The sequence below is a fragment of the Nomascus leucogenys genome, chromosome 22a (genome assembly GCF_006542625.1).
Source record: "Nomascus leucogenys isolate Asia chromosome 22a, Asia_NLE_v1, whole genome shotgun sequence".
Classification (NCBI taxonomy): Eukaryota; Metazoa; Chordata; class Mammalia; order Primates; family Hylobatidae; genus Nomascus; species Nomascus leucogenys.
Window position 1 is genome coordinate 19,646,780 of NC_044402.1, and position 144,179 is coordinate 19,790,958.

General features: G+C 36.1%; 1 long non-coding RNA gene and 1 pseudogene across 6 annotated transcripts; both read right to left on the minus strand.

The window, feature by feature from the left end:
• Positions 1-7,139: 7,139 nt before the first annotated feature.
• Positions 7,140-97,856, minus strand: LOC115832389. 6 transcript variants are annotated; one of them, XR_004027880.1, is made up of 9 exons: positions 97,212-97,856; positions 92,071-92,188; positions 85,133-85,219; positions 65,094-65,200; positions 62,796-63,031; positions 53,455-53,547; positions 39,458-39,624; positions 10,718-10,844; positions 7,140-7,179 (listed from the first exon to the last, which is right to left on the minus strand). It is a non-coding gene; the product is annotated as an uncharacterized LOC115832389 (long non-coding RNA). The 6 variants fall into 6 exon arrangements; XR_004027881.1 differs by having other exon boundaries at positions 53,451-53,547; XR_004027885.1 differs by lacking the exons at positions 7,140-7,179; positions 10,718-10,844 and adding exons at positions 37,663-38,160; positions 38,876-38,934.
• LOC115832538 lies at positions 59,542-59,661 on the minus strand (annotated as a pseudogene).
• Positions 97,857-144,179: the final 46,323 nt, after the last annotated feature.

Genomic DNA, 144,179 nt, shown 5'->3' on the forward strand with positions numbered 1-144,179 from the left:
TAGTGTGTTGCTTTGTGTCTTTTAGTACTGCATATGGGCTTATATTTTATTCATTTTTCCCATAGCAAAACTTTAATACCCATAATTATGTTCTTTTTCCCTTATAATTTATTGATTTTGTGAATATTTTAAACTTTTTTATAAACGAAAAACAAAAAAAATCCTTTTTTTTCTCAGATATATCCTGTAAACCAAACTGACTCTGTTAATATTGTGAATTTATTTATATGATCCCTAATATGAGTTTGGTTATCTGCTTTCATCAACAGAATAGAGGGGCACATCTCTGGTTCTGTTTTTTGTGGATGCCAGTAGATTTAAAGGAGATCATGATTTCAGAGTAGCAAGAGGAAGTTGTACAACTTGCCCTTACTAGTCTGTTTTGCATTACTATAAAGGGATACTTGAGGTTGGGTAATTTATTAAAAAAATAGGTTTATTTAGCTCACAGTTATGCAGGATGTGCAAGAAGCATGGCACCAGCACCTGCTTCTAGTGGAAGCTTCAGAGAGCTTCCACTCATGTTGGAAGGTAAAGGGGAGCAGGCATTACATGCTGAAAAGGAAGGAAGCAAGAGGGAAAAGAGAGGAACAGCCAGATCATGTGGGAAAAAATAGAGAACAGCCAAATCTTGTGGGAACAAATAGAGAACTCAGTCATTACTAGGAGAACAGCACCGTATTAGTCCATTTTCACAGTGCTGATAAAAACATACCCGAGACTGGAAAAAGAAAGAGGTTTAAGGGACTCACAGTTCCATGTGGCTGGGGAGCCCTCACAGTCATGATGGAATGTGAAAGGCACATCTCACATGGCAGCAGACAAGAGAAGAGAATGAAAGCCAAATGAAAGGGGTTTCCTCTTGTAAAACAATCAGATCTCATGAGACTTATTCACTACCATGAGGACAGTATGTGGGAAACCGCCCCCGTGATTCAGTTTCCTCCCACTAGGTCCCTCCCACAGCATAAGGGATTTGTGGAAGCTACAATTCAAGATGAGATTTTGGTGGGAACATAGCTAGACCATATCAAGCACTAAGCCCTTTTTGCAGCATATTCCCCCATGATCCAAATACCTCTCACCAGACCCCCCATATAATAATAGGGATCACATTTCAACATGATATTTGGAGGGGACAAATATAAAAACTATGTCACTGCCTTTAGCAACTTTGTTGTGCTATACTCTCAATAGTTTGCCAGACCCCTTCTGCAAAGCCTTCCCTGTTAATTCCTCTGCAGTTGCTCCCCTCTGAGTTCAGTCCTTCCTTTATTGAAGCTAACAATTAGACTTCATCTGTCAATATCCTTGTCATGCTGTCCAGGTGTCTGTGCTCTTTTTTGGATGCACTCTTGACCCCAAGGATATTAGGCTAGTTCTGCTGGTTTTCTTCACTTAAAGTGGTAAAGGGCAGGGAGTGATGTGTCCCGTACTATGTGGCAGAGAGAACAGAATACAAGCCAATGCTCTTTCAGCCATTACCTAGTTGTGATAGATGACCTCTTTGGCACTGAGTTGTTGCGCCCTTAAAATGCTAAGTCAAGACTGCCTTCCTGCTGAGAAGGCAATGATGAGCAGTTTCTTGTCCCTTGCACAGTAGCATAAGTGTGGCCTTGGGCCTGAGACATTTTCTTTCTTTTTTTGTTTTTGTTTTTAAGATGGAGTTTCACTCTTATTGCCCAGGCTGGAGTGCAAGGGCACAATCTAGGCTCACCACAACCTCTGCCTCCCAGATTCAAGTGATTCTCCACCCTCAGCCTCCTGAGTAGCTGGGATTACAGTCATGCACCACCACACCCAGCTAAGTTTGTATTTTTAGTAGAGATGGGATTTCCCCCATGTTGGTCAGCCTGGTCTCGAACTCCCAACCTCAGGAGATCCACCCGCCGTGGCCTCCCAAAGTGCTAGGATTGCAGGTGTGAACCACAGTGCCGGGCCTGAGACATTTTCTTATAAAGAAATGAGGAGTCCTCATAGACTGTGCTCTGCATGTGACCTTGTTTGGAAGGACCTTTCTCTGTCTGGATGTGTACTCCTTTGTTTTGCTGATGGGTGTGTGTCATATGACATGTGGCCATTCTTGCTGCTATATCTGTTCCTGGCAGGGAGGCAATAGGCTCTTGCAGCACAAGAGGGATGCATGCAGAACATGTCCCTGAGATGGCAATGAGCCAGGACCTGCTGGTCACAGGGGACTGGTGGTCACTAGTGAAGATCTTTCTCTGTGTTTTCTCTATTGATTCACCCAGTGCTTGTGTGAGTTGTGTCTTTCTTGGAAACCCCAACACCTGCAAACTGTACAGTGATGACACACTGGAACTGATCCTCTAGAGGGTAGGCAAAATGTGTCACTTGCATGCTACTTCCCTTACCCCACACATTTCTCAGAGATTTCCCAGCTCATACACTGAACTTTCAACATCTAAGGCACCTCCAAAATTGGGTTGGAGAGCATCACACTAGCCCATTATTAATTTCCATCTAGTTAGAAAATGGTTATTATAATAAATAGTGTTTTATTTCTTTTTACCATTTGAAATTACTGTTACATAGATTTTGTCAATTTTCTCACTAGTTATGGATATTTTCTGTCATTTAATATGCATGACAAAATTTACTCCTACTGGCAGAATAATATCCAATTGGACAAATGTACCATAACTAATTCAACCATTTATATAGTTTTGGAATTTGAACTCTTTGACTTTTTTTTCTTTTTACTTTTATAACTGATGTTGTGATGAACATTTTTAGCAAAATGTACTAGTTTGCTGTGCCCACTGTTATGAATTACCACACACTTGCTAACTTAAAACAACATAATTTTATTATTTTACACTTCTGGGGGCCAGAAGTCCAAAATCAGTATCAGTGAGCTGAAGTCAAGGGGCAAGCAGGGCACCACTGCCTCCGGAGGCTCTAGCAGAGGACTTGCACATAACCTCTTCCAACACCTGGTGGGCACTGTCATTCCTTGCTTGTCGCCACATCACTGCAATCTTCAGTGCCAACATTTTTAAATCTCTCTCTGCTCCACCTCCACATCACCTTCTCCTCTGTTCTTGTGTGTGTGCTTGTGCTGAGTCTTCCATTGCCTTGTTCTTACAAAGAATATGCTTCAGAGAGCATGTAGGACTCACCAGATAATTCAGGTTAATATCCAAACCTCAAGATCCTTGACTTCACATTTGCAAAGTCTCTGCCGCATAAGGTAACATTTAAAAGTTTCAGCGATTGGGATATCTTTGGAGGTGGTTATTCGGTCTACTGCACTGCTCTTACGGTTTTACTCGTTATTTCTTCTCAGAATTAGCAAAACCAGATTGATGGGGGCTAAAACTTTAAGGCACCAATATGCATTGCTATCATGTTTTCCAAAGTCATAATTCTTATGTACATCCAGCACGGCAATGTATAAAGACACTCTTTTTATTGTCTGCACTTTGATTTTTATAGGTGAGAAATAAGGTATAGATTTGATCTTTTTCATTGTCAATAAGGAGGACTCGTTTTCTGTATGCTTGCTTATTAATTTTCTGCTTTTTAAACATTATATCTTTTGTCAACTCTCTTTCTCAGTATATTGTACAGTTTTTTAATTGAAATTATTGAAAGGATATTCTAATTTTCACACACACTGATCCAGGCTTTTGTCAAAGGCTAGAAATACCTCTTATCTTCAGAGATCAGAGGCATTGTATGTCAATACTATTGTGTTCAGTTTTTTCTTTAATTATATTTTAAATGGACAAGAATGTGCCCAACATGAGATAAACTAAGTACTATCTTCATTCACAAATCTGACCTTATACACACAGAAAGAGGCACCAGAGGTCTCTCTTTCTGCACACATCATGAAAAGGCCACGTAAGGACACAGTAAAAAGGCAGCTGCCTACAAGCCAGGAAGAGAGGCCTCACCAGAAACCAACACTGCTGGTGGCAACTTGTTCTGGGACTTCAAGCCTGCAAAATTGTGGAAACATAAGTTTCTGTTATTTAAGCTACACAGTCATTGGTATGTATTACAGCAACCTGAGCAGACTAATACAATGTGTGTGCTCCAAATAGAACTGTACTTAAATGTATCTTCTCCCTATTAGGACCTCACAGTTCAATTGGGGGTGTGGAATGCAAACATGTCAGCCACTTAATAAAACATAAAACATGATCTGTCTTCTTCTATTTTTGTATCCATGTGTCCTATTTACCCATGGTGTCTGTATCTAAGTGTATGTTTGTCTGATTCTTTGCATTTTCTAATCAATTATTTTGAACCATGCAGTTGTCCATTCCCTTATTCCTGAGACTTCTCTTAAATAAAAAAGACATTTTCGAATTTGAAAAAGAAAGAAGAAAGTTAATTTATGTTGATAAGTTTAGAAAATATGTTCCTAGGATATTTGAGCACAATATTATTGCAGAAAAATCTACAGCTGTAATATTTTGCTTACCTTAGGCATCTCCCTAATGTTCCTCACTCTGTAATAAAAGGCATTTGACTCAAAAGTCAGTTCTTTTAACTCTCTTTTTCCCCACTTCTTTAATAATGTCTATTTTCTCATTTCCTACAGTAGTGTTATTTGATTCGTAGCAGCAGTTCTGCATAGTATCATTTACCTGTATGCTAACCCAACAAATTCAAAGTTTCAGATTGTGAAATCTGATTTTGTAGCATTATGCTAAATGGCAATCAGATGGAAAAGACATTGAAATAAAAATGTACCAAGAAAAGTGAACCAGTAGGTGTTGCGTTATTTTCCTCATAAGTAGAAATTTCACGGCCAGAAAACGATAGCAAAAAATCTAATAATGTCGATTACAGCTCTAAGGTTTACAAGAGAATTTTTTAAATCCCATTTTAAGTCAGAGAATATTAAGATTTAGAGAGTTAGGCTATAGTAGAAAGACCACAACTTAGGAATCACAAGTCATGAACTAGGTTTATGGGCCAGTTATACCAATTATAATGAAAGGTTATAGACAATGTCCTTAACTTTCTGTGTCGTGGTTTCCTCTAACTACTGAGATGACTTGTTGTAAAATAGTAGTATGCTATATTATACTGAACAACAAATAGTATGGAAAATGGAATCAACTCTGGGAAGGCTATGACACTGTTGGAAGAGTCAAGGCTATAAAGGTCAGGGGAACTGCTGATAGCATTTCAGAAATTTTGAAGTACAGACATCACGGATGAAACCAAATAAAGGTCTCAGTTTTAAGTGGGTTGATTCACATTTTGACACTGGAAAGCTACTGGTGAAATCTACTACCTGCTGTCTTCCAAATTCCTTATGTCTGCCCACTAATGCCAATGCAACTCTCCATCTCTTCAATTTTTTTTAAAATTGTCAACAGGAGTTTTTCATTTGCAGAGCATAAACTGGAACCCCAATGGCAAGAGGGTCTAGAAAATGTAGTTTCCAGGCTTTTAGCTCCTCTAACAGATGATAGTTACCCCTCTCTGATTTTGTCTAGTGGTAATTTAGGAAGCAAAATGCTTTCCTTAGAAAAAGTCCTATGCGTTATGGTTGTTTGATGAAGTTAAAGCTTCTTTTCGTAAACCATAAATTAGAAAGCAAAGTTCTTAAAGAACCTCAAAAACAACAGAAAGGTGTTCAATAATCAAATAAATTTAGGAGACCGTGAATTGGAGAATATTAATGTTTTCTGCTTCAATTTTGATTGACTTACTGTTATTGGAGACTGATCTCAGAGGATGGTGTAGTATGCAGTGCTTTCCAGACCTATTTGTCCATGGAGTATATTCTGTGAAATAGAAACATGTATTCTACAGAACATAATCCATGAATAAATATCTTTCAAAAGCTCATGGCATACTGGAACTATTTAGTAAAAGCCAAATTGGAGTTCCTCAAGCTGTGAGAAAACTTTTTCATCAGAAAGGCCCCTGGAGAACTCTGAAGATGTGTGTAAGAGAAAGCTTTCAAGAAATCAAGATAAATAGCATTGCATACCAAATGGAGGCAGGGTAGAGGTGAGATAGCTCCAACTGCTATAACTTTATGGCATCGGGGCATTCAGAGCAGGAATTGCGAAATAAGTTCAGGAAGCATCTCTTGAAACCTTTTGCTTTGAATTTGCAGCCAGCAAAATGATGGAGTGCACACAACGCCCTCCCAGGATAATCTCAATGGCTTTAGTGAGCGTCAAGCTTATTTACCCCCACAGATCATTTATGTTGTGCTTGTTGTACAAATTCTTTCCTTTCTTTTAGTCTATCTACATCCTACTCATCTTTCAAGACCCCACTCAAATCCTGCCTCCACCATTAAGCGTGCCCATTGAGCTTTTCTTGACAATTCCAATCTCATCATTTACAGTGTTTTAGATTACTTGCCGCCTATTTTTCCTCTCTGTTTTTTTTTCTTTCCAAGGTTATATGTGCAGGTTTGTTTCATGGCTAAATTATGTGTCATAGGGGATTGGTGTACAGATAATTTTGCCACCCAGGTATCAGCATAATATCCAACAGGTAGTTTTTTAAAAATTTTTATTTCAATGGCTTTTGGGAGCAGGTGGCTTTTGGTTACATGGAAAAGCTCTTTAGTGGAAATTTCTAAGATTTTGGTGAACCCATCACTTGATCAGTGTACATTGTACCCAGCGTGTAGTCTTTTATCCCTCACTATCCTCCCAAACTTCCTCTCAATTCCTCAAAATCCATCATATCATTCTTATGGCTTTGTGTCCTCATAGCTTAGGCCCCACTTATAAGGGAAAACCTACAATATTTGGTTTTGCATTAATGAGTTACTTCACATAGAATAATGGTCTTCAACCTCCATCCAGGTTGCTTTAAATGTCATTATTTTTTTTCTTTTTTGGTTGAGTAGTATTCCGTTGTGTAGATATACCACATTTTCTTTATCCACTTGTTCACTGAGGGGCATTTAGGCTGGTTCCATATTTTTGCAATTGCAACTTGTGCTGTTATAAACATGCATGTGCTTATCTTTCTCATATAATAAGTTGTTTTCCTCTGGGTATATACTCAGTAGTGGGATTGCTGGGTCAAATGGTAGTTCTACTTCTAGTTCTTTAAAGAATCTCTATGCAGTTTTCCATTGTGGTTGTACTAGTTTACCTTCCCACCAGCAGTGTAAAAGTGCTCCCTTTTTACCACATCCACACCAAAATCTGTGACCAGAATCTGAAAAACAAATGCAACAAAAACAAAAATAAATACATGGGACCTAATTAAACTAAAAGGATTGTGCACAGCAAAATAATAATCAACAGAATAAACAGACAACCTACAGAATGGGAAAAAATATTTGCTAAACTATGCATCCGACAAGTGACTAATATCCAGAATCTACTGTGAACTCCAACAGATCAGCAAGAAAAGAAACAAATAATCCCATCAAAGGCCAAGGATATGGATAGACAATTCTCAAAAGAAGATATGCAAATGGCCAAAAAACATATGAAAAATATTCAACATCACTAATTATCAGGGAAATGCAAACTAAAACCACAATGAGATACCACCTTACTCCTACAAGAATAGCCATAATTAAAAAATAAAAAAGAATGCTTTATCATTATGTAATCCCTTCTTTGTCCTTTTTGACCATTGTTTGTATTAAACTTGAATGCAAACTGGTTAAACTCTTCACTTAAACGGCACAGAGAGGCTCACTAAAAAGTCCATCCAGTTCCAGCAAGGATCTCAAACAGGTCTTAATCCCCTCCCTAGAATCCCATTGCTTTAGTGTGGCAATGTTTAGTGAGGGGTAGGAAGAAAAGAAAACTAATTTTGTTTTAATTACAATACTTCCGGTATCTACAATTTGGAGAAGAAAATGCACACAAATAAATTACTTTTTATTAATGCAAGAATAGTCGATTTCAACTCCTTTGTAGGTGCCATTGTTTGTAAATGTGATGCTCAGTTTGTAGCTGATATAATTGGGTGCTTAAATTCATAGCAGAAAAAAAAGTTTAAGCCTTTGGAAGAAAAAAAGCTTGAGACCCATCAGCTCTGCCTGAGCATCCACTCACATGTGTCCTAAATCAGTAACGCCCTTAAACTCTCCCAGCTTTATTCAACCATCTCTTCTTTGAATAAATATTTATTGAGAATGTGTTATGAGACAAAACCTGTGGATAAGACAGTGAAGGAAATACAATCCCTAAGCTCAAATAGTCTCTGGGAGCAAAGAAGAGGTAAAGCTGACAAAAATGGGGAGAACACTCGTAGCTGTTTTTTTCGGGCTGAGTTTCCTATGCCATGTTTTGCAGCACAGTGTAATAAATACCAGATACTTGGGAAATATCTGATAAATACATTAATCAGTTTAAATTGATGTAAAATTTGACAAGACATATAATTAAAAACCTATCAAAAATCACATACAGTAAAAATAATACTTCCTCTTCAAATATAGCCTACATTATTTATATAATCATACACCAATACCTATTTATATTCAGCTGGCATTCATTGGAAATTAACCATGAAGCAGGATTTTCACAATTAATGTAGTATCATGTATAATAAGATGATGTCCAGTGGAGTAATGTCATATAGTTGAGATAAAGAGATTAAAGGTGAAAACTTACTTAATGTTATGAAGTAATAAATGGTGGGATAAGATTTCAAATTTAATCCTTTTGTTCAGTGCTACTACCTTCACACTACACAATGCTTTATACTAGACAACTGATAAAAAAAGAAGATCTGGGAAAGGAAACCAAAGTTTAACCTTTTGACAAAAGACAAGGTGCAAGAAAGAAAGGAAAGGAAGGCGGCTCATTTTCAAGAAAAATCAAGAGATAGAGCTAATCTGTGAAATTATGATGTGTCCTTGTATATGCCACCCCGCCCCCCACCACACATACACACAAAAGTTTCTTGATACCACCTGGAGAACTTTTTGTCTTATCCTGACATACATAATCTGTGTCAGAAATTTCCTTTATTCAGCCACTTGTAGTAGAGGGAGTACCATAGAGGGTTGCTATATGTTCTCCCAGAGCTATAGTAATGAGCAACACTATACTTTTCTTTTAAAAATAATTTTAAATAGAAAGTGTGTGTGCAAAATTAGGTTGCAGGACAAAAGTAATAAGATGAAGTTATAAAATCCCAAGAGACACTTTACAATATGGGGATGAAGCTCTAGTCATACACATACAGTAGGAAACTGTCTATTTTTCTACTGACTAGTATTTTCAGCTGTAATTGAAATACTCAAATTATTATAATTTGCATTCAAGTGTCATCACTACTTAAAAGAAGTAACTGTTGGTAGTTTATTTTAAAGGCCCCTTATTAGCATGCTGACAGTTTGATTTGACTGGAGCCAGCATTTTTTAATGTTTTATAAGAATTACCTAATACTTGCTTGAATTTAAAAATGAGTAAACTCGGTACACTAAGAAAATAATCATTTTAAATCATTCATTTAAATTTTTAAATAAATTTCATTGAATTAAAAATTAGCATATAATAATATTAAACACTAAAGATAACACGAATAAGACAGGTATATACAACATCCTTTAATTATTACAGACGAATCATTTTCTGTACTTGCATAAATTCTATCTGTAATTTGCAGATCAGGAAGGTCACTGACTAAAGGACTCATTTCCCCATGTGGACCATACTATTTGGTAATATGGGTAGAATTTGAATTTTCTTAGTATGAATAGATAGAACATTTTAGAATTCACAATGTTCTGATATAAACAACTCTCATAATAACAGTTTAAGGAAAGACCAAATGAGGTACTTATTGAGGGGATTACTTAAAAGACCACATCTCCGGCCGGGCGCAGTGGCTTATGCCTGTAATCCCAGCACTTTGAGATGCGGAGGTGGGTGGATCACCTGAAGTCAGGAGTTCGAGACCAGCCTGGCCAACATGGTGAAACCCTGTCTCTACTAAAAATACCAAAAATTAGTCAGGCGTAGTGGCGGGCACCTGTAATCACAGCTCAGGAGGCTGAGATAGGAGAATTGCTTGAACCCGGGAGGTTGCAGTGAACCGTGATTGTGCCACTGCACTCCACCTGGGCAACAAGAGTGAAACTCAGTCTCAAAAAAAAAAAAAAAAAAAAAAAATTCTTATGACCATAGCGGTGACTGAGGGCCTCTTGAAACAGAACTTCTCGTGTAGATAATATTCGTTAGCCATAGAATACATAAACAAATCCCATCTCTACTAAAATACAAATAATTAGCCAGCTCTGGTGGCACGCACCTGTAACCTGAGCTACTCAGGAGGCTGAGGCAGGAGAATCGCTTGAACCCGGGAGGCAGAGTTTGCAGTGAGCCGAGATCGCGCCACTGCACTCCAGCCTGGGTGACAGCAAGATTCTCTCTCTCTCTCTCTCTCAGTCAAATTTAAATTTGACTGTGAAAACTTTTTTTTATTAGTTTTTTGAAACGGAGTCTCACTCTGTTGCCCAAGCTGGAGTGCAGTGGAGCGGTCTCGGCTCACTGCAACCTCCACCTCCGGGATTCAAGCTATTCTCCTGCCTCAGCCTCCCAAATAGCTTAAATTACAGGTGTATGCCACCACCCTCAGCTAATTTTTTTATTTTTATTAGAGACAGGGTTTCACCATATTGACCAGGATGGTCTCGAACTCCTGACCTCAGGTGATTCACCTGCCTCGGCTTCCCAAAGTGCTGGGATGACTATGGAAACTTTTGATGAGGTTACCTAAGATACTTACCTTCTGGACAGCTCAATTTGCTTCAAATCTCAGTGACTCCTAAAGTACAAGATAGCAGATCCTGCTTCCCAGAATGAAAATTTGCAGTGAAGCAGAGTGAACCCAATCAAAACTCAATGACAGAATCCTGGAATAAAATGTTTTGAGTTAATAAAACTGACTAGTAACTAACCTAGGCTCATTACAATGGCTTAAGGGTCCAGGGTGAAGATTAGTGCTGACATCCAGCACAGCTGAGGCAGAGGAGTCCTCTGAATACAGCTGTTAGGCCAACATGTTGTACTTTGTGGGAGAATATGAAGGAGAACCGAGAGAGAGAGTGAGAGATAAATGCAGACCCTGTGTTTGGTCCCACGGACCTGGCATCCTCAACATTGTAGACAAGGTTTATGAGATGAGGCACTGTTAGTCTTCAATTCAGACTCTTTTGGACAGTGAGAAAAAATGGAAATGTATCCAAATTGCTTTCCTCTCTGCCTGCCTCAAAAAGACAGGCACAAATAGAAGTGACCCTTTGACCAGGTAAACACCTGGAATTCTTGGACAACTCAACAGTAGAGCAGCTCGAGATTGCAGTATTAGATTCTCTCTTCATAAGTTATAAAGGAGCTTTGGCAGTTAGTGCTATGCTGCTATATTTATTTCTTGAGTTTATGGAGCAGTTTATGAAAGTAAGCAAAAGAGTAATGAGTGGGAGGAGTTTTATCACATAAATTTTGAACCTTTTTAATCAGTTTTCAAAGGCAGCAAAGAAGGCATAAAAAAGTCAAGTGGTTTATTTAGGGTCACAAGACAAATGGGTCAGTGCTGTTCCTACTTTCCTAAGCAATCTCAAAAATTATAAAAATAAAACAATTGTTTCCAGAGGAAAAAGATATGTGAGTAAAAGGTAAACTTGATAAATGAAAAACTTTCTCTTAAGTTTTATTAATTCAACTAAAATATTACCTTCACAAAATATATAAGATAATTTTCTTGAAATCTACTGCTCATTTCAATACCTAAATATACATATGTCACTAACAGTAAGTAATTTCAATCTGAAAATTTAGACATGCGATATAGATGTATTCACTTACTGAATAAATATTGATTAAAATGTTATGTATCAGGGATTATTGAATTATTTAATCGATCACTAGCTTTAAAAGGTATCTAATTTTTTGTCTTGTAAAAGTATTCACTATAGGATCTTAGAAAAAGACTCGTCAATGCCTTTAAAATTGTATTTTTTACATAATGATCCAATTTGTTCACAAAATTTAATGATTATGACTGGTTTATTAGGTATAGCATTAACACTTACTAGTGTTTTAATTAGATCTATCCAAGAAGAGAGGGGTCAAGTGCTAGCTCTTGTTCCAAAAGCTGTATTTCTCAAACCGTTCTAGTATTTTTCGCTCAAGATATTTCTATGCCTTGCCCATTATAAATATTAAAGTATTTTGAAACACATTTTACTTGAGTATTAATGAACTCAGTGGTAGATTACACGAGTTATTAGCCATTTGATTATTTACCAGAGGCCAATTACTCTAACTTAATAGGTAAAATAATTGGATAACTTAGTGAAATGGTACTCAGAAAGTCACAATAGTTGAAAAGAATACCTTTCCAATATTCATCATTTCAGAATAAATAACAGGATTATATATATTTATTTTTACTTAGTTATTTTAAAGTGACTATTTAGAAAATAAGCATAAACATGCCTTTTTTACCAAGAGGAACTTTGTGTTCATAGAATTACAAATAAATTAGATATTCAACAATTTTTATTCCATCCAAAAACAGATTCACTTATTTACAAAGCTATGTGAATATGTGTTTCATTTACTTCAAGTTTGTGCTTCTAACAATATTGCCAGTTCAGGAAACATAGTCTAAAAGAATGGAAATTGCTGGTAGGTTATTTTTTTTTTAAGTTTATACAGCTTTGACCTATCTTGATGGACTGAAGGGATGGTGATGAAAATTGTAATCTTAATAAATCTCCCGCAGCTAGAGGTTTAAAACTCATACTGTTTCAAATTAGTGAGGACAGCAATATTTATTTGCTGCCGAATTCCAGTCAGCGTGGCATTTCAGCAGGAAACACTTTATAAGACTTAAACTTATGAGTAGCAAAGTTGAAAACTCATGTTAAAGAAAAGGAATAGAAACTAAACACAGTCAATGATTCATTCTAAATAGAAATAAATAAATAAACTTTATAATTTCCTTTTCCTTGTCTTTCTTCACTACCATTAGCTCCTTTTACAAATATAGCAATGAATCCTGGCATTAATAGAGGACTTATAATATTCCGAGAGCTTTGAAATGTATCATCTCATTGGACTAGCATGGATTTAGTTAGAAAAGAACAATAATCCCCAGTTGTAGAAGAAGTAATACAGGTAACATATCCTGCTGTTAAAAATTGCATCTTATATTCATTCATATGTTAGAGATAATAAGAAACTATTTCAGATGAAGTTGTCAGACGATTGGCTCTCTGCCAACAGTTCATTCTGATAGTGAACATCGAATCTACCAGAAGGTCAATTAGCCATAGTAATTACATGGTGCGAAAGAGAGATGCAGGTAGAATGGTTTGACAGTACCTAGAAAGAGAAAACAATCAAGCAGCCTCTTCTCATGGCTTCAACCTTCACATGTATTTCCCGTATTTCGTTACCAAGACTGAACACCATTCTTGGTTTTCCTTCCATCTCAATGGCTTATTGTCTCAGTCTCATCATTTGTCTTATTGTCTCAGTTAACATCATTTTCTTCCTCTATGAAGGAGAAGCCCAGAATTAATCCTCTAACCTCTTTCTCAGCTACCCTTAGACCTCTTGTGACTTTATTCAATCCCATAGATTTTTAACACAATCTCTACACAGATGTCTCAGATTGACAGCTACATACCCATCTTTTTCTTGAACTCTAGATTTACATAGAACTACAAATCTACTAAACATCTCAAACTTAACATGTCAATACTAACTCTTGATTTTCTAGCCAAATCAAGTATTCCCCTTTTAAATAAATATCATTACCATTTACCATGTTGTTGAGAAAACATCTGGTAGAACCGTTCTTGATTTATCTTTCTCTCATAGCCCATAACTAATTCATAAGCAAATTCTGCTGGTGGTAACTTAAAAATGTATTCCAATACTCAACATCTTTATGATTGAGCATCACAACCATTATCATCTCGAGCCTGGGCTACTACAGGAGCCTCCTGTCTGGTTTCTTGCCTCTACCTTTGCCCTGTGACATCTGTGGCTTACACAGTAACCAGAGCAATCCTGTCAGAATGTATATCGGATTAAGCCATTTTCTTGTCAAAACATTTTAATGTTTTTCTGTATATTTATAGTAAAATACAGAGGTCCTACATTGTCTAACTACTGGTTACATCTCCAATAGCATTTCCAACACCTTCCCTACTTACTAAGTTGCCGTCCTTGTTTGTCTTGAATATGCCAAGCACACTGGCACCTCAGGATACTTATACTTCCTGCCCCCTTTGCCTGGAATGCTTTCTACTAATATAGATCTATGGTTCCCTCATGTATTTGTTTGCCTGACTTTTCTTCTTGAATGCAAGCTCCACTAGAGCAGAAAGGTTTTCTGTCTTGTTTGCTGTTCTATCTTTAGTGGCAGGAAGGCAGAAGTGCAGGAAATAAGAAAGGAAGTCAGGGAAGGAGGCAGAGAAGAAGGGAGAAATGACGTGAATGAGTGGAAATGTGGCCTATAGTGGCAAGGGACTATGAGAAAGATTTTTTACCAGTAAAGTAGAAAGCAGGGCCCAAATATCTAAGACAGCTTGCTAAATTGTAGAAATGGTTGACGACTGGAACACCATTCTGTCAAACCCAAGCTTGCTAGACTAATTGGTTCTGTTACAGAGAAAATAAGTTCCACTGGGGCCACTTGTTAAGAAATAGAAATAAATAAGGACAGCATCTTTGAGAGACTTTTCCTGAGCATTCTATTTAAAGTGAAAACCAATGAAGAATATGGAAATTTTATCTCAAAATGATAACCATAGCAGAAATAATATTAACTGTATGTATGATGTAAATAACTGTATTGAAGATGATGGGGTTTTTCATCAATTCATTTACCATCCAATACATATTGTCTGTCATGATTCAGGCTTTGTTCTACCCTCACTTTTTGATAAACAAGACCAACTTCCATGGTCTCATAGAACTTATAGTCCAGTGAGAAAGAAAGATGGCACTATTAAATGGATTAAATAGTATCAGCTAATGAGTTAGTTCTAAATAGAAAAGTCCTGGAATAGAGCATCTGAGTGAATGGATAAAACCTCCATAAGTAGGTGATATTTAAATTTCATCCTACGGATCAAGGACAATTATATCACGTGAAACTGAGCAGAGTACAAAGCCTCAGAGATAAGGAACACAGGGGTATGTTCCAGAGGCAAAGACAAAAGCCTCCGTGGTTGAAGGGCAATAAAAAAAGAAGGAAAATTAACAGAATTGGAGTTATTAATGTGGACACAAGCCCAGTCATGAAGCACTCCTCAGGTTATGTTCAAAAATTTGAATTTTATTCTAATTAAAAAGGGGGAAACTTTGTGTATTATAAATGGTATCTAATAAAAGTAAAATATAATCCCAGCACTACGAGAGGCTAAGGCAAGACCCAGTATCTACAAAAATAAAAAATATATATATTCAGGCCTGGCATGGTGGCTCAAGCCTGTAATCCCAGTACTTTGGGAGGTCGAGGCAGGTGGATCATTTGAGAGTCAGGAGTTTGAGACCAGCCTGACCTACGTAGCGAAACCCCATCTCTACTAAAATACAAAAATTAGCCCAGCATGGTGGTGAGCACCTGTAATCCCAGCTACCTGGGAAACTGAGGCAGGAGAATCGCTTGAACCTAGAAGGTGGAGGTTGCAGTGTGCCAAGATTGCGCCATTGCACTCCAGCCTGGCTGACAGAGTAACTCCCTCTCAAATATATATATATATATATATATATATATATATATATATATTTATATATATTTTATATATATATATATTTATATATATATTTTTTATATATATATATATATTTTATATATATTCAGGCATGGTGATACATGCCTGTAGTCTCATCTATTAGGGAGGCTGAGGTGGGAGAATCCCTTGAGTCCAGGAGTTGGTTCTTTAGTTTTGAGCTGTGATTGTGCCACTGCACTCCAGCCTGTGCAAGACAAGGAGAGACCATGTCTCCAAAAAAAAAAAAAAAAAGAAAAGAAAAATAAATCTAAAACAATAACATCTCAAAAGAACTTTAAATAATAAATTTTATTATGTATAGAAGGAAATTGAGAGGGAGAGGTTACACAACTTTTCTAACATCAGAGTCAGTTAATAGTGGAGCCAGGATTCTCAGTATTTTCCATAGTCTCTTCTTTTAAAAGGAGATTACATTCTCATTCCCCAAAACTGCACTTATTATGTATAAAGGATACATTTTGAGGTAGATAAATATAGCCAAAAACAGGAGTAAAACTAGATTTATGACAAAAACGTTTAGGTGTAATTCTGAAGGAGTTCAACTTTTTCTACCTCAGCATCCATTCTCTCTTCACTGTTCCATTTGTTACATCTTAATATTATTTTCTTGGACATGTTAAGTATTAGACTATATTTGGCACCTTTTCATAAAGACCTAAAGGGTATAGGCTCTAGTGACTCAGAAGAAAGACTAAATTATCCATGAAACTAGAAATTCATTTTGGTTCTAAGTATCACATTGATCATCAAAATCAAATGGACTAGAACATATCTCTTAATTGTAATTGATTTCAAAAATAGTTGACCCTCAGGCTTTCTTCATCTCACAATCCAACATTACCATTCTATTACATTGATTGTGATATTCTTATGCAATCCCAGATTTCTCTTATTTTCTTACTTGTTACATCCAACCCACCAAAAAATGTTGTTGATTATACCCCCAAATCTATAGAATCACTCCAACATGACCCAAATCTGGGTCATCATAATCTTTCTCTACTATTGGAATAGACTTAACAAGTCACCCTGTTTTCACTCTTGTCACTTTGTAATGAATTATTCTTTGAGCAGCCAGAGTGAACTTGAACTTTTATAAATGAAAATGCTTTCTGGAAGCAGAAAGGAAAATTTGCTCCATTGGACAAGAGCTGGTCAAGCTTCCTCGTGTGTCACAATTGCTACCATGCCATTGGCCAACACATGCGTGAGTCCAAGCCCAAAACAGACAGGAGGGGCACACTGAGCATACAAAAGGAATTATGGATACCTGTATACCAAGAATTTAAGACCTAATTTACAATTTGTCATGACCTTAAAATATGATCCAATCTTTTTATTTTGATTTTCTCCATATAAGCCTACCACAGCTGTGATTTCCACTTTATTTCATACCACTCTTTATCTAAGCTATAAGAGTACAATCATTGTAGTCTTCTTTGGGTTTCTTTTAACACGTCAAGTTTGTTTGCATGTTAGGGCCCTTATGCTAGCTCAGGGATTGGTAAACTACAGCTTGAGAGCCAAATCAAGCCCACTGCCTGATTTTGTAAATAACATTTTGTTGGGACACAGCAGCACCCACTTATTTTTGTACGTTTGATGGCTAATTTTGTGCTACAACAGCAGAATTGAGTGGTTGTGACAGATACTGTCCTGTCACAAAATATTTCCTATCTTGCTCTTTATAGAAATAGTTTGCCAGCCTCTGTGATGACTGGCCCCTCTATCTGTAGTGCAGTTCCCTCACCTCTGCATAGTTTTTTTTTTCCTTTTTTCTTCATTTTATTCGAATTCCTGGCAAAATATATTGCCCTTTAGAGATTTGGTTGAACAGTCAATATAAAGCTACTCTCTATCCACTACCTAATTTAAATCTGTGCAGAGGATATTTAATTATATACTTGTATGTTATATTTAACATTTTAATTATTCATTTATCTATGTATTATCTCTTCTTCTTGAAATGTAAGTTCTCCTACAGAAGAAAGTTTTTGGTCTTCATAACTTCTTATAACAATGCCAGACACATAGGAGAGTCTCAAGAAATATTTATTGAATTAATGGATAAATAAATAGAATGAACATAACAACCATCTCAGAGGACATATGCTGCTTTAATCCAAGTGATTTCTTTAGGTATGTGTTAAAGAAGCAATATAGGAGGCAAAATAATTAATTAAATGATAATTTGAATAAACAAATTTGTTAACTGATAAACGAAACAGATTCCCAAATTCCAGAAAAGTCTGGAAATTTAACACCGTAATGAAAGTTAGAAATGCTCTCACAGGCACCTTAAAATGTTTGCTAAAAGTTTACTTCAGTCATTTAAAACATGGTAAGGTAACAGGCATCAAGTCCAGATTCAGTGGCTCTTCAACTTAATTGAAAGTGAAATCCTCTTGATGTAGAGAATGAATCCGCAAATCAACAGCTGACCTAGGTGACTCAGATTCATAGACATTGATAAAATGTCAAAGTGACAGTAAAATCATCTTGGCTTTCACATAGGTCCTGAGCTGTGATAGATTTGAGTCATTTAATTGTTACACTGTTAAGCCCTGAGATAAAATCATTGACTCCAAAGCAGTATATCTATTCCAAAGAAGGCAATCTGGAAAAACAAGTCACTCTTTCTGTCCAAGAATACTATAAAAGTTTAGTCTCACTGTGCACAAAATGAGCTAGGCAGTGACTAATTTATTTATTCATTCATTCATCTGGCTTAAACATCAAAAACACAGATGTAGAAGAATGTTTCTGCCTCTAAATACTTTATATTTGAGCCACAGATTGTTGACAGCTTAGCATCATTTTCTCTCTCTTTTGTATTTTCCTCTGCAACTGAAGAAAATTAAATTAACATACATGGTTGGTAAAAGAACGTGACATGCGTGCCAGAGCTGAGTGAGAAGCTAAAACAAATCAAGAATCCCGCCATTTTGGTGAAGTTTCTAGGTATGTGGTGATGTGGGGCATGTCACACATTTTGAAGAAGATATCTTCTAAATGAGGGATAGATGACGAAATTTCCAATCTCATTGCTGAGCAAGAGGCACAATGCTTGATATTCTTGGAGTGTATGTAGAGAAACATACATTTTAGTGTGTTGAATAATCACGTATACTATGAGAAGCAAGAGAAGATTCTGAACTAGGCTCAGAATCAGTGAACATTGATTTTTCATTTAGGCCTTGCTATGGTTTGAATATGTCCCCCCAAAGCATGCGTTGAAAACATAATCCCCAATGCAATAGTGCTGAAAAGTAGGGCCTAATGAGAGGTGTTGAGGTCATGTGGGCTCAACCGCCTTAGATGGATTAATGCTGATCATGAAAGGGCTTAAGGCATCTAGTTCTGTCTCTCTTTCCCTCACATGTGTGTGCACATATTCCTATTCTCTTGCCCTTCTGCCTTCTGCCATTAGATGACACAGCAAGCAAGCCCTCACCAGAGATGGGTCCCTCAACTTTGCACTTCTCAGCCTCCAAAATTGTAAGCTGAATAAATGTCTTTTCCAGTCTCAAATATTCTGTTACATCAGTCCAAAGCAGTCTTAAACAGGCCTTATAACCAAAAGATTCACTGTTGGTCAATGTGTCCCAAGCAGACATGGATCCTTCTGTCAAACCACAATAGTGGGATCACAGGGCATACTCCTTCTTCTGAATACGATTTTACTGTAAAACTTTTGTTACGTAGCATCTGGCATACTGCCAGGTCCTGGTTAAGATTAATCTTTGTCTCAGAGATGCCAAGCTTATGGAAAATGAGCTGTCCATCAGGAATGGAGTGTTATCTGATCTAATCTACAAAACTATAGACTTGGCCATGGCAACAGAATTTCATTGCCAAAGTGGAAATCATATATATGGTGTTGGGTTTCACTAGATAATATAGATAGAAGTAAGTTGCATGCCTTAGATTTCTATGGTTCCTAAACTACCAAAATCGCCATCTTTTCTTCTATCCATACCTAATGTGACCTTGGGAATTTTCTTTCAATAAATTCACTAATAAAGTTTAAAAACGAATAAAAATGCAGATAAACTTCTCACATCACCCAAAAGCAGTCTACTTCAACTTTATAACCCTACACTGGAGAAGAGAAACCAGTGGGAGAACATTGAACAGTGCAATTAGTTATCTCCTCTCTTTCGAAGAAGAAATAATGAGAGTTAAGTTTCCACTTTGATTCATAGCAATGATGAATGTTTGTTGGAATGGTCAAGGAAAAGACAAGAACAAGATGGAATACTAATAACAATAAGCTCTGTGGGAAGATCTGTATGAATGGGCTCTCTACAATGGGCATTGGGTGTGAGGATCTTTGTGTTCTATTTCAATTTCTCACAAAAGCCATTACAAAAGATATCCAGTGTAGAACTGGTGGTTGGAAAAACTCATTCTGAATGTGTAAACTTCTTTCCCTGCTGCCATGCCCCATTCCATGCTTGTACAATGGGCTCAAGAAAGTTACACTAGGAAAAACAGAGATGACCCCTGGGCTACATGGCATATATTTCTTCTCATCATTGTTGATCTTTCTATTGTCATCACTTAGTACTAACTTGTGGTAGGCTGAATAATGGTCCCCCAATATGCCTTCTTCCTTACTCTCAGAACTTGTAAATATTACTTTATGTGGCAAAAGAGAATTTGCAGATGTGATTAAATTAAGGATCTTGGAATAGGGAGATTACCCTTGTCTGAGTGAACCATTACCAGAATACAGCTCAGAAACTAGAAAGTTTTCCTACCTGTCTCTGCAACTTTGGCTTAGGATTAACTCTGTTATTTTAGACATCTTACTGCACATAGCTGGAATATTTCCACAAATAAATAATGGTTCTAGTCAACTGAAAGTTTAGTCTGTCGCCTGACCACTTTAGGTTCCTCACAACTTTGAGGGTGATTTTCCTGATAGAGGGACAAAGAAGTATTTCTGTATTTCAGGGAAAGCTCTAAAGTGCATTTAATTTTTATCACATAATAAATGTAAATATCACAGTAACTAAATATTAGCAGAACATGTATTGGCTTATAATCTTTCAGAATGAAGTTTTGTAAAACACTATTTTTATAGTGTTAGATACGTATGAACTCTTTCTATTTGCTATGGAAAAAGGACACGAATATGAGTTTTTATTAAATACCCTGCAGGCACTGGCTAACTGCTTTACAGAGGCGCTATATTATTTTTTTCAAAGATCTTATATCTTAGGCTTAAATTAAAACTTTGGTTCTGCAATCAGTTTCAACTTTATTGACTGTCACACCTACATTAATGTGTGCATGATATCTATTAATTTGCAAGATGTCTACAATAAAAGACAACTGAAAAATATCCCCTATTGCTGTATATTTATTATCTTGCTTTGCTACCTAAAAATTTAGTGTGGTGCTTGGGTTATAATGAATCATCAGTATTAGTTGATTAATGAGTTAAAGAAAATACTTCCCCAATTATTTTGATTCAAAGAAATCTACTCTTTTCTTAAAATTTTGGAGAAATTATCATCAACTGGCATGGCTGTCATATTATTTAGTGTTGCTGTCCAATTTTACACAGTCCCCAGGACCTAAGGCAGTGCTTTGCATAAAGAAAATGCTCAATGTATGTGAATAGATTGAAGGGATAGTTCACATATGAAGTCTAACAGGTCAAAATGATAGTGAAAGCAATGATATAGAAATATTACCATAAATAGAAATTGGCTCAGTGATTTGCCAGAAATGAATGACATAGCTTTTCACTTGTGGAAAAAAAATGCAGTCCTTCAGAAAAAAAAAAATAGGATTTTAGCCAAACAAGACACATCATGTTGGTCAGTATCTATCTGTCTGTCTATCTATCTATCTATCTATCCATCCATCCATCTATCATCTGTCTATGTATTAGTCCTTTCTCATGCTGCTATGAAGAAATACCCGAGACGGGATAATTTATAAAGAAAAGAGGTTTAATTGACTCAGTTCCTCATGACTGTGGATGTCTCAGGAAACTTACAATCATGGTGGAAGGGGAAGCAAACACATTCTTTTTCGCATAGCGTTAGGAGGGAGAAGTGGGGAAAGACCCTTATAAAACCATTAGATCTTCTGAGAACTCACTCACTATCATGAGAACAACATGAGGGTATCCCCCCCCCCCTTGATTCAATTACCACCCACCAGGTCCCTTCTACAATATGTGGGGATTATGGAAACTACAATTCAAGATGATTTGGGTGGAGACACAGCCAAACCATATCAGTCTACTACTTATCCATATACTTGGTATGTTTTATAAAATACTATTCAGTGATTTATTAAAGAATATCTTACTGAGATGATTCAGCTAACTTACTTACGCAGATCCTATCACCCTTTATTGGACTGATGCAGTTAAATTTCAGGACTTGCTGAAGTAAGTACCACCCTAGTGCTACACAGAAAAACTGAGTCCCAACCAGAGTCTGTCTTGTTAATCTTAAATACAACAGAAACCTCCAGGGTAAAATCCATTGCTTTGTATTATCTTAGTTTTCCTTCTAAAATGTTGGCATTTCAAAAAGCTTAGGTACAAAAAGTCTTCTCTAGATGTATCATTATCAGAATATGTCTTCTTACTCTACTTAATATTCTTTTATCTTCAGTAGTCAGAATTACTAAGGTAATACAATTCCTACTGAAAAGAAATCGAACCTAACTAAAACTTGAGGTGCCTATTCACAATTTATATTTATCATGGGCTTAAAAGAGAGCACTGTGATCAACCTATTTCATTTTCCCTGACTCTTCTTATGAGTCAAACTCTTTATATTACATGGGTTGCTGACATTACTAAGGACAATTTAGAAATAGTATATACAGAGCATAAGTTTGAAGCTTAAGGAATGATTAAATTCAAGAGAAATAGAAACCACTGTCTCAGTCAGTGAGCCATTTACCATTATGTGGCATTATCAATCAATATTCATTACATTTTTCTCATTATCAAAGATTACATAAAGAGGCTATATGATACTTTCCTAATCCCTAAATATGAGGTTTTCTATTTTCTTCATAGTTTTATACATTGAACAATATGATTGAATCCAACTGAAGAAATATCATTCTTCTCGTACTTTAGTGCTCATTGAAAATATATCCTAGGGGTTCTTTTGGTCAATGTAATCTATACCTAATGTCAGTGAAGAAAAAAAGTCATATTTTGATACTCACTGTCCCAGAAAGTGATTGGCCCATTGATATTGTTTGAAAAATAAAAGTACCAGGAATTTCATGGGAGGGACTCTCTTGTTTCTAAGGGCAATGATCTGCCAGAAATTCAGTCTTTTCTCAGAATTCATTAATTTACTGACAAAAAAAAATCATTTCTTTACAAGCTGTGGAGAATCAGTTAAGAAGATAATCCAACTGGAAATTTATAAACCAGCGAGTTAGAAGTGATTGTCATAAGTATTCTTTCTCATCTGTTCATTGTAAGAGTTCTCTGGCATACATAGTTAAGAGTGGAATTGCAATAACAGTACCATACCTACAATCAGCTAAAAGCCTTCATTAAAAGGATAGAATCATCAAATTAGAATTCCCTCTTTTTCCAAACATCAACTTCACAAACAGCTTGCTTCTGCTCCCATAATATTCTCTTCTTCTATTAATGTTAATGAATTGTCTCTTTTCTTTCTGAAGATAACAACTTCGTCTACTCTTTGGATTTGAGGTTCTATCTATCATCTATCTATCTATCTATCATCTATCTATCTATCTATCTATCTATCTATCTATCATCTATCTATCTATCTATCTATCATCTATCTAGATTTTTTTTCCCAGACAGGGTCTCACTGTGTCACCAGGGTAGAGTGCAGTGGCATGAACACAGCTCACTGCAGCCTCCGTCTTCTGGGTTCAAGCGATCCTCCAGCCTCAGCTTCCCAAGTAGCTGGGACTATAGGTGCATATCACCACACCAGGGAATTTTTTTTTTTTTTTTGACAGAGTCTCCCTATGTCGCCCAGGCTGGAGTGCTGTGGCACTATCTCGGCTCACTGCAACCTCTGCCTCCCAGGTTCACGCCATTCTCCTGCCTCAGCCTCCCGAGTAGCTGGGACTACAGGCACCCACCACCACGCCTGGCTAATTTTTTTGTATTTTTAGTAGAGATGGGGTTTCACCCTGTTAGCCAGGATGGTCTCCAATTCCTGACCTGGTGATCCACCCGTCTCAGCCTCCCAAAGTGCTGGGATTACAGGCGTGAGCCACCGCACCCGGCCAGAATTTTTTTTTTTTTAAATTATAGTTAGAGACAAGGTTTCACTATGCTACCCAGGCTGGTTTTGAACCCCTGAGCTCAAGCAATCCTCCCACTTTGGCTTCCCAAAATGTGGGGATTACAGGTGTGAGCTGTAATTTACCATAGGTGGCCAAAATCTACATTTTTTTTTAACAAATACACTTCTTAACCCCTTTTACCTTTTAACTCTTTTCTTTGTGCATTCTCTGCATTTGAACACATTTTAAAATTTTATTGCAAAAATTATTTGCTCCTTTTTACAGCCAGGCTTTTTTCTCAGTTAGGATAATATTCGGATTTATAGGATAGAAAATTCAAAAATATGAGAGATTTAGCAGATAGAAATGTACTTCTCTCTCTTAAAGTAAAATTGGAATTCTGACAATCCAGGGCTGGTATTGCAGCTCTGTAAAATTGTTAGGGAACTGTGCCCTTCCAATTCACTGCAGTCACAATGACAGGATGTGGTTCTCATCATCTTGGCCAAGAACAACAGCTCCATATTCTGCCATTGCATTTCATTTCAGATGACAGGATGGAAGACAGAACAAAGGACAAGGACAACAATCAGTGTTTGGCAATGTTCTTTCAGGAAGACTTTTTGGATACCCTCACCCAACATTTCTTCTTATAACTCAATGGCCAATTGTTGATTACAAAGCCATACTCAACTGAAAAAGAAGATGGAGAAGGAAATCTGTATTCCATGTAACCATGGGGTTTGCCCAGTTTGGTGGGTTGAGTTTCTACAAAATAAGAGAAAATATGAAGGCAGTAACTATCATCTTTACATCACTTTTCTGAAGATACATTTTTACTTTTCCCTCCACCTTTCCTCTTTCATTCTCTCTTGGATATTCATCCCCACTCTGTCATTGAAGCTGTTACTGCGAATGTCACTAGTAATCTCTTGGTTACCATATCTCTCCATTCTCTTCCTGCCAACTAGTTTTCTCAGTAGCAGATAATTGATGATTAGCTCCTTCTTGAGAGAACATCTCTTGTGACTTGTCAAACTCAATACTCCTCAGATATGCACACGTTTATTTTTTATCTGTCTCCTATAATGGCTCTTTATCTTTCCAAACTTTTAAAGTTGGAATAACCCCAGGGGTAGGTTCTGGGCCCTCTCTTCCTTCTACATTCTATCTTAGCATCATCTCTTTCATTTATATGGTAGTATCATATATATTATATATATATATGTATACACAAAAAAACCCGTGTGTACTTTTCTTAAGCTTCAAAAAACTGCCTCCTTGTTATCACAACTTTATTGACTCAGAGACACCTTAAACCAAAGCGTTTCACATAACATTCTCTCTTGGTCCAACTAAACTGTATTTGAATCAGGTTTCTCAATTATAGTGCCTATGGTCCTGTGTTTTTCCTTTAAATAAGTTACCGCAATTTTGAATTATGTATGTATGTATGTATGTATGTATGTATGTATGTATTTAATATTTGTCCCATTCTTCTCAGCTCAAAACCCCAAAAAAAAATGAGGACTGGTTCTTGCTCACCTTGCTATCAAAATCTCCAAGCACAGGACCTGGCATATGGTGTTACTCAACAAGTATTTGCGGAATGATAAAATGATTTAACCAGTGACATAAAGCAAATCTCATGATGAGCTTCCACAGAAAGTACACAGGGCACATGTGTCAGAGGAACTATTTAAAGTCAGACTCAGGAAATTATGCCATAGGGGAAGGAGTAAGAGCACTCAGCAGGACAGGAAAACACCACCGTAAAAGAAAAATAAGTAAGCTTTTCCAGAGAATGGAATGAAATGTGTCTAATAAAATCATACAGGAAACAAAGATCGTGAAAAGGGCTTTTAGAAACATTGGCAGGCTGGGCAGCGAATGTTCTCATAAGGAGACACAATGCTAACAACTGAGTGTGTGAACACCCCATACAACTTGTGTGAGAAGAGAGCCAGTAACTGAAGGCAAAGGGTTGGGGGCAGCCAGCCGCAGAATTGGCTCCATCCAGAGCACTCACCAACTTGCTGTCAGAGGAGGGACTTGGGTGGACAAAACCATAGAACACATTTGCAAGTTGCTATAGGATTCATTTCAACTATTCATAAACTGAAGTTGGAGTTTTTGCATTTGGTATGTTCATGCTCTAGAAAATCATGAAAACAACTTTTTGTTCCAAATCCCAAAATTGTAATTATAGCTAACATTGATTGGCAATTAACCTTTTTCTGGGAACTATTCTAAGTGCTTTATTTGTATCAATATATTTAATCCTCATAATAACTTCATGAGGAAAGTGGTATTATTCTCCCCATTTTACAATCAAAGACTAGGACTGAAGCACAGAGAAGTTAAGAAATTTGCTTTGGGTCTCACGGGTAGTAGAAGAAAAAAACTTTGAACACCAGCAGCCCTAATTCCACTAACTGGTCTCTTAATTATCATATTCTCTTAATTATCATATTTCAGAAAAAAACATTGAAGAATTAGAAATATTTTTAAATGCAAATATTAGAAGATCCTAACTTGTCGTTCACATTATTCACCTGAGCAGTGATACAAAATGCACAGTAAAATGACATCTTCTAACTCTGCAATCCCACTTTGTATGATACTGAATTTAACGAATAATAATTTAAATAAGGCTAAATATTTAAACAGCATCCCAGCCAACCAATAATTTTCATCAGCCTAATTAGTATGTCATAACTTTAAAATCTGTTTAGGGGAATAAAACATACCCTCATGAAACAAGGAGTAAGCAAGAGAGCATACCATATACATTAAGACGGTAGGCTATGTGATCATAAGAGGACAGTTACCACTGAAAGAACTAGAGAGACAAGATACTAATTCAAAAGAAGCCCATATGGGCAGTCTTCACAAATGATGGAGAATTTTAGCTGGTTTAAATATGAGATAGATTTAGATACACCAAAAGAACAGGGTCATGGAAGAATACATGAATGATAACAGTGACTATTTCCATGAATGAAATAAGAAATAAAAAGACCTTTGGTTCTGAAGATGGACATTATCTCAGCTACCTGGCTGCAAGGCAGCCCTGGCCGTAAGAAAATATAATAACTCTCCTCCTTTTTGTATTTTTCATTTATATGACCGCATGTGCATATTCCTCTTACCTTTGCAGGTTTCATTAAAACATATATTATTAAAATGTTAATGAGTTTTACTGTTTCCAGTGATAATTAGGCTAACCATATGCTGAGCCTATTTGCTGTTTTAGTTAAGCTGCCTCCAGTGGGAGAGATTATCAGCAGGATTCAAAGACATGGCCATGGCTGGGCGAAGGACATTGCCTATTCTTGTATCATGCTGGGAGATTTCCTCTTCCTTACCTGACCGCTGCCATTTTATTGTATCCATTAAGAGGATATGTTGGCAATACAGGGTTGGTGACCATTTTGTGTTCAAATATTCAAAAATTAACAATAATTTTTCTAATAATCTGTGAGATTTACTTAATCTATCTATATGATATTCTTTAATATTTCAAATTTCTAAAAAACAGCTAGTCAATTGTATTTTGTAAAAGAATTACAAACTTTATGCAACTTAAAATTTGAGCTGTGTTTTTCTCCTCCACTGGAAAGTGGTTCATGAGGACAGGAACCTGGTCACCAATGTAGCCTCAACGTGTAGTCAAAATGTCAAAGGCCATTAATGAATATTTATATTGAATTCAAAATTAACCTAATTAAAGGAAGGCAACAAAGATCTTAAAACTCTCAATATATTGCCCTTTTCAAAAGTAAGAGCAAAATATATAAAAATAAAAGGAAATTCAAATAAAATGAAGATAAATTTAGTGGCATTGATGTAAAGATGATATGAAAGAAGCATTAAAGTATAGAAAGAGCTTGGAAACTGATTTAAATTTCTCATTTTTCAGAGAAATCAGAAACTCAGAGAGGAAAGTGACTTGCTCAAATACACAAATATGTCTGCCACAACAGGGATTACAAATCAAGGTTTCAACACTCTTTGTCTATTCAATGTATCAAAAGTATGCCGTGCTTTCAGCTTCGAGCATATGTGGCTTTTTTCACATCTGTTGAGATGGGAGTTGCATATTCCATCTGCTTTACCTGGGGATACTATGTGAGCAGTTTATATTTTCCTACTTGCCTTTGACTTTGCACTCTGCATGCATAAAAATAATCCCATTTATACATGTCCTCATCATCCCACATAACTGCCTTGTTCAAGTAACTTGACCCAGGTATAGAAATTGTATTTTTTATTTAATTTCCTCAGTCCCATCACTTCTCTACCTACTTCTGTCCTTCTATCCCCAATCCCTATTTATTTTTATGAATACACAATAATTTTACATATTTATGGGCCCCATGTGGTATTTTGATCCACGAATACAATGTATAATGATCAAATCAGTGTAATTAGGATAGCCATCACCTAACATATTTATCATTTCTTTGTGTTTGAAACATTTCAGATCTTTTCTTCTAGTTATTTTACAATGTACAACAAATCATTGTTAACTGTCATCACCTACTTTGCTATTGAACACTAGAATTAGTTTCTTCTAACTGTATGCTTGTATACATGAACCAACCTCTCTTCATTGCCACTCTTCCCTAACAGCCTCTGGTCATCACTACTCTACACTCTACCTCTGTTAGATCAACTATTTTATGAGTGACAGTGGGTGCTTTCTGTGCCTGGCTTATTTCATTTAACATCACAAACCCTAGTTCCATTATGTGGCTGCAAATGACAGGATTATTTTCAAGGCTGAATAGTATTCCGTTGTGGAGATACACCACAATTTTTATCCATTTATCTGTTGCTCAACACCCATGTTGATTCCATATCTTGGCTATTGTAAAGAGTGCTGTAATAAACATGGGTGGGGTGCACATACACATACTTTTTTGCATATACTGTTTTTCTTCTTTTGGATAAATAAGGAGTAGTGGAATTGCTGGATCATATGGTAGTCCTATTTATAATATTTTGAGAAGCCTCCCTACTGTTCTCCATAATGGCTGTACTAAATTCCATTCCCACCAACAGTGTCTAAGAGTTCACTTTTCTTTGCATCCTTGCCAGCATTTGATATTTTTGCCTTTTTGCTGATATTCTAAGTGGGCAAAACGTTTCATTGTGATTTTAATTTGCATAACCATGATAAGTAGTGATGTTAAGCATTTTTTCATATACCTGTTTGCCATGTCTATGTCTTCTCTTGAGAAATGTATTTTCAGATTCTTTGCCTACTTTTTTTTTTTTTTTTTTTGAGACAGAGTCTTACTCTGTCTTTCAGCCTGGAGCACAATGGCATGATCTCGGCTTACTGCAATCTCCGCCTCCCAGGTTCCAGTGATTCTCCTGCAAGTTACTGGGATTACAGGCACACACCACCATGCCCGGCTAATTTTTGTATTTTTAGTAGAGACAGGGTTTCACCATATTGGTCAGGCTGGTCTCGAACTACTGACATCATGATTCGCCCATCTTTGCCTACTTTTTAATGGTAAAATTTGGGTTTTCTTTTTGCTATTGTGTCACTTGAGTCATTTGTGTATTCTGAATATTAGTCATTGTCAGATGAATAGACTGCAAATATTTTCTCCCATTCTATAGGCTGTCTCTTCGCTCTATTGATTGTTTCCTTTGCTTTACAGAAGATTTTTAGTTTAATATATTCCCATTTGTCTATTTTTTCTGTTTTGTTTCCTATGCTTCTGATGTGTTAGCCATAAAATCTTTGTCTAGGCCAATGTCCTGAAGTATTTTCTCTATGTTTTTTTTTCTCCTAGTAGGTTTATAGTTTGAGGTCTTGTATTTAAATCTCGAATATATTTAGAGTCGATTTTTGTATATGCTAAGAAGTAGGAGTCTAATTTCATTCTTCTGCATCTGAAGATACGGTTTTCCCAGCAACAATTTATTTAAGAGTATATTATTTCCCCCAATGTATCTTCTCTGTCAAAACTCTTTTGGCTGTAAATAATGTAGATTTACTTCTGGGTTCTCAATTCTGCTTCACTGGTTTATGTGCCTGTTTTCAAACCAATATCATGTTGTTTTGATTACTACAGCTTTGTAATATGTTTTCAAGTTAGATATTGTGATGCCTCTGGCTTTGTACGTTTTGCTTAGTAGTGCTTTGGTTATTCAAGGTCTTTTGTTGTTCTATACAAATTTTAGAACATTTTTTCTATTTCTGTGAAGAATGTCACTGGTGTTTTGATAGTAACTGCATTAAATCTGTAGATTGCTTTGGTTAGTATTATCACTTTAACAATATTTTTTTTAATCTATAAGCATAGGTGGTCTTTCCATTTGTCTCTTCCCTCTTCAATTTCTTTCGTTAATGTGTCATAGTTTTTGTTGTAGAGGTCTTTTACTTCCTTATTTAAGTTTATTCCTAGGTATTTTTTATAGCCATTGTAAGTGGGATTGCTTTCTTGATTTCTTTTTCAGCTAGTTTATTACTGGTACATAGAAAAGCTACTGATTTTTTCTTATTGGTTTTATATACTGAAACTTTACTGAATGTATCAGTTTGAAGACTTTTTTGGTAGTCTTTAGGATATTTTATATATAAGAAAATTTCTTCTGCAAAGAAGGGCCATTTCACTTTCTCTTTTTTAGTTTGAATGCTTTTATTTCCTCTTCCTTGATTGTTCTTTCTAAGATTTCTCATAGAATGTTGATTAAAAGTGGTAAAAGTGGGCATTCTTGTTCCAGTTCTAGTTCCTATTTAGTAGGATATTAGCTGTGGGTTTGTCATATGTAGGCTTTATTAGATGGAGATATGGTTCTTCTATGCCTAAATTGTTGAGAGCCCTAATTATGAAGGAAAGCTGAATTTTGTCAAATTTTTTCTCTGTCTATTGAAATTATAATGTGGTGTTGTAGTTCATTCTGTTAATGTCATATGTCGCATATTGATTTGCATATGTTGAATTATTCTTGCATCCCTGGTATACATCCCACTTAATCATGGCATAGTCTTTTTAATGTGTTGTTGGATCTGTTTTGCTAGTATTTTGTTGACAATTTTTGAATCTATGTTCATCACAAATATTAGCCTTTGTTTCCTTTTTTTGTTTTATTTTGTTTTGTCCTTGTCTAGTTTTGGTATTAGGGTAATTTTGACCTCTTAGAATGATTTAGGAAGAAATTCTTCCTCATCTCTTTTTGGGAATAGTTTGAGAAGTATTGGCATTAGAATTTCTTTATAAGTTTGTTGGAATTCAGTAATAAATGTATCAGTACTGGGCTTTTCTTTGTTGTAAAATTTTTTTTACAAATTCAATCTTGTTACTCATTATTGGTCTGTTCAGATTTTTTATTTATTCCTGGTTCGATCCTGGTAGCTTGTCTATGTCCAGGAATTTATTCACTCTCTCTAGGTTTTACAATTTGTTAGTGCATAATTGTTTGCAAAAGTCTGTAGTGAGTCTTTGAATTTCTTTGGTATCAGTTGTAATGTCTCCTTCCTTATGTCTGATTTTATTTGTTTAGGTCTTTTTGCTTATTTCTTGGTTAGTATAATTAGTAGTTTATCAATTTTATCTTTTTGCAAAACCAACCTTTCGTTTTGTGGATTCACTGTATTTTTTTAAGCCTATTTTGTTTAGTTCTGCTCTGATCTTTACTCTTTCTTTCCTTCTGCTAATTTCAGGTTGGTGTATTGATTTTTCTAGTTCCTTGAGGTGCATCATTAAGTTGTTTATTTGAAATCTTTCTACTTTTTCTATGTAGGGGTTCATTGCCAAACTTCTCTCTTAACACTGCTTTTGCCATATCCCATGGTTCTGATATGTTGAGTTTCTATTTTCATTGCTTTCGGGAAATGTTTTAATTTTCTTCTTAATTTCTTCATTGAGCAAATGATCATTGAGGAGCATGTGTTTAATTTCCATGTATTTGTTCAGTTTCCAAAGTTCTATTTGTCATTGATTTCTAGTTTTACTTCATTGTGGTCTGGAACAATACTTGGTATGATTTCTATTTTTTAAAATTTGTTAAGACTTGTTTTGTGGCCTAACATATGGTCTGTTCTGGATGTTGTTCTATGTGCTGATGGAAAGAGTGTGTATTCTGCAGCTGTTTAACTGAATGTTCTGTAAATGTCTGTTAGGTCCATTTGGTCTATAATGCAGACTAAGTCCAACATTTCTTTGTTGATTTTCTGTCTAGATGATCTGTCCAGAGTGAAAGCAGGGTGTCAAAGTCCCCAACTATTATTATAGTGAGGTCTGTGTCTCTCTTTAGTTCTGATAATACTTTATTTATATATCTGGGTGCTCCAGTATTGGACATTTATATTTCAGTTTTTACATCTGCTTGCTGAATTGGTCTCTTTGTCATTATATAATGGCCTTCATTGTCTCTTGTTATTTTATTTGATTATAGTCTACTAATATAAGTTTACTTCTAGAACTTTTGATTTCTGTTTGTGTGGAATGATGTTATCCATCCTTTTACTTTTAGTCTATTTGTGTAAAAAGCATATAGTTGGGTCTTGGGTTTTTTTTTTCTTTTTTTACCATTCAGTGCATCAGTCCATCTGTATTTTTTAATGAGGAATTTTAATCATTCATATTCAAAGTTGTTATTGATAGGTAAGGACTTAGTTTGGTCATTTATTGTCTTTGATTGTTATAGGTATTCTTTGTTCTTTTCCTTCTCTTCTTTTATTTTACCTTTACAGTGTGGTGGATTATTGTTGTGATAATGTTTGGGTCCTTTCTCTTTTTCATTTATATAAATTATGTAACATTTCTGTTCTAGAGAGTTTTGTACTTTCATGGGTTTTCAAGATGGTAGTATTGTCATTCCATATATAGGAATCCCTTAAGCATTATCATTCAAGTATAAACATTTTAAATTTTAATTAAAATCGATTTATCAATCCTTTTTATTTACAGATGATGATTCTTTGTGTCTTATCTAAGGATTCTTGAACACTCATAAGAACACAGAGATTTTCTCCTAAATTTTCTTCTGAAACACTTTTAGCTCTTATATTTAGGTTTATAAATCAGTTAATTATTGTAAAGTAATAGTGGAAGTTCATTTTTGCCCATACAAACACACAGTTGTTCCATTATCATTTGTTAGAAAGACGTTTGTTTTTTTCATTGAACGGCCTTTGAACCTTGTTAAAATCAAGTGACCATATGTTGTGAGTGTATTTCTGGATTCACTATTCTGTTCCATTAATCTATATGTCTATTCTTATCCCAAGAATGCACCATGACTATTGTGGTCTTATAGTTTTATATTAAATCTTGATATAAGGTAGTAGATATCCTTCACTTTGCTCTCCTTTTAAAAAATTGCGTTGGGTATCCTATACCATTTACATTGCTGTATAATTTTTTTATTGTGATTTCTTTTTTGGCAGTAACAGATCTCTTAAGATATAATTAACATACTGTATAATTCACCCATCTGAAGTGTACAACTATTACCACAGTCAACTGCAGAACATTTCCATGACCTCAGAAAGAAACCCCATATTTATTAGCTATCATCCCCAACTTTCCTATTCTCCCAGCTTTAGGCAGGCACCAAGGTACTTTCTGTCTCTGTAGACTGGCTTATTCTGGACATGTCACATAAATGGAATCATGTCATATGTGGTCTTTTGTGACTTGATTTTTTCACTGCAAACTTTCCAGTATAATGTTTTCAAGGTACATCCATGTGGTAGCATGTACTAGTACTTTTTTATGGACAAATGATATTCCAGTTTATGAATATACCACATTTTGCTTATCCATTTATCAGTTCATAGACATTCAGATTGTTTCCACATTTTAGCTATTATGAATAATGCTGCTATGAACATTTCTGTGTAAATTTTTGTGTAGACATGTGTTTTAATTCAGTTTTAAAATCAGCTTGTCGTTGTTTACCAAAAAGAAAAAAAGTAACTGGGGTTATATTGAATCAATGGTTCAATTTGGGGAAAATTAACTTCATAACAATACTGAGCTTTCCGATTCATGAACGCAGTATATTTCTATATTTATTTAAGTCTTCTTTAATATCTATCAACAGAGTTTATATTGACAGAGTTTTCAGGGTACAGTTGTTGCGCAAATATTTTTAAATGTATCCCTAAGTATTTTCATGTTTTGATACCATCTTATATTAGTTTTTAAAATTTCTAATGATTTGTTATTAGTACATAGAAATATTATTGATGTTCGGTTATTTACAGTATGTCCTGCAATCTTGCTAAAATCACTCTCTGGTAGTTTTTTGTTTACTTGTTTTTTGAATGTTTCTTATGCTATTTAATGTGATCATTCCTGTCATCTATGAATAAAGAGGTTTACTTCATTCATTCTATTTTTTTTTTCTTATAACAATTACTGGGCCCTCCAAACAATGTTGAATAAAAGAGAAAAGAGGAGGTATCCTTGCCTTTTCCCTAATCTTAATTGGAAAATATTCTGTCTTTTACTATTAAGTACATTTCCTGTAGATTTACAGATACCTCTTATAAAGTTGAGAAAGTTCTCTTCTATTTTAGTAGGCTTTTATTATGCATGAGTATGGTCAAATACTTTTTCTACATTTATAGATAGGCTCATATGTTTTTTCTTCTGTTTTCCTTCATTAATTTTGTGACATGCATTGATTAATTTTCAAATACTAAACTAACTTGCATTCCTGACATAAATTCCATTTGGTTATGATGTGTAATTCCTTTCATACAGTATTGCATTTGATTTACTCATATTTTGTTTAGGATTTATATATCTATGCTTACGACATTATTGGTGTATACTACTCTTTCTTTGTAATGTCTTGATCTAGTGTTACTGTACAAGGACATGAACTTTACAAACAGGGGTTGATAAATATAGTTTTATTCTGAACAATTTGTTGTAAAATTTATATTATTTCTCCCATAAATGTTGAATAGATTTTGCGTATGAAAGCATTTGGGCTTAGAGTTGTCTAAGCCAAAGTTCTGAGCTTTTAATTTAATTGACTTAATATATAGAGTGAACTATGGTAAACAGAATAGTGGCCTCACACAAGTGTCTGCATCCTCATTTCCATAACTTGTGAATATGCTACTTTTTATAGCAAAGTAGAATTATGAGAGCAATTTTAATATTAACCAGCTGATTTTAAGATAAGGAGTTTATCTTAGATTATCTGGAAAGGCTCAATGTAATCACGTGTCCTTAAATGTAGAATAAGAAGATAGAAAAGGCAGTATCAGAGTGATGCAATTCAAGAAAGCCTTAATTGGTCATTGCTGGCTTTGAAGATAGACAAAGGGACCATGAGCCAAGTAATTCAGATGCTATCATCTAGAAAATGGAAAAGGCAGGAAAGTTTCTTCCCCGGTGTCTCTAGAAAAAAGGCAGTCTGAATGACACCTTGATTTTAGTCCAGTAAGACTCATTTTAGATATTGACCTACAGAACATAAGACAAATTTTTGTGTAGTTTCAAGTCACTAGGTTTGTGGTAATTTGTTACACCAGCAACAGGAAACTAATACAAGAATTACTTACATTTTCTATTCATTATTGTATGTATTTTGGTAATTGTGTTTTCTCAGCTATTGTTCATTTCATTTAAGTTGAAAAAATAATTGGCATATATTTATTTATAGTATTTAATTTTTAATCGCTACAGAGTATGAAATGGTGTCCCTGTCTTCATTCCCAGTATTGGTAACTTGTATTCTCTTTTTTTTTAAATCTTGAACTGTCTAGCTAGACTTTTATATATACTTTTTAAATTTTTCAAAGAATTACCTTTTTTATTGATTTTTCTACAGCATGAGTGAGTTATTTCTACTTTTTTGTTCATTACTTTTTTTTCTTGAGTTTAATTTGATATTCTTTTTCGTACTTCCCAAAGATGAAAGTTTGTATCTTTGACTTTAGGTTATTATTCTTTCTAATATAAGAATTTAAAGTCACATGTTCTGAAATAAAGCACTGCTTTAACTGTATTCCACTAATTTTGATGTGTTGGGCTTTTATTATTATTTGGTTAAAGAATACTTGCTAATTGCTCATAAGTTCTTTAGAAATGAGTTAATGTCTAAGTGTTTGGTTCTTTTCAAAACATTTTTAAGGTTATGTTTCCTATTATAACTTTATTGTGGTCAGAAAACCAACTTTTTATTTTTATTTTGTTTTTGAAATTTATTGAGATTTGTTTATAGCCCATAATGTGGTCTATCTTGATGAACTTTCTGCATGAGATTGGAAAAAATATTCATTCTGCAGTTGTTGGGTGCTATGTTCTATAAATAAAAACTAGGTTAAAGGAGTTGGTAGGGTCATTTTCATCTTTCATATCTTTATTGGTTCTTTTTGTCTGGTAATGTAGTCATTATTGAATGAGAGAAGTTAAAGTCAAAAACTGTAATTGTGAATTTCTATACATCTCTCTTTAATTCTGACAGTTTTTGCTTCATTACATTTGATAATCTTTTATTGAGCTCATATATTTATAAAACTATTATACTTTTAAAATATATCCATCCTTTTATCATTATAAAATGTCCTTCTTTCATAGTCCTCTTCATCTTGAAGTTGAGTTTTTTCCAATATTGGTATTGTCATCTAACTTTCTTTAACTTACTGTTGTTTGCTTAGTATATCTTCTTTCATCCTTTTGCTTCAATCTTTTTTATTGTTTCTAACATGCATCTCTTCTTATAGACAGGATAAAATCGATCCTTTTAAAATTCTGTTTAGCAATCATCTTTTCCTGGTATAATTATGACGATGATTTTATTTAGGTCTTCTAACTGCTATTGTTTTTGTATCTGTCTCTTTGTGTGTGTATGTGTGTGTGGTGTGTGTCCCAACTTTTCTTTTTGGGGATTAATAAAACTTTTTAATGTTTTATTTTAACTACTCTATTAGATTTCTAGATATAATAAATATTATTGTATTATTATTTTTACTGGTTACTCCTGGAATTGCAACGTATACCTTTAACTTATCCCAAGTTAATGTTTTAAATTAGGCAAGGACTGCATACATTTGTGTTTGTTTGTATATCTAATTTATTTTTATTTCTTGAGGTCTAAGATAAAATTTATCTTGAAGAATTATATTCAAAAATATAAAATTAAACCCAATCCAAATTCACTTATGTGTATCATATAATAAATTTCTGCAGTTAGCAATGATAAATTACAAAACTCAGAGAAACCGTACATAGCTTTGCTATTTTTATTTATTTTATTTTTGAGACGAAGTCTCGCTCTATCACCGAGGCTGGAGTGCGATGGTGCGATCTCGGCCCACTGCAACCTCTGCCTTCTGGGTTCAACAGATTCTCCTGCCTCAGACTTCCAAGTAGCTGGGATTACAGGCATGCACCACCACACCAGGCTAATTTTTGTATTTTTAGTAGAGACGGGGTTTTGCCATATCAGCCAGGCTCATCTTGAAGCTTTGCTATTTTAGCAACTTGTAAATAATATGTTCAAAATGCAAATATTAGAATTAATACAGGATACTGGATACATGCTACCAGCAGCCATGCCAAAAACCCCTACATTTGACACACACACCCAAAACACTGCTTATAATCAATGCAATGAGCCACAAAGATCAACATCAGCAGCCTAGGACAATTATGGACTATTATTAAATAGGAATATAAAACAATGCACAACTTATGGTTGTGAACAAATGCTTGATAATTTTTGAATTACTAAAACATTAACCATTGAAATATATTTCTTTTTAGATTAAGAAGAAGGCAACCTCATGTATTTTTAGCAAAGAATTTTGTTGCAAGACTTTTCCTTAGTTCAGCTAAAGGTGGGGTCCTTGTTCCACAGTCATGAAAATTTAGGCTTGAAGACTATGTGAAGAGAGAAAAATGGGATTTATTAGGCATAAACAAAAAAAGGGGAAACAGGACGCTTAGTGAAGTGAGAGCCTGTGCTTCCTGTCCTTGGCCTTCCCTCCTCACAGATTAAATCCCAGATTCCACACAGGAAGAGGAGGGGCCAGGCTCCTCCCTGTTGCAAATGACCCGGGCTTCTGTGGCTCCACCTCAATGCTCAGGCAGAGTGGAGTTTTGCCAGGGAACTCTTCCCGCCTGGCTGTCTCAATTTGATCCTTTCTTCATTCTTTAATCTAAGATTAGAATCAGGCAAATATTTGAATCATTTTCATTCTTACATAATATATTAACTTACTTATTGCTTACCAAAAATAGAAAAAAAATTTTATTGTTTACCTATGCAAATATAATTATGCATTTATATAATTTATAAAGCTTTACTCAAAATGTCTTGAATTTTTATTTCTTTATTCTAGCAATCATTGAAATATAGCAATACTAGTTTAACTTTAAACAACAGAGAACACATCGACTTGTGCTAATCCTGATTAAAAACCTAAATTCATTTTCAATTAAAACAACCCAACTTTACTAAAGAATAATTACTATCTAAAAAAGGGACAGAAAAAGCCATTGTTTTGTGTTCTCAAATGTATTAAACAACTCTTGATAATAAGAAGAATTTAATGAGCCAATATGTGTGAAATCACTGTTTTAAAAGACAGGAATTTAAAATACTATGTTGAACTGTCATTCCAAGTAAAGCAAATGAGCTATCCACTTTGTTTTGTATGGCTTTTAGTTTAGTTTTTATATGTGCCTTTTGAAGTAGGCAGGCAGTTTTTGCTAACCTGGTTTTATAGATGAGGAGACTGAGAAATACAGTCATACAATTAATAATCTGTAGAGTGAGGCTCTGATGTTTGACCCTGAGTCCATGACTTTTTTAACAGACTTACATAGAGTCAACTGAAATATAAATTCTCTTGATTTTGACCTTAATCTCACCCAATATTGAAGAAGTCCTTTATAGAATCTGAAGGCAGCAACAATCTCATTAACTAGCTCTGCAAGACAGAAAAGCTCCTGGGCAGTTTTCATGCTGATCAGAAACATGCTAACCAAAATAAAAAGCATCAAAAACAGAGGATGGAAAACAGGAAGGAATAACAATAGAGCCAAAGGAAAAATAGCCCTATCTGGGGAGAGTTTTGAAGATCAAGTTCAATACTGGTGAGAAGTTGGTAGTACATAGGAATGACACAATTAGTGCTGCCCAGCCAATGTTTCTGTTAAGTTAGAAATGTTTTAAAAATTAAAATAATAATAACAATAACATACTTGGTAGTTTAGAGGAGCTCTGTGTTTAACTGGTGCATTTGATATATGTTGACATTATACCCAATGTAAGCATATATCTGCTGGGGTTTTATATGTACGGGGAGATGAGGAGAAATCAGTGGGCATATTTTTAAAGGCTGATTTGTGTTTTGTTTGTTTCCTCCAAACAGGGTGGAGGCAGTCAAAAGGCCACTGATCAAGGCCTTTGGGTAGTCTGCAATTTAAGACCAAATTACAAATTCTAATTACCTGGCACCAAAGAAGCCAATGTGTGAATGCTTGTCTAGAATTCAATACGCTCTTCAAGGGCTTCTCTTCTTGGATTCAGCTAGTCTCTCATCAGAAAAGACATGAAAAGATTTTGTGTTAATCAATTTTCTCATCTTCGATGAATTAAAAATATAAATGATGCAAGTCTGAAAAACATAAAATGTAAGCCAGTTAAAACATTATCTTTATAAAACATTATCTTTATAAAGAAAATTGCATTTATAATTGTAAATTGACTTTCTAATTTTATATTTAAGAAAGTAAAAGAAGGAAGATTAACATGTATTGACTATTATATTACCAAACATTTGGCTAGAAACTTAACAGGTCTGTTCTTTTATTAAAATAATACCACAAATGTATGCAGTAGGGATGAGAAAACTGAGTATTGAAGTAGATATGTACATTAAAAATTATTTAGCCAAGATTTACACCCCAAAGACATCTACCTTAAAAGCCCATGATCCTTTTAACCTATCACCATATTACATTCCTTTCCTCTTCTTTCTCCATTCCATACATAATAATTATAGTAATTGTGAGTGAGATTTTTTTTTATTTCTTTGAAGAAATAGAACCCATTCACGTCCACTCTTAACTAAATCACATTATATTGGGGTGAGGAGGGAAAGGAACACAGAGAGAGATTAAACAGGGAAGCTTTATCTTTTAAATAGCAATTCCAAAACCATATGGTTGCAATCATTTAGCATATAATCAAGATTCCTTTTGAAAGGTGACAAAATTATTTTATTAGAGTCAAATGATTACTTATATCATAGAATCAGAAATTGTAGCTCACAGAATCCTTGATTTCTGGGGGCAGATTAGACCATAAACTCAAATGCTCTTTCCCACTTATTCCAAGTCGTATTCTCCATTTGAACACTAATATCAAAGCTATTGTTACACTCTTAGTTTACAGTTTGTTTGTGTCACATTTTAAAACTATAAATGGTTAGGTGGCCACATGAATGAATGGGGCTTTGCAGCTGAGATTGTCACAAATGGCTCAACCTGGAGAAAAAAGAAAACTGGATCCTTATCTAATCCCACATTCAATGTTAAAATTACAATATATTCAATAGATTAAAGGTCCACAAGTGAAGAGTCAGACAACAAATGTAATGGAAGAAAAGATAGTGTAACACCTTGTGATATAGGAGTGAAGTAAGACTTTCTAAACAAAATCCACAAACACTGAACTATAAAAAAATTCAATTACAACTCAACATGAAGAATTTATCTTAAAAACACCATGAATAGGGGTGGAGCCAAGATGGCCAAATAGGAACAGCTCCAGTCTGCAGCTTCCAGCCTGAGTGACACAGAAGATGGGTGATTTCTGCATCTCCATTTAAGGTACCGGGTTCATCTCACTAGGGAGTGACAAACAGTGGGTGCAGGACAGCCAGTGCAGCGCACTGTGTGCGAGCCGAAGCAGGGCGAGGCATTGCCTCACTCAGGAAGCGCAAGGGGTCAGGGAGCTCCCTTTCCGAGTCAAAGAAAGGGGTAACAGATAGCACCTGGAAAATCGGGTCAGTCCCACCCTAATACTGCGCTTTTCCAATGGGCCTGGAAAATGGCGCACCAGGAGATTGTGTCCCGCACCTGGCTCTGAGGGTCCTATGCCCACAGAGTCTCGCTGATTGCTAGCACAGCAGTCTGAGATCAAACTGCAAGGCAGCAGCGAGGCTGGGGGAGGGGCGCCCGCCATTGCCCAGGCTTGCTTAGGTAAACAAAGCAGCCTGGAAGCTCGAACTGGGTGGAGCCCACCACAGCTCAAAGAGGCCTGCCTGCCTTTGTAGGCTCCACCTCTGGGGGCAGGGCACAGACAAACAAAAATTCAGCAGGAACCTCTGCAGACTTAAATGTCCCTGTCTGACTGACAGCTTTGAAGAGAGTAGTGGTTCTCCCAGCACGCAGCTGGAGATCTGAGAATGGACAGACTGCCTCCTAAAGTGGGTCCCTGACCCCCGAGAAGCCTAACTGGGAGGCACCCCCCAGTAGGGACAGACTGAAACCTCACTCGGCCAGGTACTCCTCTGAGACAAAACTTCCAGAGGAACAATCAGACAGCTGAACTTGTGGTCTCACGAAAATCTGCTGTTCTGCAGCCACTGATGCTGACACCCAGCCAAACAGGGTCTGGAGTGGACCTCTAGCAAACTCCAACAGACCTGCAGCTGAGGATCCTGTCTGGTAGAAGGAAAACTAACAAACAGAAAGGACATCCACACCAAAATCCCATCTGTACATCACCATCATCAAAGACCAAAAGTAGATAAAACCACAAAGATGGGGAAAAAACAGAGTAGAATAACTGGAAACTCTAAAAAGCAGAGCACCTCTCCTCCTCCAAAGGAACGCAGTTCCTCACCAGCAACGGAACAAAGCTGGATGGAGAATGACTTTGACGAGTTGAGAGAAGAAGGCTTCAGACAATCAAACTACTCCAAGCTACGGGAGGAAATTCAAAACAATAGCAAAGAAGTTAAAAACTTTGAAAAAAAATTAGACAAATGGATAACTAGAATAACCAATGGAGAGAAGGGCTTAAAGCAGCTGATGGAGCTGAAAGCCAAGTATCGAGAACTACACGAAGATTGCAGAAGCCTCGGTAGCCGATGCGATCAACTGGAAGAAAGGGTATCAGTGATGAAAGATGAAATGAATGAAATGAAGCGAGAAGGGAAGTTTAGAGAAAAAAGAATAAAAAGGAATGAACAAAGCCTCCAAGAAATTTGGAACTATGTGAAAAGACCAAACCTACGTCTGACTGGTGTACCTGAAAATGACGGGGACAATGGAACCAAGTTGGAAAACACTCTGCAAGATATTATCCAGGAGAACTTCCCCAATCTAGCAAGGCAGGCCAGCATTCAGATTCAGGAAATACAGAGAACTCCACAAAGATACTCCTCGAGAAGAGCAACTCCAAGACACATAATTGTCAGATTCACCACTTCAGTTGAAATGAAGGAAAAAATGTTAAGGGCAGCCACAGAGAAAGGTCGGGTTACCCACAAAGGGAAGCCCATCAGACTAACAGCTGATCTCTCGGCAAAAACTCTACAAGCCAGAAAGGGGGGGGGGTGATATTCAACATTCTTAAAGAAAAGAATCTTCAACCCAGAATTTCATATCCAGCCAAACTAAGCTTCATAAGTGAAGGAGAAATAAAATACTTTACAGACAAGCAAATGCTGAGTGATTGTGTCACCACCAGGCCTGCCCTAAAAGAGCTCCTGAAGGAAGCACTAAACCTGGAAAGGAACAACCAGTACCAGCCACTGCAAAAACATGCCAAATTGTAAAGACCATCGAGGCTAGGAAGAAACTACATCAACTAATGAGCAAAATAACCAACTAACATCATGACAGGATCAAATTCACACATAACAATATTAACTTTAAATGTAAATGGGCTAAATGCTCCAATTAAAAGACACAGACTGGCAAACTGGATAAGGAGTCCAGACCCATCAGTGTGCTGTATTCAGGAAACCCATCTCACGTGCAGAGACACACATAGACTCAAAATAAAGGGATGGAGGAATATCTATCAAGCAGATGGAAAACAAAAAAAGGCAGGGGTTGCAATCCTAGTCCCTGATAAAATAGACTTTAAACCAACAAAGATCAAAAGAGACAAAGAAGGCCATTACATAATGGTAAAGGGATCAATTCAACAAGAAGAGCTAACTATCCTAAATATATGTGCACCCAACACAGGAGCATCCAGATTCATAAAGCAAGTCCTGAGTGACCTACAAAGGGACAAACTCCCACGCAATAATAATGGGAGATTTTAACACCCCACTATCCACATTAGACAGATCAATGAGACAGAAAGTTAACAAGGATATCCAGGAATTGAATTCAGCTCTACACAAAGTGGACCTAATAGACGTCTACAGAACTCTCCACCCCAAATCAACAGAATATACATTTTTTTCAGCACCACACCACACCTATTCCAAAATTGACCACATAGTTGGAAGTAAAGCTCTCCTCAGCAAATGTAAAAGAACAGAAATTATAACAAACTGTCTCTCAGACCACAGTGCAATCAAACAAGAACTCAGGATTAAGAAACTCACTCAAAACCACTCAACTACATGGAAACTGAACAACCTGCTCCTGAATGACTACTGGGTACATAATGAAATGAAGGCAGAAATAAAGATGTTCTTTGAAACCAATGAGAACAAAGACACAACATACCAGAATCTCTGGGACACATTCAAAACAGTGTGTAGAGGGAAATTTATAGCACTAAATGCCCACAAGAGAAAGCAGGAAAGATCCAAAATTGACACCCTAACATCACAATTAAAAGAACTAGAAAAGCAAGAGCAAACACATTCAAAAGCTAGCAGAAGGCTAGAAATAACTGAAATCCAAGCAGAACTGAAGGGAATAGAGACACAAAAAACCCTTCAAAAAATTAATGAATCCAGGAGCTGGTTTTTTGAAAAGATCAACAAAATTGATAGACTGCTAGCAAGACTAATAAAGAAGAAAAGAGAGAAGAATCAAATAGATGCAATAAAAAATGAAAAAGGGGATATCACCACCAATCCCACAGAAATACAATCTACCATCAGAGAATACTACAAACACCTCTAAGCAAATAAACTAGAAAATCTAGAAGAAATGGATAAATTCCTCGACAAATACACCCTCCAAAGACTAAACCAGGAAGAAGTTGAATCTCTGAATAGACCAATAACAGGCTCTGAAATTGTAGCAATAATCAATAGCTTACCAACCAAAAAGAGTCCAGGACCTGATGGATTCACAGCCGAATTCTACCAGAGGTACAAGGAGGAACTGGTACCATTCCTTCTGAAACTATTCCAATCTATAGGAAAAGAGGGAATCCTCCCTAACACATTTTATGAGGCCAGCATCATCTTGATACCAAAGCCTGGCAGAGACATAACCAAAAAAGAGAATTTCAGACCAATATCCTAGATGAATATTGATGCAAAAATCCTCAATAAAATACTGGCAAACCGAATCCAGCAGCAGATCTAAAAGCGTATACACCATGATAAAGTGGGCTTCATCCCTAGGCTGCAAGGCTGGTTCAACATACGCAAATCAATAAATGTAATCCAGCATATAAACAGAACCAAAGACAAAAACCACATGATTATCTCAATAGATGCAGAAAAGGCCTTTGACAAAATTCAACAACCTTTCATGCTAAAAACTCTCAATAAATTAGGTATTGATGGGACGTATCTTAAAATAATAAGAGCTATCTATGACAAGCCCACAGCCAATATGATACTGAATGGGCAAAAACTGGAAGCATTCCCTTTGAAAACTGGCACAAGACAGGGATCCCCTCTCTCACCACTCCTATTCAACATAGTGCTGGAAGTTCTGGCCAGGGCAATCAGGCAGGAGAAGGAAATAAAGGGTATTCAATTAGGAAAAGAGGAAGTCAAATTGTCCTTGTTTGCAGATGACATGATTGTATATCTAGAAAACCCCACTGTCTCAGCCCAAAATCTCCTTAAGCTGATAAGCAACTTCAGCAAAGTCTCAGGATACAAAATCAATGTACAAAAATCACAAGCATTCTTGTACACCAATCACAGACAAACAGAGAGCCAAATCATGAGTGAACTCCTATTCACAATTGCTTCAAAGAGAATAAAATACCTAGGAATCCAACTTACAAGGGATGTGAAGGACCTCTTCAAGGAGAACTACAAACCACTGCTCAATGAAATAAAAGAGGATACAAACAAATGGAAGATCATTCCATGCTCATGGGTTGGAAGAATCAATATCGTGAAAATGGCCATACTGCCCAAGGTAATTTATAGATTCAATGCCATCCCCATCAAGCTACCAATGACTTTCTTCACAGAATTGGAAAAAACTACTTTAAAGTTCATATGGAACCAAAAAAGAGCCTGCATTGCCAAGTCAATCCTAAGCCAAAAGAACAAAGCTGGAGGCATCACGCTACCTGACTTCAAACTATACTACAAGGCTACAGTAACCAAAACAGCATGATACTGGTACCACAACAGAGACATAGATCAATGGAACAGAACAGAGCCCTCAGAAATAATGCCACATATCTACAACTATCTGATCTTTGACAAACCTGACAAAAACAAACAATGGGGAAAGGATTCCGTATTTAATAAATGGTGCTGGGAAAACTGGCTAGCCATGTGTAGAAAGCTGAAACTGGATCCCTTCCTTACACCTTATACAAAAATTAATTCCAGATGGATTAAAGACTTACATGTTAGACCTAAAACCATAAAAACCCTACAAGAAAACTAGGCAATACCATTCAGGACATAGGCGTGGGCAAGGACTTCATGTCTAAAACACCAAAAGCAATGACAACAAAAGCCAAAATTGACAAATGGGATCTAATTAAACTAAAGAGCTTCTGCACAGCAAAATAAACTACCATCAGAGTGAACAGGCAACCTACAGAATGGGAGAAAAATTTTGCAACCTACTCATTTGACAAAGGGCTAATATCCAGAATCTACAATGAACTCAAACAAATTTACAAGAAAAAAACAAACAACCCCATCAAAAAGTGGGTGAAGGACATGAACAGACACTTCTCAAAAGAAGACATTTATGCAGCCAAAAAACACATGAAAAAATGCTCATCATCACTGGCCATCAGAGAAATGCAAATCAAAACCACAGTGAGATACCATCTCACACCAGTTAGAATGGCCATCATTAAAAAGTCAGGAAACAACAGGTGCTGGAGAGGATGTGGAGAAATAGGAACACTTTTACACTGTTGGTGGGACTGTAAACTAATTCAACCATTGTGGAAGTCAGTGTGGCGATTCCTCAGGGATCTAGAACTAGAAATACCATTTGACCCAGCCATCCCATTACTGGGTATATACCCAAAGGACTATAAATCATGCTGCTATAAAGACACATGCACACGTATGTTTATTGCGGCACTATTCACAACAGCAAAGACTTGGAACCAACCCAAATGTCCAACAAGGATAGACTGGATTAAGAAAATGTAGCACATATACACCATGGAATACTATGCAGCCATAAAAAATGATGAGTTCATGTCCTTTGTAGGGACATGGATGAAACTGGAAACCATCATTCTCAGTAAACTATCGCAAGGACAAAAAAGCAAATACCGCATGCTCTCACTCATAGGTGGGAATTGAACAATGAGAACTCATGGACACAGGAAGGGGAACATCACACTCTGAGGACTGTTGTGGGGTGGGGGGAGGGGAGAGGGACAGCATTAGGAGATATACCTAATGCTAAATGACGAGTTAATGGGCGCAGCAAAACAACATGGCACATGGATACATATGTAACAAACCTGCACATTGTGCACATGTACCCTAAACCCTAAAGTATAATAATAAAACAAATAAATAAATAAAACGAAAAGCAAAAAACATTTTTTTTCTTAATTCTGGCTACCATTCAAGATCTCTTGAAACTGGTTTTCTCTTGCCCTCAGATAAAATATCGGTTGAGTCTCATAGCTTATGTCCTCTCTTGAGAAATTAAATATCTATATATACATATATACATACATATATATATACATATATATATACATATATACATACATATATATACATATATACACATATATACATACATATACACATATATACATACATATATATATACATATATATACATATTTAGACAGAGTCTTGCTCTGTCACCCAGGCTGGAATGCAATAGCACTATCTCAGCTCACTGCAACTGTACCTCCTAGGTGCAAGCAAGTCTCCTGCCTCAGCCTCCCGAGTAGCTGGGATTACAGGCACTTGCACCCCATGTCTGGGTAATTTTTGTATTTTTATTAGAGACAAGATTTCACCATGTTGCCCAAGCTGGTCTCGAACTCCTGGCCTTAAGTGATTTCCCTTGCTCCTCAACCCTGCCTTGGCCTCCCAAAATGCTAGGATTACAGACATGAACCACTGTGCCCAGCCAAGAAATTAAAAAATATATCTACGGTCAGTTATATTCACAAGAACGGTCTCAGTTTATTTATTAATTAATTTAATCCAATGTAATGATCAAAATAATCCAAACTTCTCTTAAACTGAAGCTCTTTCCTGCCTTCAGTGTGGTCTTGCTTTGAGCTGGCTGCCTGAACTGAGACTCTACAGCTGACTTCCACATTCTTTCTTTCACTTTTAGTTTCTATCCAACATCACTGATTTAGGAGAAGAGAGTAAGAAGGACAGTTAAAGGGAGCAGGGACTATTTGTAATGTTCCAGGTGAAACATGACAATGGTTACCACCTGGGCCAGATATCACAAATATCTCTGGAATTATTACACTAGTCTTCCCCTCCACCTCTCTCTCCTATTTTCTATGCTCAACACAGAAGCTAGGGTGACCCATTTCAAGAATAAATCATGCCACTCATCGGCTCAGAATCTTCTAACTGCTCCCCACTTTCTGAGTATAAAAGCTAAAATCTTTGGAAGTATATATATAATCTGGATGCTATCACCTTTCTCACTCAGCTTCTACAACCCGAGCCTCTGTCTCTTCAGTCTCTGTAAATGTTCCCACCCTGAATGTCCTTCCTTGAACACATGACATCAAGTATAGCCAAAACTTGGACACTTATTATTAATAATAATGGCTTCCTTTTAGTGAATGGTTATCACATGCCAAGCACAATACTAAGCATTTCAATTAAGATAACAGAAAAGAAATGGTTATCTCTGTTTGGTGATATTATGAATATTTTTTCTTGTATCACATCTGTGTTTTAGAATAAATATGTGTTACTCGATGTTAAAAAAAAAAAAAGCATATAGAAAGACATTTAACTATCCAGGGATACAAGACACTTCGGAGCTGCAACTCATATTGCCTTCTTTGTGATGCGATACTGAATATCTGTTGTATTTCCAACCACAGATGGTATCATTCAGTGGTGTTTAAAAGGATTTATCTTCATAAATTCTGTAAAGTACATAAAGATTCTTTTCATAGGGAATGTAGTTGTGTGTGACTCTCTATGATGAGTGTTAATGTACACGCTTGTTTTGCTAGGAAACTGAACATTTTTCAAAGATGTGTGAATTTATAATTTATTATGTGGATGAAAGATGTTCGCTTATTATATTCTTTTTCTTTCCAAAATTTACTGAAGGAGAAAAAAATTCCAACTCTTAAACCATTTCTGAGTACTAAAATGTAGAATTATGGCAATTCAAATGGAGTTTATTATACATGAAAAAAAGAAAATGGAAATAATAAATTCACGGAAAGCTTAAACTAAGTAAGTTAGTGATAAAATAATTTCTAACCTGGAAGTTTCCTGGTCTTGGTGTCAGTTAGAGGGATTGGAGGTGAAAAGCTACAGAAAGAAGATACAAGCTGAGAAAATGAAGACATTCTCATGATTAACAGGCCATTAGAAGTGAATTATAAAACATACCCTGGATCCAGAATATCATTTTACTTACTGTTAAAAATGGAGAATCTATATTTCAATTGAAAGAATGTTCACTATAAGCAAGACTTTCCTCTGTATCGTTAAATATGTGTCTGTGCAGTGAGAAGCATTTTAAGTTTATAATACTATAAATTAGAAGGCAAGAAGTTTAAGTCAGTAACTTATTTGACAACCTAACTAGAGATAAAAATGAAAGATTAAAAATAACATATACCTATAAATTGTAAGTTGTTCCTAAAATCATCATTCTGTAAAAGTGTAAATTCATTATAAAGGTCATCAGTTTATAGAAGTTGAAAAGTGAGTCAATTTAACTCTTAGGAAATATACATAGTGTAAAATATTATTGATACATTATTTATTTAGAAATTTATTTAAACAATTGCATGTATATGATATAAATATATATAGACATTCATACTATGTACTTTTAGAAAAGAAAAAATCAATATATGCATATGTGCATATGTGTCTGCATATATGTATATACACGTATGTATGAAATTAATATATACATTATATACAATATGAGCATGTTCTAATTTTAAAAAGAGTTAAAATGTCTTGAATTCAGTTCTCAGGCATGCCCTGTAATTTTTTAATCAACTCACTTCACTTGAATTTTTTTAAGTGCTTATCATTATCTGAAAGTCTTCTTTCCTTTCAAGTAGGTTGACTGGCTTATTCTCTGTCTACCTTCAACTAAAATATGAGCTTCCTGTGAATGTTTTTGAGTAACAAATAATCAGCTCCCAGGATAGGGCTAGGATCATAGTAGAGACGTCTATAAGTATTATTTGAATGAATAAATAAATGTACCATTGAACATCAATGCGTAAACTATAATTTGTGAGCCTACATTTTATTGTGTCGTTTTCTTTTAAATCCCTAAGGCATATTGAAGGAATCTTTAATAACCCAATATTATATATTTATATATTAAATTTCTACTTTAGGAACAATAATGTTGGTGTAGAAACAACTATAACGTAATTTTTGTTATTGTTATACTCACAGGTACTAATCTGATGAGACGCAGCAGTTGTTTTTAGTGAATAATTTAATACATCCTAATTATAACACACTCGGACTTTGAAAATAGATTTATAAGAAAAAATAACTTTTACTAAACCAAAGTACTTTATTTTCAAGTTTCGCTATACTTAGTTTGACAGCAATTGATTATGGGGAAAGCTATGAAAAAGTGACAACAAATTACCTTCCCCAAAATGAGTTAGGACTTTTCTTTTAAAATTAAAGATGGCAGAAAGAAGGCTCCTCTCTGGATTAAGCATATATAATTGTACCCAGGGTGACCTTGATTTCCCTGTCAAATTATATTTATCTTAAAATTTAAAAGGATTCTGTTTGTCTTTAGAAACAATTTACAGTGGCTGGACACAGTGGCTCATGCCTGTAATCCCAGCACTTTGGGAGGCCGAGGTGGGTGGATCACAAGGTCAGGAGATCGAGACCATCCTGGCTAACACGGTGAAACCCTGTCTGTATTAAAAATACAAAAAATTAGCCAGGCATGGTGGCAGGTGCCTGTAGTCCCAGCCACTCGGGAGGCTGAGGCAGGAGAATGGCGTGAACCTGGGAGGCGGAGCTTGCAGTGAGCCTAGATCGCGCCATTACACTCCAGCCTGGGCAACAGAGCAGGACTCCATCTCAAAAAAAAATAATAATAATAAACAATTTACAGTTTAGCAGAGGTGAATTAATAAGAAAAAAAAAGAGGGGAAATATAAACTGCAAAAAAACAAAAAGCAAAACAAAACACTGATAGAAACTATGTGGATAAAATGGACAGGCTTATTCTTTACCACTCAGTTATCAAGAGGTTGATGCAACTGAAGGAAATTTTGATGTGAAAAATCATACAAATGATTCAACAAGTCCATGAGTTGGTTCTCTGGAAGAAGAAATAAGGTAAACAGACTATTAATTAGACTAATAAAGATAAAAAGAGAGAAGATTCAAATAAACACAATCAGAAGTTACAAAGGGGACATTATCACCGACCTCACAGAAATACAAAAACCCTCAGAAACTACTATCAACACCCCTCTGCACACAAGCTAGAAAACCGTAAGAGATGGCTACATTCCTGAAAACATATAACCTCTGAAGAGTGAACCCTGAAGAAATTGAATCCCCGAACAGATCAATAATATGTTCCAAAATTGAATCAGTAATAAAAAGCTTACTAATCAGAAAAAGCCATGGACCAGATGGATTCATAGTCAAATTCTACCAAATGTAAAAAGAAGAGTTGGTACTATTCCTACTGAAACCATTCCAAAAAATTGAGGAGGAGGAATGCCTCAATAACTCATGCTATGAGACTAGCATAATCTTGATACCAAAACCTAGCTGAGACACAACAAAAAATAAAAACTTCATGTCAAGATCCTTGATTAATATCTATGCAAAAATCCCCAACAAAATACTAGCAAACTGAATCTAGCAGCACATCAAAACCTTAATCCACCATGATCAAGTAGGATTTATCCCTGAGATGCAAGGTTGGTTCAACATATGCAAATCAATAAATGTGATTTATCACATAAACAGAACTAAAAACAAAAACCACACGATTATCTCAATAGATGCAGAAAAGGCTTTTGATAAAATTCAAAATCCTTTCATGTTATAAAAGCTCAACAAACTAGTCATTGAAGGAATGTACCTCTAAATAATAACTTTGTCATCTATGGCAAACCCATAGACAACATCATACTTCATGGCCAAAAGCTAGATGCATTCCCCTTGAAAACTGGAACAAAACAGGAATGCCCTCTCACACCATTCCTATTCAACAAAGTACTAAAAGTCCTAGCCAGAGTAATCAGGCAAGAGAAAGAAATGAAAAGCATCCAAATAGAAAAAGAATAAGTCAAATTATCTCTGTTTTCAGATGCAATGATTCTATACCTAGAAAACTTCATATTCTCGGCCAAAAAGCTCCTTGATCTCATAAACAACTTAAGCAAATTTTCAGGATACAAAATTAATGTACAAAAATCAGTAGCATTTATATACACCAATAAAATCCAAGTTGAGAGCCAAATCAAGAATGCAATCCTATTTACAATAGCCACAAAAAGAAAAAAAAATGCCTAGGAATACAGCTAACCAGAGAGGTGAAAGATCTCTACAATAATAATTACAAAACACTGCCCAAAGAAATCAGAGATGACACAAACAAATTGTGAAAACATTCCATGCTGATGGGTAGGAAGAATCAATATAGTTAAAATGGCCATATTGCCTAAAGCAATTTATAGATTCAATGCTATTCCTATAAAAGCATCAATGACATTCTTCACAGAACTAGAAAAAGCCATTTTAAAATGCACAGGGAATGTAAAGGAGCCTGAATAGCCAAAGCAATCCTAAGCAAAAAGAAAAAAGCTGGAGACATCACATTACCAAACTTCTAACTATGCTACAAGGCTACAGTAACCAAAACAGCACAGAACTGGTACAATAACAGACACATGGACCGATGGAACAGAATAGGGAGCCCAGTAAAAATGCCACACACCTATAACCATTTGATCGTCAACAAAGTTGACAACAACAAGCAATGAAGAAAGGGCTCCCTATTCAATAAATGGTGCTGAGATAACTGGCTAGCCATAGGCAGAAAATTGAAACTGGACCCCTTCCTTTCACCATATGCAAAAATTAACTCAAGATGGACTAAAGACTTAAATGTAAAATGTAAAATTATAAAAACCCTGGACAATAACCTAGGAAGTACCATTCTGTACATAAGATCTGGCAAAGATTTCAGGATGAAGATGCCAGAAGCAATTTCAACAAAACCAAAAATAAACAAATGGGACTTAATTAAATGAAAGAGCTTTTGCACAGCAAAATAAACTATCAACAGAGTAAACAGGCACCTTACAGAGTGGGATAAAATACTTGCAAACTATGCATCCAACAAAGGTCTAACATCCAGAATCTATAAGAAACTTTAACAAGCAAAAAACGACCCCATTAAAAAGTAGGCAAAGGCCATGAACAGATAAAAGAAGACAAACAAGCAACCAACAAACATATGAAAAAATGCTCAACATCACAAATCCCACCAGTCAGAATGGCTATTATTAAAAATTCAGAAAATATAATAAAGGTGCTATTGGGGTTGCAGAGAAAAGACAATGCTTATACACTGCTGGTGGGAATGGAAATTACTTCAGCCATTGTGGCAAGCGGTTTGGTGATGCATTAGTCTGTTTTCACACTACTATAAAGAACTACCTGAAACTGGGTAATGTATAAAGAAAAGAGGTTTAATTGACTCACAGTTCTGCAGACTTAACAGGGAGTATGACTGGGAGGCCTCAGGATACTTGCAATCGTGGCAAAAGGGGAAGGGCAAGCAAGGACCTTTTTCACACGGAGACAGGAGAGAGAGAAGAAAGGGGGATGTGCCACACACTTTTAAAACATCAGATCTCCTGATAACTCACTCACTATCATGAAAACAGCAAGGGGGAAATCCATCCTTGATCCAATCACCTCCCATTCTGATGAATGTTGTGTTCTTTGTAATCTCATAACTCTGTCCTGGTAGATTGACAAATAAAACAGTAAATTAATTGCAGATACATGAAACTTGCCTTTCCTTTAAAAAATACGTTAATAATATAAAGAATGACAGAAATATTTGTCTTCAGTATTTTATATTCCATTCAAATTTGAAGTTTACTTTTTCTTATGGATTTTCTCATTATTATATTTCCATGATATTGAAATATTGATATTCTATAAAATATTCTATAAAAATGTTTCATAGGTATTAAATAACATTTTTGAAATATTTTGATGCAACTTTATTCAGTACATTAAAATATTTTGACAATTTCTTTGTAGGTTGCACCCTTTATCAATATAAAATGACTCATCGTTGTCCCTTTGAGTGGTTTTGCTTTGAATTTAATTTCATATGATGTTGATATTATATGGCAACCACTACTATATTATATTTGCATTTGCTGAATATATATTTTTTCACTTTTAACATTTTTTTGTCTATGATTTGGTTTTACTTCTACAAAGAGCATGACTGTTTTTATGTGCCCTTATATGAATGTTACTATTAAAACTTTAAATCCATTATATTTATTATTTTGCCTGGTATATTTGACTATTATTTGTCATCTTTTTTTTTTTCTCCTCAAGAATTTCCTACAAAAGCTTCATATTTTATCACAAATACTTGCTGGGTCACTGCCCAACCCTGCCTCATCTTCCCTCACAGTCATGCTGATACTAGTTGTCAATCTCATTGTAGAAGTACCTTCAGTTTACTTAGCCTACCACCCATACCTGTAGATACTGAAAACAAGGGTAACAGCCATTCTTTCCGTTGTGGCAACCTTGTGCTTTCCAGGAAACACAAGCATATTTCATATTTGCTTCCTAGACCAATGATTCACAACCATTTTTACACACATAAAATCATCTGGAAAGTTTTTACAAAAAGGCAATGTGTGGGCTACTCCCAACCTCACCCCTCTTCCCGACCAAGGTTCTGATTTAATTCCTCTGGGGTGAGCTCTCAAAATGATTATGTTAATAAAAATGTCTTCAAGTGATTTAATTGTAGCCAGAATCTCCATTATAGACTATTCACCAGCTTTCCCTTCTGCCCCGGCAGCTCCCACTTTGTCCTTCCCACCCACTCTGAGCTCTGGAACAGATTTCTTCTCATGTTGTAGCTTGCATGTTTCCTGACCTTTCTGCAAAGTTATCCTCTAAACAATATATTCCCAACATTCCTTCTGGCTTTCAGGCGTAGAGATGTCATCTTTTGCTAGTTTCCAACTCTGCTATCAATCAATTTTTCTTTTTATACAGTCATTGTAGTGTTCAGTAAAAATTCTGAAAACGATGGGGTGGGGAAGATATAAATAACCGGGTTGAGTTTTGAATCAGAACCAACTCTCAATATGGAATTGTTATCAAATAATTACTATTTGATGATACTTTCAAAGTTCTGAAGTAGAAACTGATTCCTATGTATTATTCATTCCTAGATAGTAATGACTAAACATCCAAAAAATTAAACTAGATTAAAAGAAAATTAAAATGTTTTCTATTTATAAGATAATGTGCATTTTAAAGAATGTTTCATAATATAACAGAAAAAGATCAGAACATATAGTTTATACAGTTTATGATATGATTTTTATTGAAATTATATCTTTAATTGCTCTAGGATTAATCCAGTGAAATTGTTGATAACAACAATACAAGTAATAATAGTAGTAGCATTTATTGATTTAAATTCTAGAAAAGTAATCATCTTTCAATTGCCAACATCATCATCATCATCATCACCACCACCAACATATTTAAAACCTACTAAGTAATTATTATATGCCAGGCTCCGTTCTAAATTCATTAACTTTTAAATCTTTACAATAATATAGTTATGTGAATATTGTTGTCAAATGTTGATGAAACAAAGAGAAAGAGAGTTTAAGTTGATTGTTTGAGGTCATGGTGTTAGACGCAGGTAGACAAACTTTTACCCTTGTTTAAAGCTACTATGAAGTCCTGTTAGCATGAATGATCTTTATTTTCTTCAGTATGCCTTTGGTTTTATTGTCAACATTTTACTATAATAAATGACTATTCTTATTAACAAGAATAAAATGTCAAGTAATAGTTATGAAAAATTTTAGCTCAAGACAAATAATTACTGGAAGCATTTATGTGGACACTAACAATATTAAAACATTTGTCAAGTTCATTTGAGATTCTTCATGTGCAAATGTCACATACAAATTTCTCTGAGAAAAAAAATCTTTTCCATTACTCTTCCAAATGATATTTATTTTTCTCTGCTTTTTAAATGTTGATTCTTGGTCTACATTACTTGGGACTATATGGCCTCAATTTTAGTTTTATGGAAATTAGATTAAGCTTGCTAAACACTTAATAATCAATTGCCTTGCAAGGAATAGAAATCACTTTCATTAATATTTCCCGAAGGATCAGATTTCAATGCAACAACAACTTATGGTTTGGACTGGTTGATGTAAATGTTTAACGTGTTTGGCAAACAAAGAACCAGCTCTTTCATTTTATTAAGATAGATATCTGTACATATCTTAAATGTGTGTTTGAGGCATATTGAAGAAGAAAAGAGGTGATGAGTTGCAAATCAAGATAGTATTGAAAATGGTATGTCCACAGTGCTAGATGTCAAGTACTGTGCTTGTTACTATTGACTAAAGATACTGAGATAAGCTCATCTAGTAGAAGGAGAAACCCACTAATAAATAAATGATAATTTGACATGATTTATATGATTCCGGGGTATGCAGATGGTGTTTGGAGAAAGCACAGAGAATGGAGATGCTAACTCGATACTGGAAACAGTGGAAATACTTTGAATATTAGAACAGGAAGTTGACCATGCCCATCACCAACATTTCCTATACCCTGAGCTAGAGTACAAGTGGAAGCCTATATACCATATGTCAAAATATTTAAAGCTTACAAGTCAAAGTAACAAGCTGTTAAATAAAATAGATTTCACTGTATATCCATAACAACATAATAGCAAATACATGTACAGCTATGGTGTTTACATAACACAATCAGTCAAACATCAGCAATGACTAATTATTACTGCATTTGTCTTGCTGTTCAGTGGATAGGCCAACCGTGTTCTCATGAGTAACAAAATGCTTACGAGATATAGGAAGGATTATATATTTTCTATTTGCTTTTTGTTGCTACATAGCAAATTAGCATAGACTTAGCAGCATAAAACAACAGAAATTTCAGATGTTACTTTTTCTGGGGGTCAAAAGTCCAGAAACTAGTTAGTTGGGTCCTCTGTACAGTCTTACCAGGTTGAAATTGAATTGTTGGCCAAAACTGCAATGTTATCTGAGTCCCCTTCCAATCTCAGTATCATTGGCAGAATTCATTTCCTTGTGGATGTAAGACTAGGGTTCTCATTTTCTTGTTGACTCTCAATCTGAAACCATTCTCCAGCTCCTAGAGTCTGCCTGCACTCCCATCCACATATACAAAGTATATTAGCATGTTTGGCAAACAAAGAACCAGCCCTTTCATTTTATTAAGATGGATTTCTGTACATATCTTAAATGTGTGTTTTGGGGCATATGGAAGAATAAAACAGGTGACAGGTTAAAAATTAAGATTACTTTTAATGGCAAAAACCACAATTATTTTTGCATCAAATTTATATATATATATAAATATATATATATAATTATATATAGATAGATGCTTGACATCTAGCACTGTGGACATACCATTTTCGATACTATCTTGATTTGCAACTCGTCACCTCTTTTCTTCTTCCATATGCCTCAAAACACACATTTAAGATATGTACAGATATCTATCTTAATCAAATGAAAGAGCTGGTTCTTTGCTTGCCAAACATGTTAAACATTTACATCAATGTTAAACATTTTATATATATATATATATATATATATATATATATACACACCAGGAGACTAGAATACAGCAAACTCCTTTAAAATAAGTGACTAAATATTACATTAGTATTTAGGAAACACATAATTCCTTGGATCCTTTATGTAAAATAAGAAAGGTAGCAGGGCATGGTGGCTCACGCCTGTAATCCCAGCACTTTGGGAGGCTGAGGTGGGCGGATTACAAGGTCAGGAGTTCAAGATCAGCCTGACCAACACGGTAAAACCCCATCTCTACTAAAAATACAAAATTAGTCAGGCGTGGTGGCGAATGCCTGTGGTCCCAGCTACTCAGGAGGCTGAGGCAGGGGAACTGCTTGAACCCGGGAGGCAGAGGTTGCAGTGAACCAAGATCAAGTCACTGCAGTCCAGCCTGGGCAGCAGAGCAAGACTCCATCTCAAAAAAGAAAAATGTTGATAACAATTTTAATGTTTGAGGAAGAGTAATTTTAATATTTTGATAGAATATCTCCAAGATGTCCCAAGAAGAAAATATCATTGAAAGTAAAACATCAAAATATAAATTTATGGAAAGAAAATTAATCTATGTACTTCATTCTGATTTCAAGAAATAAACTCTCCTCATGATCAAATTATCATCTTCTGTATACTTTACTTGATTCTTGGGCTAAGCCTGCTAAAATAAAATGGACCATAAACATTATTATTCTTCATGCCTATATTTTACATTTTTGGTAACTGTTGACAATGTAATTGCTGTAAAACAGATTTTTCACATTTATGTAAAATACAATGGATTTGTATTCTCCCAGAAAACCAGATAAGCCAGGAAGATTGGCCTAAAAGATCAAGTCTAGTAAACATTCACTCAATCTCATATCAAATGTTTAAAACTAATTCAATAACTGCTCTTAGGATTAATAAAGAAAAAGCCATTCAGCATACAATTGTGTTGCCTTCTTCTTTAGTAGTTTTACCACATCGAGGAGCTGTGTTGAGTTCTTGGTTAAAACAAAGAAAAATATTCAAGTGAGAGCTGACGTGTCCACAGAAGTATGACACATTAATTGGTTGATTAATGATGAATATTTACCCGTTGATAGGCTACACTTTGCTATTGGTGACTTTTAATTCAGCCTGAATAGGTGCACCTCTTTCAAAATAGACAGTGACATTATAGACACTAAAGCTGTCAGAATTTGATGAAGAGGAAATGTGGCCTCTGCCATTGGCTGATTAATGGCTTTGCCATGTAAGTGATGTCATACACTTCTCTCTACTATTTCATTTAATAATGCACAAAATGAGTGTCATAATAAATGCACATCCTTCTGGAGCTCAGTGCAGGAGGCATCAAAAGAACAGCTATTTATAAACACCTTTGTTCCTCCCAGGCAAAGGTTGGAGCCAGTTTATAACAAAATCTCACCTACATCTTTCAGATGCAAGCTGGAGGTCAGCAACAGAGAACACAGTGACTGTGGCAACTAAAAGATCTATTAAACATCTACATACGTGTTTGAAAAGATTGTAGACCTATCTTTTACTCATCTGGACTCTATAGTTGAAAATGTCGAGCTGGGGTTATCAGTCTCTCATTACAAAATTCACCAAGTAAAAAGGCCTAAGATTAAAAGTCATCAGGTCATCTTTGTTCTAATAATGTTGCTTCTGATTTCATCCTTGAGGCTTATTTTGTTAAAACAGAACAAATGTTACACTGTGTCTCAATGTAATTTTTACAAAATGCTCAATTTTGTATTCTAAAGACTGAAATATAGATATACATATTTTTATTACAACTATGCATGCCACTTTTTTGCTAAGTTATATTCACAATAATTTCTCTTGAAGTTGATGGCATTTTAAAAGTCTTAGGAATGCAGTATGTGGAGATTAAACCATAAAGGTTGTTGTCTGAGTTTTTGAAGATGATTTCAAAGTCACTATTAGTTTTCAGTTTATCAGGTAAGAGATAAACAATGAGGGAGGTTATTTCTTAGAACTCATCATTTATCCAGCCTGACCAGTACCTTAACAACTCCACAAAAGCTAATTAGAAGTTAAGGGAAACTAGAAAGGTTTTTGATTGCTTAAAATTTTTTTTTAGACAAGCCTACAGCACCTGGTATTCCCAGGTGGTCTCCCATCCAAGTACTAACCAGGCCTGACCCTGCTTAGCTTCCAGAGATCAGACGAGATAGGGCACGTTCAGGGTGGTATGGCCATAGACAATAGATTCAATGCCATCCCCATCAAGCTACCAATCACTTTCTTCACAGAATTGGAAAAAACTATCTTAAAGTTCATATGGAACCAAAAAAGAGCCCACATTGCCAAGTCAATCCTAAGCCAAAAGAACAAAGCTGGAGGCATCACGCTACCTGACTTCAAACTATACTACAAGGCTACGGTAACCAAAACAGCATGGTACTGGTACTACAACAGAGACATTGATCAATGGAACAGAACAGAGCCCTCGGAAATAATGCCGCATATCTACAACTATCTGATCTTTCACAAACCTGACAAAAACAAGCAATAGGGAAAGGATTCCCTATTTAATAAATGGTGCTGGGAAAACTGGCTAGCCATATGTAGAAAGCTGAAACTGGATCCCTTCCTTACACCTTATACAAAAATTAATTCAAGATGGATTAAAGACTTACACGTTAGACCTAAAACCATAAAAACTCTAGAAGAAAACCTAGGCAATACCATTCGGGACATAGGCATGGGCAAGGACTTCATGTCTAAAACACCAAAAGCAATGGCAACAAAAGCCAAAATTGACAAATGGGATCTAATTAAACTAAAGAGCTTCTGCATAGCAAAAGAAACTACCATCAGAGTGAACAGACAGCCTACAGAATGGGAGAAAATTTTTGCAACCTACTCATCTGACAAAGGGCTAATATCCAGAATCTACAATGAACTCAAACAAATTTACAAGAAAAAAACAAACAACCCCATCAAAAAGTGGGCGAAGGACATGAACAGACACTTCTCAAAAGAAGACATTTATGCAGCCAAAAAACACATGAAAAAATGCTCATCATCACTGGCCATCAGAGAAATGCAAATCAAAACCACAGTGAGATACCATCTCACACCAGTTAGAATGGCCATCATTAAAAAGTCAGGAAACAACAGGTGCTGGAGAGGATGTGGAGAAATAGGAACACTTTTACACTGTTGGTGGGACTGTAAACTAGTTCAACCATTGTGGAAGTCAGTGTGGCGATTCCTCAGGGATCTAGAACTAGAAATACCATTTGACCCAGCCATTCCGTTACTGGGTATATACCCAAAGGACTATAAATCATGCTGCTATAAAGACACATGCACACGTATGTTTGTTGCGGCACTATTCACAATAGCAAAGACTTGGAACCAACCCAAATGTCCAACAAGGATAGACTGGATTAAGAAAATGGGGCACATATACACCATGGAATACTATGCAGCCATAAAAAATGATGAGTTCATGTCCTTTGTAGGGACATGGATGAAACTGGAAAACATCATTCTCAGTAAACTATCACAAGGACAAAAAACCAAACACCTCATGTTTTCATTCATAGGTGGGAATTGAACAATGAGAACTCATGGACACAGGAAGGGGAACATCACACTCCGGGGACTGTTGTGGGGTGGGGGTAGGGGGGAGGGACAGCATTAGGAGATATACCTAATGCTAAATGACGAGTTAATGGGTGCAGCACAACAACATGGCACATGTATACATATGTAACAAACCTGCACATTTTGCACATGTACCCTAAAACTTAAAGTATAATAATAATAAAATAAAATAAAATAAAATTTTTTTTTAAATTCCCATCCTCTACCACGATGTAACAAGTGAATGTCAATGTAGAGAAAACATATATACACAAGACTAGATGGTGCAGACTATTCTCCACGGAACTGAGAATGAGGTGTTTTCAAGCTGATCATCAGTTTTATATAATTATCTCTAAGGCTTACTAGTCAGAAGTTCAAATTCAATGTTTCAGAAAAATTACATGAGATACTTTATTTTCAATTTAATTTTAATTTTGTATTCTGTTTTTCCTTAAAACATTAAACAATGTCCATTGAAAATATCATGATCAAATAATAAAATAAATGAACCCAACACATCAATGGCTTCAGTTGAGAAGCTCACACTCTGACCCATTTGGAAATTTGTAGGTGGTAAATGCTGAATTAGTCTATCCTTATGCTCACTCATCAAGTATACTATAATCTATGTATTATCTACCCCCATAGCTTTATACCAAACTGCTAAATAAGCTTTCTCATATTCTGATGGTTTTCATATACTATGGTCTTATATGATTTTTGATAACTCCAGTGTCCTTTGGGTTTCATTCTGTGTTAGTTCTCACACTGCTAATAAAGACATCCCTGAGACTGGGTAATTGATAAAGAAAAAAAGGTTTAGTGGACTCACAGTTCCACATGGCTGGGGAGGCCTCACAATCATGGCAGAAGGTGAAGGAGGAGCAAAGTCTTATCTTACATGGCAGCAGGCAAGAGAGAACTTGTGCAGGGGAACTCCCCTTCATGAAGCCATCAGATCTCATGAGACTTATTCACTATCATGAGAACAGCATGGGGGTAACCACCCCCATGATTCAATTACCTCCCACCAGGTCCCTCCCACAACATGCGGGAATTATGTGAGCTACAATTCAAGACGAGATTTGGCTGAGTACCACAGCCAAACCATATCACCTTCCTTCACTCATCTTGTTGTTTACTTACCATGATTCAATTATCTCCCATCAGGTCCCTCCAAGAACATGTGGGAATTATGGGAGCTACAATTCAAGATGAGATTTGGGTGGGGACACAGCCAAACCATATTACCTTTCTTCACTCATCTTGTTTACTTACCCCTATAATAGAATGTCTTTTTTTTTTTTTTTTGGTCTGCATATCCTCATGAGAGTTCTAGTGAAAGCCAAGAGCTAAGCCTCTGACAAGAGAAGCTAAGAAAGCCAAAACAGTTGACCTTTGGCATTTAGTAGGAAGAGGCCAGAGGTCAAAAGAGATGATCTGGATATAAATTTTGACTCTGCAGCCAGTGCCCAACATAGACTCTCTGTGACGATTTAGAATTTGAAAGTGGGTAATGGTATATTATTTCTAGAATCAGTGGTCACAGTGGAATCAGAGACAGTTTCTGACATCTGTGGTAGTGACAGTGGCAATTTAGCCAGACCTTAGCTATTTTTGTAGCCACCCAGTGAGGGTGACCAGTGGTTCTAGTTTGCAAAGGACTGAGGGATATTTCAAGGTATCAACTTTCAGTGCTAAAATAGGGAGATCCCTGGGAAAACCAGGATGAGTCATTACCTTGCATCCAGCTCCTCAAGTTTCTTTCTCATTATCTGAAGTTGATTCTTCAGCCTCCCGGTGGATTCTGTGACCTATCTATGTTACTTCCTTAAAAAGTCCTTTCTTGTTAAAATTAGCAGCATCTCTTATTGATTTCTGCATTACAAAACCCTCACTGGTATAGAAATTGGGTACAGAAAGTGGGTTGCAGGCAAGAAACTCTCAGGGAAATCAGGTAATCTGGTATTGGTTACCTGCCAAGTGAAAATATAATTACTATTTAGAGAAAAGATAGGAGATGAAACAGAAAGCTAAGTTCTTACTGGTTATAGACTGAAATTAAGTGTTTATTGAGGGTCGGCCTTAAGAAAACAAAATGATAGTTGCTATAGAAAGAACATGGAATTTTGAGAACTCTGATTGTGGAGCACTGCTTTGAACAAGTCTAAACAGCTAAATACCCCACCTCTAACTACCTGGTAAATACAACCTCTAACTACCTGGTAAAATAACTAAACCCTAAGAATCTTCCAGGACTATGATAAAGAATCTCTCATTCTTAGCAGCTACAGAATAAAAGTGATAAAAATCTAAATGCAAAGTTCAAGTCTTTGTGTTGCTGAATTATAAATGGAGTCAAATTATAGTCTTTCCTAATATTGTCTGCAAAATTTCAGATATTGATAAGAGGTGGGATCCTGATATTGAGACAGAGTTACAAGGCAGGATGTAGTGCATTTGGGATGCTCCAATGCCCAATCTCCACCAAACCGCCTTTGTCACCGAAAGAACTTCTGCTTTGCTTGAAAATGCTTATGACTTCCTCACTTGAAGGAATTACCCTGAATCTAGAACCAAATCTTCATGAGCTCTCAGCCAGTCTCCCACTCCTTTTTTCTCCATTTCTATTGCTAGAATACGCTCCCAGCTTATTTTGGAAACAAATGTTTACACTTTTAAAATGTTAGGCCAAGCACGGTGGTTCACACCTGTAATCCCAGCACTTTGGGAGGCCGAGGAGTGTGGATCACCTAAGGTCAGGAGTTCGAGACAAGCCTGGCCTACATGGTGAAACCCCATCTCTACTGAAAATATAAAAATTAGCTGGATGTGGTAACAGGGGCCTGTAATCCCAGCTACTTGGGAGGCTGAGGTAGGAGAATCACTTGAACCTGGGTGGGCAGGTTGCAGTCAGCCAAGATCGTGCCATTGCACTCCTGCCTGGGTGACAAGAGAGAAACTTCGTCTCAAATAAATAAATAAATAAAATGTTAGTGGAGTTTGTTCATTTGATTTGCAAAATTCTGGTGAAAACATCAAAAAAGATCCTGAGAGTATTTGATGAAGGATAAGAGAATATAATGTTTTGGTTAAGTTAAGTTGACTTCATCACTGTGAGTGCACTTAACAAAGACTCGATTCCACGTGTTGATTTTAGCAGTTACAATATGGATTCCATCGTAGCTCATGACATCACTGAGATGATAAATACCATTTGGTAGATCATAGAATAAGAAATCAAGAAGCTAAGAAAGATTATAAAAACTGAGTGAAATTTTCTTGCTCAGTCATTCAACCATTAACTATGGTTAGTGAGTACCCAGAATGTACCTTCTACACCAAAGCCTTTTAAAACGCATTGGTAGGAAAAGAACAAACGTTTCTAAAAATTGTTTTAGTAGCTGGTAGGTGATGGGGCCATCAAAATGGTCTCCCTGACATAATGAGAAAAGATTCCAGAGTTGAGGAGGTCGAAGACCAACATGACTTTCAGAGGTAAGTTGAGTGTGGGGGCCGTGAGAGGCAGCAGACCACCATGGGAACCTAAATGTTGAGGCTTACAGAGGTAATTGACAGCACTTAACTAATTATAGGGGCTGTAGAGCACATATCATCAAGATGGACATCCCGTCGAGGTCCTACTTGATTTTTATAACCAATCATGGTAGATGCTTGTGACTTCTCACCCAATTTCTATTTTAAAATTATTCCATGTACCTACAAACCTGGAAAAGGCCTGGTAACTTTGAGAAAGTAACTCTTATCTTTACAAATGGTAATGATAAGTTTCTATAAATCTTCTTCCTTAAGGAAGGAGATAGGGAAATACAGAGAAAATGGTGATTTTTTTTTTTTTTTTTTTTTTTTGCAGTGGGGGATGCTGGATCTCCTGGCTTCCATTAACTCTTGAAATTACAGAAGGTCAATGTGATCTAGAGATACAACTTATAAGGGGTAGCAACAAACTGCATTTTAATATTTGTTTATAACATTATAGGCTTACTGGGAGTCAAAAAATATCACATGCACACTTACCCAGTTCATGAATGCATGTTTGAAGTATGTCCTTAGAAACTGGCAGGTTCCCATATTAGCCCCCTGGACCACAAGCTGTTCCGATGTGAAAGGTTATAAAGAAGTCTCTGGAATGTTTTTTAAAAGTCAAAGTAAATAATACTATAATAGACTTGACTCTTGGATAACATGAGTTTCAACTGTATGAATCCAATTACACATTGATTTTCTTCCACTTCTGCAACATGTGACACAGCAAGACCAATTCCTTTTCCCATCAGCCTACTCAACATGAAGACAACAAAGATGAAGACCTTTATGATAATCCACTTTCACTTAATGAATACCAAATATGTTTACTCTTCTTTTAGATTTTGTTAATAATACTTTTTTCTAGCTTACTTTATTGTAGCAACACAGCATATAATATATATAAACTATGCTTTAATCAACTGTTTTTGTTATCAGAAAGCCTCTGGTCAACAGTAGGCTGTTAGTAAAGGTCTTAGGGAGTCAAAATCTATACACAAATTTTTGAATGTCAAGAAGTCAGTCCCCCTAATGCCTGCACTGAGCAAAGGTCAATTGTGATTATATTTCTAGTGGAATCACAAACATTACCACCAATATCAAAGATGTAAAATTTGCAAGGCAGGACTCCAATCACATTTCTTCTAGCTCTCCAGCTCAGCTAGTACAGAAGTAGATAGGTTTTGGAGACCAGCAAAGACTATCAATAAACATAATCAGATAAAGACTTTAATTGCAGCTGAGGCTGCAAATGAGTAAAACCTTGATACCTGGCATGAAATAAGTATGTTCTTTTTTCTATATCTACTTTGCTGTCATTTCGAAGGAATATATATTTTCATTATTTTGTCTCAGGATCATCTCAGCTCTCTTACTCTGAGACACAGTTTAGTTGGCAGGAACCCTGACCATTTCACAATCCAATCCATAGAACCTTGTACAAGTCTTCATCATTTACCATATTATCGTAATTGTATTTTGAGACTGTGAAGAAATTGATGTCTTAGACACATTCAAGTGGCAGAGCAATTAAACATCATGAAAAAATAGAGGTGTTTGCTATCTCTGAAGTTTCTGCGGATCAAGGAATCTGTGTTGTGTCAGGATACTATCTATAAAGTAAAGGACTCATCACTGCTCCTGTACCACTTATTGTTATGTAATGGTCTCCTGAATTTAGAGTTAACATGCAACACATTTGGATGAGAAGCTTGGTTACATTAACCAGTAACTAAGGAGGCTGTCAACTATGGGTGTGACCCAGGGCCAGAAAAATATCTTCAGCTGGTTTTGATTAAAGTGCAAACTGCCCTTCTTTTTGACCCAGCTAATTCTATGACAGACGAAAATGCTGAAAAAAAGGCTGTATGAAGTTTATAAGATTATGAGGCAAAGGTATGCTTTATTGGGCATGAGTTTATTTTCTTTTTGAGACAAAGTTCTGGCTCTGGTCGAGGCTGCATATAAGACCACATAGCCTCAGCAGTCAGCCAAGAATGGAATGCTCCCCCACCGAACTTGTTGAAGTTCAGCATAAATATCTTATTTATGTTATAAATAAGTTGTATAAATACTTTATTTTACTTTTATATTAGCCTACTGAGGTAGGTGATATTGCCCATATTCTTTGCCCAGAAATAAATAAAAGTTAATAAAGTTATACATACATACATACATACATACATACATACATACATAAAACTCATAAAAGATCCCAACAGGGCAAGTTAATTGCATTCCAAATGAACTGCTAACTGAAGTGAGAAAAATCCTCTCATCTGCAGAATAACTAAAGTTGATTTCATATACCATGATTTGTTTCTGTTGTTGTATTTTTTAAATATTTTTCATTGTCTCTGGTTTCGTCTTTTGCTTTTCTCTGTTCTTCTAAATTCAAAGAACAGAAGGCATCCTGGGAGGTATACTTTTTACAAACCCTTTAAACCTTTCGAGGGAAACTTTGAATTCTTCACAACTAGGCACATGAAATTGAGATGAAATATCTTTGAAAACAGCAAAAGCTCTTGCCTCCGGAACTGAAAGCAGTGTTGGTAATGAAACACAATAGCTTGTTTTTCTGTGGCTTTCATAGAAGTACCCAACCTACTTCCCAAACTGTCATGCATAATTTGATACAAATGGGGTATCTGCCTTTTTGGATGAAACACAGAACAGAACTGGCAGGGAGAAAACCTGTAAATTATTGTGAAGGTGGTCGACTCCCTGGGACTCAGGATAAAAGTAATTAGCTGGGAAGTCCATACTTTAATTTGCCTGAAGAGAAACAAACGAAAAAAATTATATACTCTCTCTCTCTCTCTGTTTGTGTGTGTGTGTGTGTGTGTGTGCGTGTGTGTGCGTATTCACATTTTCAGCATGACTGTTGCTTTAATCTGCCAGGGTTCAGTTTTCTCTCCCCCACTTTGAGTAAAATCCAGGTGCTGCTGCCAATATTATAATACTTATTCAATAGGCAGCAGTGGGTGGCAGCCACTTTTTCTAACCTCCTGGATCTCTCTCATTCCTTGCCAGACAAAGCGTTCACCCCTTACATTCACCGAACTTTGCAGAACAAGTCAGCTGTAAGATGATTTTGCGTGCCTCTTATTTTGCAACTCCTAGTAATTTGCTCAACAAATAACAGAAAGCCCAGTTACTTGCTGCTAGCATGAAGGCAGTTTCCTCTAGTTAGAAATACAGAATTCATCACATAGATCTCAATTCTTAAGTATAATGCTACATTTTTCAACATTTAATTTTTTCTGTGCTAACTATGGTCATAGTATATTTTCATATTTCACCCTTTCCTTCACATTTTCTTCTCATTGCTTTTCTGAGAGCAATGCATTTTATATTTATTTTTCATTTGAAAAATGTTGACAAATTTTTTCTCCTGTCAAATCGAGGTTGTGACAGACAAAAAAGTGTAAATGCATATCTGTGTAAATTTTATAAAGTAGTCAAAATGATAGACTGCATTTTAATAAAATTGAGAAATTAATGTGATGGGTGAGTGTACTTCTCTCTCAAAGATTGTTTGAAAGATAGGCGTGGAATCTAATAGAGTAGACTCGTAATGGAGTAGACTCTTTAATTCATGGATACCGACACTGTCTTGCATTTTAAGGTGAAATTATACGCTAAAATATAACTTCAAATGGCCTCATCCCCCTCAAAGGCAGCAGTACAGAAGAAATAGAAACGTATGGACACATATACACCATGGAATACTATGCAGCCATAAAAGGATGAGTTCATGTCCTTTGTAGGGACATGGATGAAGCTGGAAACCATCATTTTCAGCAAACTATCACAAAGACAGAAAACCAAACAACTCATGTTCTCACTGATAGGTGGGAATTGAACAATGAGAACACTTGGACACAGGGCAGGGAACATCACACACCGGGGCCTGTCAGGGAGTGGGGGGCTGGGGGAGGGATAGCATTAGGAGAAATACCTAATGTAAATGACGAGTTGATGCATGCAGTAAACCAACATAGCACATGTATACCTATGTATCAAACCTGCATGTTGTGCACTTGTACCCTAGAACTTAAACTATAATAAAAAATAAAAATAAAATAATAAAGTATGTTCTATGCATATGAATATACTTAGCTTTTAAAATTATAATATATATATAATTTTCAAACTTGCTTTTTAAAAAATATAAAAATAAATATTTCCTTGTCGATACACAAAAAAGGAACATATGCAACGCAGATATCTCCTTCCTGGCATCCTTGTCAGACCCTTCTTTTTCTGGAGCCCCTCTCATGGGACTGGTACCCAGGGCCTTACTCCCCATCCTCTCTCACCAGTCTGGTACAGCTACCAATATCTCCTACATTAACCCCAAACCAGCCACATCTTTACCCATGATTTCCAACTCCTGCCCTCTGACATGAGAGTGGCCCTAAACATACTGCCTTTCTCCCAGCTTCAGTGAGAAAGGATATTCCAAATATCTCTCCACACCTTGTCTGCCCCTTTCAGTATAATGAGATGTAAAGTGGGGATATTCTAACTTGCCAGGCCCCTCTCTTTTCTTTGCCAACAGTCACCTCTCACATTGTACTCTGCTCATATTCACTAGGAAAGTGAATCCTTCCCGCTCATGCCTGGAAGCTCGGGATTCATATTCTTGTCTTGGGGAATGGCAAATTGCAGGATGTTACATACCTTGGGGGAGCCACATTAAAGAAAAGAGGAATGGTGACTTCTCGCTATGCTGTCTGGAGCAAGTTCCTCACTACCTTATGATAGTACTTCATGACTTGAATGACTTCTAGAGGAGTCAGCACCTAAGAAACAAGAAATTTTGTTTTCTTCTATTTTTTTCAATGAACAAATAACTTGTCCGAGATTTTTTTGTGTCTCTCATTGTGTATAATGCCATATTGGGCATATGGCAGGTGCCTAATGCTTAATACCTTTAAAAGAAAGCAGAACATCAGGTAGAAGGAAGAATTTTAGTTTTGAATCTTTAAGTATCTTGATTTTCTTATATTCCTGAAAAATAAAGAAAACATTCTCTCTTTGTAAATATTCTCTACTTGTAAATAGAGAGTAGTCAAAGCATGAAACACTGTCCAGTTTATACTTACCAATGAAGAATCTTTATGTTTCTAATATATGCATACATTAACTTAATACCTTTATTTTGAATTAAAAAAAGATTTAGGAAGAAAAGAAAAAGGAGTAGTTCTTGTCCTTTTAAGAAGTAGAAATACACTTGTCTACTTCATTTTCCTGCAGGGCAAGACACTGAGAAACCGAGTTTAAAATCAGAGGAACTATTTTGTGAGTATTTTAGCCACTCTAAGGCTGAAATATGTTAATTAGGTGAGATAAAATAAATAGTTCTATAGACACTGCCCTCAAAAGCATCTGTTAATTCTAACTGGGCAATAGTTAAGGGAGATGAATATAGGTCGATTTTTTACACATTTGTTTAGACATCTTGTTTACAAATTTATTTAGAAGTCTTTGTTTAGGAACAAAGAAATTGACTTTGCCTAATCAAAGTTTAATTCAAATGAATTATTAGGCATTTCACAAAAAATGTTACTAAATTTTTTATAGTATACTTGACATTCTGTGATAGAAATCTTACCTAAACTCTCAACAGATCACTGTAGTGACCCACCTGCTAGGGTGTCTGTACTCATTTCTAATTACATACATACACATTCGAAAGAAAATGGAGTCATAATCAATATATTTAGGCAGAGGGCGAAAATCATTCACAAAAATTAGTAAATTTGGTCTTATGATATACATACATCAAAATACAGCTGGTTGACCAGATGTTTCACTTATTTTCCTGGATATATTATGATTGTGGTGGGCTCTTTTTTTCAGCACTAATATAGTTCAGTTTCTTTTTCTAAAAATAACCTTATCAGATGCCAACTGTAAATGTGTATGTCAGTTTTGGGGAATTGAAAATAACATATGTTTGACTATGAAATAATGTTTGAAGGAAAAGTAAGAAATTTACTGATAGTTTCTAGAAATACCACTGGAAAGCCTCTGATCCCAATTCTTTATTTTAAAAAATATTTAACAATTACCCAGTTCTAAATTTCAGAGACTGTAACAGCAAATGTGTTCAATTATCCCACAAATGTTAGAGAACACAGAATCCAGGCACCTGGAATACTGATGCTTTTGCCTTCATGCTTCTTAAGCTTAAGGACCCCTTCTCTTTATGTCTTATCACCTCTGCCTTTCTCCTTTAAACCAGAAAGGAAGGGGCCCCCCAATGTGATTTACTCCAGGCCTTAAACCTACCTCAGGTTTGGCCCTGAATTGTGCCTTTGAAGGCTAAAGGAGGTCCAGATGAAAGAGAGACTGGCTGAAAAAGCCCACAGAAAAATGTATTACAGAGATTAACATGCCACAGCCTCTTCATCAAAGACTCTAGGCAAAAATCAACAGGCAACAGAGCCTGCATCCAGAAGTTGTAGAAGAATGCAGAGAAAAAAGACATCTGGACAGAGGAGGGGTTGAAATAATTTCTGGATCTCTGTTCTCACTAAAGGACAGTTAGATAATGCAATAGTATAAGAAAGTTAAGAAAAATATCAACTAGAATTTATAAAGTTAATTATACAGTTGATATGGTTTTACATGGATATATATATTGTACAGCATTTTGTTAAAGAACTATTTTTGGTATACCTATTATGCTTTAGGCACTGTTATTTGTTGAATAAATACCTTATTTCACCTTTATATTAGTATACTGAGGGTAGGTGATATTGGCCCATTTTATGAATGAGAAAACATACTGTTAGAGGGAAATGGACTTGATCTTAATTGTGAATGGAAAGAGCTGAGAAGGACTGATATGGTCTGACTCTGTGTCCCCATCCAAATCTCCTCTCAAATTATAATCCCCAGGTATTGAGGGAGGACCTTGGTGGGAGGTAATTGGATCATGGGGTGGTTTCTCCCATGCTGTTCTTGTGATAGTGAGGAAGTTTTCATGAGATCTGATTGTTTAATAAGTGTCTAGTGCTTCCTCTTTCACATTTTCTTTCTCCTGCCACCAAGTAAGACATTCCTTGCTTCCGCTTCACCTTCTGCTGTGATTGTAAGTTTCCTGAGGCCTCTCCATCCATGCAGAACTGTAGGTCAATTAAACTTCTTTTTTTTATGAATTACGCAGTCTCAAGTAGTATCTTTATAGGAGCATGAAAACAGACTAATACATGGATTAGAGCTAAAACCAGATGACATCAGATATTCAAGTTGAAGTCTGGTTCCAAAGTCTAGGATCTTTGCACTAAATCCCATTGGTTTCCAAACTGTCCTACAGTAAGCTGAAAATGTAAATTATAAGCGCATTCTTGAAAGAGACTGTAAAAACTATTTTTATATAAATGTGACTTTAAAATAATAGATCCATATATTTACTATACATCAGAATCACCTGGCCAAAAATAAATGCAGATTCACTTGTCTACTTTCAGACAATCTTACTCAGTAGGTCTAGGGTGGTCTTTGGTTGCACTAAGCACACCTGAAACTCTGGTATTTCAATCATTGTTCTTCACTGAAAACAACTGAAGCTGATTTTGGCTGATGTAATCAGAAAGTAAACTTGTTGGAGGGTATGGTGATACATTTTGGATGTGTTTCCTCGCCCAAATCTCATGTTGAATTGTAATCCCCAATGTTGGGTGTAGGGGCTGGTGAGAGGTGATTGGATTAATGGTTTAGCACCGTCCAGTTGCTGCTGTCCTCATGTCTTGCTCCTGCTCTGGCCACATAACCTGCCTGCTCCCTCTTTGCCTTCTGCCATAACTGTAAGTTACCTGAGTCCTCCCCAGAAGCTGAGCAGATGCCAGTATCATGCTTCCTGTACAGGCTGCAGAACTGTGAGACAATTAAACCTCTTTTCTTAAAAATTAGCCAGTCTCAGGTATTTCTTTATAGCAATGCAAGAATGGCCTAATACATATAGTAAGGGGAATAATGGCCTCTCAGAGATGTCCAAATCTGAATCCCTGGAACCTGGGAATATGTTACTTTATAGAGATAAAGGGCCTTTCAGGTGTGATTAAATGAAGGGCCTTGAGAATAGGAGATTTTTCTGGATGACCTAGGTGGACCCAATGTAATCACCAGGGTCCTTGTAAGTGAAAGAAGGCAGATGAGTCTGAGTCAGTGCAGGAGATGTAATAGGAAAGAGAGGAAGAAGCGCGTGAGGATGAAAGTTCAGAACAATGTGATTTCAGACTCTGATGATAGAAGGGGGGACCAGGAAACCTCTAGAAGCTGGAAAAAGAATGGAAAGAGATTCTCCCCTAAAGCTTCCAGAAGAAGCCCATTTTGGACTTCTGAACTCCAGAATAGTAAGATCATAAATGCATGTTGTTTAAGCCACTATACTTGAGATAATTTGTTCTAGCAGCAACAAGAAACTAATAAAGAAGTGAACCGCATTCATGCTTCTCTGCACTTTTAAAATATAGAGTCATATTTTTGGGTGTAGTATCTGTCCTCTGAGGGATGTGAGAAGAGCTCTTCATATTTCTTTACCAATTAGTTTGCCCCTCCCCTAGCTTATGTTTCCTTCCAATGCCTTTAGTACCGATGAACTTTGTCACAGGATTGCCCTCGGACTATCCGAGCAGAAGTTTATGCTGAGATTTTCAGTGTCCCAAACCCCTCCTAGACCCCAAGAAGCACACTATACCATTCAGTAATGATGTCCTTATGAACATTCTCTTTTCCATGCAAATTTCCTCAGTTCCCCATTAGGCGTGATAACCACCCAATTACATCATACCACTTATATCAGATATTCAACTAATGTGTTTCAAATAAATGCATAAATGAATGAAAAAATGAATAGAAATATCCTTGGCATGACTAGCTCTTTTCATTTTGATTGGTGTAAAATCCTTCCAATAAATGCATATTATTCCAAGCAGAGTACTCTAAAAAAATAAGACAATTCTCTCAGTAGTTTGTGTTTTTCTTTTACTATTAATGGGGTGTGATAAGTGGGAATGTACTTTGGATCTCTCTCTCTGGCACACTTACACACATGAATAACATCCACTGAAGTTTCTTCTCAGCCACAAGTTGCCCTGAGAGAAATTTCATCATTGATGAAATGACAATAGTTTGTCTGGCTCCACAGTTAATTTGTAAATCACTCACAAAAGACCCATAAACTGTTCAGTGTATTTAGCTTTTAATATGGCAACTGAGGAAACCATGTCCATTTGAACAGAAACTGACAGAAAACCAAGAAAGAGCCTGACTTTCAAATTACACAGGCCAGCACAGGATAGAACCAAGCTTTGCTTGGCTTACTAGGAATGATTCAGCTTAATGACAAAACAAAGAGACTGACTTTTAACTTGCCCATGTCTACCACACCATCTCTAATTTTGTTATTTTGCACTTTCAAAATAGAATTGTTTGAAGATACAGGAATAAAGAACAGTTTATAAACTAGGTGATTTCTTATTTTAATTTAATGAAAAATAATATCACTATTATTACTTATGAGAAAAACAAATTACTTACAAATGAGGGTATCTTTATAAAACTGCAGTATTTATCATTTTGGGTTGCAGTAAAACAAATCAATAAAGGAAATAGAATGAAATAAAACAACTTGATTAAAGAGATTTAAATTTAAGATAAAGGGGGCATTTTAAATAATTTAAGAAATTAATTTCTTAGTCAACAATTGGTGGAAAATTACTGCTATAAGTGAAGAATAAAAAATTGAGTTAGAACACTACTCCATGTTATACACTGCGATACACACTAATGGTTTAAAGAACAGACAACTAAACAAACCACTGTTAAAGACAAATATCAAATAAAATTCTGAGTAGCTTTGAATTATGAAAACTACCTAAAAAGGGCCAAAACCAAAAGCTATATATCAACAGATTTGACTATGTCAAAATTTAAAACTTCATTAAGAGAAAGTCAACTATCAAAAAATTAAAATATAAATTATGGTTTGAAGCCAAAATTGGTACCATATTTAATAAACAAATATTTATTATCCAGAATACATAGTATTCTCATATATAACTTGGAAAATGAAATGTACTAAATGGAAAATGAGTCTAAGATTTAATTAGTCAATTCACAGTAGAATAAATACAAGTGAAAAAAATGAAAGTAGTTCAACTTTATTCATAATCAGGGAAATATATACTAAAAACACAATGAGGTGGGAGCCAAGATGGCCGAATAGGAACAGCTCCAGTCTACAGCTCCCAGCGTGAGCGGCAGAGAAGACGGGTGATTTCTGCATTTCTGCTTGAGGTACTCAATTCATCTCACTGGGGAGTGCCAAACAGTGGGTGCAGGACAGTCAGTGCAGCACACTGTGTGCGAGCCGAAGCAGGGAGAGGCACTGCCTCACTCGGGAAGCACAAGGGGTCAGGGAGTTCCCTTTCCTAGTCAAAGAAAGGGGTAACAGACGGCACCTGGAAAATTGGGTCAGTCCCACCCTAATACTGCGCTTTTCCAATGGGCTTGGAAAACGGCACACCAGGAGATTGTGTCCCGCACCTGGCTAAGAGGGTCCTATGCCCACGGAATCTCGCTAATTGCTAGCACAGCAGTCTGAGATCAAACTGCAAGGCGGCAGTGAGGCTAGGGGAGGGGCGCCCACCATTGCCCAGGCTTGCTTAGGTAAACAAAGCAGCCAGGAAGCTCGAACTGGGTGGAGCCCACCACAGTTCAAGGAGGCCTGCCTGCCTCTGTAGGCTCCACCTCTGGGGGCAGGGCACAGACAAACAAAAATACAGCAGGAACCTCTGCAGACTTAAATGTCCCTGTCTGACAGGTTTGAAGAGAGTAGTGGTTCTCCCAGCACGCAGCTGGAGATCTGAGAACGGACAGACTGCCTCCTAAAGTGGGTCCCTGACCCCCGAGCATTCTAACTGGGAGGCACCCCCCAGTAGGGACAGACTGACACCTCACTGGGCCAGGTACTCCTCTGAGACAAAACTTCCAGAGGAACAATCAGACAGCTGAATTTGTGGTCTCACGAAAATCCACTGTTCTACAGCCACCGCTGCTGACACTCAGCCAAACAGGGTCTGGAGTGGACCTCTAGCAAACTCCAACTGACCTGCAGCTGAGGGTCCTGTCTGGTAGAAGGAAAACTAACAAACAGAAAGGACATCCACACCAAAAACCCATCTGTACATCACCATCATCAAAGACCAAAAGTAGATAAAACCACAAAGATGGGGAAAAAACAGAGTAGAATAACTGGAAACTCTAAAAAGCAGAGCACCTCTCCTCCTCCAAAGGAACGCAGTTCCTCACCAGCAACGGAACAAAGCTGGATGGAGAATGACTTTGAAGAGTTGAGAGAAGAAGGCTTCAGACGATGAAACTAATCCGAGCTACAGGAGGAAATTCAAAACAATAGCAAAGAAGTTAAAAACTTTGAAAAAAAATTAGATGAATGGATAACTAGAATAACCAATGGAGAGAAGGGCTAAAAGGAGCTGATGGAGCTGAAAGCCAAGTTTCGAGAACTACGCGAAGATTGCAGAAGCCTCAGGAGCCGATTCGATCAACTGGAAGAAAGGGTATCCGTGATGGAAGATGAAATGAATGAAATGAAGCGAGAAGGGAAGTTTAGAGAAAAAAGAATAAAAAGAAATGAACAAAGCCTCCAAGAAATTTGGGACTATGTGAAAAGACCAAATCTACATCTGATTAGTGTACCTGAAAATGACGGGGAGAATGGAACCAAGTTGGAAAACACTCTGCAAGATATCAAGGAGAACGTCCCCAATCTAGCAAGGCAGGCCAACATTCAGATTCAGGAAATACAGAGAACACCACAAAGATACTCCTCGAGAAGAGCAACTCCAAGACACATAATTGTCAGCTTCACCAAAGTTGAAATGAAGGAAAAAATGTTTAGGGCAGCCAGAGAGAAAGGTCAGGTTACCCACAAAGGGAAGCCCATCATACTAACAGCTGATCTCTCGGCAGAAACTCTACAAGCCAGAAGAGAGTGGGGGCCGATATTCAACATTCTTAAAGAAAAGAACCTTCAACCCACAATTTCGTATCCAGCCAAACTAAGCTTCATAAGTGAAGGAGAAATAAAATACTTTACAGACAAGCAAATGCTGAGTGATTTTGTCACCACCAGGCCTGCCCTAAAAGAACTCCTGAAGGAAGCACTAAACATGGAAAGGAACAACCGGTACCAGCCACTGCAAAAACATGCCAAATTGTAAAGACCATCCAGGCTAGGAAGAAACTGCATCAACTAACGAGCAAAATAACCAACTAACATCATAATGACAGGATCAAATTCACACATAACAATATTAACTTTAAATGGAAATAGGCTAAATGCTCCAATTAAAAGACACAGACTGGCAAACTGGATAAGGAGTCCAGACCCATCAGTGTGCTGTATTCAGGAAACCCATCTCACGTGCAGAGACACACATAGACTCAAAATAAAGGGATGGAGGAAGATCTATCAAGCAGACGGAAAAAAAAAAGGCAGGGGTTGCAATCCTAGTCTCTGATAAAATAGACTTTAAACCAACAAAGATCAAAAGAGACAAAGAAGGCCATTACATAATGGTAAAGGGATCAATTCAACAAGAAGAGCTAACTATCCTAAATATATATGCACCCAACACAGGAGCACCCAGATTCATAAAGCAAGTCCTGAGTGACCTACAAAGGGACTTAAACACCCACACAATAATAATGGGAGATTTTAACACCCCACTGTCAACATTAGACAGATCAACAAGACAGAAAGTTAACAAGGATATCCAGGAATTGAACTCAGCTCTGCACAAAGTGGACCTAATAGACATCTACAGAACTCTCCACCCCAAATCAACAGAATATACATTTTTTTCAGAACCACACCACACCTATTCCAAAATTGACCACATAGTTGGAAGTAAAGCTCTCCTCAGCAAATGTAAAAGAACAGAAATTATAACAAACTGTCTCTCAGACCACAGTGCAATCAAACTAGAACTCAGGATTAAGAAACTCACTCAAAACCGCTCAACTACATGGAAACTGAACAACCTGCTCCTGAATGACTACTGGGTACATAATGAAATTAAGGCAGAAATAAAGATGTTCTTTGAAACCAATGAGACAAAGACACAACATACCAGAATCTCTGGGACACATTCAAAGCAGTGTGTAGAGGGAAATTTATAGCACTAAATGCCCACAAGAGAAAGCAGGAAAGATCCAAAATTGACACCCTAACATCACAATTAAAAGAACTAGAAAAGCAAGAGCAAACACATTCAAAAGCTAGCAGAAGGCTGGAAATAACTAAAATCCGAGCAGAACTGAAGGAAATAGAGACACAAAAATCCCTTCAAAAAATTAATGAATCCAGGAGCTGGTTTTTTGAAAAGATCAACAAAATTGATAGACTGCTAGCAAGACTAATAAAGAAGAAAAGAGAGAAGAATCAAATAGATGCAATAAAAAATGAAAAAGGGGTTATCACCACCAATCCCACAGAAATACAATCTACCATCAGAGAATACTACAAACACCTCTAAGCAAATAAACTAGAAAATCTAGAAGAAATGGATAAATGCCTCGACAAATACACCCTCCCAAGACTAAACCAGGAAGAAGTTGAATCTCTGAATAGACCAATAACAGGCTCTGAAATTGTGGCAATAATCAATAGCTTACCAACCAAAAAGAGTCCAGGACCTGATGGATTCACAGCCGAATTCTACCAGAGGTACAAGGAGGAACTGGTACCATTCCTTCTGAAACTATTCCAATAGACAGAAAAAGAGGGAATCCTCCCTAACACATTTTGTGAGGCCAGCATCGTCCTGATACCAAAGCCTGGCAGAGACATAACCAAAAAAGAGAATTTCAGACCAACATCCTTCATGAACATTGATGCAAAAATCCTCAATAAAATACTGGCAAACCGAATCCAGCAGCACATCTAAAAGCTTATCCACCATGATCAAGTGGGCTTCATCCCTGGGATGCAAGGCTGGTTCAACATACGCAAATCAATAAATGTAATCCAGCATATAAACAGAACCAAAGACAAAAACCACATGATTATCTCAATAGATGCAGAAAAGGCCTTTGACAAAATCCAACAACCTTTCATGCTAAAAACTCTCAATAAATTAGGTATCGATGGGACGTATCTCGAAATAATAAGCACTATCTATGACATACACACAGCCAATATCATACTGAATGAGCAAAAACTGGAAGCATTCCCTTTGAAAACTGGCACAAGACAGGGATCCCCTCTCTCACCACTCCTATTCAACATAGTGTTGGATGTTCTGGCCAGGGCAATCAGGCAGGAGAAGGAAAATTAAGGGTATTCAATTAGGAAAAGAGGAAGTCAAATTGTCCCTGTTTGCAGATGACATGATTGTATATCTAGAAAACCCCATTGTCTCAGCCCAAAATCTCCTTAAGCTGATTAGCAACTTCAGCAAAGTCTCAGGATACAAAATCAATGTACAAAAATCACAAGCATTCTTGTACACCAATCACAGACAAACAGAGAGCCAAATCATGAGTGAACTCCCATTCACAATTGCTTCAAAGAGAATAAAATACTTAGGAATCCAATTACAAGGGATGTGAAGGACCTCTTCAAGGAGAACTACAAACCACTGCTCAATTAAATAAAAGAGGATACAAACAAATGGAAGAACATTCCATGCTCATGGGTTGGAAGAATCAATATCGTGAAAATGGCCATACTGCCCAAGGTAATTTATAGATTCAATGCCATCCCCATCAAGCTACCAATGACTTTCTTCACAGAATTGGAAAAAACTACTTTAAAGTTCATATGGAACCAAAAAAGAGCCCGCATTGCCAAGTCAATCCTAAGCCAAAAGAACAAAGCTGGAGGCATCACGCTACCTGACTTCAAACTATACTACAAGGCTAGTCACCAAAACAGCATGGTACTGGTACCACAACAGAGACATTGATCAATGGAACAGAACAGAGCCCTCAGAAATAATGCCGCATATCTACAACTATCTGATCTTTGACAAACCCGACAAAAACAAGCAATGGGGAAAGGATTCCCTATTTAATAAATGGTGCTGGGAAAACTGGCTAGCCATATGTAGAAAGCTGAAACTGGATCCCTTCCTTACACCTTATACAAAAATTAATTCAAGATGGATTAAAGACTTACATGTTAGACCTAAAACCATAAAAACCCTAGAAGAAAGCCTAGGCAATACCATTCAGGACATAGGCGTGGGCAAGGACTTCATGTCTAAAACACCAAAAGCAATGGCAACAAAAGCCAAAATTGACAAATGGGATCTAATTAAACTAAAGAGCTTCTGCACTGCAAAAGAAACTACCATCAGAGTGAACAGGCAACCTACAGAATAGGAGAAAATTTTTGCAACCTACTCATCTGACAAAGGGCTAATATCCAGAATCTACAATGAACTCAAACAAATTTACAAGAAAAAAACAAACAACCCCATCGAAAAGTGGACGAAGGACATGAACAGACACTTCTCAAAAGAAGACATTTATGCAGCCAAAAAGCACATGAGAAAATGCTCATCATCACTATCCATCAGAGAAATGCAAATCAAAACCACAATGAGATACCATCTCACACCAGTTAGAATGGCCATCATTAGAAAGTCAGGAAACAACAGGTGCTGGAGAGGATGTGGAGAAATAGGAACACTTTTACACTGTTGGTGGGACTGTAAACTAGTTCAACAATTGTGGAAGTCAGTGTGGCGATTCCTCAGGGATCTAGAACTAGAAATACCATTTGACCCAGCCATCCCATTACTGGGTATATACCCAAAGGACTATAAATCATGCTGCTATAAAGACACATGCACATGTATGTTTGTTGCGGCACTATTCACAATAGCAAAGACTTGGAACCAACCCAAATGTCCAACAAGGATAGACTGGATTAAGAAAATGGGGCACATATACGACATGGAATACTATGCAGCCATAAAAAAATGATGAGTTCATGTCCTTTGTAGGGACATGGATGAAACTGGAAAACATCATTCTCAGTAAACTGTCTCAAGGATAAAAAACCAAACACCACATGTTCTCACTCATAGTTGGGAATTGAACAATGAGAACTCATGGACACAGGAAGGGGAACATCACACTCCCGGGACTGTTGTGGGTTGGAGGGAGTGGGGAGGGACAGCATTAGGAGATATACCTAATGCTAAATGACAAGTTAATGGGTGCAGCAAACCAACAGGGCACATGGATACATATGTAACAAACCTGCACATTGTGCACCTGTACCCTAAAACCTAAAGTATAAGAATAAAAAAAAATAAAAATAAAAAATAAAAATAAAAAGAGCCTGATGGAGATCAGGAAACTGCTCCCACAGACACACAGTGGCATGAGGCCACTGGGGTTGTAGGCCCCTGGGGTTCTGTAGTGAATTACAATGCAGCCATGGCTGATTGACAGAGATAAGCACACCTGGACTGCTTTCCAGAATGGCTGTGCTAGTTTATCCTTCCAATAGGTCTAGACAAGGGCTGTTGCTTCCTCTTATCCTTGTCTACAGCATTGGTCATATTATCACATTTTCTAAGTTTTCTTAATGTGATGTCATAGCTTATTTCATTTTGAATGTCTTACAAACAAATCTCTTTATGCGGGGCATGGTGGCTCACGCCTGTAATCCCAGCACCTTGGGAGGCCAAGGTGGGCGGATCATGAGGTCAGGAGATCGAGACCATCCTGGCTAACATGGTGAAACCCCATCTCTACTAAAAATACAAAAATTAGCTGGGCGTGGTTGTGGGCGCCTGTGGTCCCAGCTACTCAGGAGGCTGAGGCAGGAGAATGGTGTGAACCCAGGAGGTGGAGGGTTGCAGTGAACTTAGATGGCACCTCTGTACTCCAGCCTGGGCGACAGAGCTAGACTCCCTCTCAAAAAAGAAAAGAAAAAAATCTCTTCATATATGTGTTAACCATCTGGATTTCCCCTACTTTCAAAGGCCTATTTATGTCCTTTGTATATACTTTTTTCTTTAGATTGTTTGTGTTTTATTAGATTTGCAGGACTTCCTCAAATATTCTAGATATGAAATCCTTGAAAGTTTTAGGCATTGCAGATATCTTTTGCTAGTCTGTCACTTGTCTGTCCACATTATCTAAGGATGTCCATGGACTATTTAATTAATTTTGATATGATTCAACTTATCAATTCTCAGCCTTCATATGTTTGTGTTTTTTTTAAATTTAATCTTTTAAAAGCAATGATTCTCTAAACAAAGATTTCAAAGGTTTTATTCTATTGGCTTTTAACCTATATTTTTTCTTTTAGCTTTCTCTTTTCATACTTACAATTTTAGTACATTTAGAGTTTACTTTTAAATATGTTGTATAACTTTTCATTGGTGGTTGTAAATACAATTTCTCTAAAAATTATGACTCTAAGATAATATAGCTAATTAAAAAACCAATATATTAGGTATAAACACTCAACTCAGCACATTTGTCTCTAAAGTTGTCATGTTGGGGTACCTGTTATATCTACAAATGTTTAAAACCCCTCTGGAACTGCTCCTTCAGAATTTCCTTCAGTGATTACATAACTTCTTGGAGAATATGCTTAATTGTGAAAAATTGAATCTGGATTTTGAACATCACTCAAAACAAAGTGGTTGATTAAGGTCAGGAAAAAAAACACAATGAGGTATCTCATTACAGAGATAAACATTCGGAAGAATTGGAAAATGATGTGGGGAAACAGAACCTCTAATATTGATGGAGAATACATAAGTAAACATTTCACTGAGCCTATTTGGTAATATACACCAATAACTTAAATGGTTCTATCTTTAAATCCAGAAGCTCCATTTCAACAATTCTATTCTTCGTGAATATTTACACATGTGCACGATCATATGAATATGTAAGAAGGTTTATTGTGATACTGTCTCATCATTCTGAAATATTGGAAATGACCCAAGTGTCCTTCGAAAGGGGAACTGTATGTTATGTATCCATAGAATAGTCATAATATGAAATATGATGCAGGTATAAAAAAAAGTCTTTATGAATTGACATTAAAACATCTCCAGGTCATTTTTGTTGTATATCAAACCGAGTCTCCTAACACACATATTATGATCCTATTTACATCTAAAAAATAAATGTTTTGTGTAAATTGTACACATGTAAATGCATAGAAAGACTGTTGATCAGCGGATATCTCTTGGGAGGAGATTGAATAAGGAAAAGAAAATGGAGAAGATTCCATATTTATGACTTTCAATATAGTTTGAATATTTTATAATGCAAAATATATGTATTTTACTATGAAAAGACAAAAATAAATCTATTTTAAAAAACATTTCCACATTTTGAAGCCAGGACCACAAAACTCTGCTTTGAAGTGAAAATACTGAAATTTTTAATAACTTAAATTCCCTTTGGTTCATACCATTTTTCCTTGCCAGGAAGCAGGAGCATGGCTGTGATCATTACGTAAATTATGTAAATTAAATATATGATACAAAATATGTAACAAAGACAACATTTTTAACGTGATTGCTACTAATGTCTTATAGTCTACTTTGCAACACATAGCGTTTCACTTGAAACCATTCCAAGATTCCATGACTATATTAAATTTAATTGTAACTTTAAATTTTTGAAAGTGAGAAGAGTAATCCATTGATTGTTCCTATTTCCCCTCTGTACTAGGTTTTTAAATTCTTGATCAATTGTGTTAGACACCACCTTGGGTTTGTCCTCCCCTTCCTCAGCAAAGCAATCCAGTAACGAGACTAAATTTAGGAGCACTTCCTTTCATTCTAGCCTTCCTTGGCTTGGTTTCACATCAGTGGCTCCATTATGCACTCCTACGGACCTGTAAAATAACTTCTTTCTTTGCTTTGGAATTATTTGACTCTCCTGCATTAAATAGCCATCCTCCTAGGCTAATTCAAAGTATATCTAAGATAAAATTCAACCTTAAAAAATAAAGCACTTACATGGACATCTCAGGATTAAAGAAAAACATCCCTAAGTTGACTTTGCATATAATGTTTCTATGATTGCAAAAGCAGAAGGAAGAATTTCATCAAGACCCAGTGTGAGTAACAACAAAATAATACGATTGTGGTGAGCCTTAGCCCAACGGCGACATCCAGGAAACTGACAGAGCCGAGGCAGCTCCTAGGATGTCAACGCAAAGGTTGACAGAGCCTGCCAAGGAACCAGATGCTGATGTCAGACAGAGACAGGAAAAATGGACCACAGTTTGTTATCTGTTTCCTGTGATTAGAATCAGCATCACCCGTCACTCTCTTTTTCAAATTAATTAATAAAGTCTGGTGTGAAGAATTTCAATAAAATATTTGTTCAAAAGGGAGAAAAGAAACATCTGCTTCAGAATTGTTTTCCCCTTTAGTCAGAGTCTGTAAAACGTGTGTATGTTGGGTTTTTTCTGTGCCTACATTTGGTGGACATTAAAACAATGTTTAAGCACAGTAAAATGTAGTATTGTTTACCTCCTATTTTAGGAGATACTTTTCTCAATATTGGTGCCAGTGTCAACATTTAATATATAGTTTTTACCTTTTCCTCCTCTCTCTTTCTTTCCTTTCCCTCCCTCCCCTCCTTTCCCTCCCTCCCTCCCTCCCTCCCTCCCTTCCTTCCTTCCTTCCTTCTTTCCTTCCTTCCTTCCTTCCACAAAGCAGATCTATGTCTTGGATGTTTTCTTTAAGAAGTACAACTGGCCAGGCGCAGTGGCTCACACCTGTAATCCCAACACTTTGGGAGGCCGAGGCGGGCACATCACGAGGTCAGCAGATGGAGACCATCCTGGTTAACACAGTGAAACCCCGTCTCTACTAAAAATATTACAAATTAGCCAGGCATGGTGGCGGGCGCCTGTAGTCCCAGCTACTCAGGAGGCTGAGCCAGGAGAATGGCGTGAACCCGGGAGGCGGAGCTTGCAGTGAGCAGAGATGGCACCACGGCACTCCAGCCTGGGCAACAGAGCGAGACTGTCTCAAAAAAAAAATAAAAATAATAATAATAATAATTAGAAGTAAAACTCTGTATTAAGACCAATCACACCTTTCATGGCAGCAAGCTCAAATGAAACCATGGTAAACTGTGAAAACCAGAGGTGTCTGTGACCTAAAACAATTTTTTAACCTCTTACATGCAAGAGCTATGTGAAGAATGCGGGTTTTCTTTTCCCTCCAACCTCTTGCATGACAGTTACTCGTTGATTACAAAAAACACAGTATGGCCAAATGCTAGTACAAATTGTAATCAAGTTTAGAGTTTGTAAATTAAAAACCTATTACATAATAGAAAAGTTTCCTCTTTTCTGTAGAAACATGATGAAAGCAACACATACTTGAATAGTGATTTACAGTCTAGCTGTACACGTGTACGTGTATACTACCTTATTTAGTCTTTACAACAAAATTGAGAGATGCAGAAACTGGCTATCATAGACTTACCCAAAGGCAAACAGCAAAAAAGTCATGGAACTCAACTTCTGGATTTTCTTTTCCAATTCCAGGACTTTTTCAGTTACACTACCAAAGCTTCAGAAAAAAAAAAAAAAAAAAAGCACCTATTAGAGAAAAAAATACATGAAAGATGTATACAAATATTGGTACAACTTTTCAAAAGGCTGGGTCAAATACAGTTCTTTCTTAAGGAAGAAGAATTAGATGAATAGACAAACACACATTATTCCAACCGGGAGTTTCATTATCTCCTTTTTCCCCATGTGCTTTAAAGGATGTGTCAGACTGCATTAGGATTATTTAAACAAGGATGTGCCATTTGAGTCACTAATATTAGATTACTTTGTCATCCATCATCTCATAGGTTTTACAATCCTATTTTCATAAAAAGAGAGTAACCGATGCACTCAAGTTCAGTTAGGAGTAGCAGAGCCAGTACACAATTAAGGCATTCTTTATCTGAGTCCATTCACTGACTATCTCTTCCTCTATCTTAGTTATCTCTATTTATCTCTAGTCATCTACTTATCTAGCAAAATATAATTCACTACAGTATCCTTTTCTGAGAAAATTATATACACATTCTTCCACCACCTCTATGAGGGTGCACACAGACAATACCTCAATGACACGGTCTAGAGAGGTGGCCCCTGAGGATGTCTTACCGGTGGCATTTTAAGATGGATGCCTGTGCTTTCTTAGTCAATAGTCAAAGACAGAAAAATAAACCAATTACGTATGAAATTGAGAATACCGATTATTTACTATTAACATATACACAAATTTAGCTTATTTTAAAGGAGAGGTCATCATATACTTTTCTGAGAAAGGAGCACTCTCTCCAGATAGTTAAAATATTTAGAAACATGATTTCTCAGTGACAGTATTATTTATGGTTTGAAGATCTGCCCTGAAGCCATTTTGAAATCTGCTTATCAATCTTTTAAATGCAACGGAAATCTTCTATCTGCTTCTCATGAGAGTCAGTAGAGCAATTAAGGAACTTGTAGAACATTTTTTCCTAATCCCAAGTCATGCTCCTTTTTAAGTGGAGAGGGCTCTGTACATGAAGAAGCTTCAGGATAGACTATTCCACATCTAAAGTAAAATCAGAGAGGGCTAGAAGGTTTCTTCCACAGCTGTTGAAGATAAGGCTAAGAAACTACATCCAGTGCCTAAGACAGAATCACATCCAGTGCCTAAGACAGAATCGCATCCACCATGAGTGATAACAGAATTTACCTGAAAATTTAAAGGTTGGGGACTAACCTGTAACCACTAGAATTACTTTTTTTTTAATCTAGTGGTTTATTTACCTAAATTATTTTGTTAAGTAAATTACGAAATGTGTAAAGCATAAAACCATAAGGTGCTCTTTAATTTTAGTGATATTATAATAAATTTAAAGATATCTTAAGTTTACCCTATATGAGTAACATATAAGACGAGATTCATCAACTGATGACAACGACATAGTTGTATTTACAACTGGCAACACATATTCAGGCACTTTGACAATTTCTGGCCATATATGCTATGTACACCGTGAACATGGAATCCAAGTGACAAAACTGGGGCAAATATAACACTTCGATCAGCTGATAATGACTTTATATGCAATATTGTTATTTCACAAGTAGCTCAGTGACTTTGCATAGCATTTAGTTTCAATAACCCCAGGTTTGATATTTAACTGAAGGATTTCATTTATTTTTTTTAACATTGGCCTTTCTGAATATTTATTTTAATCTTACTTCTCTGTTATTGTATCTTTCTTAGTCTGCTCAGGACTCCATGGACTGGGTGGCAGGTTAGAAGCTAGAAATCGGGTGCCAGCATTGTTGGTTTCTTGCCAGAAATGCCTTCTTGCTATGTTCTCACATGGCAAAGAGAGAAAGAGACAGCAAGCACTCTGTCGCCTTTTTTATGAAGGCCACCAATCCCATCGTTGGAGATTGAGGACATTAATTTCTACTCTCATGACCTCATTTAAATCCAATAGTCTCCCAAAGACCCCATCTTCAAATACCATGACACTGGGGGTTAGGGGTGGTTACAGACTGCAGGTTTACGTCCTCTCAAAAGTCATATGTAGAAACCTAATTACCAATGTGACGGTATTTGGAGGTGGGTTCTTTGAGAGATGATGAGATCTGGAGGACAGAACATTCGTGAATGGGATTAGTACTTTTATGAAAGGGATTCCCGAAAAGTCCCTCACTCCTTCTGCCATGTGAGGACACAGGGGAAAGACAATCATTTACGAAAAACAAAACGGGCCCTCAGCAGACATTGAATCTGCTGGCACCTTGATCTTGTATTTCCCAGCCTCCAGAACTATCATAAATAAATTTCTGTTGCTTATAAGCCAGCTAATCTATGATATTTTGCTATAGCAGCCTGAGCTGTCTAAGATAGATCTCAACATATGCATTTTGGAGAGAAACAATTCAGTCCATAGCATTTCATCCTGGACTCCAAAATTCATGTCCTGTGTCATTCTCATATCCGAAATACATCCTTTTCATTCCAATAGTCTTTTAAAAGTATGTTAACAATTCTGAACATTTATAGCAATGATTTTATGATATGTGGTCATAAAATATTATACTAAAAATCATGATTAAATATATGGAATTAATTTCTATTTTTCCACTTAAATACAAAAATATACAGAATTATTAACATATTTTTAAATAATTTGAAATCAGTAGAAATGTGTTTAGCATCCCTACCTATGATAAGGTTAAGAAGCTGATGAGCATGAGCAAACATAACATCTTGCATATTAAAGCAGTGAACTGGTAATATGATTATGCCAATGCTAGACGTATTTAGTTCACACACATTTACAACTAAAACAATATTGGAAACAACCTAAATATAAAATAATCGGGCTTTATACTTTCCTAGGAATATCTATTACGATTACCAAACTATACTTCTGCAGAATTTTAATTATTTAAAATCAAGCATAATATGCGGTGTTATGTCTTTACATGTTTGAACACAGAACATGTGAGTGTCATAATTTTACATGTGTGTATGTGATCTACTTAAGAATAACTGTTTTTTAAATTTAGTACCGTTAACCTTCAGCAACATTGGAGTGAGGGGCACTAACTCCGTAAGCAGTTAAAAACCTGTGTATAAATCTTGACTCCCCCAAAACTTAACTACTAATAACCCACTGTTGACTGGCAGCCTTACTGATAACACAGTCAATTAACACATATTTTGTATGTTATATGCATTACTTACTGGAATTCCTTTAAATTTTTTAAAATAAATTAACTTCTTTTTTTCCTTCTCTCTATACATACACAAACATATGTACACAAACACACTCACACACACACACACACCCTACTGGTTTTGTCGTTCTCTAGAGAACCCTAATATGCTATCTTTCAGAGAAAAGCAAATGCTAAACTATCTATGTACCAAAACTCAATCCCTGATACCTGGTCTAAAATAAAGAAAATATTTGAAATTATAACTTTCAGAAAATACAAGATAACGCCTAAATAATTTGCCACTAGAAACAAGGAAAATACGTTCTCTGCAGACATGATCGGCCGAGGGCTTAATCCCAAAAAAACTCCAATTATGCTTCTATTGATATTTTGTTTCCTATAAAAGAAAAATAACGAATAAATAGAAACTGAAAAGTATTTTGTTCTGGGGCAATCCTTTGCTTACAGTTTCCATCATAGGTATGATTATCTATCTGTGAAAGATAAGGACCCATCTTGGTGAAATTTCTTAGCAAGTTGGCAACTTTATCTTTTCCTGTTTGGTTTATCTTTCCCATTTCCTATAATATACATCATATTTTTTTCTGGCTGTGCACTTAACAGGCTTCCCAAGTTTAATTTTTGTCTAGTGGGAGCAGTATGTTTTCTTGGTTTTGAGGTTGACACTCTTATTGGATACTGACCATATGTTTTTGCAATATATATTATACCAAGTTCCTGTTTTCTCAGTGCATATTTTTATATGTAGGGGTTAACTAGAGTAAAATAAACAGATTAAATTATATTTCAGTCATAGCCTGGATTAATTTTCACTTAAATTTACTTCAAACTAAATGTTTCATCCCTATTCATCTTTATTCATTCAACTGTATCCCATGGATGCTCGCCATTTAAACACCTGGTAGTTTTCCCTTCTTGGCAGATTCTTGGACTCGTCCTAGCTTTTCAAATGTTGTAGTAGAATTAAGAACATTATTATTCTCAAAGGTGAGGAGGGCTTGGGGGAAATTTTAATGTAACTTATTTTCATTGCCAAAGATATGCTATGGGTTTAAGAGGTAAATTTCATAGCTACAACCCCTCTACTCTGGGTTCCATACTTGTTATGAATGTAAATCTTCACAGTGCCTTTGTGAGGACTTAGAAGGTGGAAGTGTCATAGAGCTAACAGAAAGCATCAATAAATAGCAGTGGCTTCAATGTCTGAATAATGCTTTCACTATAAACTAAGAAGTTTGGAACACCCAAAAATATAATTCATGTAACACAACATTAACATTGCATTTTACTTTACTTGTGTACACCCTGAATACATAGTTTAATAACTTAAAAATTGTGAGTTGTATTCATATGTTATTTCCACAAAAAGTGACAGCATTTTGATAATTTTCCCTTTCCAATCCATGTTAATTTCTATCTGACTATGCTGTACTTTAGCATAGTATGATCAGATAGACCATGCTATGTTTGGTAAAACTATTTTGTACAATTTAACAATTCATTCAATAAATTCTACTGCTAAACTGCAGTAATGATAGATTATTATCAATAACAATGATAGGTACAAAAATAATAGGATGAATGAGATTTAGTATTTGACAGCACAACGAAGTGACTATAGTCAATAATAATTTAATTGTACATGTTAAAATAACTAAAATCATATAATTGGATTGTTTGTAACACAAAGGATAAATGCATGAGGTGATGGATACCCCATTTGCCATGATGTGATTATTACGCATTATATGCCTGTATCAAAATATCTCATATACCCCATCAATAATACACCGACTATTTAGCCACAAAAATTAAAAATTAAAAAGATCAATAGTGATGGAAAAAAAAAACTACCAGCCTTCTCTCTGCATCACTGCAGTGATGTGTCCTACGTTCTAACAGAGCAGAATCCCCTATTAGAGGTAGGTTTTGCCGCAATCTAGATTAGTTTTTTCTGGATAAAGATTTCACACCAAACAGAAAAAGACAAGAGCAAATCACAACACGTTTTGCAAACAGCTCCTGCAACCACAAATGTAATATGTTCAGTGTGGAAAGCACTGTTAATGGTGCATACATTTTCTCAACCACATCCACAAGTTAATCAAAACCACTGTCAATGGCATTATTTTTGCAAATAAAGATCATACATATGTACACACACACACGTGACAAACAGTAGATGTAACACTCTGTAATACTGTATATTTAAATAAAGATTAAATATGTAAGAAAATTGGCCTAATTAAATAAATATGCACATGGGGAATTCAAGGTTACATTCTAAGGTCTGTACTTCTAACTGCTAACTGACACTTAAGAGAGCTAGCGTAAAAGAGATAGTATCATTTGGCAAAGCACTAAAATAGAGTCAAACTGTTTCCACAACACCACAAAAACACATTAGTTTAGTGAGCTACAGGTCTATCAAACTTTGGCTTGGTACATGCATATAATAAATACTCTATGTCAATTGAAGCTAAAGAAAAAATTTATTTGGCAAAATATAGACAAAACCTCTGTTTGAATTACTGTACCTCATCCCATTTCCCATTTTAATTGATTTTTCAGCAAATTTTGTCCTCCCTGGAAGTACACTCTTAATTTACAGCACTTTTTTTTTTTTTTAACTTTTAAGTTCAGGGCTATAAGTGCAGGTTTGTTGCACAAGTAAACTTGTGTCGTGGGGGTTTGTTGTACAGATTGTTTCATCATCCAGGTTTTAAGCCTATTTCCCATTAGTTGTTTTTCCTTATCCTCTCCCTCCTCCCACCCTTCACCCTCTGAAAGGCCCCGGTGTGTGTTGTTACCCTCTATGTGTCCATGCGTTCTCATCATTTAGCTCCCACTTATAATTGAGAGTGTATATTTGGTTTTCTGTTCCTCTGTTAGTTTTCCAGGGAAAATGGCCTCCTGAGCCATCCATGTTCCTGAAAAGGACATGATCTCATTCTTTTTCATGGCTGCATAGTATTCCATGGTATGTATGTACCACATTTTCTTTATCCAGTTTATCACTGGCAGACATTTAGGTTGATTCCATGTCTATGTACAGCACATTTCTTTAAGACAAAATAAGTGATCAAGGATAACAAATATTTTATACATATATATGTGTGTGTGTATATACATAAACAACTCAGTGATTTTTTTAAAACTATAATATACTAGTACCAACTTACATACTTTGTACTTCCACTAAAATTTGTTTCAAATTTAATTATGTGTATCTAAAATTTGTGTAATTTAAACAAATCATAATTAAAAATCATACACAAAGTATTATGTACAAAAAATGTTTGTGTCTGTGTATGCACATTCAAATATTTATCTTAAAGTACCAAACCATTCATTAAAAATATATAGAAGATAAATTATCTTTACATTCAGTTTAAGAGTTTCTTAAAACTTTAAGTCAAGATGTTGAAATAACTGTTGAGAGTTATAATCATAAAACTGTATATGTAAATGGATTTCTACTTTTAAAATGTTTAAAAACTTCTTTTCTTGCACACCATTGTCCATAATATTGAGCAGGGAAGAATATATTTTCCACATAACTCTGAGAATGCAATATTGAGCTTGTTTTCTATATGCAGAGGAAGGTAATGTCAATGGAGCCTATTAGATGGGGATGCTCTCATGTTTGATGTTAGCAGGTTGTTTTACCTTTAGTTTGGTTAAGGTTGGTTGCTGAGCTGGAGATAAGCAAAAAGAAAACTCCCATCAAATAACACAGTTGGAATAAACTGAAGATATACTAGAGCTTGACTCATCCATGCCATGCCTGTGAATTCAGATATAAACCATAAATTCAATTATTTTGTAAAGATATCACAAAGTTTGTTTACATAGCTGAAAAGATCTGACTTAATAAAATCCAGTAAGTAGGAAAAGAAACATTCTTACAGTTTTAAATCTGTTACCACCATAATAGGTCCTGGAATGTTAAGATGAACGCAAATTTTCTCAATCTTACTTTACTATTAGACTCATTTTTGTTTGTACAGATACGTAATTCTGAAATACTCCATAATTCTATAAAAATTTAAAAATATTCATTTTCCTTCCCTCTGCCTTATGAATAGTATAATTATATAACTTCACATAAAAAACTGTGATAGTTCAGGTTCTTTGAGCAGCAGACTCCAAGGCTAGATTAAACATGCAGTGATTTTGTTGGGGAAAACCCCTGAGGAAGAAGATAGAAAAAGAGTCATGGAATAATAGGAGAGCTGTTGGTCCACAGTATGGGTCTTACACCCAACTGAAGAAGACAGAAAAGGGGAGATGTTGTAAATATTATAAACAGCTTGCAAAGTAAGGCAGTTTGGCAAAGTCATCAAAGGGTTCTTGAACCAAAGTCAACCAGCTCGGGAGTACTATGGCTTCCAGAAACAAACCTGTCTTGGTATCCCCATCCTGCTCAGTCCATCGCATGGAGCAGCCTATGGGAAATACAGGTTTTGGTCGGTGTGGCAAGGGATTTTTGTTCCATGCAGCAGGAAGCAGCTAGAGCTGTTGCTCCATTACAGTCCCTTCAGTTGGAAGCTCGAAAGGAACATTTGCATGGTTGCCACAGATACAGTTCGCTAAAGAAAATATTCTTCAACCTTGATCTTATATGTGACAAACTAGAATCAATCCCTGAAATAAGAGTCACGATCTAAACTGTAAATTCTACAAGATGGAAGAAATCCAGTTATACTGAAAAGCACATGAAATGATGTCACGATATGAATAATATGTCACTCTGCGTGGCGATCAGCCTAGTCTCACTCATGCCCTCTCCCTCTAGTGTGGGAAAACAAGAGGAACCTCCAAAATCTCATAACTGCACAAAGAAATTGGTGGAAATTCACTTCATTTTGAAGCTCGAGGTTTCTATGTGGTTGATTTAATCAAAATATTAATGTTATTTTTCTAGAAGAAGAAAAAGTGAAAATATAAAAATCATGCTGATTGGATTTGAATAGATTGTATTGATCATATATGAATGTTATCTTTCATCCAGATTGGAAAGTACTGTTTTGAAATCCAGTCCTTCACACTTCCAAACTGATCATTTTTAATAAATAAATGTCATTTTGACTTTTTTTTTTTTTCTGGTCAGGAAGAGAAACAAGAAGTTTCTTTCCGCAAACTTCCTAAAAGGTGCCATGTGTTTTCTTAAAACCAAGGTGAGCTAACTCAATAAATTCTATTAAAAAATTGCTTAGTACTGACTATTAATGTAGAGCCCTAGAAAAGCATCTTTTGATATGTTTCTATAATATTTGCCTTGATCGTTTTTAAAGAAATAATAATATGAAGCTACCAAACCATGAGAAATTCATCTTCAATACTTTAATGTAATTAGTTCCTAATACCCTTTCTAGTTTCTCTGGATATTCTTAAGTTTTGAAGCCAATTTAAAGCAATGTTTTAATTATTAAAACATGTAGCTTAATGGGAGTTCTTTAGCATTTTAGTGAAAACACCTAACAAATCCCTTTCACTCTCAATCTTCTGATGTCTGTATTTAATTTTCATCTTTCCACAAACCAGGCATGCATTTGCCACAGAGCCATGAAGTAAGATAATCGCTGTTACACAGTAACACACATCCTGGACCTGCAATTTTGTGTCTCAGGAGGAAGAAATCAAATCTTCCTTCACAGACCTTTGGGGCAGCAGGCACTGGGTATCCACTGAGGATACCTAATACATTTCTCCAGTACATTTCCCTGTTTTTTCATTCCATGTGCTATTTTATTCCATAATAATAAGAAAAATACGGTACTTAGAGCCCGAGTTTTACAAACAGCGAAGCAGATACTGTTATTTTGTCAGATGATTAAGCTGTCTTTTAGGACTAGTTCAGGTATTTTCCAAGGCATCATAATTCCTTTGGTCACGAGAGTGTGACATATTTAGCTACATATTATGTGGCAAAGTAGAAACAGAGCAGGATGAGGTTCTCAGAATGGACACATAATCTGGTTTGCAAACAACAGAGGATTTAATTCATTTCTTTCAACAACTGGTCAGGCTAAATTCAGTCTTTTGCTTCCTTCCTTTAAAAAATTTTGAGTATAAATTTAGCTGGGTGTACCATCAGAAGTCTATCCCACGTGCTAACATAGTTCAATATTCGTTTCATTGTGTTTTGCTTTATTTTAGGAAAATTCTAAAATAGAACTACCATATGACTCAGCAATCCCACTTGTGAGTATATATTCAAAGAAAATGCAATCAGTTTGTCAAAGAGGAAATTAAATCAGTATGTTGAAGAGATATCTGCATTCCCATGTTCATTGCGGCATTATTTACAACAGCCAAGATACAGAGATGACCTAAATGTCTGCTGACAGATATATGGATAAAGAAATTGCAGTACATTGATACAATGGGATATTATTCAGCCAAAATGAGGAAAGCCTGTCATTTTCAATTATATGGATGAACTAGAGGACATTATGCTAAATGAAATAAGCCAGACACAAAAGGACAAATACTGTATTTTCTCATTCATATTGTGTTATCTAAAAAATGTTGAACTCATACAAGCAGAGAATAGAACAACGGCGTCCAGGGTTTGGACAGGGTGTATGAAATGGGGAGATGATGGTTAAAAGGTAAAAACTTTCAATTCTGATGTGAACCAGTTCTAGAAATCTAATGAACAACATGGGTAGTGATGATAACTGTGTTAATTTGACTGCAGTAATGAATATACAATCTATATGCATATAAAATCACATTGTACATCCTAAATATATTCAGTCTTTATTTTTCAAGTAAATATTTTAGAATTTAAAAAAATAGAAACTCTTTTATTGATTGACAAGAGAATAGTTTCTAAGAGAGCTAGATTAAAATATACATTATGCTAGCACTGGATAAGTGAATCAAGTCTTATGTTAACATTAGTTGACCAACACTGTTTTCTAATAGGTTTATCAGAGGCATATGTAGATATTGGATAATCTCATTTTTGTTCTCTTTCACTTAGATCAGAATCTCTTGACATTCAAAAAATGACTGAAATGTGTGCATTTCAAGAAGTGGAAAACAGGTTACAACCTTTTGTCAGATTCCCAAAGAGATTCTTGATCAGAAAAGATTCTGAACCTCTGTGTAGAAGTAACATGTTTTTATCCAACATTGCACAGTGGTTCTTGACTGTTCTTTCGAACTAATGTTCTTCATTTTGACTTGTACAAATTGTGGAAGTCCAGTAGGAGTATAGAGGCAGACTTTGTAATATATTCCAAAACATTTACAAGTTGAAAAATCTGCTTCAATGAGTGAGCTGCTGTGGTAGAATTCCAAGATGGCATTCCAATGTTCCAATCCCCAGGTTATTCAATAATATGACTCCAGGTATTGCTGTGAGGGGATTTTGAAGATGTAGTTAAAGCCCCAAATTGGTTGACTTTTTACAATACGGAGAGCATTTGGGTGAGACTGATCTAATCACATGAGCCCTTTAAAAGCAGAATTTTCTCGGGCTAGTAGCAGAATGGGAATTGGAAATTTAAAGTGCAAGAAGGAACCAATGTGAAGAAGATTCTCCATTGCTGAGATGGAGTGGGGCACATGGCAGGGATCTAAGAGTGGCCTCCAGAAGCTGAGAGTGGTCCCTGGTTGACAGCCAGGAATGCAGTGGATACCTTAGTCTACTACTGCAAGGAAATGAATTCTGCCAACAGCCTGAGTGAGCTTGGAAGCGTATCTTTCTCTAGTCAAGACTCCAGATAAGTACACATCTGACAACAACTTATTTTCAGCTTTATAAGATCCTAGAGAGCCAAGTTAAAATTTGCTAGAATTCTGACCCAGGGAACTGTGAGATAATAAAATTTTGTCATTTTAAGTTGCTAAATTTATGGTAATTTGCTACATAGCAAAAGAAAAAGTTGCTAATAAGTAACTTCAAATCTTTCATTTGTTTTCACGAAATCTGGATACCTACATACTTAAATTTAAGAAATTTAGAGCTATTGATAGCTTAGTGGTTTTTTTTCCTTGCCACAGAAAATATATCAGGCTAAAATAAAATAAGAAGATAAAAGAAAGGTGAATTAGTAAGTTATCTTTTGGTCATTTTCTATTTAAAACCAAGAGCAGTCTGGGGGAAAAAAAAAGTCAGTTTCATCATCCTAAAGGATGAACAATTATACTTAAAGTTATTGGAAAGGGATCACCACTACAATTTCAGTTTGTTTAATGACTTCTAGTAGTTTTTAATGTTTAAATTCTGCTCTCTGAGCTCACATTCTTATTATACATTTGTTTTAAATATAATCAATTTATGATTATGAATTTATGTATGAAGTTTTAAAACCATAAGAATAAATTTGGTTGCATCTTATAAATATAGATTTCCAAACACATTTAAAAGAAATTTATGATTCTGTGCTCAGAAAATACAGAAAAAAAAATCTGTATTTTTCACATAACTGTAGGTGGTTCTTACAGACACAAATATTTGGGAAATTTTCCTTATAGCTATTGCAAACTTATTGGAAAAATCTGACCTGCTTATCTCTACTATGTTGCATATAAAAGAAAGATTGCTGATGCTCAAAGGAAGTTCTCATCTTGCAGGGAGGAGAACATAGAAGCATTAATGGATATGTAAATATACCATGTAACATATGGTAACTTAAGAGCATAGCCAATGGGAATGAATATTGGAATCCATTTGGCTAAAGGCTTTACTTTACCACAGACCACTGTGGTCAAAGAAGATCTGCTTTATTCAGTGAACCATAAACCAGACTGTTTATAAAGCATGAAACCAAGAAATTCTGAAGTGCGCTCACCAAAACAATGTTTCCAGATAGCTTCCAGATATCACAGGGCATAACTGCAAAAGACGAAGTTTGCTTTTCAGCCTTTTTTTCTGTCAACTGCACCCATTGAGTGTTTTGTGCCTCACTCTTCTTCTGTTCCCACTTTTTCAGGCATTCAATAAATCTCTCTCAAAACCTTACTATTAAGAAATTTACCTGATAATCTCAAATTTTCACTCACTTTCCATAATAACATTTTATTTTAACCTTCTAAAAAACTTAATTCAGACAAAATATGCAGAACTAGTTCTACATATAGAGATAATCTAATGTCTTAAGAATGAATTCTAGCAGGGTTTTCTTTCATATCTACAAGCAGTTTCACAAAGAAGTATTTTTACAAGCCCAGTTTCAAAATCATTTCATGAGTAAGCTCTAGCACTTGATTTGGCTTTTTTTTAAGAGCTCCTGTATATCCCATAAATTAATTAATAAGCATTTATGGTAAACTTCTCAACAGCTAACCTATATCAGATATTCTTCAATAACAGAAAATATTTAATTTATTCTTATAAAAATAAATATCTGCTTATTTACTTTGTGTTTATTTCAGCCCAAAGCACCATCTATAATGCATTTTATGCTTAGTATTGGCCCGGCGCTCTGGCTCTTGCCTGTAATCTCAGCACTTAGGAGGCCAAGGAGGGTGGATCACCTGAAGTCAGGAGTTCAAGACCAACCTGGCCAACCCCCCTCTCTACTAAAAATACAAAAACTTAGCTGGCGTGGTGGTGGGTGCCTGTAATCCCAGCTACTCAGGAAACTGAGGCAGGAGAATTGCTTGAACCCCGGAAGTGGAGGTTGCAGTGAGCCGAGATCATGCCATTGTAGTCCAGCCTGGGCAACGAGAGTGAAACTTTGTCTCAAAAAAAAAAAAAAAAAAAAAAAAAAAAAGAAAACAGAAAAAAGAATTCCTTAGCTTTTTTACATTGTTCTTAATGTTTAATATTAAAATTGTGTACATGTTTATGCATTTTAAACATATGTATTGTTAATCACAGATGTCACCAGATTCTGGAAAACCTTCCCTAAAAATTTTGAGTCAGTATGTATATTTTTACCCTTGTTTTATTAATGAAGAAAACAAGATTTCAAAGGGGTAAAAAAATTTCTCTCGATCACAAGGCTAATCGCCAGGCAAATTAGGATTTGAATAAAATCAGTCTCATATAGAAATCAATGCTTGCTTTTAATGCCACAATAATTCCAGTTAAGAGTCAAACTTCTGTCTGTAATTGTAACTACACATAGCACAAACCTCAATAAAAAATGTTTGTCAAACATGCAAATATAAATTATGAATATTCAAACAAATATAAATGATGAATAGCTTAAATTACTTTGTACACACACATATAAATCCAAAAATACTGCGTGTGTAAACTTTTTTAATACACAAATATTTCAGAGCAATAGATGATAGCTGGTACCATCCCAACCAGAGTATTTGCAGTTACATAATGTTTTATTGACAATATGCACTCATAAATGCAAAGTTATTTTAATTATGCAAATGAATTCCAACAAAATAAACCTAATACATTAATATACATCCTTAACGTTTCTTATCAGTAGAATTAAGTTTTATTTTTAACAATGCCCACTAGGGGATGCTGGCGCATTGACACTAGAAAGTGGAGGACATTGGCTGTCCTGTCAGGTCAAGTAAAATACTGACAGTGAACCCCCCTTTGCAGTAATTTATTTTTGTAGGTAGTTTTTAGAGAATAGAAGTCATTCACACATATTGGCACAGAATGACAGTCCTACAAAAAAATTGGAGTTTTAAGCCGACTGAATGTTTTTGCATTTTAATAATATTTTTAATAAAAGCACTTGGATTCCTGTAAAGCGGATTTGGATGAAACCATTTAGATGTCCAATACTTTTAATCAAGAGTTATTGTTTAAATGAGAACACATGGAGACAGGGAGGGGAACATCACACACCAGGGCCTGTCGGGGGGTGGGAGGAAAGGGGAGGGAGAGCATTAGGACAGATGCCTAATGCTGGCGGGGCTCAAAAACCTAGATGTGACGGGTTGATAGGTGCAGCAAGCCACCATGGCACATGTATACCTATGTAACAAACCTGCACGTTCTGTACATGTATCCCAGAACTTAAAGTAAAATAAAAAATAAAAAATAAAAAATGAAGAGTTCTTGTTTATGGAAACATGACTTATAACTATTCAACTATTAATAAGTTTTGTATTAAATAGCACAGAAACAAACAGGCGTATGTGCTAAATTATCTATATATAATTTATACATAAATCACTATTGTAGCTATTTTGGAACCTGAATTCACTATTGTTGGTAATCAAAGGGGAAAATATATAGTAATTACTTTTAAGCAAATAAAATAATAAGTAAAAATATGAAATACTATTTAATGTCATTGATTGTAAGTTATTTTATATGTAATTAAATCATTTCTATCTGAGGAAAATGCTCAAAGTAACTCAGTAAAATACTATGTACCACAAGTTAAGTATTTTTAATGAAAAAACAAGATAAAAATGACCTGAATTTCATCATGGAGTTCTTAAGGGAAAAGGTCGAAGAATTTTACAGGAGCACATAGTTTTGTTGCATAATGTCAACCCCAAATGAGCTTGGGATTGTCCCCAAATGTTTATGTAATTGAATTACATTAAATTTTTCACTCAAGCTCATTCTTCCATTATCGGTCCAAATGTTTATTAACCTTTTTTTAAAAAATTAGTGTTATTACCTTTATTTATTCACAATTGCCTCTAAGTTTAAAGCGAGCCTCATCATATTAATAATCAAGCATTTAATGAGGACATTTGCATTCACTCAATTCAGATCCCTCAAAATCTCATAGACTTTAATCATATCTTTTATCTTTCATTTTTCCAGATGAGTCATATGAAATATTTAACCTTGTTATCATATGCAAATTCCTTGAGTCTACTGATGTGGCAATCTATTGACATGCATCTAATAAGTGCCTGATTTGCCAGTAACACTATGCCAGGAGTTTAGGTGCATAGAAACATAATAAATTGCTCTGTGTCCTAGCCTTTTCCTGACCCATGTCTTTTCAACTTGAGGTTTTAAGTGCAAGCTTCTTCCAACCACTGAGCCATCCTCAATCAAACCTGGCAGTACATTACATAATCTTATCCTCACCAGCAGATGAGGCTTATCATGAAACTCACTGTCTTATATCAGGATATAGTACCAACTCTGTCCTTGTTTTAGTTGATCTGTCAATAGCACTTCATAGTGCCCTTTCTTTTCCACAAAATACATACCTTTTTTTTTTCTTATGGATTTCAAAACTCTACGATCTTTTCTCTTAGCTCAGGAGCTACTTCCCAATGTCCCTTGTTTTTGTCATTTTCCTCTGGCTCTAAATCTCCGGAATCTCCAGGGATTGGAACCAAGAGTTTTATCTTTACCATATACCAATCCATGAATCAACTCCAAAACAGATCTCTAGAAACAGACAACACTGACTACTGCCTGAAGCTTTCTCACACTAAGTTCCTGATGTGGGTCCATTAATTGTGGAGCACAGAATATATTGCACCTTATGTTTGTAACTATTGATCATCTTTTGTAAGAAAGCCTCCTTTAAAGCTGAGCTCTTTCTCTAACTCCTTTGGGTCTTCACTTATTCCTCTATTCTCTAATTTTTAGCCTGGTATTAGAGTCTTCAGGTAACTTTCAACCAAGCCCACATGCTTTAAAAAATATTTTCAGGTATAATTAAAGTACAATAAACTTCACATATTAAAACTGTACGATTTAATCAATTTTAGCATATGCATGCAACCTTGAAACCATCACTGCTATCAATAAGCATTTTCGTCACCCACGATATTTCCTCTTGACACTGTTCTTACAGAAATTATAATCTCAAAATAAAGAATAAATGTGTTTTATAATATGAGAGACATCATTGCATGAAAAGCAGTAACGGGAGATAAATAACGGTATAGATGATAAGTGATATAAAAATATATAGGAGGGAGAAATTATTGAGGGTAGGATAATTGGAAAAGGCTTCATCATTACCTATCCAGTGTGTTTTCTTACATTATTTTTCTATCTGAATGTTTGTTATTGGTATTACTACTTTGTGCTTTTTTCAGGTATTGATATAAAATACCCAATGCATTTTATGTTTGGATTCTTTTTGTCTTTATAGAGGAATACATTCTCTTCTCCTTTGGCTGCTTAATCCCTTCTCATGAAAAATAACCTTGACCTTTGCATTCTGGATGTATCAAACATAAATAATTTTAGAATTTGATCTCAAATGGCCCTTTTGCAAACTCCAAAATGTTGTGTAAGTCCATTTTCTCTTTTGCGTTATTCTCACAAACATACTAAAGCGTGATTTGATGTCTTCTATTTATATTAGTGGTTCAAACAGTTTTAAGCATACAAATTATTTTTCTTCCTGTTTTTTAGAACATCCTGTTAGGTAGTGCTTCTTCTGTTACCAGTGACATAAATGATCTTTTGTATCGTATAACTTAAAGGTTAAAGGGTCAGCTGACTTTTGGTGACATTAGATTATAAATTCAGATGATGTCATTGGACCGTCTTTCCTCAAGTCTCATCTCTGCTTCCCTTGCCTTTAGGGTTGTCAGATAAAATAATGTTTCCTTAAATTTAAATTTCAGAGAGACAATAAAGAATGTTTAATATAAGTGTATCACATACATTCCATGGGACACGCTATGTTTAGTCTTGCTGTTGTCATTTTTTTTCCCCCTGTAAATCGACACAAATATCAAATTGTTCTCAGGTGGACTTTCTTCAGCTGTCCACCCTTACCAAAATCTCTAAATTTATGCCCCGCAGATTAGTCACTAAAGAGAAAAGTGAGTGTCTTTTTTCTTAAAGTCTCCAATTGGGTCTTATTGGAACAAACTGAGTAATAGTCCTCAAACAATTACTATGACCTAAGAGATAAAATATACTCATTTGTTAGGTCTGGATCATACAAGGCAGAAGGCATGAATGTGTCAGCTTCACCAAACCATGTACACTGAGAGCCATTGAGAGGCTACTGCCAGAAAGAAAAACAAGGTCCAGTGGGGAAATGTATATTAGACAACAAAAAGCAAAATATGACTAGTGGAGAACTTTCTTAATATGGTTCTACTTTTAATATCCTTGATTCATAATAATAATAAACCTAATATAAATTCAGGTATATTTTAAAGTGATGTGCATTTTATCAGCCACGGCTAATTCACTCTTTATATTGTATTGAACATTAATAAATATCCACAGCTCAACGTGTGGGCAGCATGGATTAACAGGCACCTTGCAGTAATTGTGTGGCAAAGAGAGCAGTTGAGTTTCTGTCAGGAAAATAGCATTTCTCACATTACACAACCCTGGAGTCTGGTCTTATCTCTATCTCTTATACCTCTGAACAAAGTAATTCAACTCTCTAAGAATCTTGAACTGCAATCTGGGAATTTAATAACCTGCTTCATTGGATTATTCAAATGAGGTAAGACAATGTTTCAAATTACCATAGCATAGCAGCTGGCATATTGTAATCTCTCAGAAAGGTTAACTGGATTATTATCAGCAATGACCTTAAAATAATCTTTCAAGTTGATATGATTTGGCTCTGTGTCCTCACCCAATTCTCATCTCAAATTGTAATCCCTACATGTTAGGGAGGGACCTGGTAGGAGGTGATTGAACCATGGGGTTGGTTTCCTCCATGTTCTTTCCATGACAGTGAGTGAGTTCTCATGAGGTCTGATGTTTTAAAAGTGTGTGGTGGTTCCCCACTCCCCTCTCTCTCCTGCTGTGCCACAGTAAGATGTGCCTTGCTTCCTCTTTGCCTTGGGCCATGATTGTAAGTTTCTTGAGGCCTCCCCAGCCATGTGGAACTGTGATTCAATTGAACCTCTTTTCTTCATAGATTACCCAATCTCGTGTCGCTCTCAGTGTGAAAGCTGACTAATACACAAGTAATACTCTTGACTTCTATATTTTCCTGCCTCAAAACACTTTTTACATGTTCACTAATTTATTATGTGTTATGTTTAGGGCCATCTCTTCCAGTAAGTTTTTAACTCCTTGAGGTCATTATTCATTAGTATGTTCTCAACATTTTCACGTGAACTTATTTTAATGCCTGTTAGGTCAGTTTTATACTTATGAAAGTGATTTTTCAAATCACAGTGCAGGATTTTTTATTTTATCCCTCTTGAATTCCAAAACCATACATATTTTTTATAACTTGGGCTGACTTTATCTGATACCTCTCTGTAGATGCACCTTGGAGCAATACCTTCATAGAATTTTCTATGGTCATGCTTAAATTCCATTTCTTGATAACATTTTCTTCATTGTATTGTTAGTATAATATTATTATTTTTACTTTTCTTCACCAAAACACAATAGCCCCTTATCTCCTGTGGCTGAGACCCTAGGACATCCTCCAATTTCTTTCTTAAAACTTAGTATTTTTTCCACCAAGGAGAATATAGTTTGAGTTGCATGCTTAGAAAATTCAATGCACACCCTCCTTCTATGGAAAAATTACAATATTTTATATATGGCCAATTGGATCATTAATTCTTTGGAACTAATCATATGCTACAGAAGATAATAAATGAACATGTCTTCACAACATTTAATTTAGTGAAGATAGAAGAAATGTGCCTAGATTTACATTTTTAACTCATGTCAACCCCATCGAGTTAAATTGATAATAGATAAGCAAATACAGTTATTTGATAGAAGACTGATCGACAGACTAGATAGGTAAACTATACATGTACATCATCTAATGTACATGAGAATACATATAATAAAGTTATTAATCAAATAATATAAATCTTCAAAGGAGACCTGAGTGTTACATTGGATAGGTGTTCAAACTTATTGATGTTGACAAATTCCCCTTTCTCACATATAGCAAATATTCATATTGACAAGAAGTATACCTCACTTAGAATTTCAAGGTTTTAAAATTGAAAAATGTTTCTTCTCATAAAAAAATGCTGAGAAACCTCAGTTAAAAAGTCTAAAGTGCAATGTTATGGAAAATGCAAGTGATAGTAAATCTGATATCTTGCATTTGAAACCGCATTCTAATGCTACTGCTTAACCTTGGACACATTATTTGCTTGCTCAGATGGAAAGTTAACAATAAGGTGGATTCAAATTCAATTTCATCACTACTTGTTATGCATCTTGGAGAAGTTATTTTTCTTCTCTGAACCTTATTTCCTGTTTGCATAAAATACTAATACAAAAACTTAAATTGAGAACCATTATGAAAATGAAATAAACTTCTATAAAATTTTGTGCATAATATCTCTCACATAATGTGTATTTATTAGTTTCTTATTTCTTCAGGTTCTTAATCAGCATCATTGGGATTTCAGTGAGAGCAGCTTATTATTAAATCCACAGAGATATATTAATGAGATAATATGTATTAAGAGTTTGCCAAATACAAATGCTGTTTTTTCCATTACAATACTAACAATCACCACACTTAGGACTACAACTACCCTTGCAATAGAAGTAAGGTACAGTTGAAAAAATGCTTAACCAGAAATAAGAAAATCTGAGTTCTAAGAGTACTTCATTTTTAACTTATTCTCTAATATTGGGGTACAGCATTATATAGAGAGTTCTTTTCATTTCTGGTAATCAGTTTATTATTATATTCTATATCTGTAGCTATGTTTATATCATTACATGCATTAAACCTTTATTAATTCTAACATACTATAATTATGAGTAAGGCATTGGATGTTCGGTAATATTAGTGCCATCTGAAAGCCATCAATGGATGGGGCAAATTGCTGTGTTTAGGAAAGTCTCTCAATGGAGGGAGAGGGAAGAGAAGGCAGGAATATGCAGGAGGAGGGAGTATGCAGTCTCTGCTGAATCAGTATCAGTTGTCTTATTTGATGCTAATTAACTTTCAAACCAGAATCTACCAACACGAAGCAAATGGCTGCTGAATAGTTTTGCCAGGTCAGCTGAGTTTTTCTTTCTGAACTTCAGTTTAACACTCTTCTTGATTTTCTTTTATTTTGAAATTTAAAGATTTCAAATTTTATTGTAGGCAAGAAAAAAATGTTATCAGTGACTATACATTTTGCTGGTATGATAATCTTTGGTAATTTGTTCAATGTTAACTTTCTCTTTTTTCCCATGAATGGTTAAAATGTTTTTGGATATTGAATTATAGGCAATGCAATGTAATTATAATGCAGCTAAAATACACTGCCTTTACGGTTACCAGTAATGAAAGTTAATGCCATCTTGTGAAATGATCTAGTAGAGTCTTTGTCAGCACTTCCACTAAAACCTCAGTTTTTAGTCATTTATAGCATCACCAAACAGGACTTCAGAGGAAATAACACCATCTGTTATTAAGAGTGATATAGCCCAAGGTTAGGGCAGACACGCAAAAATCCTTTGATCTTCAGTATTTCTTTGCTTCTATTTACTATGAACTTGCCTAGTTGAGTTGATGAAAAGTATGCAATGATCAATTTGGTTTAAATCCAAACCTTGGTGGAAAAGCTGTGAATCAACTGAAGGAACTACTGATTTGTCAACTCTTGTTCTGTTTTGCCTGTGGTGTGATAACATCATGTTTGTACACAAAAATTGTAATTTCAAAACCTGTAAAAGTCTTTCCTTTCCTGAGAAAATCTCATAGAGTTAGACCCTATTTATTAATGTTTTGTAATAAGTAACTCCTAAGAAGACAGTCAGCAAGTCAGAAAAGAAGCTGAATCCTGAAGGTAGAAACAAACATCGATCTTAACATATAAAAACGAGAGTGAGTGAATGATATATCAGCAATCATAGAGTTGGGTCAATATATTAAGTTGAAAAGAAACAATAGAATAAGAAGCTCAGATACCATGCCGACTTGAACTGTCATGTCACAATCTTGGAAGACTGTGTTACCAGAAAAAATAGCTAATTCAACTCATTAGAATACAAGCATAAACTATTACTATACGTTGTCATTATTCATGGCATTTCATGTAAGTATCTTAGAACAAGCTTAAAATTTATTAATTTTCACATTATTCTTCCAAATTTTGGAAAGTTAATATGATTACAACTACAATAAGCAATTATTTAAATGATTTTGAAAATATTCTTAACCAAAGATCTATACAAATAAGCTATTTCTGTGGCTCTGAAAGTAAAGTATATATTCTTCTTACCATATACCTTCTTTCATTCTCTCTGCCTTTTAAATTTTTATTTCTTTTGTCCATAGTCTTGCCCTGAATAATTATTAGTCCTCCAAAGTATGTTGTCATCCTCTTAACGTGACTACTTCTCAGGCATGACAGCATCTGATGAAAACAAAAACAAGGTTAAAGGCTTTTACCAATTCCTCTTCTAACAAACAAAAGGTGACTTTTTTTAAGAAAGTCTATTTATTGTTTTGAGAATCCTAGCACACAATTTAGCAAATGACTGCTTCATAATAATAACTTATAATTTTCTGCTGCCTTAAAATTTACAGAGTGCTCTTACACACATAATATCATCTGATCTTTGCCTCAACCCACTGAAAAAGGTTGAAATAAAAGTGACTTGCTTAATTCATAAAATTAGGTCATCTGACAAGTTTTAAGTAAAAACTTACATTTAAAAATTCATATTTTAAAATTAGTAGTTTTTTGACCAAAAGACTAAACTCATTATTTTGCAATCACTATCCTTTACGAAATGTGAAAATTTTCTTTAACCATAAAATATTATTTGTTTAGCACTAGCAAGTGATTCCATGGGAGGGAAGATGGGTGAAAACTCATCCTAAATCAATAAAAGTTATACCAAAATTAATTTGTAAGATATCTATTTATTTCATAAAAGATTAGTAAGACTGTCTTGCAATAATACATCTTCCCTCATGAAATATTCGACCTTAACAATGGTTTTAAGGTGAGTTTCACTGGAAAATTCTCTATATATGAAGCACTGGTTTTTCAAAATATATTTGATTTGTCATACTATTATATGTTTCTGGAGGAACATCACAGAGGTAAAGAAAAATTCGCATCACATCATATCAACAATTCCCATTAGAAATGTAATGAATCACTTCCAGCTGGCAAGATGGCCGATAGGAACAGCTCCGGTCTGCAGCTCCCAGCAAGATAAATATAGAAGGTGGGTGATTTCTGCATTCCCAACTGAGGTACCCAGCTCATCTCACTGGGACTGGTTAGACAGTGGGTGCAGCCCACAGAGGGTGAGCCAAAGTGGAGTGGGGCATCACCTCACCCAGGAAGTGCAAAGGGTTGGGGAATTCCCTCTCCTAGCCAAGGGAAGCCTTGAGGGACTGTGCTGTGAATTCCCATGGTCTTCACAACCCTCAGACCAGGAGATTCCCTTGGATGCCTACACCACCAGGGCACTGGATTTCAAGCACAAAACTGGACAGCCCTTTGGGCAGACACTGAGCTAGCTGCAAGAGTTTTTTTTAATACCCCATTGGTGCCTGGAACACTAGTGAGACAGAACCATTCACTACCTGGAAAGAGGGCTGAAGCCAGGGAGCCAAATGGGCTACTTCAGCAGATCCACCCCACAGAGCCCAGCAAGCTAAGATCCACTGGCTTGAAATTCCCACTGCCAGCACATCAGTCTGAAGCCTACCAGGGACACTAGAGCTTGGTTGGGGGGAGGGGCATCCACCATTACTGAGGCTTAAGTAGGTGGTTTTCCCCTCACAGTGTAAACAAAGCCACCAGGAAGTTCAAATGAGGCAGAGACCAGCACAGCTCTGCAAAGTTGGGGTAGCCTGACTACCTCTCTAGACTTCTCCTCTCTGGGCAGGGCATCTCTGAAAGAAAGGCAGCAGCCCCAGTCAGAGGCTTATAGATAAAACTCGCATCTCCCTGGGACAGAGCACCTGGGGGACAGGGCAGCTGTGGGGGCAGCTGCAGCAGACTTAAACATTACTGCCTGCCAGCTCTGAAGAGAGCAGGAGATATCCAAGCACAGCACTTGCGCTCTGCTAAGGGACAGACTGCCCCCTCAAGTAGGTCGCTGACCCCCCATGCCTCCTGACTGAGAGACAACTCCCAGCAGGGGTCGACAGACACCTCATACAGGAGAGCTTCGGCTGGAATCTAGCAGGTGCCCCTCTGCGAAAAAGCTTCCAGAGGAAGAAGCAGGCAGCAATCTTTGCTGTTCTGCAGCTTCTGCTGCTGATACCCAGGCAAACAGGGTCTGGAGTGGACCTCCAGCCAATTCCAGCAGACCTGCAGCAGAAGGGCCTGACTGTTAGTAGGAAAACTAACAAACAGGAAGGAGTAGCATCAATATCAACAAAAATGACATCCACGCAGAAACATCATCAGAAGGTCACCAAAATAAAAGACCATGGGGTAGATAACTCTATGAAGATGAGGAAAAACCAGTGCAAAAGGGCTGAAAATTCCAAAAACTAGAATGCCTCTTCTCCTCCAAAGGATCACAACTGCTCGCCAGCAAGGAAACAAAACTGGACAGAGAATGAGTTTGACGAATTGACAGAAGTAAGCTTCAGAAGGTGGTTAATAACAAACTCCTCCAAGCTAAAGGAGCATGTTCTAACCCAATGCAAGGAAGCTAAGAACCTTGAAGAAAGGTTAGACGAATTGCTAACTAGAATAACCAGTTTAGAGAAGAACATAAATGACCTAATGTAGCTCAACACAGCATGAGAACTTCATGAAGCACACACAAGTATCAATAGCTGAATCAATCAAGTAGAAGAAAGGATATCAGAGATTGAATATCAACTTAATGAAATAAAACATAATGACAAGATTAGAGAAAAAAGAACGAAAAGGAACGAACAAAGCCTCCAAGAAATATAGGACTATGTGAAAAGACCAAACCTACGTTTGATTGGTGTACCTGAAAGTGATGAGGAGAATGGAACCAAGTTGGAAAACACACTTCAGGATATTATCCAGGAGAACATCTCCAACCTAGCAAGACAGGCCAATTCAAATTCAGGAAAGAGAACACCACAAAGATGTGCCTCGAGAAGAGCAACTCCAAGACACATAATTGTCAGATTCAGGAAAAAGTGTTAAGGGCAGCCAGAGAGAAAGGTTGGGTTACCCACAGATGGAAGCCCGTCAGACTAATAGCAGCCTTCTCTGCAGAAACCCTATAAGGCAGAAGAACATAGGGGGTCAATATTCAACATCCTTAAAAAAAAGAATTTTTAACCCAGAATTTCATATCCAGCATAAGCTTCATAAGCGAAGGATAAATAAAGTCCTTTACAGACAAGCAAACATAGGCACTATGAAGAAATTGCATCAACTAATGGGCAAAATAACCAGCTAGCATCATAATGACAGGATCAAATTCACACATAACAATATTAACCTTAAATGTAAATGGGCTAAATGCCCATTTAAAAGACACAGACTGGCAAATTGGATAAAGAGTCAAGACCCATCGGTGTGCTCTGTTCAGGAGACCCATCTCACGTGCAAAGATATACATAGGCTCAAAATAAAGGGATGGAGGAATATTTATCAAGCAAATGGAAAGCAAAAACAACAAAAAAAGCAGGGGTTGCAATCCTAGTCTCTGATAAAACAGACTTTAAGCCAACAAACATCAAAAAAGACAAAGAAGGTCATTACATAATGGTAAAGGGATCAATGCAACAAGAAGAGCTAACTATCCTAAATAGATATGCACCCAATACAGGAGCACCCAGATTCATAAAGCAAGTTCTTAGAGACCTACAAAGAGACTTAGACTCCCATACAATAATAGTGAGAGACTTTAACCTGCCACTGTCAGTATTAGACAGATCAACAAGACAGAAAATTAACAAGGATATTCAGGACTTGAACTCAGCTCTGGACCAAGCAGACCTAATAGACATCTACAGAACTCTCTACCCCAAATCAACAGAATGTACATTCATCACAGCACCATATCACATTTATTCTGAAAGTGACCACATAATTGGAGGTAAAACATTCCTCAGCAAATGCGAAAGAATGGAAATCATAACAGTCTCTCAGACCACAGTGCAATCAAATTAGAACTCAGGATTAAGCAACTCACTCAAAACTGCACAACTACATGGAAACTGAACAACGTGCTCCTGAATGACAACTGGGTAAATAACAAAATTAAGGCAGAAATAAAGAAGTTCTTTGAAACCAATGAGAACAAAGACACAACATACCAGAATCTCAGCAACATACCAGAACACAGCTAAAGCATTGTTTAGAGGAAAATTTATAGCACTAAATGCCCACAGGAGAAAACAGGAAAGATCTAAAATAGACACCCTAACATCACAATTAAAAGAACTAGAGAAGCAAGAGCAAACAAATTCAAAAGCTAGCAGAAGACAAGAAATAACTAAGATCAGAGCAGAACTGAAGGAGATAGACACACGAAAAACCCTTCAAAAAATCAATGAATCCAGGAGCTGGTCTTTTGAAAAGATTAACAAAATAGATAGACGGCTAGCCAGACTAATAAGAAGAGAGAGAAGAATCAAATAGACACAATAAAAAATGATAAAGGGGACATCACCACTGATCCCAAAGAAATACAAACTACCATCAGAGAATAGTATGAATACTTCTATGCAAATAAACTAGAAAATCTAGAAGAAATGGATAAATTCCTGGACACATACACCCTCCTAAGACTAAACCAGGAAGAAGTTGAATCCCTGGATAGACCAATAAAAAGTTCTGAAATTGAGGAAGTAATTAATAGTCTACCAACCAAAAAAAAGCACAAGACCAGAGGGATTCACATCCGAATTCTACCAGAGGTACAAAGAGGAGCTGGTACCATTCCTTCTGAAACTATTCCAAACAATAGACAAAGAGGGACTCCTCTTTAACTCATTTTATGAGACCAGCATCATCATAATACCAAAATCTGGCAGAGACATAACAAAAAAGAAAATTTCAGACCAATATCCCTAATGAACATCAATGCAAAAATATTCAATAAAATACTGGCAAACCGAATCCAGCAGCACATCAAAAAGCTTATCCACCATGATCAAGTCGGCTTCGTCTCTGGGATGTAAGTCTGGTTCAAAATATGCAAATCAATAAATGTAATCCATCACATAAACAGACCAATGACAAAAACCATATGATTATCTCAATAGATGCAGAAAAGGCCTTCAATAAAATTCTACACAACTTCATGCTAAAAACTGTTAATAAACTAGGTATTGATGGAATGTACTCAAAATAATAACACATATTTATGACAAACCCACAGCCAATATCATACTGAACGGGCAAAAGCTGGAAGCATTCCCTTTGAAAACTGGCACAAGACAAGGATGCCCTCTCTCACCATTCCTCTTCAACATGGTATTGGAAGTTCTGTCCAGGGCAATCAGGCAAGAGAAAGAAATAAAGCGTATTCAAATAGGAAGAGAGGAAGTCAAATTGTCTCTGTTTGCATATGACATGATTGTATATTTACAAAACCTCATTATCTAGCCCAAAATCTCCTTAAGCTGATAAGCAACTTCAGCAAAGCCTCAGTATACAAAATTGATGTGCAAAAATCACAAGCATTCCTATATACCAATAATAGACAAACAGACAAATTATGAGTGAACTCCCATTCATAACTGCTAGTAAGAGAATAAAATACCTAGGAATACAGCTTACAAGGGATGTGAGGGACCTCTTCAAGAAGAACTGCAAATCACTGCTCAGAGAAATAAGAGAGGACACAAACAAATGGGAAAATCATCCCATACTCATATATAGGAAGAATCAATATCGTGAAAATGGCCATACCGCCCAAAGTAATTTATAGTTTCAATGCTATCTCCATCAAGCTACCATTGACTTTCTTCACATAATTAGAAAAAAACCACTTTAAATTTCATATGGAGCCAAATATAAGCCTGTATATCCAAGACAATCCTAAGCAAAAAGAACAAAGATGAAGGCATCACGCTACCTGACTTCAAACTATGCTACAAGGCTACAGCAGCCAATACAGCATGGTACCATTACCAAGACACATATATGAACCAATGAAACAGACAGTGGCCTCAGGAATAATGCCACTCATCTACAACCATCTGATCTTTGACAAACCTGACAAAAACAAGCAATGGGGAAAGGATTCCCTATTTAATAAATGGTGCTGGGAAAACTGGCTAGCCATATGTAGAAAGCTGAAACTGGACCCCTTCCTTACACCTTATACAAAAATTAACTCAAGATGGATTAAAGACTTAAATGTAAGACCTAAAACCATAAAAACCCTGGAAGAAAACATAGGCAATACCATTCAGGACATAGGCATGGGCAAGGACTTCATGACTAAAACACCAAAAGCAATGGCAACAAAAGCCGAAATTGACAAGCGGGATCTAGTTAAACTAAAGAGCTTCTGCACAGCAAAAGAAACTATCATCAGATTGAACAGCCAACCTACAGAATTGGAGAAAATTTTTGCAATCTATCCATCTGACAATGGGCTAATATCCAGAATCTACAAGGAACTTAAATTTACAAGAATAAAAACAACCTCATCAAAAAGTGGGTGAAGGATATGAACAGACACTTCTCAGAAGAAGACATTTATGTGGCCAAAAACATGAAAAAAAGCTCATCATCACTGGTCATTAGAGAAATGCAAATCAAAACCACAATGAGATATCATCTTACGCCAGTTAGAATGGTGATCATTAAAAAGTCAGGAAACAACTGATGCTGGAGAGGATGTGGAGAAAAAGGAACAGTTTTACACTGTTGGTGGGAGTATAAATTAGTTCAACCATTGTGGAAGACAGTATGGCAATTCCTCAAGGATCTAGAACCAGAAATACCAATTGACTCAGCAATCCCATTACTGGGTATATACCTAAAGGATTATAAATCATTCTACTATAAAGACACATGCACACATATGTTTATTGCGGCTCTATTCACAATAGCAAAGACTTGGAACCAACCCAAATGCCCATCAGTGATAGACTGGATAAAGAAAATACGACACATATACAGCATGGAATACTATGCAACCATAAAAAAGGATAAGTTTATGTCTTTTGCTGGGACATGAATGAAGCTGGAAACCATCATTCTCAGCAAACTAACACAGGAACAAAAAACCAAACACAGCATATTCTCACTCATAAGTGGGGGTTATACAATGAGAACACATGGACACAGGGAGGGGAATATCACCCACCGGGCGTGTCAGGGGTTGGGGGCTAGAGGAGGGATAGCATTAGGAAAAATACCTAATGTAGATGATGGGTTGACGGGTGCAGCAAACCACCATGGCACGTGTATACCTATGTAACAAACCTGCACGTTCTGCACACGTACCCCAGATCTTAAAGTATCATAAAATAAATGTAATTAATCACTCTTATTCTTAACCTTGGTCAATGATTTTGAGCTAGTTTTTCTCCTTTTAGCTTTATCTCCTATCAAGCTAACCTTTTATTCCCTTTTTATATTGTAATTTTTGGAAGAAAGGCACTATGAACACTCTTGAGTTTAAGGAATGGAGAGTTATGTTCCCCGTGGGAAATAAATTTATCAACTCTAGCACAGTGCTTGTGTACAATTCATTTTGTCTTTAGACTTACAGATTTCATTTCCAAAGCTCCTTAGGTCAGCATCTTATTCCCCCACGCTTTTCAGTGAAGTTGCCCCATACATGCATTATATATTCAGATTCTTTTGTCAGATTCTTTGTTCGAGCAATTAAATTCCCCAACCTTCTATATATATAATATATATATGTATACACATATATATACACATGTGTATATGTGTATATATATAATCTAATATTTCATATATGAATTTGTTAAGATGCTAATTCTTCCTTTTCAATTTTTATACATCTTTGTGGTTTTATCTTATATACCTGCTGTCTGATGTTTGTTACTAGTGTTCATTGTGTCTATTTCTTGTTCCTTACTTTTGAAAGACTTCAAATGTTTCTTCATTAAGCATGCTCTTGGTTTTGTGTTTGAAATACATATGTTTTGCCATATTAACAAATATCCATTCATTTTTACTTAAGGAATATATCATTGCATTTCCTCCCTTGCCATTTCACTGCTTTATTAATAGATTTCCAACCATTAATATACACTAGTATTCCTGGAATAATTTCCACTTAGTCACGTGTTTTTATTTTTATGTTTCACAGGATTTTGCATTTGTGTTTCTTTTATAATTTTTATTAATAGTGATAAGTTAAATTTCCTTTTTTTATATTAAATGTTGGGCTCAATATTATAGTTGCTTCATACATGAGTTTGGCCATTTTCCTTCCTTATTTTTCCCCCATGTTCTGAAATAGTTTAAATAGCAATGGAAATATTCACTTTTTAAATGTTTGGTAAAATTCCCTTGTAAAATAGTTGGCTGTGGTGTTCTTTCTTTTGAGATTAGTTCTTACATAGCACCCTGTATTTCCCTTGTGGAACATGATCTTTGTAGACTTTTATCTCTTCAGCAGGCAATTTTGGTTAAATCTATTTTCCTAAGAACTTAGCCTATTCTTATCTATTTCTTTAAGTTTATTTGCTAGTGTTATGCAATTTAAAATTTTCACTGCTTCATTTAACTTGGTTTTTCTTCTTAATTTTTTTACATTTTGATTTTATATTGTTCTTAAATAAGTTAAATAGGTTCAATTTTTTACTTTGTTATTTTTATTCAAAAAAGCATTTGTGTCTGTTTATAATTCTGTTTTTCTTACTAATTTCTCTTTTATATTTATTAATTGTTTCTTCATATTCCCTTTAAGTCTTTAGTTATTTTTATTCTAACTTTTTTTGTTTTGAAAGTTTTCACTATTTCCTTTATGTTTTAAATTAATATAATAACTGAAGACTAAAAATTTTCCTTATGGCATATAGTTTACTAGATCTAATTGGTTCTGAGTAATAGTATTTTTATCTGTTATTTTGTTTTTCTTAAGTTCTACTTTTTATGTTTGTATTTTCTCAATTAAGAGTAGTTTATAAAGATTATTAGAATGTTAAGTTATCTACAAAAGGATCATTTTGTTTCTGATTTTGTTATTAATTTGCAAATTTAATTTGGTATTGTGATCACAGATGTTTTGCTATGTTTACTCTTTGGCATTTAAAAACTTAGAATTTGTTGCCAAGTAATCTATGGTTAATGTTTATGAATGTCCCATGGACACCTGAAATAAGGCTATATTTTCCATTTTTATCATTTTCAGAATTAGTTATGTATCAGTCAGTTCTAATTTTGCTTACATTTTACATTCTTAGTTATATAATTTTTCATGGACTGAGAGAGAATTAAAGTCTCCTATCAATAGTGAGTTTATCTGTATTTTTAAAGTCTATTCTTTAATATTTGCTTTATGAATGTTTATGTTATGTTATCTGGAACACTGTCATAAAAACTCTGGGATAAAAATGTGAATTGCATTTCTTTTGTTTGCATTGGCCGAATATACCTTTGTTTTTCCTTTTATTTTTAAACTTTCTAAGTCACTGTCTTATCTGTGTCTCTTTATTCTAGATTTATGGCCTAGATTTGGGTTTATTTTGTATGCTATTTTATAAATCTTGCCTTTAAACACGTGCCTTTACTCAGTTTATATTTATGGTATGACTGATATATTTCATACTAGTTCTGTCACACTATTTTAGGTTATAATTTCTATTTTTGTAGTTTTAACTTACAAGTCTTGGCATGTATTTAAGTTGCATTGCTGTGTGTGTTGGTGTGTGTGTGTGTGTGTTTGTGGGTATGGACCCTCTAATATATAGGAATATTTGTATTAATTGTGTACTTTTAACATTATATTTTATACAATAAATCAAAGAGGTTACCTAATACACATGTACTTCTCTATTTCTTTAACCTATTATTTACTTAATATAAGCACTAATAAATTAACATTCTTCTTCTTCTTTCTTAATGTTTTTTCTACTCCTGTAACCCATTTCTCAACAATTCATTCTCCTGAGTACATTAAAATATGTTTATGAATCTATTACTTGCCTTCTCAGCTGTTAGAAAAGAGACAACACTAACATACTCTATCTCCTAACTTCTTTACACCTTTTTCTCCTAAGTTTTTTGTGTCATTTTTACATGTCAAAAAATCAACATTTATATGTTGTTTTGCAATCTAATCCTACTTTTTTTTCACTATCAGTTTTACACTTAAATATCTTTCAAGCGCCTAATGGCTGTCTGTCTTAGTTCATTTTCTGTTTCTTGTAACAGAATGCCTGCAACTGGGAAATTTATTAAGAAACAAAGTTTATTTCTTACAGTCTTGGGGCTGAGAAATCCAAGGTTGAAAGGCCACATCTGGTGAGGCCTTCTTGCTGGTGAGAACTCTCTGCAGTAGTCCCAAAGCAGCCCAGGGTATCAAGGGGTGAAGATACTGAGTGTGCTAACTCAGGTCTCTTTTCCTCTTCATATAAAGTCACCAATTCTATTCCTGTGATAATCCAATGATCCATTAATCCATGCATGGATGAACTCGTTCATAAGGGCAGAGTCCTCAGGACCCAATCACTTCTTAAAGGCTCGACCTCTCAATACAACCACACTGAGAATTAAATTTCAGCCTGAGTTTTGGAGAGGACAAATATTCAACTATAGCATTCCACCCCTGGCCTCTCAAAACTCATGTTCTTCTCACATACAAATACATTCATTCCATCTCCATATCCCCAAAGTCTTAACTTGTTCCAGTACCAACTCCAAATCCAAAATTCCAAGTCTTATCTGTGAGCATGTGAAATAAAAACAAGTTATGTGCTTCCAACATTCAATATAGGCATAACGTAGACATTTCCATTCCAACAGGGAGAAATAGTTGAAAAGCAAGGAATAACAGGCCCCGAATCAAGTCCAAAATCAAGCTGTGCAGACGTTAAATCTTAAACCTCGAGAATAGTCTTTTTTAACTTCATGTGCTGCCTCCTGGAGTGGGACAGGAGTTGGGCCCCCAAAGCCTCAGGCAGCCCAGCCCCTTTTCTGGGTGCAGCCCACAGGGCTACTTGTACAGGTTGGAGTTCAGTGCCTAAAGCTTTTCCAGGTGGGTGCTGCATGCTGCTAGTGACTTCTCAGTCTGGCGTCCTGGTGGTAGTCTTGCTCCCACAGCTCTGCTAGGCATTGCCCTGGTGGACACCCTCTGAGGCAACTTCAACCCCACAACCTAGCAAGGCTCTATGCAGTAGCTCTGCCCTGTGACAAGTCTCTGCCTGGGGCCTCAGGCTTTTGAAAACAACTTTTGAAATCTGGGTGGAGGCTTCCAAGTCTCTACAGCTCTTGCTTTTTGCAAGCCTTCAAAATTAACATGTGGATGCTCCTAAGGTTTACGGCTTGTACGTTCTGGAACTGTGGCTGTGGAGCACTGGAGTAGGGTGTGGGGAACAGGGTCCTGAGAAGGCTGGGCAGCAAGTCTATGAAGAGTTCTGGGCCTGTCCTCTGAAACCATTCTGCCCTTTTAAAACTCTCGGTCTGTGATTGAAGGGGCAGCCTCAAAGATCTCTGAAAGATCACTGGGAATCTTTCTTCCACTGTCTTGAGCAATCGCACCTAGCTCTCTTCTATCCATGCTAATCTCTTTAGCAAATGATCACTGAGCTCCAACCTTGGTTTCCTCTCCTGAACTTTTACAAAGCTTCTTGTGGCCAGATACTTTAGTTCATCACTCTCAAGTTTGGCCTTCCACAAAGCCCTGGGGCATGGACACAGTGTGGCCAAGTTCTTTGTTAAATTATAACAAAGATGGCCTTTCCTCTAGTTTCTAGTATCTTGTTCCTCAGTTATATATGAAATCTCATCTGAATGATCTTTACTGGCCATATTTCTATCAGCATTCTAGTCACAACCACTTAACCAATCTCGAAGGAGTTCTAAACTTTCCTTAGTCTTCTTGTCTTCTAAGCCCTCACCAGAATCTGGGCCTGGTCCTTCAAATTCTTTCAGCCTCTGCCCATTACCCAGCTACGAAGCTGCTTCCACATTTTAAAGTGTTTGTTAACTAAAACAATCCCATTTCTGGTACCAATTTCCTGTCTTAGTCCATATTTCTGTTGCTTATAATAGAGTATCTGGAACTAATTTATAAAAAAACAAAATTTATTTCTTACACTTATGAAGCCAGGAGGTCCCAGGTTGAGAGTCCAAATCTGGTGAGGGCCTTCTTACTGGTAGTAATTCTCTATAGAGTCTCAAGGTGGAACGGGGTATCACATGGTGAGGAAGCCAAGGGTGCTAGCTCAGATCTCTTTTCCTCTTCTTATAAGGCCACTAATCTAATTCCCATGATAATCCATTAACCAGTTAATGGATTAATCTATTTATGAAGGCAGAGCCCCCATGACCCAATCACCTCTTAAAGTCTTCAACTCTCAATAGTATCTTACTGGAGATAAAATTTCAGCATGAATTTGGGAGGGGCAAATGTGCAAACAACAGCAGTCCTTCTGTACATAATTTCATCAGACACCGCTTGATTGGCTGTAGTTTATCTTCAAGCACTGTTCTGAAGAAGAGACCCTGGGGTTAAAATTCCTTGATTTCTAATAGGTACATGACTTTCCATAGGCTTGATATTGTTGGAAAGCTTGACTTCGTTGAACATGTATTATTACGTGCTTCATGTTCGATAAAATTTTCCCATGAATTTCTGATTGGTGTTGCTGTATTTTCCATGGCATTAAATTTTGCTGGGAGAAATTAGTCAGCCAGATATTTTGTTCCCTCTACACACGATACACATGTAATGACTCACATATTTGTATTCTATGCTTGTCCTGGGGCCATGAAATTCTCTTTCATATTATTCCAATTTTAATATGTATCTGAAGAGATCAGCATTCAAGTCATATTTGAATAGACTTAATTGTTATTAGAATAATTAAATTGGCTAAATTTTTCCATAAATATTTAGAAAATTTCAATTCAGGTACATGAAATAAGACTTTTCAAATCAAAGACATAACAATTTTCTAACCAATGAATTGAGAAACTAGCTTAAAATGTAATATATAATTCGTGTGTTAAGTGAAGTCCCCTAAAACACTTTTATTTGAAGCAGGCTAGTATAACTCAACGTACCTATTTCCAGAGTTATCATATTCACAGACATTGATTAAAATTTCAAAATTTTCCATTGGTCTCACCTATACACTTTTTTTCTATTTAATAATGAGATTTCTTAGGCTATAATATTAGTATTTTCCGAAGTACTTCCTTATAATCTACTGGAAGAATGTTGAAAAAGCATTCCTGCCAACCTCTCTAACAATTAATCGGTTTCATATCAAGCATAATGTTATTATAATTAGGAGAACAGTGATAAAATTTTTCTTTCTTCGCTCTGCACTGTGATTCATAGCTATCTTGTTAGGGTTTCATCAGTCAAGCTATAAGTTATATGATTTTGATAAACAACTCTCTTTAAGAAATTATTTACTGAGCACATGCTATCTTCTAGGTGCCATTCTAAGTTTTGGGACATAAAATAAAATAAAATAATAAAATAAAATGAAATAAAATAAAATGCCAAAACCCCCTATATTGAAAACTGGTGCTGGGTCAAGTATGACACAGCCATGCCCCAGCTGTTAGGAACAGCACACCCTAGTGGCTCATAGCTGCATTGATCCCTGGGATTGGCCTTCGCCATTGCAACTGCTTGGCTCAAAGTTAGTTTGCCCCTTTCTCCAACCCCCTACTGCACCCTCACTAGAAGTAACCACTGTGAAAGGGCATCTCAGCTCCAGAGCTTCTTATAGGACCAATAAAATTTCAGTTGCAATTTCATTCCAGGTCAGCTTCTCCATGTGCTAATTCTGCTTTTCTAACTATCTTAGTAATATAGGGCTCAAAAACACTGCCAAATAAATCTGCAAATTACCTTTCATCTCAGAGTCTCTTTCTAAGGAGTCCATTTTCAGATCCTTCCCATGATACTTATGTCCCACTTGAGAAACAAGATAATAAATGAAAAGGCAAATCACTGGGAGTAAAAGATGTTAATAATTATTATTAATGATATACACAGTTTAAAAGTTAAACACATACCTGTGTGCATTTGTACTTACGTGTATATGTGTTCTCTGTGTATTTATGCTAATATTTGAAACATATGTAAATAAAAATCCCAAAGCTTCTATTATCAGCCAAGTCTTAATAGTTTGTTCACTGCTCTGAGCTAAACAGATGTTATACATGCAAATAAAATTAGAAGACCCAAATGAGGAAAATGGGATATCATAGGTTTCTGGTTTGAAAGTGTCTAGTAATTGCAATAAACTTTGAATAATAAAATATCTTGCCAATATGGGAGGCCCCATAGCAGTACTCTAATGAAGTAGTGATAACATAATTTATGCTATCATGAAACTATGAGCTATGAAGATCTTCACCTGAGGGATCAATATTCCCTAGATTGCCTTAAACTTTTTTTTTTTTTTTTTTTGAGACGGAGTCTCGCTCTGTCGCCCAGGCTGGAGTGCAGTGGCGCAATCTCGGCTCACTGCAAGCTCTGCCTCCCGGGTTCACGCCATTCTCCTGCCTCAGCCTCCCGAGTAGCTGGGACTACAGGCACCCGCCACCACGCCCGGCTAATTTTTTTTTTTTTGTATTTTTAGTAGAGACAGGGTTTCACCTTGTTAGCCAGGATGGTCTCGATCTCCTGACCTCATGATCCGCCCGCCTCGGCCTCCCAAAGTGCTGGGATTACAAGCATGAGCCACTGCGCCCGGCTAGATTGCCTTAAACTTTGATAGTAGCTGCTGGCAACATGTGCATCCTGGATATCCTCGGCCTCTAAGCTCTTTCCACCTGCCAAATTCGCACACAACGAGATTCCCAAACAGGGATGAGACCGTGAACTTAGCAGAGCTACTTTATATGACATCTAAAGAGGCAACCCATCTGAAATCTATGAATAGATAGAGCCTAGTATCTGGTTGATTTTAGTTTTGTTTCAAACAGTTGCTCCCATCAAACAAGTAGGGGATCAGTGAGTATGTAGAAAATAGTCATTATGAAGTTTTAAAAAAACAGATGGGTCTTTCAGAAATGCATCATCTTTTTAAAAATGACACTTCAAGAGGGAGGTGCATTTTCAGTAATTCGACAGACGAGTAGTGTCTCAAAGGCTGATAAAACACCTTAATAACCTGTACTAGCTCCCCAGTCATTACCATTGTATGGAATTTTGGGATAAGTTCAATATTTATAAAGCCAAATTTTCACTATTTTTACATGTTTTCTCTTAAAGAAAAAAAATCATTCCTCAGGGCTCCACTAATTTAAATCTGATACCTGTGGACACTGACTTGGCTAGAATTTACTATTTTTTTCTTTTAATATGAGAAAAAATATTAGCAAGAAAACTAGTAATTTGAGGATATTCTCAGTTGGTATGTTTAAATGCTTGAGGAAAAAGGTCAATGTTAAGCTCGTAATTAAATGTCATAATTAAAGATGTGATAATTACAAGTTACAGATTTTCATTAAAGTAACTCCCAAAGATCTTTACTTTATAATGCCATTTTGAGTTACTGCTACTCCTGTTATAATGTAACAAAAAGGCTTCTAATATGTGTTACTGTATTTGTATATGTTGCTAAATCACACTGGTCTACTTACCCAATTAATAAAATGTGTTAGACATTCCTTCTATATGCCTTCCTCAACATGGGTGCAGTGATGTGTGAGCTGAGCTCTGAAATATCTATGCTAACAAAACACAGATAAATTTCACATAAGCTCATAAATTTCTATTCATCTTTTCAGATAATATTGAGAATCCACCTGATTATATATAGACTTACTTGTCCAAGTTGTATGAAGCCTATCATTTGATTCGTCCAGTATATTGGTATATTTTGCCTCTCCAGCCCAGAGATGCCATCATGGGGCTCTCCCTTAAGAAAATGTAACAACAAAGAATATACAACTGTTTATAATATTTTAAATTAAAACTCAGAAAATCCATGATATATTTCATACTTCATAAAAATCTCTCGATACTCAACTTGCCACCAAAAGAGCAGCTTCACAGAGTTCACATTTAATATCTCTCAACAGAAAAACCTAAACTTCTGTAGAATTTCTCCAATATTTCACATTATGATAGCCGTGGTAGAGACAGAAGAGTTCATCTGGGGCCACATGTCAGTAGAAGCTTGAGAAATATTTATTTGAGAAATAGGATCGTGCCTCTCACAGTGGGACTCCTATGGAGATTCATTAAGCGTGCAATTAACAAAAGTACATTAACAAAAGGCAGCCTCTTCTACTTAAATAGAAAAACTCAATGAACTTCTGCCACGGGATAGTTTAAAAAGGAAGGCATAGATAAGCACATTCTTTAAATATTCAGAAAATTGCTTTTTGAATTATTTTTTAATGATGGAAGTTTTCTTTACACATCTGGAAACTAGCTATACTTGTAAAGAATTATACTATTGGGTACTTAAATTTTTAAAAGTGTAATAACTGTTTTTCACATTCCTCCATGTCATCATTGTGAACACTAACACTGATCCAGGCCGTGGTGGAGATCTCTTCCGGAGACTGGATTTGCCCTTTACTGGGTGGCTTTATTTCTTTTATTTCCTTTTGACGTATTTGTTTTCACTTTTGTATCTGTTAGATTCACAGTCATTATTCACTAACACCCATGAACCTGCTTCTTCCTGCCTTCCACTATTATTAGGTGCCTAAACTCTGCTATACCATGTAGTGATTTGCATTTATCTAATTTATGTATTAATTACAGATGTGTGTACAGAAGTATATGTAGACACACACATATCTTCATGTATATATGTATATATCTCTCGTGTGACACCTAAATATTGATGTTTTATTTTTATACCTATTTACAATATGTTATAGTTATAAAATATACATATCAAATGGTTTTATATTTATAATTCATATAAGCTATTCATGAATTAAATTAGTCAAAAATTAATGCATTTCTAATATAAAAATGTGTAAGCATTTCCAAAACGTGGTGAAAACACAAATTTATTGCAGTATTAATGTTCAACAAGTGATACAATTTGTTTGTTCGTCCTCTTCAAATGTCATGTTGAAATGTAATCCCCAGTGTTGGAGGTGGGGCCTGGTGGAAATTGTTTGGATCATGGGGGCAGATTCCTCATGAATGGCTTAGTGCCATCCCCTTGGTGATGAGGGGGTTCTTGCTTTGAGTTCATGTGAGATCTGGTTGGTTAAAAGTGTGTGGCACCTCCCCCCTCTCCTGTTTGCTCCCTCTCTCTGGACCACGTGGTATGCCTGCTCCCTTTTTACTTTCTGCCACGATTGTAAGCTCCCTGAGGCCATCCCTAAGGGCAGATATTAGTGCCATGCTTCCTGTACAGTCTGCGGCACCGTGAGATAATTAAACTTGTTTTCTTCATAAATTACTCAGTCTCAAGTATTCCTTTTCAGAGACACCAAGAACGGATTAAAGCAACAAGCATAGTCATTTTGATAGAAAGTATTAGCCTTTACTGACTCTCCTACTTTCTTCTACTTCTGTTTCCACCAGTGGTGCCTACTCATCATTGCCACCTCTGTGGCCTGGTCTAACTGTGCTCCTGAATTCTTCATTACCTCTGTTTGGATCACTTAGAACCACTGCTTCTGGGCAGCTCCTCTGCCCAGATCTTTTAATGTTCCCCCTCACCTACCAACATGGGAGAGATTACCCGGATTTAATCTGTTTTCTATAGAGGCATCCACCTGCTTCACAGGGCCCTCCCACAAGATCCAAGCAAAACTTTTCTTTTTCTTTGGCAGCCTGGGAGATGGGACAGACGATCATGAGGAAGTCGTTGCTAGAGCTGAGTGACAGCATAAAGAGGGCTTCTGTTTTCAGGGACAGTGAAGGAGGAACATGGGGCAGAAACAAACAAACAAACAAACAAACAAACAAACCAAAAAACACTCTCCTGCTGAGAATGACTGAAGCTATGAATCAATCCCTGAAATAAAGTGCTTAAGGAAAATATTGGCGTTCTAGAATATCGGAATGCCCAGTCTTGGTGTTGCAATTTTATGGAGAGCACATAAACCAGAAGTATTAAACTTGTGTCTAAGTTAAGAATCAAAGGATGTGGGTTAGATTCGGAGATAGTTTCCTGTGAGCAAATTAAAAAACTTTGCTTGTTTAAGATCTTTGTTACTCATTCTCTGGTTCTCAATTGTACTTCAATTTCCAAATGTGTCACACAATCGATGGATGGATAAGTGAAATATGACCATCATATAACATGAGCTGAAAATATTTATGTAAGAATAAGGTTGCATTTCCTATTTTCCTGAGTAGGTTTAACTTTAAGTTATGTGTAGCCCCATCAACTATGCTGCAGAGTTTCTACTTTTCATTTACAAATAGTTATGAGTTATTACCTATTGTTCTATTATCACGCCAAAAAAGTAAGATGGATATGGCTTCAATTTGAGCATAGGACATGAGCCTACTGGCAATGTGATTTTCTTTACCCACTGTTCACTTCCACCTCTTTCTTCATCTAAGCATCCTCAGTTTCCCTCAACTGATTATACAGCCAATGACATAATGGCTGAATATCTTATTTAAAATTTTGGTAAAGCCATTTAATCTCTCTAGGGGTAAATCTCTGTAGCCAAACTGTTACAATGCTTTTAAAAACACTGACTGGCTCAGTTTCAATCCTCTGGTTATCCACAAATTCCCTGTGAAACATAACTAGATAATTTTCCAATTTCCAATTGGTCACTTGGAATTGGACCTACCTGATACCATTGCTCTTCAAGCTTATAGAGAACAGCTCTGGTGAGTCTTCATCACATGATCTCTTTGTCTGAGGAAGAATAGTCCTGTTCATTTTCTTTTAACATATAGTATATAGAAAGAAAAATTCATAAATCATAATAGTTCATCTTGATAATTATTGAAAAGTAAACACATCTGTGTAACTACCATCCAGATTGAGTGATAGGAAGTTACCAGCTTTCCAAAAGACTGCCTCAGGCCCATCCCAGATGTTATTCCCCCCCAAATAGACATTATTCTGACTTCTATAACCATTGATTAGCTTTTTTCATTTTTGCTTTTGACAAATTGCAGAGCATATGCACCCTCATATCTAGCTTTTGTACTCAAATTTGTGTCTCTGAGACTTTTTCATATCATTGCATGAACTTAAATTTTAATTTTATGATATTATCAATATATGGGATGAATATACCACAAATTATATTTTCCATTTATGCCTGGTGGACATTTATATTATTTCCACTCTGGGCTATCATGAATAATACTGCTCTGTATATTCTCATACACAGCCATTTTAAAATATAATTCTGCAATTATGTTGAACATACACATAGGAGTATACTTACTGGGTCATAAAATATACATATATTAAACTTTAGAAGATGTTACAAAACAATTTATCAAAATGATTGTACCCAATGGAATTCCCACTAACAGTGTATGAGAGTTCCAACTGTACCATGTCCTCACCAACATTTGTTACTTGCAAGTACTTTGTTTTGGTTTATTTTGCTACTTTGGTATGTGAGCGGGTAGATAAAGTTAATTTCCATGGTTGAGTTTGAAATGTTAGAGAAACTTTGCATTTCTGGAATAAACAAACATAACCCTGAAGAATTACCCTTGTAGAAACGACTGAGTTTAATTTTCTCATTTTTTTAAGGAAGTTGGCAACTGTGCTTGTGAGAAAGATTGGCCTGTGACATTCCTTTCTTTTTACTAGGTATTTTGATATCAATGTTTTCCTGACCTTAGAAAATAATTTGTGAATTGTTTTCACATTATTTATTCCTGAAATATTTTGTGTAATATTTATGTTGTTTCTTTCTTAAATGTCTCAAAAAATTCACTGATGAACTCTTGGGCCTGGATTTTATTGTGGAAATGTTGAGATTCAAGGAAAAACACAAACCCAAAGTGTTTCTTTGTTCTTTTTTTTTTTTCTTACTCTCATGCATCTAGCTCCACTTAACACAGCATCTTTTGCCATCAAAATCTGTGGGGATTTCTACCCACCAGCAACCAATTAATTCTGCAGCAGACACCAGCTGAGTGGCCTCTAATTCAATTCTTGCTCTGTCTACCTGAAGGTAACATCAGAGCTCACAGGTTGATGATGCAGTACCACAAGACTGCCCCCTACTTCAGGTGCCATTTGTAAGTACAGGTTGTGATCTGTGCTTCTGACTGACCAGCTATAAGTTGGGGTTTTCACAACCTCCTCTTTGGGTTTTATTAATTTGCTGGAGTGGCTCACAGAGCTCAGGAAAACACTCTACTTATCTTTATGGGTTTATTATGAATAATACTACAAAGAATACAGATAAATAGCCAGATAGAAAAGATGTGTAGGGAGAGACATGGGGGAAGATGGGCAGAGCTTCCATGCTCTCTCTGGGCATACCACTCTCTAGGAACCTTCAGAGGTTCAGCCTTCCAAAAGTTCTTCTGTCTTAGCCCTTTTGGGTTTTTATGAAGGCTTCATTACAAAAGGCACAATTAGGCTGGGCGTGGTGGCTCTTGCCTGTAATCCCAGCACTTTGGGAGGCCGAGGCAGGCAGATCATCTGAGGTAAGGAGTTCGAGACCAGCCTGGCCAACATGGTGAAATCCCAACTCTACTAAAAATACAAAAAAATTAGCAGAGCATGGGTGCAGGCACCTGTAATCCCAGCTATTGGGGAGACTGAGGCAGGAGAATCCCTTGAACCTGGAAGGTGGAGGTTGCAGTGAGCCGAGATTGTGCCATAGCACTCCAGCCTGGGCAACAAGAGTGAAACTCCATCTCAAAAAAAAAAAAAAAAAAAGGCACAATTAATTAAATCATTAGCCATTAGTCATCAACTCAACTTTCAGCCCCTCTCCCCCAGAGACTGAAGTTGGTCTGAAAGTCCCAACTCTCTAATCTTTCCTAATTCTTTCTGGGTGACTAACCCCCATACTAAAACTATCTAGGGACCCCAGCCACCAGTCATCTAATTAGCACACAAAAGACACACATCACTGCAGACCTTCCCAGGGTTTGTGGAGTTCTGGCCAGGATACAGAGATGAAGACTAAATATATATTTCCCAATATAACAGAGAAGTACGTTAATTAAGTATCCAATTTTTAGTAGATATGGTATTTCAAAATATTTGTCCATTTTATGTAGATTTCCAAATACATAGTATACAGAAGTTAAAATAGAGACCAGACAAATAGAACGAACTTTTGTAACAATAAGATATCGAATTCTAAACAAAACCAAAGGCCATACCAAATAAGGGTTAAGTCATGCATTTCTACACTTAAAAAATAAACTATGTTCAAACTGCCACAAGATTTTTTTCTTTTTCTTCTAGCAGCCTTTAGATAAATAATATTGAAACAATTGCAGCCCATTGACTACCAGATGATCACTAATTGATGCTCCACCCCATTTCACAGACCATAATTACAGCTTTGATTGGACAAGAGATGAATTTCAGTAACTCTCTGCTGATAAAACAACACTTACCATAGAATAGTTTTAGCAGGTTTACAGAGGCAGCACACTGCGGGCCTTCATGACTTTCATGACCCAGCTTCACCTTTTGATGTATAGGGCCTAAATGTAATATATTTAAGTGTTAAGGCTCTACTCCAAAGTGAACATGGGGTACATGTAACATGCATATTTGCTTACTATGCATGTGTGCCCCCTCCATTAATATTTATATCTCCTCCTATAACCTGTTAAATATGCATACATAGGGTGGAACTTCCTGTTCTACCCTTCCCTTCCATCAAGTGTCTGCTTTCAGTTTCTGCCAAAGGCTGCTCTTCTCAGCCTGTAGGATGGCGAGGCTGCAGGCTGCAACCCTTTCTAAGCAATAAAGCATTTCTTTCCAAATGTATAGATCTCATCATTTTTGTTTAACACAGACATTCATAATATTATTGTGCTTTTTTAATATATAAAATTTAAGGTCCACTTCTTATTTTGAATATTGGTGATCTGTGTATTATTATGTTGAATGCTCATTTTAGCAGTTTTATTTTCAAATAACCTTTGGCTTTGTTTATTATTTCTACTACAGATTTGTTTTAAATCTTATTTTCCCTTCCTTCTATACTTTATGGTGTTTAATTTCCTAGACTTATCCTAACTTCTTTCTAAACACAACTTTCCCTATATCCCACAAATTTTTTTGTTCTCTTTCTTTCTTGGACCATGATTTATTTAGAAATGTATTGTTTAATTTCCAAATAGTTTAATGTGTTATAATTATCTTCATTTTAATTATTTTCTGTTCTGGAAGGTGAGTTAATAGCTGATCTGAATTCTTCTCTGTAACCTCAGAAAGACCTGTACATGAATGATACATGTAGAATTAGTTTATAATAAGTCAAGAAATGTATAGGAATATACTAGGTTCACAATGAGTGCTATGTTTTGATGAGTACCTGTACTTTATTGTTGAGATTGCTTATTGAGTAACCTGTTATGGATGATACTGAGCTACTCTGGACAATGGAAGCAAAGCACACATTCAGGAGGGTATTATGCAATCAACATGTCATAAAAGCTGAAGGAGCCCCAGAGAGGCTAGCTTCTCTAAACTAAACTGGTCATTAGCATGCACCTCCCAAGAGCATATTGGAGACATGGGATGGTGTGCCTGATATTACTGCTGTGCTCCTGGTATTCATGCTCTATTGCATATATTTATCTTTTGTTAAAGCTAAGTAAACTTGGTATGGATGAAGCCTCCTATGCCTTGTAATATTGATTTACATTTAAATTCAAGACGACTACACCTAGACAAATTGAATGAACAATACTTTAAAACTTCTTGAGACTTGTTTTACAGATCTGCATATTGTTAATTTTGGTTAAATGTCCCATGTGCACTTAAAAAAAAGTGTATTGTGAAATTTAAGGCTGAAAAACAATGTGTGTTGTGAAGTTTGAGGTTTATGGTTCTATATCTATCAATTAAGTCTACATAATTTACTATGGATATCCTTGCAGAATTGTTTGCCTGCTTGTTGTTTTATTAGTATCAAAAGACGGCATTTTAAAATCTCCCCTTCTAATTGCAAATATATCTGTTTCTTCTTTTATTTCTGTTAGTTTTTTTTTTCTTTTTTAGGATATGTTTTTAGATGACTACAAGTTTTAAAGTGCTAAATTATTTCATAAGGCTGACTCTTTTATTTTAGGAAATAGATCTTTCATAATATACACTTCCTTAGAGCTACCTCATTGAATATTAGCACAGCCATATAAGTGTTTTCCTGAATTGTGTTGCCGAGCATATCTTGTCCTCCTTTCACTTTCAAACTTGTGTTGTTATAGGAATAGTTGTTGAATTTTTTCTTTTAATCAGGTCAGGTAATTATTATCTTTACCTTGGCTTTATTTTTTTCTACTGTAAAACAAGCCAGTAATTTAATTATTGCTCCTTTGAACATATTGTAGCTTCTGTAATTTTTTCTTATTCCTCTTTGGCTTTCAGTAATTTTGTATAATCTATCTCAGTGTGGTTTTATTGTAAATATTCTGCTATGTGCAATTAGATATTTGAGAATCTGTGGTTTGATGTCTTTCATCAATTTTGGAACTATCTCTCCAAATAATGTTCAAATATTGTTGTTACCACATTCTATTTCTTTTCTCTTGATACTTTAAACTCATGCATGCTTGAATTTTTTAACTTGTCTCATATGAATATCTAAGCTTTTTTTCTGTATTTATAAGTCTTTCCCTCTGTCAGTTATGATAATTTTTACCTAGTTAGCTTCCAGTTAATCTTTTCTATCTTGTTTCTTTTTTTATCTCAACATTTATTGTTGAGATCTATACATTTATTGAATTATTTATATTTTCTCTGATATTTTGAAATATCAATTTCACCAGGTTCTAAGTTCTTTTTATTATTATTATACTTTAAGTTCTAGGGTACATGTGCACAATGTGCAGGTTTGTTACATATGTATACATGTGCCATGTTGGTGTGCTGCACCCATTAACTCATCATTTACATTAGGTATATCTCCTAATGCTATCCCTCCCCCCTCCCCCTACCCCACAACAGGCCCTGGTGTGTGATGTTCCCCTTCCTGTGTCCAAGTGCTCTCATTGTTCAATTCCACCTATGAGTGAGAACAGGCAGTCTTTGGTTTTTTTGTCACTGTGATAGTTTGCTGAGAATGATGGTTTCCAGCTTCATCTATGTCCCTACAAAGGACATGAACTCATCATTTTTTATGGCTGCATAGTATTCCATGGTGTATATGTGCCACATTTTCTTAGTCCAGTCTATCATTGATGGATATTTGGGTTGGTTCCAAGTCTTTGCTATTGTGAATAGTGCCACATTAAACATACATGTGCATGTGTCTTTATAGCAGCATGATTTATAATCCCTTGGGTATATACCCAGTAATGGGATGGCTGGGTCAAATGGTATTTCTAGTTCTAGATCCTTGAGGAATCGCCGCACTGTCTTCCACAATGGTTGAACCAGTTTACAGTCCCACCAACGGTGTAAAAGTGTTCCTATTTCTCCCCATCTTCTCCAGCACCTGTTGTTTCCTGACTTTTTAATGATCACCATTCTAACTGGTGTGAGATGGCATCGCATTGTGGTTTTGATTTTCATTTCTCTGGTGGCCAGTGGTGATGAGCATTTTTTCGTGTCTGTTGGCTGCATGTCTTCTTTAGAGGAATGTCTGTTCATGTCCTTTGCCCACTTGTTGATGGAGTTGTTTGTTTTTTTCTTGTAAATTTGTTTGAGTTCTTTGTAGATTCTGGATATTAGCCCTTTGTCAGATGAGTAGATTGCAAAAATTTTCTCCCATTCTGTAGGCTGCCTGTTCACTCTAATGGTAGTTTCTTTTGCTATGCAGAAGCTCTTTAGTTTAATTAGATCCCATTTGTCAATTTTAGCTTTTGTTGCCATTGCTTTTGGTGTTTTAGACATGAAGTCCTTGCCCATGCCTATGTCCTGAATGGTATTGCCTAGGTTTTCTTCTAGAGTTTTTAAGGTTTTAGGTCTAACATTTAAGAAGCCGAAAGAACAAAGCTGGAGGCATCACGCTACCTGACTTCAAACTATACTACAAGGCTACAGTAACCAAAACAGCACAGTACTGGTACCAAAACGGAGATATAGATCAATGGAACAGAACAGAGCCCTCAGAAATAATACCACAGATCTACAACCATCTGATCTTTGACAAACCTGACAAAAAAAAGAAATGGGGAAAGGATTCCCTATTTAATAAACGGTGTTGGGAAAACTGGCTAGCCATATATAGAAAGCTGAAACTGGATCCCTTCCTTACACCTTGTACAAAAATTAATTCAAGATCTATCATTGTTTCTAATTTTCTGTTTAGCTCATTTAAATTAAAAATTTTAGTTGTAACTATCACTTCTAATAATTACATAATTTTTTAGATTGCAGTACATCAGGCTCATTTCAATGAATTTATCTAATCTATGGTATCTTGTTCTCTCAAGTCATGGCTCCTTGGACATGCTCTGATGCCTTCAAGGAGCTATATTTAAACACATCGTATCCTGAATTCTAATTTTTTTGTGTGAGATTGCAGGTTTAATAAAATCATACAGCATGGTCAGATGCAAAAGTCTCAAAGTTGTTTCTAATTGTGCAATTAATTTAGCAGCTTTTAATACTTTTACTTTTTTAACATCAGTTGCTAAACTTACATGGGAAAAAGAAAATAAGAAAAAAGTAAAACAGACAAGAGATCTAATACTTGAAAAATATTTAGTATATAGCAAATATTTCAAACACACCAAAGTACTTTGTATTAGTTCTTTTTCATGCTGCTAATAAAGACATACCTGAGAATGGGTAATTCATAAATGATAGAGGTTTAACTGACTCACAGTTCTACATGGCTGAGGAGGCCTCACAATCATGATGGAAGGCAAAGGAGAAGCAAAGGCACTTCTTACATGGTGGCAGGCAAGAGAGCTTGTGCCCGGGAACTCCCGTGTATAAAACCATCAGATCTCATGAGACTTATTCACTACCACAAGAAAAGTATGAGGGCAGCCACCTGCATGATTCAGTTATCTCCACCTGGCCCTGTCCTTGGCACACAGAGATTATTACAATTCAAGGTGAGGATTGGGAGAAGACACAGCCAAACCATGTCATACTTAAACCCCAGAACTCCACGTAGCACGAGAAAAGTGGGAGTTATGGATTCTAGGAATTACAGATTTCTCTTCTGTAGGGCTACTATGTTGAGGATAATAAGTGATTCTTTCAGAAAAAATAAAAGATAATATTCAAACAAAAAAATTATTGAATTATAGAGGATAAAACAGATCACTAGAAATCATTTATCTCTCATGTTGCAGAAGTTACCTCACACACAAGGCAGAGTGCCTAGCTACTTCATGGAAGAGCTACAGATAGAAGCCATACTTACAGAATTTTTCTTTAATTCTCTTTTAACGGTTTAAACTGTCCTTCTTGATAGTCATAAACTGAGTGAGGGATGAAGATACCTGCACATTGAAATAAACATTTTTTTTTCCATTTCAATGATAAATTTTAAAAGAAAAAAAAAGGCAGGGGAGAAAAAAAAGTTTGCATTAGGGTCCTGACAATTTTCAATTTTTACCTGGCAATGAGGTTGATTTAACCTTGTGTGTGTGGTGCACAGGTTTGCTACACCCATCCTATGTCTTAGTGCTCCAAGTGAAGCCTTCCATTACACACTAAAAGAATTGATAAGAGTGTGAAATAAATGGACCCAAACTGTGGCTGCATACCAGTGTTGCAAAGGAAGCAAGCCTGTCTGAGCAACAAAACCAGAAACTGGCGCAGGGCAGAAAGCAGGGAAGAGCACCCAGTCAAGTGCTAATCAGGCCACCTCCCCTGGCAGGCTCCCACAGATCATCTGTTAAAGGCTACTGTCACATGCAAACGTGTGTTTATCTGATCACTGAGACAGTGCTGAGGTTTGGCTTACTGCCTCTTGCAGATCTCAGAAGAGTTAGCCTCACTGAAATCTCTGGGTGAGTTTTCAATTGCACATTTTATGTTCTTTTGCTAGTTCTGACATTTCCAAATATTTCTCACCAATTTGTGGCTGAATGCAAGCCATCATGACATGCCCCAGAGGTGCCTAGCTAAGGCATGAATCACATAACGTCTATATTCACATTCTACAAAGTCCTCAGGGATTGTTGTAGATGTGCATGTGAATTAATGTCCTTATAAAACCTAGCTCAGTATATTATTATTCAAACTTGATATCCAGTCTGTTAATGATTATTGGTCTGCAAGGCAATAAAGAATGTGCTCCTTTATAGATGGAGGCCTTAACACTGCAATTGTGTGTCTTAAATTGTTACCTTTTAACTTAGGATCAAGTTCTTATGGAAATCGAGAGAGCTCTATTGTGTTTTAATCATTAATTGAGCAAACAAATATTTATTGACTACATACGACATGAGGGTCACTACACCAAGTTCTGGGATATGACTTTCAATGACCTCTATCGTGTTTCAATCATTAATTCAGAAAATATTTATTGGCTACATACAATATGAGGGTCACTATACCAAGTTCTGGGATATGACTTTCAACAAGGCAGATGTGTTGTCATCTACAAGTAGGTCAGAGTTTAATGAAGTAGTGGAAATATCACTAGATTGGCTGTCATAAGACTCAGATTGTACTTTTAGGTACTTCACAAACAGCATGGCACAGATCACTGCTTCTCCATTCATTAAGAGGAAGTAACTTACCTGAAGATAAAGAGATGAGCCTCATTTCTCCCAAGAAAAACAAATAAGAATTGGGCCTTTGTATAAATTTCCATTTTTCTTTTCACTACCTGCATAACCTTGAACATATTACCTCACCCTAATTTTTTTAATCAGGAAAATGTGAATGATGATAATAGTCCTCATTTGGCTGGATTATTGAGGATATTAGATGCTCTAGATATATCACCTAGACTATTGTGCTTGGCCTACAGTGTTTGGTAAGTGTTTGCTTTTATTATTCTGAAACTAAAGTAGTTGTTACATCTCTAGCAATTTAATTCAGCACACATTAATTGAAGCCCCACAATGCTTGTGGCATGTATGAAATAAGACTCACTTCCTTTTCTCATTAGGATATTCACTATCTGGGGTGAAGGGCAGTACTTGTAGCCAAATAATTAAATCAGCATTATATTGTGCTTTCAGAAATAGAGTTATATGCAAAGTTATGTTCGTGCAAAAATGTGTGAAAAATCAAGTTTACCTAGATAAGCAATTATACAAACATTGTGAAAGATGCAATCACTAAAACTCTAACAGATGAATAATTCATCAGAGAAGAATCTAAGATACATTCCAAGCCATCTCCATTACACTTTCTCTCTCACACTCTCCCACACATACAAACATGTGCACACGCATACAGTAATACTATAAACATTAGATAACATTCAGAATTTATGTCTTTACTCTACCCTCTTTCCATTAATTTCTCCTTGCCAGGGAATATAGATTACAGGGAAACACATGGTTATAATCAGACTTAGGTTTGATTTCTGGATCCTTTTATATAAGTCTACTATCCCCCAATCCTAATTAATCTAGAGAATCTGTGTGTCCACTTGCTCAGTAGGTATAAGTAATCATGCGACATACTTCTACAAATTTCTGTGCATTGAGCAGTCTAGATGAAATGAAAGTAATTTTCCAAGATCATCTTTTAGCAGATCCAGATTTCATGCTTATCTGATTTCTCACCTATATATGTTTGCAAAGATACATAACTCATCTGCAAGCTGGAAAATGAGAGAAGCCAGTAGCATGGCACAACCCATCAGTCTCCAAGCAGTAGGATATAATATTGAATAATATCTTCATTGCTGCATTGTTCGTAGAATTTGAGACCATTTGACAATATTCAATAAATATTCACTGAGTGCCTACAAGCACTACTCTAGACATCAAGAAAGCATCAGTGCACAGGACTCTCAAAATCTCTGCTCCTTTTGAGCTGACATTCCAATTGTAATGGATATAAAGTGAAATCTCAAACTGGTAAGCCTGAAATAAATATTAGTTTCTATCACCTTTAGCCTTATTATTTTAATTATTTCAAGATAACCCCTGATGTTCTCTGTAACAATATTTCACCTTTATAAAAATACTAGGTAACCGAGTGTTGAAAAGACAGTGTGCTTCATGTGTACAAAATGCGAAGAGAAAGGGCAAGAATGTAGAAAGGAAGAAAACTATAAAGGGATGTAATCAAGTCAAAATTAATTCAGTGAATTAAATTGCAATTGGCAATGCATTTCCTCCTTCTGGTAAACCAAATATTTCAGAAAAGATTATTTATGAATTATTTTTGAGACTTTTCTCTCACTTTGTGTGATGGTTAATATTAGGTGTCAACTTGACTGGATTAAGGGAGGCCTAGATGGGGCTGGTGAAGCATTGTTTCTGGACCTGTCCATGAAGGTATTTCCAGAAGAGACTGGCGTGTGAGTCAGTGGACTGGAGGAGAAAGACCCACCCTCAGTGGGTGGGAAGACCCTCCTCTCCTCTAGCCACAAGGTTGAAATTGTTGAAAATAAAACACAAGCCCTCATCATGGCATTGGCTGACTTACAACAAAAGGTGAACTCTCAGCATTGTAGGGTGTTTACTGTTAAAGTGAGGACATCAATTAGAAAAGTACTGTTCAATAAACTGAGGGTCTGGCTAGAACGAGGCTTGGGGAAGCAGGGTGGATATTCAACTTGCTTTGTTCCTTCTCTTTCTCCCTTTTAGACTGGATTGCCTTTTGTTCCTCCTGTCCTTAGACATCAGGCCCCAGATTATTCAGCTTGTAGACTCTGGGACTTGTGCCAGTGGCCTTCCAGGAGCTCTCAAACCTTTAGCCTCAGACTAGGGGCTGCATTGTCAATTCCCTGGTGTTGAGGCTTTTGGACTTGGACTGAGCCATGCTATAAGCATCTTTCATTTTCCAGCTTGCAAATGGCGTATCATGGTACTTCACCTTTCTGATTGTGTGAGCCAACTCCCCCCAAAAATTCTCTTTTATATAAATCTATTGTTTCTTTCCCTTTGGAGAACCCTGACTAATAGAGATTTTGGTACCAGAAGTTGTTCTAAAGGAACGGAATTTTAAAGATGAATTTTAATCAGTTTTGAGGTTTCTACAATTGGCTTTCTAATCTCATTAGACCTTCAAATGCTAAGGACTCTACTTCATATATTTGTGGAAAACCAAGAAATGTTGGTTGATTGCTCCTGACATCACTAAACAAATAGATGGAATTAAAGGACAAGCTCAGGAATTTGGACTCTCAGCTGCAGATGCGCATAAGTAGCCTAAAAGCTTGTAAGTATTCTCTGAAGGAGAATCTTCTCTCCTGTAGCCACAAGGTTAAGATTGTTGAAAATCAAACACAAGCCCTCATCATGTCATTAGCTGACTTACAACAAAAGGTGAACTCTCAGCCTCTTAGTGTGACTACTGTTAAAATAAGGACATTGATTGGAAAAGAATAGGATACTGTACATTGGAATAAGGATGTATGGGAGGACTCCGATGAAGCGTGGGGACAATGAGCTCCTAAATTCTGATGAGCCTTTTCTGCCAGGGGAGGTGGCCTCCCTACTCCCAGTGGCAGTGGCAACAGCCCTCACAGTGGTATTCATCTTTCTGCCTCTGTCTGGAGGAATTAACCATGCATTGCCTGAGGAAACAATAATGGCATCCCCTGAGGCAATTGACAAGCAAGACAATGCTGGTTCTCCTGGGGACCCACCCCCACCATGCCTCTTTTCTTCTAGAACAATGACTGGACTCAAGTCCCAGAAGCCCCTAAAAGTGAGGTACAATGAGGAAGTGTGCTATACTCCAAAGAACTAGCTAAGTGTTCTATTTTGTATACAAGCAGAAAACTGGGAAAACATGTATGGGAATGGAAATTAAGGTTGTAGGATAATGGGAGAAGGAAATAAAGCTGGATCGGGTTGAATTTATTAACATGGCCTCACTAAGCAGGGATTTAATGTTGCAGCTTGGGGAGTTAATAAAAGTCCTAATTATTTGTTTGGTTGGCTGAAATATGGATCAAAAGCTGGCCCACCATGAGAGCTAGAAATGCCTTATCTTCCTTGGTTTAATATAAAGGAAGAGATTCAAAGGCTTAGGGAATTAGAATGCTAAGGTGGATTTTTCACATAAAACCTACTCACCCACACTGGGAGGGTCCAGAAGATACACCTTTCATTAATACTCTGAGAAATAGATTTGTGAGGAGAGAACCAGCATCCTTGAAGACCTCTGAGATTTCTCCTCTGTATTCCAGACCATACAGTGAGAACCACAGTCACTTAATTTTAAAACCTAAATGCATTGGGAGTAACTGGATCCCAAGGTGGCAGGGGCCAAGTGGCAGCACTCAATTGCCAAAGGCAAGATGGACATGGTTACAGCAAGAGACAGCAGAGGAAAAACAACAATCAGAATAGTCTGACCCATGTAGATCTACAACACTGTCTAATTAATCATGGTGCTCCTTGAAGCAAAATAAATGGAAAGCCTGTTACGTTCTTACTTGATCTGTATATGCAGAAAACGTCTAGATCAAGTGAAAACAAGCCTAACTTGAATCATAAAAATAGAGAATCATAGGCTGGGCGCAGTGGCTCACGCCTGTAATCCCAGCACTTTGGGAGGCTGAGGTGGGCGGATCACAGGGTCAGGAGATCAAGACCATCCTGGCTAACAAGGTGAAACACCGTCTCTACTACAAAAAAAAAAAAAAAAATTAGCCTGGCACGGTGGCGGGCGCCTGTAGTCCTAGCTACTTGGGAGGCTGAGGCAGGAGAATGGCATGAACCTGGGAGGCGGAGCTTGCAGTGAGCCGTGATCGCGCCACTGCACTCCAGCCGGGGCGACAGAGCGAAACTCCCTCTCAAAAAAAAAAAAAAAAAAAAAAATAGAGAATCATAGACCCTCAATCAATTTCCAGACTTGAGCCAGTTTATAGACCCAGAACCCCTTGAATGAAGGGGAGGCTGAATCCCCTTGAGGAAGGACCCCAGTATACTGCCAACAGTTTAAACTGTCAATCTTTTACATCCTTCCCCAAAGGAAACTCTGACCTTTTACTGGAGTAAATATATACTGGGGAAAGGAAAATAATCAGAACTTTTTGGGACTGCTGGATGCTGACTCTGAACTGACATTGATTTCAGGGCCTGAAACATCACTGTGGCCCTCCATTTAAAATAGGGGGTTATGAGGGTCAGGTGATTAATGGAGTTCAAGCTCAGGTTCAACTTACATGGGTTCCCAAACCCATCTTCTGGTTATTTCCCCCAGGTCCAGATGCATAATTTGAATAGACCTATCAGCAGCTGGCAGAATCCCCACCTTGGTTCCCTGATCTGTAGGGTGAGGACTATTATGGTGAGAAAGGCCAAATGAAAGCCATTAGAACTGCCTCCACCAAGAGTAGTGTTTCTATACATCAATAATGATGACATAGCTGAAAATGAAATAAAGAAAGCAATCCAATTTACTATAGCTACAAAAAGTAATACCTAGGAATAAATTTAACCAAGGAGGTGAAACATCTCTACAATAAAAACTACTCAACATTGATTAAAGAAATTGAAAAGTACACCAAAAAATAAAAAGACACCTCATGTTTATGGATTAGAATAATTAATATTCTTAAAATGTCCATATTACCCAAACTGATCTACAGATTCAAGGCAATTCTTTTTTTTTTAATTTTTAAAAATTTTTTTTATTTTTACTTTTTTGAGATGGAGTCTCGCTCTGTCCCCCAGGCTGGAGTGCAGTGGTGCAATCTCAGCTCACAGCAAGCTCCGCCTCCCAGCAAGCTCCGCCTCCCAGGTTCAGGCCATTCTCCTGCCTCAGCCTCCTGAGTAGCTGGGACTGCAGATGCCCACCACCACGCCTGGCTAATTTTTTCTATTTTTAGTAGAGATGGGGTTTCACCATGTTAGCCAGGATGGTCTCGATCTTCTGACCTTGTGATCCACCCATCTCAGCCTCCCAAAGTGCTGGGATTACAGGCGTGAGCCACCGCACCCGGCCCAGATTCAATGCAATTGTTAACAAAATACCAATGGTATTCTTTGCAGAAATAAAAAAAAAAATCCTAGAAAACAATTTGTATGCAGCCACAAATGCCTCTGAATAGCCAAAGCATTTCTGAGCAAAAACAAAACAATGCTGGAGGCATCATACCACTTGGCTCCAAAATATATTACAAGGCTATAACAACCAAAACAGCATGGTACTGGTATAAAGAGAGACAAATAGACCAATGGAATAGAATAGCAAATGCTAGAAATAAATCCACATATTTAAGGCAATTGATTTTAACAAAGGTGTCAAGAACATATACTGTGGAAAGGACAACCTCTTCAATAAATGATGCTGTGAAAACTGAATATTCATATGCATAAGAATGAAACTAGACATCTATTTCTCTACATGTACAAATATCAACTCAAAATGAATTAAAGACTTACATATACGACCTCAAACTGTAGAGCTAATACAAGACAACATAGGAAAAATACTTCAGAATTTTGTTCTGGGCAAAAATTTTATGGATAAAACTTCAAAAGCATAGGCAACAAAAGCAAAGATAGATAAATGCAGTCTTATCAAACTATAAAGCTCCTGCACAATAAAGGAAACAAGAGAGTGAAGAGACCCCTATAGAATGGGAGAAAATGTTTGCAAATTATTCATCTGACAATAGATTAGTATCCAGAATATGTAAAAAACTCAAATAAGTCAACAGCAAAAAGAGACCCCACAAATAATTCTATTAAAAATGGGCAACGTATCTGAATAGACATTTCTCAAAAGAAGACATACAAATGGCCAACAATTATATGGAAAAATGCTTAACATCACTAATCATCAGGGAAATGCAAATCAAAACTGCAATGAGATGGCTAACTTTGTTGGAATGACTCTTATCAAAAAAATGAAAAATAACAAATGTTGGCAAGGATGTGGAGAAAAGGGAACTCTCATACACCGTTGGTGAGAATGTCAGTTAGTACAGATGTTATGGGAAACAGTATCAGATTTTTCAAAAAAACTACAAATAGAAATACTATACAATCCAGTAATCCTACTACTGGGTATTTATCTAAAGGAAAGGAAATCTGTATATCAAAGAGATATCTGTGCTCCCATGTTTATTGCAGCACTCTTTACAATAGTCATGATATGGAGTCATCTTAAGCCTTTATCAGCAGATGAATGGATAAAGAATATGTTCATATATACACAGTGGAATACCATTCAGCCTTGAGAGAATAAAATCCTGTCATTTATGGCAACATGGATGAACCTGGAGTACATTATATTAAGTGAAATGAGTCCATCACAGAAATACACATATCACATGTTCTCACTCATATGTGAGAGATAACAAGTTTAGCTCCTAAAAATAAAGAGTAGAATTGTGGCTCTTCAAGGGTGAGAAGGGTAGGGGGGAGGGAAGGATAAGGAGAGGTTGTGTAATGGATACATAATTATAGCTAGAAGGAAAAGTCTAAGGCTTTATAGCATTATAAGGTAATTATAGTTAATAAAAATTTATTGTATATTTTCAGATAGCTAGAAGAAAGGATTTAGAATGTTCTCTACACAAAGAAGTAATGTTTCAGGAAATGGATATGCTAATTATTCAAATTTGATCATGACATTATATACACGTATCAAAATATGACTCTGTAACTCACATGTGCAATTATTTTGTATCACTTAAACATTTTTTAAAACTACACACTAAATAAAATAAGTTATCCTCTAAAATGTAATAGATGTGTGTGTGTTTATAAGGAAATATTCATGAAGCATTCGTTATGTATCAGATTCTATTCTTGACCCTGTAGATTTTGCATAATTGGGTGTTAGTATACGTTCTAGGGTGTTCACATTGCCCATGTCAGTGCATGCTGAGTTCAAATTCTTGCCAGTTTTTACATTTCCTGTCTTCTGTTTTTCTCTTCAGGTACATGGAACAGAGGCTGTTAGGAAATTTGCCTTGCAACTAAAATTTAAGCAAAGAAACAACTTGTCATCTACCTGTTTACCTCTAACAGAAGCTTATACACATACGCATGGGCTTGGAGAAAATGATATTCACTTAAAAACAATATAATAATGATATGTACAGAGCCATATAGCTCCAAAACCTTTTCAAGTGCTATGTCCATTTGTGAGGACATATTTATCAGTCTAGTACTACCTTGTAACAGTACAAAAGTACGTTCACATTATTTTTCTAAAGGAGCTTAGTTCCTAGAGGGAAAAGTCTACTCTTCTCAAAGTTTTTTAATAATAATTAACATACCCCACATGATGTTTGTGAAACTCAAGTAAGGAAAACAATGGAATATGCTACATAAGAGCAACATATTATTGTCAAAGTTTTATTTCTTTTTCTCTATCTCTCTTTCAAATAACTCATAATCTGCTCTGGTTTTTAAAAGTAGTTTAGTTGTAGAATACTCCGTTCACATAATTTATTTATTTACATTAATCACATAATTTATAAATCATAAAATATAATGATAGTGTTAATAATATAAACAATGATCTAAAAGTGTGTGTCACTCTTATGAAGTAGGTTAATAGACAATACATGGCTTGCCTAATTGCACATAGAAATGACTGTTTGGGCCAAGGATTCAAATCTGGGGCCATGCAGGCAGAAGTCCTGTTCTCTTGATGTTCATTCTATGCTGTTTAAATAAACCCCATTCACATTAATCATATAAATAAATATTTGATTGTTAACCTATTACCATTCAGAGGAATGAGCTTTCATATTTGACTACATGATTTATGATTACCTGGGACCAATTTATGACTTTTCACTCAAAATAGGGGATAACGTAAGCTGTTTGTGCAAAAAGAATTAGAGAATTGTTGGAGGATTAGTGCTTCTTCTAGCCCTTCTGACCACCAATCCAAGCACAGTTATGAGTAAACACATTTTAAAAAATGATGAGGCGAGAACTCTTTTGGCATATCATTTCCCTTAATTAGTCTGCCAACAAGCATAAATGCCTGCTCTCAAAGCCTGAGTAGCAGTGAACCCACAGTAGCACAGAGTTCTAATGCAAGATTTGACCTTGGCCTTATTGCTCAACATTCTATAGGTGATGACAATGAGTTGAGTCCTTTGATGACATAGATTGTTTACTTAAAGTCCTTCCATCGAAGGCTTAACAACGTAATACAGAGTTGAATAAAGTGGTTTGCAGCCCTGTTGTCAAAAAAAATAAAATACACTGTCCACAGTGTCCTGGAAAACTGTTAACACATTGTTAGTAGTTTCCAAGCAAGGATATCGTTAAACATATTTCACGTTAATGTAGTCTAGCTCAGTGGCAATTTTCTCCTAGTAAAGAAATATGAGGTTCTTAAAAGGTTTAAGCAAATAATACAGAGTGGGCTTGAAACACTCACTAGTCATGAATTGAACTTTCACTCCTTGTAGTTTAATAACCAAATAATACATTTTATAACTAATTACAGAGAATTTTTTATGTGTTGACTTCCAGTGGTTCACATTTTTTATAGACATATAATATTAAGAAATAAAGTAAGAGGTATCACTATTTTATGTACATTTAGCTGGACTTTTTAAGCAAAATTAAGAGGTGGAATGTGATTGCTTGTTCACTCTACAGTGAGTTGTTAATCAGCAGAAGTTAATAAGATTCAATTAAGAATTAAATACTTATGAGAAATTTAATAGTGTGTTCCTACCAAAAATAAAAATAAAAGAATTTCTCTGTAACAGTAGTATAGAGGTAAATAGCTATCAGGCCTCAGGCATGATGAAATAAACTAACCTAGTACCAGAGTTAAGAAGAAATTTCCTTGGTGTGGCTATTTTTCTCAATTAGGGGCATCATGGAGAGTTCATTCCTTTCTTCTAACACATCCATCATTCGATGCAGGAGGAAGCAGGAGGCTCGACTAAATGGACCATTGACCAGTTCTGGTATATAAATTCCTGTTTGGAGGCCATAGAACTCTCCAAATTCTAATATCCAACAGGATTTTTGTCTTGGCTCTGGAGACTAAATCATCTCTTTGACCAAAGGAGATAGATTTTTGCTGCTGAAAAGGAATGCACCCTCTGGAGCAGAGGAGAGAAATTCTATACCACCCAGATGAATGTGTCCTCATTTTATCTATGAGTAATTTTAAATCCACTGTATTATTTTTCCCCCAGAGAGTTTTTTTGTGTTGTTAGTTTGGTTCATATCACATCTTTTGGATTTGAGGGGTTGAAAATGTAAAAATTGAGTATTTGGCCCAACTGCTGAAGCTTTAGAGAGAATAAATCCCTTCCAATACGAGTGTTAAATGAGCCACAGCACTGATTTATTGTCTGCTAAACACTGGAGAATGTGGAGTATTTGTTAGGGAAACAAGGCAATGAGGGAAAACTGAAATGTTGACATGAAGATTTTCATATTAAACTCTAATATTTTCCATCAAGCAGCCATGCATTTTCTGGTGATTAAAACCGAAAATTAGAAGTAGGAACTTGCATCCCTATTCACTACAAATAAATTAACTCCACTGTATAACTGGTACATCCTTGAGAACACTGTTAGAAGCAAAAAAAAAAAAAAACACAATGGTAAGACAAGGTATACACACACAAATGAGTATTTAAGAAGACAGGCAGTAAATGTTTCATTGGATTATTTTTCTATGAAATCAAGAATAAATTATCAAGGGTCAAAGGATCTTAACAATTACCTTTCCCAGATGTCTTATCTGGAATTTGAGTTCCTTTGC